The sequence below is a fragment of the Elephas maximus genome, chromosome 9, assembly GCF_024166365.1.
Source record: "Elephas maximus indicus isolate mEleMax1 chromosome 9, mEleMax1 primary haplotype, whole genome shotgun sequence".
Lineage (NCBI taxonomy): Eukaryota > Metazoa > Chordata > Mammalia > Proboscidea > Elephantidae > Elephas > Elephas maximus.
In genome coordinates this window covers 101,587,299-101,731,477 of record NC_064827.1, presented here as the reverse complement: position 1 = coordinate 101,731,477, position 144,179 = coordinate 101,587,299, and the positions used below count along the sequence as shown (strand labels likewise).

Here is a 144,179-nt window from a genome sequence, read left to right as displayed (position 1 = left end):
AAAGAGAGAGTGGAGCAGAGAAACAGGAGGGCCTCATACCACCAAAAAAAGAAGTGCCAAGAGCGGAGCACATCTTTGGACTCGAACTCAGGGTTCCTGAACTGAGAAGCTCCTAGGCCAGGGGAAGATTGACCTTCCCCCAGAGCTGACAGAGACAGAAAGCCTTCCCATTAAGCTGGTATCCTAAATTTGGGTTTCTAACCTCCTTGACTGTGAGAGAACAAATTTCTGTGTGTTAAAGCCATCTGCTTGTGGCGTTTCTGTTACAGCAGCACTAGATGACTAAGACACTCTGTATCTTATACATGTTAACTCCGGCAATTCTCTCAGTAACTCCATAATAGATATTGTTATTAATCCCATTTTATAAAAGGAAAAACCCAGACTCAGAAAACTAATTTCCCCAAGTTTGCAAAGCTCCTAAACAGCGGATTCAATTCCCACAGTTGTTCCACCACACCCCTCATAATTCCTTTCTTGGCTGTGGGCTATTAGTGCCTTTGACTGTTACCAATAAAACAACCTCATAAAACTTGTGCCCTCATAAATACCTCGTATAAACAAAGTAGCCCAAGGTGATTTCCTAAGAATATTATGGCATTATGCTCTGTTACCATTTACGAGACGGAGAATGTCCCACAGCCTGTACACCTAATAAGAAAAAAAATGGGGATACAGGTTCCCTGGTTCCCAAATAACATTTAATTACCCAAAACATGGCCAGAATATAGCCAACCCACCCCCAAGAAGTCCTTATGCAAAAGGGGAGCTATCAAGGCCAGGTTACTCTTTTAAAGCTTTTCTTATTGTAGCTGTTTTATTATTCATATACTTTTAATAGCCTCTCAATGATTGTTTTAGAGGTGAACTATAGTTTAAGTTAATGCTAAAGACATTACAAGCAGCTCCCTTTTAAATTTTTAACCAGAATAAAAGTTTACGAAAAGCACATACTCTTCTGAAACAGTAAGACTTTGTCTCCAAATAGAAACAGAGACAGTTTTACAAGACAGTTTACAGATTTTATGGGGCCCCACCTGTGTTTCGTGCCCATTACAACTACTCCAGACACCCAAAGTCTGAACAACTGTCTACAGCCGAGTTTGAGATACTTCCTGACTAAAAGGCTGTTTACAAGAAATATGATAAAAGAAGATGAAGGAAAGACAGCATTCTATTTTTCTCCGTTTCATTAGATAAGAAGGGCAAATGGTTCAGCAGTTGGGGGCTGGAAGAGAGGCAGTAAATGGGAGGATGCTGTAAGTATCAACCTTATACAACTACTGAACGATGCTGCTTAAACTACCAAAGTTGATGCGCTTTGCTTAGAAGAGGCTAATGGTTGTCTTTTATTGAAGGGAAATGAGTTTTGTTAAATGTATCGATAGTGCTAACATATTAATAATTGAACCATTCATCTTTCGCACTGTCCCATTAGACATACTCTATCATACACAGAAGGATGAATTTAATGTTTTATATATAGGAGTTAATAGCAGAATCTCTCCCAAATCGAGACGGCTGGGTTTCTGAAAAATCTCCCTGGTAGGAGAATTCCCAGCTGTACAAGAGCTGGGAATGAGAAAAGCGGGGTTGAGGGAATAAAGTCCTGAGTGAACCTTTTATAAATTTATAAATTAAATTTGCTGACAGACTGGTATAGCCAGTACCATGTAGTCAATAGCAATGACATTTTTACATATCCTAAATTAGTGACCTCTGTACAATTCATCTTTATTCTTCATATCTTGGCTCCATGGGTATTTATTAAGATCTCTTTCCCTCCAGTTTCAAAAGAATGCTAGTAAATTCATTGTGCTCTTTACGAATGAACTACAAGCTTCGAAGCAGCTTTTTCTGTCTCCAGTTTTCCAGCCAAGGGCCTTTCCATTCTGCTTTTACAGCTCAGAGCTGGCCCCATCCTCTCCCCAAAGCTGCCAGCGGCCTTGATCAGGGATTTGTTTCTTCAAACAAAACACCTTGTGGACGTCGTTAGCTACCATCCAGGTGATCCCTGACTCATGGTGACCCTGTGCACAATGAAATGAAAGGCTTCCCAGTCCTGCCCATCCCCATAATGAGCTGCAGATCAGACAGTTGTGGTCCATAGGGTTTTCACTGACTGATTTCTGGAAATGGATCACCAGGCCTCTCTTCCCAGCTCATCTTAGCCTGGAAGCTCTGCTGAAATCTGCTCAGCATCATGGCAACAACCAAGCCTCCACTGATAGAAGGGTGGTGGCTACACATGAGGTGCATTGGCTGGGCTCAAACCCAGGTCTCCCACATGGAAAATGAAAACTTTACCATTGAACCGCCACTGCCCCCTAGAAAACACCTTAAAAAAAATTCATTGCTGTTGAGTCAATTCTTACCCATATCAACCCTATAGGACAGGGTTTCCAAGGCTGTAAATTCTTCTCCTGCAGAGCAGCTGGTAAGTTCCAACTGCTGACTTTTCGGTTGGCAGCCAAGCACTTACCACTGTGCCACCAGTCTCCTTAGAAAAGACCTTAGATAAATTGATTTATATATCCCAGCTGAGTGGATTGATCTTCAAGCCTCTCCAATGCAGAGTTAGGGCTCCGATGTCAGTATACTCTTGTATCCTACTGCCTTCCCCTCCACGCCTCAACAGCCCAACTTGGGGAGTCAGCTGTTCTTTCCCTTTTTTCCCCTTTCATCTCATTGCAAAAACTCCAGCTTTACCTACTGGAATGGTTAGTTCTATGTGTCAACTTGGCTAAGCTATAAGCCAAAAAGCCAAACCCATTGCCACTGAGTCCATTCTGACTCATAGCAACCATATAGGACTGAGTAGATCTGCCATATAGGGTTTCCAAGGAGCAGCTGGTAGATTTAAACTGCTGACCTTTGTTTGGTTAGCTGCTAAGCTATAAAAAAAAAAAAAAAAGCTATAGCACCCAGTTATTTAATCAAAACTAGCCTAGGTATTGCTGTGAAAGTATTTTATAGTTGCAGTTAACATCGCAACCAATTGACTTTAAGGACTGTGTGAAACTCAATAATGTGTGAAGGTCTTAAGAGCAAAAATGGAGATTTCCTTGAGAAAAAGAAATTCTGCTTCCAAATTGCAGCATGAACTCTCACCTAAATTCCCAGTCTGATAGCCCTACCTAAAAATTTCAGACTTGCCACCCTGTAATCACATGAACCAGCTCCTTAAAATAAATATATATATACCTATTACCTATTGCTGTTGAGTTGGTTATGACTCATAAGGAGCCTAAAGGACAGAGTAGAACTACCCCACAGGGTTTCCAAGGAGTGGCTGGTAGATTTGAACTGCTGACTTTTTGGGTAGCAGCCAGGTTCTTAACCACCGTGCCACCAGGGCTCCATATATATATAAATATATACATATGTATAGATGTAGGTTTCCAAGGAGTGGCTGGTAGATTTGAACTGCTGACTTTTTGGTTAGCAGCCAGGTTCTTAACCACCGTGCCACCAGGGCTCCATATATATATAAATATATACATATGTATAGATGTATATGCCTAAGTGTGTATATGTACACTCATTTGTATACGTGTATGTATGTATGTTGTTGTTGTTGTGTGCTGTTGACTCGATTCCAACTCAAAGCAACCCTGTATGATAGAGTAGAGCTGCCCCGTAGGGTTTCCTAGGCTGTAGTCTTTATGGGAGCAGATTGAGAGGCCTTTTCTCCCACAGAGCAGCTGGCAGTTTTGAACCACCAACCTTTTGGTTAGCAGCCAAACACATTAACCATTGCACCACCCAGGGACTCTAAAAAAAATGTGCTGAGACTTCTTTTAATTATAAAAAATTAGAAACAACATAACTGTACATAAATGAGAGAACTGTTGAGTTGGTGCATACCAGCTCCTACCACGTAATGCTCTAAAGCAGGTCAAAACTATAATGTGGACGTGAAAATATTTCTAAGACATATTAATAAGAAAACAGTGAGTTGCACAATAACACTTATCACATACCCCTGTTTAGATGTATGTGGATAAAAACCAGTTTATATAATGTATATGTGTGTCTGTGTGGGCACCTAGAACATGTTGTTGTGTGCCGCAGACTCATGATGACCCTATATGACAGAGTAGAACTGCCCCACGGGGTTTCCTAGGCTGTAATCTTTATGAAAGCAGGCTGCCACATCTTTCTTCTGCAGAGTGGCTGGTGGGTTTAAACAGCCGATCTTTCTATTAGCAGCTGAGTGCTTAACCACTGTGCAACCAGGGCTTATTCAGGAGTATATATAGTGGAAATTAGGTGTGTTTTGTCGATAGATGGACTCAGGTCTAAATCTTGTCTTCACCATGTAGATAGCTATGCACCCTTAGCTTTTTCAGCTTTGTTGTTGTTGTTAGTTGCTGTCAAGTGGATTCCAACTCACGGTGACTCCATGTGCACATAGTAGGACTGCTCCATAGGGTTCCCAAGCCTGTAAATCTTTATAGAAGCAGATTGCCACATCGTTTTCCTGTGGTTATGTATGTATACACATATGTATATATATGTGTGTAGGTATATATGTGTGTACTTATATCCGTTTATACACACACGTCCTATTAGTTCTGTTTCTCTGGTGAACCCTGACTTTCACACCTATATTCTCTATCCCTACTACTACTAGTTATCTCAAAATAAGAAACTCATGAGTCACTCATCTTGGAAGTGAATCTCATAGTTCTTCCAAAGTAAATTTTACATACTAATATGGAAGGTGAACTTCACATTGTGCAGGGATTACTGTGATTTAACATCGTTTCTCCATTTTCAAGTTAGCTTCCTATTAGAAAGAATTGCCCCATTTGTTGCTTGTAAGCCAACACTGAAAAGACTTGTGTGACTTAGTTTAGAAAGAGTGGCAATTCAGCTGGAATCCCATTTTCTTCCACCTGAGGTGAGCACATCTGATGAGTCTAACCCAGCTTTCTCAGTCCTGGAAGAGAAGAACCAGGCCCTGGAGGTGGCCTGAATTCACCAGAGCTGCCCCACACGCCTACATCTGTGACAGAACTGACCTCATACTCCTGAGGACCTTCTGCTACCTGTCAGCCTAGGACCAGGACAGCCCTCTGGGACTACTGCCCCTGAGAATGACCAGTTACCAGGCACGTATCCAACTTGTGCTCAGAAATCTACATAACATCTGGCTGCGCAGGCAGAGGTGATATTTTCATAGCCTTTGGAGGGGGGAATGATAACAGATTTTAGAAATCTAAATCCCAACTTAGAAGTTAAAGTATATCCTTTAGGAAAAAATAACCCAGAAATCTCATACTTCTTGCAATTCAGCATCTTACCAAACAGCTATTTTCTAAGAAAGGCCTTTTCTTCAAATTGCTTAAGACTGTGAAACAGAAGGAAAAGGACAACAAGAAACTTTGCTTCTTTCCAACAGAAAAATACCAACAGATAATTGCTTTGCCCACGGCATTTGGACTGAGGGCTATGAGTTGAAAGCTCACCACTAACAAATATCTTTAGTGAGATCACTCCACGCACAAAGTAATTTGTCAGGACTTACAACCAGAAACCTGTCAGTAGTGTTCTTTGTGGGAGAAGTCACTGGCCAAGCCCAGCTAACTAAAGGATCCATTGTAGAACTGGCCAAATTGAATCCTGCGGCCAACAATCATTAAATAATGAATAAAAAAAAACTCCTGAGAGCGCTGATAAGAACAAAAGATCATAATGGCCCGGAGCCGAGGTGAAGGTCCTAGAAACTTTCAGTCCACACTAATTATCAGTTACCGTTTTAACCATTGCCTCTCATGCCATCCTAAACCCCAACACCATCCACTTGACATCCTTGACCTCTATGGAGGCCCTTGATAAGTGAAGTTTCTTTGCCTATTGCTGATGCCACCCTGGGTAGGGGTGAGAATGGGAAATCCCTACCACCTATCCTGTGACTATTGTGGATGTTACGGGAAACAGAAGCACAGGACTGCAACGGATATTGTGCCTGGTGAGCATTAAAATCTTGGGTTAAGACTTTGAAATGTGGCGTCTGGGGTCTTAAATGCTAACAAGTGGCCATCTAAGATGCATCAATTGGTCTCAACCCACCTGGATCAAAGGAGAATGAAGATCACCAAGGTCACACGATATCTAAGAGCCCAAGAGACAGAAAGGGCCACATGAACCAGAGACCCACATCATCCTGAGACCAGAAGAACTAGTTGGTGCCCGGCCACAATCAATGACTGCCCTGATAGGGAGCACAACAGAGAACCCCTGAGGGAGCAGGAGATCAGTGGGATGCAGACCCCAAATTCTCACAAAAAGACCATACTTAATGCTCTGACTGAGACTAGAGGAATCCCGGCAGTCATGGTCCCCAAACCTTCTGTTGGCCCAGGACAGGAACCATTCCCGAAGACAACTCATCAGACATGAAAGGGACTGGACAGTGGGTAGGAGAGAGATGCTGATGAAGAGTGAGCTAATTATATCAGGTGGACACTTGAGACTGTGTTGGCATCTCCTGTCTGGAGGGGGGATGGGAGGATAGAGAGAGTTGGAAGCTGGCAAAATTGTCACGAAAGGAGAGACTGGAAGGGCTGACTCATTAGGGGGAGAGCAAGTGGGAGTACGGAGTAAGGTGTATATAAACTTATATGTGACAGTCTGACTTGATTTGTAAATGTTCACTTGAAGCTCAATAAAAGTTAATTAAAAAAAAAAAAACCTTGGGTTAAAATCCCTGCTGCGTTTGTCTGCATCATTTGTCATCTGTTGGAAGGATATAAATTAGAAACAGCTTAAGAATCCAACTGGGTTGCATGGGGCTGAGGAAACCACCAATAACAGATTAAATGCAATCTTGCAAAGACCTGAGCTTTCAGCAATACATGTAGAATGGTTTATTTGAATAATTACTATGAATGAAACATTGTTCTTTATTATATCAACGTGAATGAGTCTAGGTCTTCAACCTCAGGAGGCTTAAACCTGGTGGAGAAAACTAGCAATTCTACAGCTAAAAGATGGTAGATGAAATTTGCTTGATCAAGGAAGACAACCCTGTAGACACCCACAGGTGGAAACTATTAATTTCAATTAGGAAAATTAAAACGAAATGTCTAATAAATTAATAGGAATTTGAGTGGTTTCCCCTACAAGCTCCAAAGGAAGGAAGTTTAGGAAGTACTTGGAATTCAGTGAAGAAAAGAAATGGAGAGAATTAATGTAGAAGGGAGAATGAGCCCCAGCAAAATGGCAGCTGGTGGAGGTCTTAGGGGAAGAAAAAATATTTTCTGGGCTTATAGACTGTTGGACTACACACGATAAAAATCCTCTTTAGAGTTCTTGGAGACGTAAAAAGGATTTGTATCAATGCTTGAGGCAAACAAGATGAACAGGGCCCTTCTTCCTTCTGGATATGTATTTGGAGGCTTTGTGTTTGAATATTAAATAAACAGAGACTGTAGGCCTTGGCAGCATTAGGGTTTCACACATAAAAGTGGCAAAGTAATAAATGTTACAATGACAGTGGAGTTCAAAGGAAGTAAATGACTTTCACATTCTATAACAATGAGCAAGTCAAATAACCCAGTATCCCATGCATTTTCTCACTGTCCTGTTATTAGTTCATTCTACACCCTCTAAATCACCTTCTTAGGATTCGATCCCAAATGCTACTTTCCTCAGGAAGCCTTCCTGACACTCCCTGACACAGTGAGGTACTCCAACTATGCTCTTACTGGCTCTCTACTTACCTCAAGAAATTCCTTTATCCATTTGCCTAAGAAATGCTTTTTCACTTGACAGTCTCCCCACAAGACTATAATCTAGACTTAAGAACAGGAGTGTGTGTCTTTCAATGACTGATTTTTTGGAAGTAGATCAGCAGGCCTTTCTCCCAAGGTGTCTCTGGGTGGACTTGCACCTCCAAACTTTCAGGTAGCAGCTGAGTGCGTTAAACATTTGCACCACCCAGGGACTCCCCGAGCACATTTGCTGGGGCTTAATAAAATTGCTAGGAGTCCCTGGGTGGCACAAACAGTAAAGCAATTACTAGCTGAAAGATTGGAGGTTCAAATCCACCCAGAGGTGCCTTGGAAAACAGGACTGGAGATCTTGAGAACCCTATGGAGCACAGTTCTACTATCCACACTTAGGGTCACCATGAGTCAGAATCAATTCGACAGCAACTAACAAAAACAAGAATAATAAAATTTCTGTAATAAGACAAAGGAGTAATGCCTACAGGTTCTGAGGGAAAAAGAGTTCGCCCTCAAGTGTGATATAGACAGCCAAGTAATCCCTCCAGCATGAATATGAAGATGGACATCTCCAACAGGAAAAGAACAGATGAGACACCAGAAGTCATCCCTGGGGGCGGAGATTCTTGACCACCAAATCCAGCCAGTCAAAAGATGAATGAAAAAGATATAATTTGAAAAGTAGGCAACATTTCATAGAAAACGAGATCCAGAAGTTTAGGACCAGACAAGTTGGCCTTTAAGCATGAAGCTAAGAGACATGCATTCTCAAGAATACAAGAAATCAGGGAATAAAATTCCTATAAGTTCTTCTTGAAAAAAAAATTACTAGGAGTATGATGAAGGGCCATGTTTCATTCTATTGTACATGGAATTGCTATGAGAAGGAATTGGACTCAATTTCACCTAACAACAACAACAACAATAAAATCCAAGCCAATAAGAAAGGAATGGAGAAGCCTTGATAAAAGAATTGGTGGTAGGTATTAGGCCATTTACTTAAACATCAAACAAAGACCAAAGGACCCAGGTAACTGCTCTTGCAGAATAGAATGTAAATTGTCAGCTTTGACAATTTCAGCCCAGTCAGAATGAGTGATGAGAATTCAGAGGCAGCAGAAGTGGAAGAATGTGTATTTCCCATCTGTCACAGTTGGAGGTTAATTGTCCCATTCAAATTGGAAACTTGAATTTAAAAAAGCAAAAGGATCCCCAACATTTTCTTTTTTCCTCAATTTTGGAGGAATAGTTTAGGGTATCAATACTGATGTCAGATAGATCTTGGCTGAAAGCAGAGAATACCAGAAAGATGTTTACCTGTGTTTTATGGACTATGCAAAGGCATTCGACTGCATGGATCATAACAAACTATGGATAACATTGCGAAGAATGGGAATTCCAGAACACTTCATTGTGCTCATGCAAAACATGTACTTAGGCCAAGGGGCAGTCATTCAAACAAAATAACGGAATCCTGTGTGGTTTAAAATCAGAAAAGGTGTGTGTCAAGGTTGTATCCTTTCACCATACTTACTCAGTCTGTACACTGAGCAAATAATCCAGGAAGCTGAACTATATGAAGAAGAACATGGCAACAGGATTGAAGGAAGACTCACTGACAACCTGTGATATGCAGATGACATCACGTTGCTTGCTGAAAATGAGGAGGACTTGAAGCATTTGCTGATGAACATCAAAGGCTACGGGTTTCAGTACAGGTTACACCTCAACATAAAAGTATGTATAAGTTTTAAGAACTATTATCACTTGTGGTGAAGAACCATGTGCTTGAAGTTCAACAGTTTCTGCAACCAAAGTACATTCATTTCCATCTGTTAAATTCAAGTAAAATTGAGTTTAATATATTTAAGTAGAGCTTTCATTTCTTTTTTTTTCTTCATTTCTATACGAGCGCTTGCATTTATGTAAAATTATTTTCACTTTTTCTTTATGGGCATGAATGTAAAAATATATATGAAGAGCAAAAAGATTTGGAAAATGATGGGCACCTAATATAAATGAGAGTTGCTCGAGATTAGGGGTTGGCAAACTAGAGCCGACAAGCCGAATCTGCCTGCAAATAAAGTTTTATTGGAACACAGCCACGCTCATTGCTTTACATATTGCCTGTTACTGCTTTCATGCCACAACGGCAGAGTTGAGTTGCAGAGATAGAGGTATTCTAGCCCTCAAAGCCTAAAATATTACTATCTGCTCATTTACAGAAAAAGTTTGCTAACCCCTGCACATAGACGGAGGAATTTGGCTGGAGGGAAGGTATTTATTTATCCTTTTTTACTTTCTTCTTTATTTGCTGCATTGCATAAAAAAATTTCAATGTGCATTATAATTTTTAATCAAGCAATAAAGCCATTTTTATATTTTAAAAAGAATACCCTGAACTTGTGTATCAGTGTATCAGTCTGCTATAGACAGGGAGTTAGGCTGTTAGTTAGGAGTTCTAGCTACCTATTTCCCGTATTCCTTTCTTAACCAACTCCCTTCAATCTGAGAGGCTGCTGTTTCTGTGAAGAAGGCCCACAAAAAAGCTAGCTGGCAGCGGTGGGAATCCGTGTGCCAGCTTGTCAGGTGCCAGTCTGAGGAAGGCAATTATGTCACTGGTTTTGGAAAGCACTTTGAGAACACTGTCCAAAGAATACGAAGATGGGTAGGAGAAAGCAGGGAGGAGAACATTTTTTTTCTATTTAGCACTTGCCAAAACCACAGCCTTCAGCAAATATCACATAACTCATTTTTAAAATCCCTCATTTACTGAAACCAAAATGGAAGTGGCCCAAGAATCAGAAAAAGAGCTCATCAGTCCTGCTCCTAGATTTAAAATCTATTTCTCAACTGCATGCTAATTTTCCCATGACCAAATAAAGGTCTTTTCTCAAAGATTCAAATTATAAAATGTTTCAGAGCCTACACAATCCAAAGGATGATAGTCAGAGTTGGCCGAAATACCATCTGATCGACTTGTGAGAGACCTTGTCAAACTGGTGACTGTAAGAAGAAAAGAGAAGTCGTCCACATGTGTCCACCATTTTGGATCTCTGCCCCCTAGTCTTTGGGCCGCCCTCCCACATAGTTTTTCTACCAGGAAAAACCTCCCTGACAATTTAAGTAGCCAAAGCAATCCCAGCCTGGGTTGGACACCCCTCCCTGCTCTGAGTATCACTTCTCTCAGCATAAATTATTAATTAATTACAGAGCAGTCCAAGGGCACAGAAGCATAATTCTACCAGATGAGCTATCACCCATTAGAAACAAGGAGCATGATTAAGACCCAGAATTAAGAGTTTTCATGATTCAAGATGTTTTCTGCCTTAAAATAATTAATAACGTTGATTTTACTCCCTCGTTGAATAAGTGTGCTTATTCCAAGAACAGTAAATCTTCCCAAGTCCAATAGCAACCAGAATAAAAATGTTTCTAACAGAAATCTCCTGCTTCCTTTCTGATTAGAAAGCTGCTTTATTTTTTAGGGAAAGAAAAATCTAAGGATAGCTTTTACTAGACATGCTAACTGATTGACTAAATATATTTAAAAACAGAGAGCTGCAAACAATTTTTTCTTCATACTTCTTCAAGTTTTTGACACAATCTAAAGGTTTAGAGATTAGTTTTTATAGGTAAAAACTGAATTAGTTGGACATGCAACACCAATTGAAGTTGACTAAGAATACACCTAAATTCATATCCTAAATCAAAAAGCTAGAAGATGTTTCTTTTGCAGATTTTAAGATTTTTGCTCAAATCTTATAGCTTTTCCCTATTTTATTATCAGTCATTCAGATGTTCACTGAAATCTCGGGTACTCTCAAATAAAAAACCAAACCAAACCCAGTGCCACCTAGTCAATTCCGACTCATAGTGGCCCTATAGGACACAGTAGAACTGCCTCGTAGAATTTCCAAGGAGCGCCTGGTGGATTTGAGCTGCCAACTCTTTGGTTAGCAGCCAAAGCACTTAACCACTATGCCACCAGGGTTTCCATTCTCACATAGACACTTAAATTTTTCTGCCTTTCATTGCCTCCATCATCTCATTCCAGTCCCCCAAAACCCCTTCTGGAAAAAGACAATCCTGACCAATATGACAATTAATCTTTGTAAAGAAGAAAGTAGGAAAACCCTTAGTCATTTGTCAAAATGGTACTCCTCAACTGAGCCACGAAGCTTATGAGGTCCAGTTAAAGAGGCCAATCTATCCATGAAGGTGCATCTTTCCACTGGTGCACAGATAAGCTGAGGCAATACAGGCAATTAAAAAACAAAGAACTTCTGAATTCCAGATCAGAAGTCCAATCCCATTGCTAAAGCCCAGTCACTCTATGTCCATTAATTTTTAAAGTCAAACTGAAATATGCCCAAAGAAAAAAGAGTAAACTGAGAGAGCCTTAGGGGGTTCAAATTATAAGGTAGATCTATATATTTAATTTCTTTCTTCACATGCCTAGATGTTTTTCATTACACGTTGGAACATTTTCACTGATGTTGTAGTAAGTCTGGATTTTCTTGTCTTCCTCTCAAGAGTGTATTGCTGTGTTCTGACAACCAGTTAAAATTACTGACAGGTCACCTCAATCCTGTTGAGTCATGGGTTTTGGCTTTGTTAAGGCAGCTCTATTTCATCTTTGCTCCTAGTCATAAACATGACCCTTATTCTTTGGACATATTCCTTCCTCCTAAGGTGAGCTTTCTGAAGTCTCAAAAAAATGTCCAGCTCCACTTTGCCTGGACCAGAACTTCAGTACCTCCCTCACATGTGCAAATTTAAAATCAGTGTTCCTGTCTCAGTCCCCTAGAAGCTGTCACCTGCTAGACTTTGCAGACACTCATGTAGGTACGTATGCACAGCCTTGCATATACCGATAAAGATTTGGCCAAGAACCTGAAGGAAATCCCTACACAGATTTCTGAGGCTACTTCTCTCCAGCTACCTCCTCTTTAGTACCGAAACTGCACACTCCAGCAGCGTTTGTAACCCTGACCTGCAATCTTTATCTCCTCCATCCAGGGAGGAAATGCCATTCACTGCTCGGTACCCACTTTCCTACAGTTTGGAAAATGCGTCAAGTAAGAAGCCAGCATGACCACGGACCTCATCTTTTGTGGTTCTGTTCTCTCAAGGATCGTAGCCTTGTGATGTCACAGTCCAACACTTGAGAACAGTTGTGCACATATTTTGCTCAGTTTTACAGCTGTTTATATCACGAGGGTAGACCCAATACCTGTTACTCTGTCTTGTCAAGAACAGGAGGTCTTGTGTGTTTATTTTAACACTTCAATATTGTAATTATTCTAAGTCACATTTGCCGTCAAAAAGACCATTTCGAGATCTATTCTGAAGTACAACGCTGTCAGTGATAGGATAATATCCATACGTCTACAAAGACAACCAGTTAATACAACTATTGTCCAAACTTACACACCAACCACTAAGGCCAAAGATGAAGAAACTGAAGATTTTTACCAACTTCAGCAGTCTGAAATTGCTTGGACATGTGATCAGGCTGCAATGATAAATTTCAGTGACTGGAATGCGAAAGTTGGAAGCAAAGAAGAATTGGTGGTTGGAAAACATGGCCTTGGTGATAGAAATGATGCTGGAGATCGCATGATTGAACTTTCCAGGACCAACAACTTCTTCGCTGCAATTACCTTTTTTCACAGACATAACGGAGACTATATACATGGTTGAATATATAGGAATCAAATCAACTACATCCGTGGAAAGAGACAATGGATGGGCTCAATATCATCAGTCAGAACAAAGCCAGGGGCCAACTGCAGATCAGATCATCAATTACTCATATGCAAGTTCAAGCTGAAACTGAAGAAACTTAGAACAAGTTCATGAGAACTAAAATACAACTTTGAGTATATCCTACCTGAATTTAGAAACGATCTCAAGACTAACTAAAGACCAGAGAAGTTGTGGAACGACATCAAAGACATTATACATGAAGAAAGCAAGAGGTCATTAAAAAGACAGGAGAGAAAGAAAAGACCTAAACAGATGTCAGAAGAGACCCTGAAACTTGCTCTTAAACATCCAGTAGCTAAAGCAAAAGGAAAAAATGATGAAATAAAAGAGCTAAACAGAAGATTTCAAAGGGCAGCTCAAGAAGACAAAGTAAAGTATTATGACATGGGCAGAGACCTAGAGATAGAAAACAAAAAGGGAAGAACACACTCAGCATTTCTCAAGCTGAAAGAACTGAAGAAAAAATTCAAATTGCAACACTGAAAGATTGTACAGGGAAAATATTCAACAACGCAGGAAGCATCAAAAGAAGATGGAAGGAATACAGAGAGTCACTATGCCAAAAAGAATTGGTTGACGTTCAACCATGTCAGGAGGTAACATATGATCGGGAATTGGTGGTACCGAAGGAAGGAGTCCAAGCTGACTGAAGGCATTGGTGAAAAACAAGGCACCAGGAATTGACAGAGTACCAACTGAGATGTTTCAACAAACGGATGCAGCACTGGAAGTGCTCACTCATCGATATGAAGAAATTTGGAAGACAGCTACCTGCCCAGCTGACTGCAAGAGATCCATATTTATGCCTATTCTCAAGAAAGGTGATCCAACTGAATGCAGAAATTATCAAACAATATCTTTAATATCACATGCAAGCAAAATTTTGCTGACCATCATTCAAAAGCAGCTGCAGCAGTGTATTGACAGGGAACTGTCAGAAATTCAAGCCAGATTTAGAAGAGGACGTGGAACCAGGGATATCATTGCTGATGTCAAATGGATCCTGGCTGAAAGCAGAGAATACCAGAAAGATGTTTACCTGTGCTTTATTGACTATGCAAAGGCATTTGACTGTGTGGATCATTACAAATTATGGATAACATTGCAGAGAATGGGGGTTTCAGAACACTTAATTGTGCTCATGAGAAATCTGTACATGCATCAAGAGGCAGTCATTCGAATAGAACAAGGGGATACTGCATGGTTTAAAGTCAGGAAAAGTGTGTGTCAGAGTTGTGTCCTTTCACTATGCCAATTGAATCTGTATGCCAAGCAAATAATCCGAGAATCTGGACTGTAAGAAAAAGAATGGGGCATCAGGATTGGAGGAGGACTCATTAACAACCTGCATTATGCAGATGACACAACCTTCCTTGCTGAAATTGAAGAGGACTTGAAGCACTTACTGATGAAGACCAAAGACCACAGCCTTCAGTATGGATTATGCCTCAATATAAAGAAAACAAAAAGCCTCACAACTGGACCAATAAGCAACATCATGGTAAACAGAGAAAAGATTGAGGTTGTCAAGGATTTCATTTTACTTAGATTCAGAATTAACACCCATGGAAGCAGCAGTCGAGAAATCAAAAGACTCATTCCACTGGGAGAATCGGCTGCAAAAGACCTCTTTAAAGTGTTGAAAAGCAAAGATGTCACTTTGAGGACCAAGGTGCACCTGATCTGAGCCATGATGTTTTCAATCACCTAACATGCATGTGAAAGCTGGACAATGAATAAAAAAGAGAAAAACTGACGCCTTTGAGTAATGGTGTTGGCAAAGAATATTGAATATACCATGGACTGCCAAAAGAAGGAACAAATCTGTCTTGGAAGAAGTACAACCAGAATGCTCCTTAGCAGCAAGAATGGAGAGGCTACGTCTCACATACTTTGGACATGTTATCAAGAGGGATCAGTCCCTGGAGAAGGACATCATGCTTGGTAAAGTAGAGGATCAGTGAAAAAGAGGAGGACCCTCAAAGAGATGGATTGACACAGTGGCTGCAACAATGGGCTCAAGCATAGCAACAATTGTGAGAATGGCACAGGACCCGGCAGTGTTTCGTTCTGTTGTACACAGGGTCATTACAAGTCGGAACTGACTCAATGGCACCTGACAAGAATTTCAAAGACCATAAGTGAAAGTCATCAATAACCAGATTCAAAGAAGCCCTGGCAAGGAGTGAAAAGACCAGGTTACTCCCCCAGCTCTTCCGCTGCCCAGTTGTCATTTAAGCCCCTTGGACCCCAGTTTTCTACTTCATAAAACCACAAGCTAAGTGACATGATTGCTAATGTCTCTTTTAGCGATAGCATTTTATGAGTCTTCTACTCCCGTTACATAAATTGGATTGATGAGATAAATTACTTGAGGTAAGCAAATCACAAAGGGCAAGTCCTTTCTGAAGCTCTCAGTCCATAAGGAACTCATTGGACCTCCAGGCTCTCCAGGGGTCTTCTCTGATGCTTGAACAATGGAATAGGGAGTTCAAGGTCACAGCAGAGAGTAAGAGCTGTGAGCAAGATGGAGGAGAGAGCATGGTGAGTAGAGTCAGACTTCAGAACCCAACTGACCCAGTTTACAAACTCACAGGGAGCTCCATCACTCCTTCTCTCTGAGCCTTGGCTTCGCCATCTGTGCGATGGCTAAAATGATACTGCCTTGTAGGGCTCTTGTGGGGATCAAATGAGATAACATGTACATTTGGGGGTAATCCACTTAATTTTTTTTCCACTAATTTTTAGAGATGCTTCTTAGTGGCCTTTGAGAGACCTCGACTCAAACATCAAGATTTGAAATATCTTCCCCACTACCTCATCTCCACCGAGCCCCTTGCCCTGCTGCAGCCAGCACCACCACACCTATGCTAAACGGATGGGGAGTGATCAGTGGTCAACAGAACCCCCTCCCAAAATGGCACCTCATCACTGTATCCCCTTCCATAGGAAGGAATCAGATTTTGTTCACTTTTAACCGAAATGAATTGCTAATTAGGTATCTTTCTCCTTTAAAATGTGCAAACACGTCTTTATCTTTGGGAAGTTGATCAATTAGCATTATCTCCAGGAGGGAATGGAATAAATCTTTTAGATTTTGAGGATCAGAAAGGAAGAAGATCTAAACCCTGATCTCAATCTCTCCACCCACCTACCCAAAAAAACCCGTTGCCTTCGAGTCCGCTGACTCATGGTAACCTCGTGTGCTTCACGGTAGTACAACTGTGCTCCATAGGGCTTTCGGTAGCTGATTTTTCAGAGGCAGATCACCAGGCCTCTCTTCAGAGGCACCTCTGGGTGGACTTGAACTACCAACTTTTCAGTTGGCAGCCGAGTGTCAACCGTTCCCATCACCCAGGGACTCCCACCTACCCAAAAGGTACTCAAAACAAGAGAGGCAGCCTTTCAGATGCTACAGGGGAGGACCCCTGACGCATTCATGGGACATCAGCTGCGGAGAGAAGGACTGTGAGGAGCACCCTGGACTGAGCAAGGCACTCAGGGAAGACAATCAACTTTTTGAAAGGCCCCAAAGGCCCGTGCTAAGCCCTGGGGCAGAGACGATTCTCTCTGCGGGCCCACGGGGCCGAAAGGATAGAGGCACTCGGTGTTCAATACTGCCCTCAAGTGGCAAGAAACAGAAGCTGCAGGAAGCGCACCAGCACTGAGATATTTTTCCCGCTTGAGAACGGCAGTTTGAAGAAATTCTTTTAGACAGAGAATGTTTCAAAAGGTTCTTCGATAATCCAGAAAGGAGGGAGGACCCCAAGAGTGTGATAATAAGATTTTATCAGTCTAGAGGGCGGACACTTATGTGTTCTAGATCAGCTCACACCTATTACACGTGCAAAGACCAATACCAGGGCTCAAGACATGATAAGCCCATTGCTGTGGGGTCGATTCCAACTCATAGCAACCCTATAGGACATAGTAGAACTGCCCCATAGGCTTTCCAGGGAGCAGCTGGTGGATTCAAACTGCCAACCTTTCGGTTATCAGCGGAAAGCCTAATCACCAGGCAGCAGGGGCAAATGAGCCAGTAAGCACGAATGCACCAGCTTACAGTAAGGTACACATGAGTTTACCTGTGCTTTTTTTTTTTTTACTTACTAATTTTTAATCCTTAGTGCACAACTCCCAGATGCCGTGAAAACCAGGCAGCACTCTACACTACAGAATAGTAAATAGGCACAAGTAAGCCCCTGCATACCTTTCTTACTGTGTAATCTCTCCTTGGATTGACCACAATTTCCAGTTTCTGTTTCTTGAAAGTGGAGTAAGAACTTAAAATTCCTCAAAAAGCCATCTGAATAAAGATTTCCTCCGGGTTCCTATCATTTTCCCCAGCCCTTTACAACCGTCTCCTCAATGCCTAATTCAAAAGCCATTTTTTAGTAACACACCTGCTTACAGTCTTGACATGGTGTTCAACCATTTCAGAGACATTCATATTTTATCAATGTATATATGTAATGTTTGATTAAATTATGTGACTATAGTATCAAATAGAGCTGGCATGAGGGTTGGAGGGAAACTTGACTGCCTGTAGGTAGGCCTGCCCCTAACCAGTAGATGTGCCCATGGGTGCAACATGCCATGGGCGCCCATCAACTCAGAGAGCAACGGAGAGTGGGCATAGCTACAGAGATGAATAAGCGGACGGAGATGGTTAAGTGAGCTTCTACTCTACCTTTCAATGGTAGGGACTCTAGCCTCAGAGAAGTTAAATCATCCACCCAGGATCAGAGCCACTGAGCCTCTCTGTATCTGAATCGGGGCTCTCTCCGTTGGGTAACACACGAGGACTGAGATCCCTTATCTGTCTGTGTTAGTCATCTAGTGCTGCTATAAGAGAAACACCTGAAACGGATGGCTTTAACAAACGGAAGTTTATTCTCTCACACTCTAGGAGGCTAGAAGTCCAAATTCAGGGCGCCAGGTCCAGGGGAAGGCTTTCTTTCTGTGTTAGCTCTGGGGGAAGGTCCTTGTCAATCTTCCCCTGATCTAGGGGAAGATTGGCACAGGGACCCCAGGTCCAAAGGATGTGCTGTGCTCCTGGTGCTTCTTTCATGGTGGCATGAGGTCCCTCTCCTCTCTGCTTAATTTTGTCTTTTATGTCTCAAGAAAGATTGACCCAAGATACAACCTAATCCTGTAGACTGAGTCCTGCCTCATTAACACAACTGCCTGTTGTCCTGCCTCATTAACATCATAGAGGTTAGGATTTACAACACACAGGAAAATCAGATCAGATCACAAAATGGCAGACAACCACACAATACTGGGAATCACGATGTAGCCATGTTGAGGTACATTTTGGGGGGACACAATTCAATCCACACCACTGTCCAAAGAGGGACAAGGGGAGAGGGGACTCAATGTTCTCAAGTTCCCTTCAATTCTGAATCTATGAGAGCCTCTACTTCACTTTTCTGTGGGGCTTTTTGTTTGTCTGCAGCCAAACAAGGCTAAAAACTTGCACTGTGTTGTAAAGGTCCAGTTATGTCAGTGTATCTCTGCAGCTGTATGTATTAGAGGATGCTAGAAGGTAACCTCAAGAGCCTAGATCTCCAACCAAACGTAAAAAAGGCATTTTTGAGACAATTTTGGAGAATTTTGATCATGGACTGGGAATTGGATGATATCAAGAAGTCATTATGAACGTGGCAATGGTACAGGAAGTGTGAAGAAAATGCTCAATGTAGAAGAAAAATTACCCCATGTTTGGATTTTGTTTGAAAATATTTCAAGAGAAAAAAAAAGGAGGAAAAAAATGACTAGGTGAAACAAGGATTGCAAAATCTTGATAATTGTTGTTATTGTCAGGTGCAGTCGAGTCAATTCTGACTCATAGCAATCCTATGTACAACAAACAAAACGCTGCCCCGTCCTGCGCCATCTTCATGATCTTTGGTATGCTTGAGCCCATTGTTTCAGCCACTGAGTCGACCCATCTCCTTGAGGGTCTTCCTCTTTTTCACTGGCCCTCTACCTTCCCAAGCATGATGTCCTTCTCCAGGGACTGATCCCTCCTGATAACATGTCCAAAGTATGTGAGACGTAGCCTTGCCATCCTTGCTTCTAAGGAACACTGTAGAATCTAAATATTGGAAAAATAAAGACTCATTATACAATTCTCTTTACTTTTGTATATATTTGCATCTTTCATAATAAAAAATAATTTAAAATCTAAATCTAAGGTCCCCATGGTTAGAAAAAAAGGCAAGGGCCAAACCCTCCTGAGCCCTCCCCCATGCCCCCACTTCGGCAGTAAACCCTGGGCTGGAGGAAGGACAGGCCTCACCAGGCAGACAACCTGCTTCCTGCCCCCGAGAAGGTCCTGCAGCATCTTAGAAAATTAAGGTGGAAAAAGGTCAGCAGCTAAAAGAGCCACTTCCAGGACCATGTGCTTCACACTTGGTTATCCCTTCCACAAGCACACAACTTCACCCTGGAAGGAACCGGAAAAGGCACCTCTAGCAGTTGGATCGACGGCACTGGGGTTTTTTTTTAGCAGTTGGATGCCTGGCTCCATCAGGTTCTCCTAGGGAGCTTAGGAAACACAAAGATCTACCCCAGATTTAGTACTTGGGTGGTGCAAACAGCTCGGCCGCTAACAGAAATGTTACAGGTTTGAGTCCACTCAGAGGCACCTGAAAGAAAGGCCTGGAGATCTACTTCCAAAACAGTCAGTCACTGAAAACCCTGTAGAGGACATTTTCTTCTGCTCTGACCCACATGGGGTAGCCAAGAGTCAGACTAACTCAACAGCAACTGGGTTTTTACGGTTTTGTTTTTGTTTTTTATCTCAGACCTAGAGAACAGACTGAGCAGGGGCAGGACTCTGGAATCTCTGTGTCTAATTCATTTACCCAGTGACTCAGGAGCAGCCCTGAAGGGGCGGGGGGGCCTAGAAGCTCTGGTGTGGATCAACCCCTCAATTTCACAAAAGGGGAACTCGACCCAGAAGGGTCCTGCAACCTGCCCCAGGTTGCCACCATCCCCCGCGGCTTTACCCCCAGCCCCTAGCTTTTCCCAGCCTTGACCTCTGGGAAGTCCTTTGTGCTTTTGGAGCTGCCCACCACTCAGATGGCTCAGAAAGAAGACCCTGGAGGCCCTGGCTGGGGCCTGTGAAAGGAAAAAGCCATCAAAGCAAGTCCCCTCCTAGGTTTCAAAACTCCTTGGATTGTGGGGGACTTAAACCTTTCCAGGCTCACTTGCGGGGTTTGATACACCCTTGCCCTTGGCCCTTCTGCCCCTCCCACAGTGTGAGGCCCACATCGACCCGCCTCCCCAAGCGCCTCTATTAGAGGGGGATATTGGAATGGGAAAGAAGACAGGGAGGAGCCAGAGGATATCTGTTACAGCCACTATTTTTCACTCGGATCCTATTTTGCATCTTCACTTGAGGCCCATCAATTGAACCTTGAGGGAGGGAAGGGCCCAGAAACCCGCAGTGGGGAGTTCATTAATACGGGGCCGCGGCGCCTTGCGCCAATCAGAGTGAAACACTGCCACCAAGTGGCTGCTCTGGGGCATCACAGGCTGCCGCCTCTCCCCGTGCTTCCAGCAAGATGAGACCCAGACTCGGCGAGGTAGAGCCGACGGGCACACACAGCCCTTTCCCTCTCTTAAATCTATTTTATTTTAACATAAATTAGTGAACATGGTGCAAAACTCAAATGGTCGAAATGTTCTACGATGGAACATCAATCTGCCCCGCCTCCCAAACCCCAGGAGCAACAACCCTGAGCAGTTTCCTGTGTTCCTCACGGAGGTGTTCCAAGCATATACATGTATATTCTGGTTTCGTCTTTACACAAAGGGCCACACCCTTTCCTGTTGTGTTCACTGCTGTATCCCTGGCACAGTGCAGACACGAATTAAATACTCACCCTGTTCTGCACCTGGGTATTTCACCTACGATTCATCCTCCCAGTCCCTTTCTGTTATATATGACAGAATCCCATCTCTCCAGGGCACAGCAGGGGAAATCAGGAAGATAGATAAGAGACGTGATGCCAGCCAGATAGCCATTCCTCCCCTGCACAAAACAGACGCAGACCACCCATAGTGGTCCTGGAAATGCCCTCATCCAGTCTTCTCCTTTTACAGATGAGAAAAAGGAGAGGAGAATGCCTTCCTCTGGTCTCACAGCAATTGCCTCCAGACATAGATGCAGCTGAATGCACAGTTTGAGGTCTTGCTACAATGCTGAACAGGTTTCAGTAGAACTTCCAGAGTAAAGTATACCAGGAAAAAAGGCCTGGCAGCCTACTTGGAAATATCAGCCAAAGAAAAACCTACAGGTCAGAAGAGGAGAATCTGCAACGTATCCTAAGGATGGCACAGGACCAGGCAGCATTGCGTTTCATTGTGCATGGGGTCACCATAAGCCAGGGGCCGGCTTGATGGCAGCCAACAACAACCTGTAATGTACCTCCTTCTTAACCCCAGCCTGCCGACTCACCGGTGCAGCCCTACTTCCTGTCCTTAGGTGCCCTTCAGTTTCCAACTGCCCAGCTTTGACCTTCCTCCCAGTGTTTGCTGGCTGATTCAGCAAGACCTAATGCCTGCAGCTAAGTGCTGCAACTCCTGGACCCTCCCTGATTCTGATTCTGATTCTGAACAGCTCTAAGTACAAGCCATTTGATGTGAAAAATTTAGGCTGGAGACATACAAAGAAGACTTAATAACGGGCAAAATGGTTACACCCCTAAATGGTGACAAAGGAACTAGCAGAATCTCCTCTGAAGATCTTTACAACTGGATTGAGTTATGAAAGTATGCTATGCATAATAATGAATCTATAGTGCCATAAAAGACTATGCGTGGTCATTGCAAGTGTTTCCTTTTCTGTTTGTTATAAAATGAATCGCTTTGAATCACCCAAGGAATTATCCTTTTGTTTCTAATGATGTGCACATGGAATAAATGCTAGTTCATAGTATTTGATTTTAAGGCATTAATAAAATAATTGCATTTAAAAGAATTGAAAATGGAAAAGCCAGGCCGTGTATAGGAGGGAATCTAGAACCATGGAAAGACAGAGTTGGTAGCAGAGAGATGAAGCCCTTACAAAACACCCTTATTTTATAAGCTGGGGAAACTGAAGCCCAGGAAGCAGAAGTGGCTTGTCCATAGCCCTTCACTCATGTCTTCACCATACTTCCTGTCCTGTGGGTACTGGCTGAGAGCCTGGGGTATCTGGGATCTCATTCTTGCTGGGCACCTACCTGGTTGTGAAACCCCACCAGTAGGTCCAAGTTGGTGGTGGTAAGGAGGAAAGATCCCTGGAGCCTTGGAGAGGATGGGTCAAGTGTCTAGGCTTCCTGCCCTTTTTAGAAGCTGGGGGCTCATGCATCCCATGTGAAGTCTAACCATGGCACTGGGCACATAGTAGGTGTTCAAGAAAGGGTAGTGGCTGCTGCTGTGCCCCCACTTTGCTGATGGATTCCAGCTTCTGCTAAATGGACTCTGAAGCATATTTGGATGTGGGCTGTCAACTAAACTACCATGGAGTGATCTGTAATACTAACCCTGATGCTTGCGTTTTACTGAGCACCTACTACGTGCCGTATGCAGGCTTTCTCCTGGCCACTTCGCATGCACTATCTGTAGTCCTCATATCATCCTCAAAGCATTATTATCCCATTTTACAGATTAGAAAATGGAAATTCTGACTGGGGAACATGCCCAAGTTTACACTTACTTTTCTAAGTTTGTAAGTGGCAGAGCCTGAATTTAAGCCGAGGTCTAGTTCCACAACAATAACAAACTTCTACCTAATAAAAATATTTGAGCAAGAGACTCAGGCCCAAGTATGATGAAAGAAGAGAGGGAGAAGGAACTTAGGGGCTCTTGCTACCTGAAAAGGCGCTCTGGTAGCACAATGGTTAAGGTCTGCGCTGCTGATCAAAAGGTCGGCAGTTCGAACCCACCAGCCACTTGGTGGAAAAACCTGGCAATATGCTCATATAAAGATTACAAGCTAGGAAACCCTATGGAGAAGTTCTACTCTGTCCTATAGGGTCACTATGAGTCAGAATCAACTTGACAGCACGTGACAACAACAGCATGACCTGAAAGTCACTGCAGCCTGGTCGTTGTTCCAGGCAGAATGATGTCAGCTTTCCCTTTGAAGGTGGAGTTCTGCCAAGGAGAAGGCCAGTGTGACCAGAGCCGCTGGAAAAGGAGGGGAAACCCTGTGCAGCTGTTTGCAAACTTCAATCCTCCATTCTCACCTGGCCAGTCCGATGGTGTTCAGATACCTCCAGGTCTTAGGGCAAGGCCCAGTGCTAAGGGTGGAGAAGAGGGACGGCAAGATCCAGGAACCTGAGCCCGGTTGCAGCAAACTCCACCTGGATGGCTCATTCCTCAAAGTAGTTCAGAATTCAGTTATCTGCCCCACATCCTACACACTCTAGACAAGTAGGCAGTCCTTCTTCCCTGTCCCAGATCCTAATTGGGGATGATATGTGACAAATTCCTCTGGCTTGTTCTTGTGTAACACCTATGAGACACTGCTATGTGTGTAATGGGTCTACCAAAACGGTTCAAGAACTGGTCTTGCTGTTCACCAGCTCTGTGACCTCCAGCAAGTCAGTTAGTCTTCCTGAGCCTCAGTTTCCTCATGTAGAACACGGGAGGAATGATGCTCTGCCAACTTCACAAAGTTCTTGTGAGGATGGATTCAACACAGAATATGGTAGGAATCAGAAATGGTGGCAGTTATTATCATCCACCACCCGTCTGACAGCTTGTCGTACTGTGGTGGCTTGCATATTGCTATGATGCTGGAAGCTATGCCACCAGTATTTCAAATACTAGCAGGGTCACCCATGTTGGACAGGTTTCAGTGGAGTTTCCAGACTAACACAGACTAAGAAGAAAGGCCTGGTGATCTACATCTGAAGATTAGCCAGTGAAAACCCTATGGATCATAACAAAATATTGTCCAATATAGAGCTGGTCATCTTCAAGAAAGACCATCCACTGGGGAAAGACATCATGGCTGGTAAAGTGGAGGGCCAGCCAAAATGAGGAAAACCCTCAATGAGATGGACTGACACAATGTGCACAACGATGAACCCAGACAAACCAACCATCCTGAAGATGACGCAGGACGGAGTGTTTCGTTCTGTTGTGCATGGGGTCACCACGAGTTGGAGCTGAAAGCGACAGCAACTAACAACAATCATTATCATTACTAATAGTTTTCTTATAATTTTTGCTACCCCGCCGGTTGTGCTGGAGTCTATTTCCAGCTGATGGAAAACCTTTTGCTCACAGGACCACTCAGCTTAAGCAGAGACCCTAACCCAGGGAGCATCCTTAATAAGGCAGATGCCCCCCGGTGGCTGTGATTCTCCCAGCGAATGCACTTGGTCTTCTTGCCACCTTTCTCCCCACATGTGCCTCCTGTTTTCTCCGTCTTTTCCAGATATTATAAAAAATGCCAATGGTAAGTATTACAAATATTAAATATTTGTTTAGAGGAGAGGCGCAGCTTTCATCCCAAGAAGGACAGAGGCGGTGGATGATGGAAGCCTCTGTTTGGGTGCCCAAAGCAAGTCAGTGTCAATCCTTAATTTACACACCAAACTCAGCAAAGTAAGAGCCCTGTGGTTAATTGAGTGATCCTCTTAAAAAAAAAACAGTTTAGCTTTCTGTTATTTTTAAAACATGTTCTACCCTCAAGAGACTTACCAAAGTTAACGGCACAAATGAAGGCTCCTTCCAGAAGAATCCTGTAAAAAATTTCCTCCATCTCCTTAAAATGACCTCAGGTGCCCTTCCTAAAGGTAAAGGGGCCCCTAGGTCCTCACCCTGCTCATGCAAGAGTTGGGGATGTCTCTTGTTGTTAGCTGCCACCGAGTTGATTCCAACTCATGGGGACTCCACATGTGCAGAGTAAAAACTGCTCCATAGGGTTTTCAAGGCTGTGGCCTTTCAGAACCAGATTGCCAGCCCTGTTTTCTGAGGTGCCTCTGGGTGAGCTGCCAACTTTTCGGCTAGCAGTTGAGGGAGTGTTTGGGATGCGTCTTTTCCAGCTAATTCACTGTCTTGAATCCTGCTATTTTGACCAATGACAGCCCCTCTCCAATATCCATTCTGTTAATTAACAAGTCACCAATTTCGCCAGTATAAAACCATTTCTGACATTTCTTATGTAATTAGCAGAACATGTGGTGGTATTTTTAGTGATTCAGATGGAACCTGGACCCACTGCCAGACTAGTTTCTCCACGTGATGGTTCCAGGTTCTATAGCGAGCCCAGGGCTAAGGTTCCCAATCCTTTCTGCCTCCTGCCAAGATGGGGTGGGGGGTGGGTATTGATGTTTGTAATCTACTCTAATATAATTTACCACAGAAAGTGTGACAGAAATGTGGCTATTTATTAGTGCAAGCTACACTCCGTTCCAGAGTCAGTCAGTTGTCCTGTTTCAGGGATACACACCAAGAGTGGTCGTCCAGCATTCAGTCGAAAGGGCCACACTCCAGAGGTGACTACAACAGCAAGTTCTCCAGCTATCTCTGTCTCCGATTGTAGCCAGTTCAAGGGAATGGGGCTGATCAAGGAAAAGGATATGACCACAAGACGCAGAGTACACCAGGCTATTTATTGGAGCCGATACGTTGACAGTAGCATGCAAGGGAGATCCCCCACAGCAGGAGGCCTTCCAGAGACAAAAGAGCAGGGAGCCACCAAAAAGGGAAGAGGGCATGGAAACCCCCGGGGAAGAGGAGAAGTGGAGGGGCATAAGTGTCCTTAGGTGATGTCCCACTGCAGCAAGGTGGGGCATCTCTGGATTAGACAGCTCTGAAGACAGTGGCACCTTAGGGTCCCATAACTGCAGGGTTGTATCTTATCTGTGGCTAGCAGAGGCTGGGTGCAGTTTAGAGAGGTATATAAAGCAGGAAGGCTCTAAGTAGCCCAAAATCTGCTCACCTGGACTGTTTTTAAAATAATTGCATGTGTACAAATTTGAGTTTGGTGGTGGCAGATTTTTGAGGCTTATGGGCCTCAGCTTGCTGTGAAGAAGTAAACAACCTGGGGCCAATATACAGAGGCCACTTGTTACCAATGTATGTAACATTGTTCAGCACCAGACTTTCTGTGAATTACATAAGGAATGTCAGAATTGGTTTTTACTGGTGAGGCTGGTGGTAAAACAGAATGGATGTTGGAAATGGGCTCTCGTTGCTGAAAGTAGTGGAATTCAAGACAGTGAATTAATTGGAACAGAGACACCCCAACCCTCGTATCTTAGTTATATAGTGCTGCTATAACAGAAATACCACTAATGGATGGCTTTAACAAACAGAAATTTATTCTGTCATAGTCCAGGAGCCTAGAAGTCTGAATTCAGGGCACCAGCTCCAGGGGAAAACTTTTTGTCTCTGTCGGTTCTGGGGAAGGTCCTTGTCATCAGTCTCCCCCTAGTTTAGGAGTTTCTCAGAGCAGGAACCCTGGGTCCAAAAGACATGCTCTGCTCCCAATGTTTTTTTCGTGGTGGTATGAGGTCCCTCTACTCTCTGCTCACTTCTGTCTCTTATGTCTCAAAAGAGATTGCCTGTAGATACAACCTAATCCTGTAAATTGAGTCCTGCCTCATTAACCTAACTGCCTCTAATCTTGCCTCATTAACATGACAGAGATTAGGATTTACAGCACATAGGATAATCACATCAGTTTACAAAATTGTGGACCATCACACAATACTAGGTATCATGGCCTAGGCAGGTTGACACACATTTTAGGGGCACACACTTCAATTCATAACACCCTGCAAGAACAAGATGAGGGCCTAGTGACACTTTCCTTTAGAAGTGACCCCGATATCTGCCATTAATAACCCTATGTCTAGAAATTAGAGCATTCTAGTTGTATAATTCATATAAAGCAAACCCTCCCTCTAGACTGTTATTGCACCTATGCTTCTGAACCTTTCATGCAAGGTGTGATTGGAGGGCCTAAACGGTCAGAGAGCTGAGGCTTCGTGGAGTTCACAGTAAAGTTGTGTGAACTGATTCATGCCTGCTTGCTAATAAATGTACTTTGAATACAAGCCTGTATATGGATTCACCACCCCCATCTATCAGTTCGTCAGACAATGTTGGCTTTTGCGTTGCCATGATGCTGGAGGCTATGCCACTAATATTTCAAATACCACCAGGATTGCCCATGGTGGACAGGTTTCAGCAGAGTTTACAGACTAAGACAGGCTAGGAAGAAAGACCTGGCAATCTACATCTGAAGATTAGCCAGTGAAAATCTTATAGATCACAGCAGAATATTGTTCTACTGACCGAGAGCATAGCCTCCGTACACCCTTTTAGCTCAGTAATAAAGTCACTTCTGAGGTTCACCCTTCAGTCAAAGATTAGACAAGCCCATAAAACAAAACAAGGCTAAAGGGGCACACCAGCCCAAGGGCAAAGACTAGAAGGCAGGAGGGGACAGGAAAGCTGGTAATAGGGAAACCAAGGTCAAGAAGGGCAAGTGTTCACATGTCTTGGGGTTGTTAACCAATGTCACAAAACAATATGTGTACTAATTGTTTCATGAGAAGCTATTTTGTTCTGTAAACCTTCATCTAAAGTACAATTAAAAAAAAGAAGAATATTGTCCTACTGAACTCAAACATGACTACAATCATGAAGATGTGCAGGACAAGGCCACATTCCATTCTGTTACACGTGGGCTCACCAACTTGATGGTAGCTAACAACGACATGTGGGGCAAAAATTTCATCTGAGTTCATCTAGTATTTACCCACCTCTAACTACGGGTTGGGTTTTTACCAAATTCTGCAGTCTGAAATTGATCCAATGTGCAATCAAGATGCATTGATAATTACTGTGGATTGAAATGCAAAATTTGGAAACAAAGAAGAAGGATCAGTAGTTGGAAAATATGGTCTTGATGATAGAAGCAATGCCAGAGATTGCACGATTGGATTTTGCAAGAGCAATGACTTCCTCATTGCAAATACCTTTTTCACCAACATAAACAGCAACTATGCACATAGACCTCACCAGGTGGAATACAAAGGAATCAAATCGACTACATCTGTGGAAAGAGACGATGGAAAAGCTCAGCATCATCAGTCAGAACAAGGCCAGGGGCCAACTTTGGATCAGACCATCAGTTGCTCATATGCAAGTTCAAGTTTAAACTGAAGAAAATTAGAACAAGTCCACGAGTGTCAAAGTATGACCTTGAGTATACCCCACCTGAATTTAGAGACCATCTCTAGATTTGAAGCATTGAACACTAATGACTGAAGACCAGACAAGTTGTGGAATGACATTAAATTAAGGACATCATACACGAAGCAAGAGATCATTAAACAGACAGGAGAGAAAAAACACCTAAATGGATGTCAGAAGAGACTCTGAAACTTGCTCTTGAACATTGAGTGGCTAAAGCAAAGGAAGAAATAAAAGAGCTAAACAGAAGATTTCAAAGGGTGGCTCAAGAAGTAAAGTATTATAATGACATGTGCAAAAACATGGAGATAGAAAAACAAAAGGAAAAAAACATACTTAGCATTTCCCAAGCAGAAAGAACTGAAAAAAAAAAAATTCAAGCCTTGAATTGCAATACTGAAGGATTCTACAGGGGAAATATTAAACAACGCAGGATGCATCAAAAGAAGATGGAAGGAATACACAGGCTCACTTTACCAAAAAGAAATGGTCGATGTTAACCATCTTAGGACGTAACGTATGATCAGAAACCAGTGGTACTGAAGGAAGAAGTCCCAGCTTCACTGAAGGCACTGGCAAAAAACTAGGCTCCAGGAATTAATGGAGTACCAACTGAGATGTTTCAACAAATGGACGCAGCACTGGAAGTGCTCACTCGCCTATGCCAAGAAGTTTAGAAGACAGCTACCTGGCCAACTGACTGGAAGAGATCCATATTTATGCCTATCCCCAAGAAAGGTGATTCAACTGAATGTGTAAATTATCAATGTCATTAATATCACATGCAAGCAAAATTTTGCTGACCATCATTCAAAAGCGGCTGCAGCAGTATATCAAGAGGGAACTGCCAGAAATTCAAGCTGGATTCAGAAGAGGACATGGAACCAGGAATATCATTGCTGGTGTCCGATGGATCCTGGCTGAAAGCGGAGAATACCAGAAAGATGTTTACCTGAGTTTTATTGACTATGCAAAGGTATTTGGCTGTGTGGATCATGACAAATTATGGATGACATTGCAAAGAATGGGAATTCCGGAACACTTAATTGTGCTTATGAGCAATCTGTACATGGATGAAGGGGCAGTCATTCGAATAGAACAAGGGGATACTGCATGGTTTAAAGTCAGGAAAGGTTTGTGCAAGGGTTGTATCCTTTCACCATACTTATTCAATCTGTATGCTGAGAAAATAATCTGAGAAGCTGGGCTATATGAAGAGGAACATGGTATCAAGATTGGAGGAAGACTCATTAACAAACTACGTTATGCAGATGACACAGCCTCGCTTGCTGAAAGGGAAGAGAACTTGAAGCACTTACTGATGAAGATCAAAGACCACAGCCTTCAGTATGGATTACACCTCAACATAAAGGAAACCAAAACTCTTACAACTGGACCAGTAAGCAACATCATGATAAACGGAGAAAAGATTGAAGTTGTCAAGGATTTCATTTTACTTGGACCCACAATAAATGCCTATGGAAGCAGCAGTTGAGAAATCAAAGGACATATTGCATTCAGCTAATCTACTGCAAAAGGTATCTTTAAAGTGCTAAAAAGCAAAGATATCACTTTGAGGACTAGGATACACCTGACCCAAGCCATGATGTTTGCAATTGCCTCATATGCATGCAAAAGTGGGACAATGAATAAGGAAGACCAAAGGAGAATTAATGCATCTGAATTATGGTGTTGGCAAAGAATACGGAATATGCCATGGGCCGGCAGAAGAATGAACAAGTATGTCCTGGAAGAAGTACGACCAGAATGCTCCTTAGAAGGGAGGATAGCAAGAATTTGTCTTACATACTTTGGACATGTTGTCAGGAGGGATCAGTCCCTGGAGAAGGACATCATCCTTGGTAAAGTAGAGGGGCAGCAAAAAAGAGAAAGACTGTCAATGAGATGGATTGACACAGTGGCTGCCCACAATGGGCTCAAACATAATTAATGTGAAGATGGCGTAGGATTGGGCAGTGTTTCATTCTGTTGTACGTAAGATCACTATGAGTTGGAACTGACTCCGTGGCACCTAACAACTGTGCTCCAGCCTTTCTGTTTTCCGCGTGCCAAGCTCAACCCCACTTACAGCATCTGCACTAGCTGTTCCCTCTGCCTAGAATGCTCGCACCCCACCCCCGCACCCACCTACCTTCATCCCCCCGCCCCCCCCCACACACACACCTGCCCATCTTTGCCTAGCTGGCTCCTATTTGTCATTCAGATCTCCCTGTAACATCATTTCAGAAAGACCGTTCCTTTCTATATTAATTTTATATCTAGCACTTGTCACCACTTTCTTATTCATTTGTTGGTTAATCAATGCATGGTCTTTTTCTATTAGAATGTCATCTCTCTTAGAGTAGTAACTGTCAGTCTTGTTCCTTGCAACTGGCGTGAGGTAGGTGTGCAATAAAGATTGCTGAATGAATAAAATAAAATTATGTCGGGGTGGAGGAGGTGTTTTCAAGAATATCTCTGATAATACCACTCCAACAATTAGTCACTTTCATAGCACCTGCAACCCTGTTCTGGCACTTATTCTATTTTATTGTAATTACATCTTTTATACATTGACTTTTCCCATCCCTTTCAAGTTAGGAACCATTTTCTTATCTGACATGTGGTCACTGCTCAAGTATCTGTTGAATGAATGAATGAATACTTCTCAGCTGAGGTTTTACGTCTTGTCGAAACAAGTTTCATCTTTCATGCAGTCACTTCCTAGAACATTTCTCCTGGCATTGCTTCAAACTTTGTCTCTTCTCCTCATACCTGCAGTTGGGACTTGCTCACCATCAACATTGAACTGTCCTCAGATTGGACTGGAGAGGAGATGCCCTCTGACCGTGGTTCCCCAAACTTCTCTCTTTTTCACTAGAAAATTTCTCTGAATTCTCCACTTCCTCTCTCCTCTGCTCTTGTCTCAATTTCACCTTCCCCAATTCTCCCCCAAACACACCCCACTCTCTAAGGTAATACCTCCCTCAGGGTAGTCAGAATCAGCTAGATCAGTTGTTTAAAATGTGCATTCCTGTAACTGGCCTCAGGTCTAATGAACTGGACTGTCTGGATTTGAGAACAGGAAATACATATTTTTAACTTTCCAGGTGATTCTTAAGTACACCAAATGCTTGAGACTCCTAGTGAGCTCCTTTTCAATTTTTTAAATACTGAATACCCTCACAAGGCAAAAAAAAAAAATCCAAATGTGCGGTACAACTTTTGGCAGCTTGCCACATGTGCCTACACAATTCTTACTAATTATTAAGAATGCAAACAACCCAATAGAAAAATGGGCAAGAGACATGAATAGGCATTTCTCAGAATTGCCAATAAGCATACAAATAAACGCTCAACCTTTTTAGTAATTAAGGAAATGCAACTTAAAACCATCACGAGATACTATTTTACCCCTACTAGTTGGGCAAAGGTTTAAATTTGATAATACCAAGTGTAACAGATACAGAGCAACGTGGGCGATCCATATACTACTATTATAAAATGGTGTGACATCAGTGTATAAGGTGAAAACTCACATCAATTTCTTTCCTCGGTATATGCCCTAGAAATTCTTGCACATGGGCACCAAAAAAAAAAAAAGGTTCCAGGATGTTATTAGCAGCATTGTTCACGATATAAAAACGCTGGAAATAACTCCACTGTCCATCAACAGAAGAATGGGTAGGTAAATGATGATATATTGATATAATGGAGTACTGCACAGCAAGGAAAATAAACAAACCATAGCTACAATCTTCAATATGATAAACCTCAGGAAATAATGTTGAGTAAAAAAAGCAAATTAAGAAGTTGCAGGAGAATACACACAGTCTGATATCATGTTTAGAAAGTTCAAAGACAAGCAAAACAAAAGAATATATTATCTACATGTGCAGATAATAGACATACGTACACATGTGACAAATCTTTAAAGGAAAGCAAGGGGGTGATCTTCTGACAAATTTGAGGCAGGGGTTACCTTAAGGGATGGGATGGGATGGGATGGGATGGGATGGGATGGGATGGGATGGGATGGGATGGGATGGGATGGGATGGGATGGGATGGGATGGGATGGGATGGGATGGGATGGGGTGGGGTGGGGTGGGGTGGGGTGGGGTGGGGTGGGGTGGGGTGGGGTGGGGTGGGGTGGGGTGGGATGGGGTGGGATGGGATGGGATGGGATGGGATGGGATGGGATGGGATGGGATGGGATGGGATGGGATGGGATGGGATGGGATGGGATGGGATGGGATGGGATGGGATGGGATGGGATGGGATGGGATGGGATGGGATGGGATGGGATGGGATGGGATGGGATGGGATGGGAAGCAGGGAAATGGGATAGAAAGAGGCCCCTAGAGAACTTAAGGTTCTCGTAAGTGGAGTGGCTGCTTCATTTTTTATTATGTCTCAGAACTTGCACATACTTTTTTTTATTCTTTTGGAAATAAAAATATTTCATCATTTTAAAATGTGGAGGAGTGATTTACAGTAGAAAGTATATCTCCCTTGTACCCGTGTTCCCACAGTCCCTAGAGGACACCACTACTTATAGGGTTTAGTGAATCCTTCCAGGGACACTCCAAGCATATATGCCTATATATGCATATACGCACATTTTTATACAAAGAACCCCATGACACACACAGCTCCGCATCCTGTTTTTTAGATCATTCCATTATAATGAATTACGCTGTCTCATTCTATACCCATCTCATTTTCCTATTGTGTTGTTGATCTTTTTCTCATTCATTTGTAGGAGCCCCTTTTATATGTATTTTTTCAATAGCTCTTTTCATATGCAAATATATTTCTGTAGCTTGTCTTCTATCTCTTGATTTTATTTACAATGATTTTTCATGCAAAGATTTTAATGTTTTTATGTTGTGAATTTTATCAAGCTCTTGGTTTATGGTCTTGTTGATGGTTTTGTTCATTCTTACAAAGGTCTTTCCCATTCAAAGGTTTTTTTTTTTTTTAATATTCCCATATTTTTTACTAATTCCTTTATGGATTCACTCTGAATGTTTAATTTTTTTCATCCTTCTAGAATTTTTTTGTGTATAAAAAGTGAAGTTGGGATCTTTTTGTTCTAGATAATCACATGTTGGCACTACGCATTAAATAAGTCATACTCTCCCCCACTGATTTGATATGCCATCTTGTTTATGTAATAAATTCCTAGAGGTGTCTGGGTCTGGTGAACTTAACACTTCCTCATGTTTGACCTCACCTGCTGTTAAAGGCAACCTGAGGCCTTGGAACAAAACAGAAAACCTGCCCGCTCTCTGTTTTCTCATTATTAGCTCATTAACGTGTAGTTGCTAAGACAGCTACTTACACCTGTTTGTAAATGTGCACACTGCAAAGGTCATCTAGAGCTGTCCCAGTGTTCTCCCTGTCCTTGATGATCAGAATGCCCTTCCCAGGTTGGGTTTCAATAACACCCAGCACAGCTTGATACTGGATTAACGGAGAATACCATCTCCAGGCAACCAATTTGCTGCTGCTTGCCAACACTAGCAGCACTTTCATCTATAGCTGGGGGAGGATTTTGATCTCAACCCCAAGAGCAACAGACCTCACCAAGCAAAGAACTCTTAATTTTGTTCAGATGTAAAAGAATCCCTCTGGGAGGTGCCTGTTACCTCCACCCACGCCAGTGTTTCCTTATTCCCTCCCATGTGATTTATTCTCAGAGCCAGTCTCAGAAAGGAACTCTTCTTGGCAAAGTTTTGGCTTTTGGTTAAGTTCTCTTAAACCTCTTACTAAAAAAAAAATCTTTATTCTTTGTTGAGAAATGTGCATAGACTCGAAAATTCAAAATCTGAAATGCTGGGCATTCTACATATTATTCACTCCATCACACAGCCACTGTGCAACGTGTAAAGGGTTACTGCAGGTAAGAGACTGTGCCTTGAGCTATGAAGAACATCATCATAGACATGATTGCTTTTGTGTGTTTAAGGAATCGGGGCATTAGGTTGTGGAAGGAAAGGAGGTACCAGACGCACCTTTGGGGTATGTTCGCAGTGGGTATATGTATGGTGGGGTAGGGTGGACACTGGTATTTGAATCATCCACAAAATAAGTATAATTTGAGATAGCAGGTTTTGTAAAGGTTGTGTGTGTGCATGGTTTTTCTTTTTCCAAGATGAGAGTTAGGAATAGGAGATCAAAGTGAAAACCAAAAAAAAAAAAAAAAAAAACCCACTGCATCATGTCGATTCTGACTCATAGCGATCAAAGTGAAGCCACTTAAAAACACTTCTACTTGTGCAGCTGGGGTTGGGAACCACTCATCTAGAGACGGTGATAACCCCAAGGAGGCTGAAACCTGACAAGATATGACTTGAAAGCAAATAATAACCCAAGTCGTAATATGACCAGAACCACTCGTGTAGGGGTTAAAAGCTTGGCTGCAGAGTCATTTTGTATAAATTTGGGCACATTACCTAATCTTTCTGGGCCTTGCTTTTCTCATCTGAACAGTAGAACAAAAACTACTTACCTGCTAGAGTTCGCGAGAGGAATGAATGACAGGACACACATGGAGAGTGTGCAACAGTGACTGGTGAGCCATAAAGGTGAGCAGTCCTTATTATTACAAATGCTATGGGAGCGTACCGAAGGGACCGGTCCATTACACCTTGGGTCTTCCAGGATGAATTTTGTGTCATCTGCTGTTGAGTCAGCCCCTGGCTCATAGTGACCCCATGAACAAAAGGATCATACTGTTGTGATCCACAGAGTTTTCATTGGCTGACTTTCAGAAATAAATTCCCAGGCCTTTCTTCCTAGTCCATCTTACTCTGGTAGTCTCCAATGAAACCTGTGTTACCAGAATAAGGTTCTTGCCTCTCACTGGTCAAGAATGAGCAGGTAAGGCACGTAGAGTTTTCCACAAGAGCAAAGCTTTGTTACCGGAGAATGGCCTCGGTTCTTATCTTTGGTGTAGGAAAGAATTCAAACACTGAGACAAATAGTGTCAAGTAAGCAGAGGTTTATTAGCTAGCAGAGGGTTAGTAGTAAAAGGACACTTGACTAGGAAGTGTCAAGCGGGCTACTCAGGTAGAGAAAGAATCTGAGTGTCCCCATAGTCATTTTCTTAGGGTTTTATACACTTCTTGTCTCTTATCTCTCCCTGTTAACCTTTAACAGCCAAGACAGGGACCCCTATAGAGACTATTTCCTTGGCTTAAGGTTCAATTACCAAGCTAGGGACCTTATCAACTTAGGGACTTTATCAAGTTAAGGAACCCCTATAGGGATCATTTCCTTGGCTTAAAGTTTAACTACATAGGGACCATCTTATTGAGGGATGTTACCACCCCCGTCTCTTCCTCTTCCAGAGTGCAAGCTCTCTCCCTCCCCCTTACAGCTTTATTAAAGACGCTTGCAAGCAGAGACAGGAGGGCGTTTGCGTTGCTTAGGCATCTCACAGAACAAAAGACCTGTCCGGGTTTTTAAAGGTCCTTGGGTGGGAAAAGACTCATGTTTTTTCACAGGCATAGGCAGGGTTATGTTAACTACCATGCACAAGTAGCAACTTTCTAGGATGGCTCCTGTCCTGGAGGCCTCTGGGATTAGTAGCAGTACTTATTATGCAGTTCTGCGCCTGCACTCAGGGGCCCCTGGTGAAAGGTCACACAGCGATCATAGGTGGATGTTCTGTGCATGTCCCTGGGGCTGGTTTTCTCCGGCTGCTTCTGAAAGACAACTTTAAAGAAGTTGGCAGGCCATTTTCTGATACCTTGCACCATTGTTCTGGGGAATGGCTTTGTTTCTGCACCCTGGCACATTTCTCGTTACTTTGTTTGCAGATTTGGGGGCCCCTCTGTTCCCTGTCTTACCTGTTCAGCATCATCAAAACCAAACCCATTGCTGTCGAGTCAATTCAACTCATAGTGACATTATAAAACAGAATAGAACTCTGCCCCATAGAGTTTCCAAGGAGCACCTGGTGGATTCCAACTGCTGACCTTTTGGTTAGCAGTCTTAACTCTTAACCACTACACCACAACGGTTTCTGTTCCGCATCAGAGCAGCATGCAAAGCCTCCATTGACAGATGGGTGGTGGCTGCTCTTAAGATGCGTTGGCCAGAATGGAACCCAGGTCTCCCTCATGGAAGGTGAGAATTCTACCACTGAACCACCAATTCCCTCACCCACAGGATGAATAAACCAAAAACCCACTGCCATCGAGTCAATTCTGAATCACAGAGATCCTATAGGCCAGAGTAGAACTGCCCCATAGGGTTTCCAAGACTGTAAATCTTTAGGGAAACAGACTGTCATGTCTTTCTCTCATGGAGCAGCTGGTGGGTTCAAACGGCTGACCTTTTGGTTAGCAGCCAAGTGCTTTATCCACTGTGCCACCAGGGCTCCTTACAGGATGAATAGCTTTTACAAAATTGGAGAGTTCAATTTCAGGTAAGGGCAAAAATTCAGAGAAAGAACAGAGGCAGGTTAAGAGAAATCCAAGGTGTCAGAGGTGCCTAAAGGGTGTAGTTCTTCCAGGATCAGTCTGCAAAACAGTACAGGACTGAGAAGGAGTTTGGCCAGGATTTGACCATGATTCCACAGACACAGCATTGGCTACAAGACCCAGTCAGAGAGCTCAGAAACCAGAATAGCCTGCTCTGAGTCGGGACTCCCATTCTCTTTTTCTAACAATCTTTGTATTCTGACACTTTACCTTTTGTATTTGAAATAAGAATAGTCCCCAGGAATCTACCAGCCACTCCCCCACCGCCCCAAGCACATGATGCTAACCAGGTTCTGATTAAACCATTCACCAGCTTTACGTTTTATTTCAGTAAATTCTAATACCCTCCTTCAGTCTGACATTAAAAAATAAATCACTGCCACCTTCTTCTTCCAGCCACATAAATTCTATTTTGCTTCCTCTTTGAGTGACAGAGGTTAAGAAAATACAATAAAATTATGCTTTAATTACACAGTCAGAATACAGTTTTCCTAAGGCATTTATCAGGCCTACAGAGTGGAAGGGAAAGAACATTGGAGAAAGCCACATTTTCAAAGATTTAAAGGTGCATAAAATTCATGTTTAACAAGAAACAGATGTACTGTAACTAATTAGAATGAAAATTTTTCTGATAACGACAAGCTCCCGCTGGAGTCCACTAGCAAAGCCAAGTTTAAAGCCAAGGGTGATGCGAGCAAAAATAAAGATAAATGGGAGCTACTAGGGAAAAATAAATATCTGGCATTGCCTATAACCAGGTAAGACAAGGCCAAATTTAGAATTCACTAGATTTGTTTAGCCTAACCAAAAGCAGAAAGTGGTCCGAGGGAGCAGGTCTGCTTAAAGCAGGTCATTGAGTTGGTCCACTCTCGGTACAAGGTCCCTGGGTGATGCTAACAGTCTTGGCAGTTCCAACCTACCCAATGGCACTGCAGAAGAAAAGGCCTGGCAATCTGCTTTCCTAAAGAGTACAGCCAAAAAACTCCAATGGAGCAATTCTACTCTGTAATACATGTGGGTCTCCATGAGTCAGAATCAACCTCATGACACAAGACAAGTTATTGGTGTTAAATTGATTCCAACTCATAGCAACCCTATAGGAAAGACAGAGTAGAACTGGTGCATAGGGTTTCCAAGGCTGCAATCTTTACAGAAGCAGACTGCAACATCTTTCTCCCACGGAGATGCTAGTGTTTTTATACCACCAACCTTTTGGTTAGCAGCCAAGAACTTAATCACTGTACCACCAGGGCTCCTGATGGCACAAAACAACAACTCTCAATACAGCCACCAGAGTAATCCTTTTGATATGTAAAATAGATCATCGTGACCCTACAGGGTCCTCCCCAGTCTATCTTTACCCTTATGACCTCATCTTCTAACCTGTCTACTCAGCTCCACCACACTGGCCAACCTACAGTTCTGTTAACACACCTTCAGGTGCCTGTCTTAGGGCTTTTTTGTTATAGCTTTTCCCTACACCTGGAAAACTCTCCTGCCAGATACCTGCTTGCATAGTTCTAGATGAGACCACTCTGTGAATACTGCTCCTTGCACCCTAATACCCCTTACTCTGCTCAAATTTCTCCTTTTTTCCATAGCACTGATCACTTTCTGGAAGCCCTGGTGGTGCAGTGGCTGCTAACCAAAAGATCAGCACTTTGAATCCATGGAAACCCTAATGGGCAGTTCTGCCCTGTCCTATAAGGTCGCTATGAGTTGTAATCGACTTGACGGCAAGGGATTTTGAGTCACTTTCTAACATAATCTAACGAACTTATTTGTTATATTTGTTTCTTTTTTCGCTCTACTTCCTAGAATATAAACTCCACAAGGACAGGAATCTTTGTTGTTCACTGATTTACCTCCCAGAACAGTGTCCAATACATAGTAGGGGCTCAACAAATATTTGTGGAATAAATAAATGACTTAGACATTTAAATCAGTAAAGTTTTACCTAATAAGAAACAAATTAAAAACTCTAACGTATTTTCATCATGTTCAGAGCTCTAGTTCAACATATTTTAAAAATCTGTGTCCAAGACAAGGATGCCTATTATCACCACTCTTATTCAATATTGTACTGTAAATTCTAACCAGATCAATAAGGCAAGAAAGAGAAATAAAGGAATTCAAATTGAAAGAAGTAAATCTATCCCTATTCACAGATGACATGATCCTACATGTAGAATGCCATAAAGATTCCACCAGAAAAACTGCTGGATCTTATAGAAGAATTCAGCAACAATGCAAGGTACAAGATCAACCGCAAAAATCAATTGGGTTCTCTTACACTAACAAGGAATATTCTGGAAAGGAAATGAAGAAAATGATACCATTTACAATGGCCACGAAAACAATAAAGCTAGAAGGAATTAGCCTAACCAGGGCATAAAATACTTGTACAGATAGTCTCCAACTTAAGATGTGTCGAGTTATGACAAACCACACTTATGATAGTCCTTGTTTTTTGTGGGGGGGGGTAGATCTTATGATTGTAGTATGTACTACATACAATGTTGCCATGTGTAATTTTCTGATGTCTTCTTAACTGTAAGTTTATATATAATGTTTCCAACCCCAAAAGATAAATAAAGGTCAGATTTATAGAGGTACTGATAATAAAAGGCAATAATAAAGAAAACAAACAAACAAAAAAAAGGCATATTTAACCTACGTCAGAACCAACTTAGGACAGAGTCATCAGAATGGAACTCAGCCATAAGTCAGGGGCTATACGTACAATGAAAATTACAAAACACTACTACAAGAAACCAAAAGAGACTTACATAAAGAGAAGGGCATTCTGTGCTCATGGCTTGGAAGACTTAATATAGTGAAAGTCTCAATACTACCTAAGGCAATCTACAAATACAATGCAATCCCAATACAAATCCCAGCAGCATTGTTTATGGAAATGGGAAAACCAATGACTAACTGTATGTGGAAAGGAAAGAAGCCCCAAATAGCCAAAACACTATTGAAGAAGAACAAAGTAGGAGGCCTCATACCCCCTGATATCAAAACATACTATACAGCCACTGTAATCAAAACAGCCTGGTATGGGTTCAAGGATAGGCATACAGACCAGTGGAATACAATTGAGAACCTAGAAACAAATACATCCATTTATGGGCAAGTGATTTTCAACAAGGGGTCAAAATACATTCAATGGGGAAGAAACATTCTCTTTAATAAATGGTGCTGGCAAAACTGGATATCTACTTGCAGGAAAACGAAACAGGACCCATACCTCACACCATACACAAAAACTTACTCAAAATGGATGAAAGATCTATATGTTAAACCTAAAACTATAAAGCTCCTCGGAGAAAACTATGGGACTTATTTTTTTGAAAAAATAGGCTAACAAACATAACTACAAGCATGTGAATAGCAGAAGATAGATAATTAGGACCTCACAAAAATTGAACACTTCTGTTCATCAAAAGACTTTACTAAAAGTAAAAAGGCAACCTACAGATTGGGAAAAAATCTGCAGAAACAACATATTTGATAAGGGTTTAATCTCTAAAATATATAGAAAGTTTCAACAACTTAATAATAAAAAGACAAACAACCCAATTAAAAAATAGGCAAAGGACATGAACAGACACTTCACTAAATAGGACAGTCACAGAGCCAACAAATACATGAAAAGATGCTCAAGATCGTTAGCCATTAGAGAGATGCAAATCAAACTACAATGAGATAACCATCTCACCCCGGCTAAAATGGCACTGATTTTAAAAAATTAAATTCAATTTGAAAAAAAAAACAGATAGCAACAGATATTTGTGAGGAGACTGGAACCCTTACCCATTGCTGGTACTACTGTAAAATGGTACAACCACTATGGAAAACAGTATGGTGCTTCCTCAGAAAACTAGAAATAGGACTACCTTATAATACAGCAATCCCACTCTTAGGAACATACCCCAGAGACCTAACAGAAGTGACATGAACAGACATATGCACACCTGTGTTCATTGCAGCTTTATTCACAAAAAAAATGGAAACAGCCTAAGTGCCCTTCAATGGACAAATGGATAAGCAAAATGTGGTACATACATACAATGGAATACTACAAGGCCATAAAGAACAATGATGACTCCATGAAACATATTTTAACATGGATGGATCTGGAGGACATAATGCTAAGTGAAATAAGTCATTCACGTAAGGGCAAATATCGTATGATTCCACTTTTATAAGAAGAAAAGAATAGATATATGCACAGAGACTAATGTTCATTGGTAGTAACCAGGTATAAGATGGGGGATTCACTCTCTAGATTGTAGATACTTGTTATTTTTGGTGATGGGAAAAGTAGTACAAAATGTGGGTGTAATAAGAACACCTTGACCAAAGTAAATGATGCCACTAAGAAGTACACAAGAGAAAAGGATGTTTGTGCTAAAAAATATGACATATATAATTTAGCAACAACACCAACAATGAATGTATGGTCACATATATATGTGTATAGGCATATATGTGTACGTGTAGGCACAGGTGAGTACATACGTATACATACAGATTGTGTGTGTGCATGCATAGATATTCAGAGAGGACACTGTGACAGATACTTCTCAGATACTACCAAACACCTTGTGAGAATGGTTTTCTGGGCTTGAAGGCTTAGGTCCTTGGTCTCTTGGGACAGTTCAGTCAATTGGCACCATAAAGTTCATGTTCTGCATTCTAGTGAGGTGAGTAACGTTTGGGGTCTTAAAAGTTTTCAAGCAGCCGTCTAAGATACAACTATTGGTCTCTACTTGTTAAGAGCTAAAGAGAAAGAGGGAAACCAAAGTCTCAGAGAAGAAACTAGTCTACATGGTTAATAGCCTACATAAGCCACAGCCTCATCTACCCCAACACTAGAACTAAATGGTGTCTGGTTACCATTACCAAGCATTCTGATCTGGGCCACAATAGATGGACCCTGATAGAATAGGAGAAAAACACCAAACAGAAGTCAAATTTTTAAGAAGTCCAGACTTACTGGACCAGTTGAGACCGAGGGACTCCCTGAGACTATAAACCAAAAACCAAACCCAGTGCCGTCGAGTCGATTCCGACTCATAGCAACCCTATAGGACAGAATAGAACTGCCCCGTAGAATTTCCAAGAAGTGCCTGGTGGATTCTAACTGCCTACCCTTTGGTTAGCAGCTGTAGCACTTAACCACTACACCACCAGGGAGACTATAGCCCTGAGATTTTCTTTAAATCTGAAACTGAAACTATCCCCTGAGGTCACCTTTTAGTGAAATAATAGATTGGCACACAAAATAAAGGCTGTTACCTGTGAATACAGGGCTCCATTAAAAAACCACCTATATGATACCAAAGGTCAATAATCACTTCCAAATCGAAGACGAGAAAACAAGGGGGCAGGTAAACTAAAGTACTGAGAGTGGAGCAACCAGAAAATAATGAGAATGTTGACACATTATGGAAATAGTAGCTAATGTCACTGAACAACTTGTGTAGAAATTGTCAAATGGGAACCTAATTTGCTGGGTAAACTTTCACTGAAAACACAATAAAATATTATTTAAAAAATTTTCACAGTGTTATAAAATGTAATTATTAATCAATAAAAACATTTCACTTGAAAAAAAAAGTCTGACAACTGGAAGAATGGACTGTATTTTTTCACAAAAAAAGCACGACACGTGTAAGTACGCTTAGGAAAATAATGCACAAGGGGTTGCACATTTTTAAAAAATATTCAGGCGGCTAACAGACACATGAGAAAATGCTCTTGATCATTAGCCATTAGAGAAATGCAAATTAAAACTACGATGAGATTTCATCTCACACCAGCAAGGCTGGCATTAATCCAAAAAACACAAAATAATAAATGTTGGAGAGGCTGCGGAGAGATTGGAACTCTCATACACTGCTGGTGGGAATGTAAAATGGTACAACCACTTTGGAAGTCTATCTGGCGTTATCTTAAACAGTTAGAAATAGAACTACCATACAACCCAGAAATCCCATTCCTAGGAATATACCCTAGAGATACAAGAGCCTTCATACAAACAGATATATGCACACCCATGTTTATTGCAGCTCTGTTTACAATAGCAAAAGGTTGAAAGCAACCAAGGTGTCCATCAACGGATGAATGGGTAAATAAATTGTGGTATATTCACACAATGGAATACTACGCATCGATAAAGAACAGCGACGAATCTCTGAAACATTTCATAACATGGAGGAACCTGGAAGGCATTATGCTGAGCGAAATGAGTCAGAGGCAAAAGGACAAATATTGTATAAGACCACTGTTATAAGATCTTGAGAAATAGTAAACCTGAGAAGAACACATACTTTTGTGGTTACGAGGGGGGGAGGGAGGGAGGGTGGGAGAGGGTTTTTTATTGATTAATCAGTAGATAAGAACTGCTTTAGGTGAAGGGAAAGACAACACTCAATACATGGAAGGTCAGCTCAATTGGACTGGACCAAAAGCAAAGAAGTTTCCGGGATAAAATGAATGCTTCAAAGGTCAGCGGAGCAAGCGCGGGGGTCTGGGGAACATGGTTTGAGAGGACTTCTAAGTCAATTGGCAAAATAATTCTATTATGAAATCATTCTGCATCCCACTTTGAAATGTGGTGTCTGGGGTCTTAAATGCTAACAAGCGGCCATCTAAGATGCAGCAATTGGTCTCAACCCACCTGGAGCAAAGGAAAATGAAGAACACCAAGGCCACACGACAACTAAGAGCCCAAGAGACAGAAAGGGCCACATGAACCAGAGACCTACATCATCCTGAGACCAGAAGAACTAGGTGGTGCCCAGCCACAATCGATGACTGCCCTGACCGGGAGCACAGCAGAGGACCCCTGAGGGAGCAGGAGATCAGTGGGATGCAGACCCCAAATTCTCATAAAAAGACCAAACTTAATGGTCTGACTGAGACTAGAGGAATCCCGGCGGCCATGCTCCCCAGACCTTCTGTTGACACAGGACAGGAACCATCCCCGAAGACAACTCATCAGACATGAAAGGGACTGGTCAGAGGGTGGGAGAGAGACACTGATGAAGAGTGAGCTAATTATATCAGGTGGACACTTGAGATTGTGTTGGCAACTCTTGTCTGGAGGGGGGATGGGAGGATAGAGAGAGAGGGAAGCAGGCAAAATTGTCAAGAAAGGAGAGACTGAAAGGGCTGACTCAAGAGGGGGAGAGTAAGTGGGAGTAGGGAGTGAGATGTATGTAAACTTATATGTGACAGACTGATTGGATTTGTAAACGTTCACTTGAAGTTTAATAAAAGTTATAAAAAAAATGTACAATGCATGTGTTATTTTCATTAAAATATGGTAATCAATGTCACTAATTGTACACGTAGGGAAAAGAGATCAGACTTACTGTCTGACAGAGGCTGGAGAAACCCCCAAAACTATGGCCCCTGGACACTCTGCTAACTCAGAACTGAATCGACTCCAGAAGTCCACCTTTCAGCCAAAGATTAGACAAGCCTATAAAACCAATAACACAAGTGGAGAATGTGCTTCTTAGTTCAATCAAGTATAGAGACCAAATGGGCAACACCTGCCCCAAAGCAAAGACAGCAAGGCAGGGAGGACAGGAACTGGACGAATGAACACAGGGAACCGAGGTGGAAAGGCAGAGCGTGCTGACACATTGCGGAGATTGCAACCAACGTCACAAAACAATACGTATATAAAAATTTGAATGAGAAATTAACTTGAGCTGTGAACTTGCACCTAAAGCACAATAAAATTTAAGAAAAGACCAGACTTACTGGTCTGACAGAGACTGGAGGAACCCACAAAACTATGGCACCTGGACACTCTCCTAATTCAGAACTGAAACCACCCCTGAAGTCCACCTTTCAGCCAAAGATTAACAGTCCTATAAAAACAAACAATCACACACGGGAGAAACATGCTTCTTATTTCAGTCAAGTATACCTGCCCAAAAGCAAAGATGAGAAGGCAGGAAGGGACAGGAAAACTGGACAAATGGACACAGGAAACCTGGGGTAGAAAGGGGGAAGTGCTGAGACTTTGCCAAGATGCAACCAATGTCACAAAATAAATTGTGTATAAATTTTGAATGAGAAACTAATTTCTGCTCTAAACTTTCACCTAAAGCACAATTTTAAAAAATTTCTTTTAATTGTATGTGTAGATGCTGTTGAATTGGAGTATGTTGTGCATATTCTCAACAACAAAAAAATAAATAAAATGGGGGGGGAATCTGTGTCCATTTCTCCAAGATTTTAGGGCTTAGGAGAGGAGATAAATGTATTTTCTTAATTGTTTGTCAAAAGGGGAAGTTAAAGGATTGGATCTTGCCATTCTTTGAGACAAATGGAGGAGTATTTTGTCCTGGCTTTTTCATTCAAGTGTGTAAAGAAAGAGTATGGTTTCTTAGAACACTGGGAAATTTCTGAACTTGAGTTTAATAGGGAGCCAAAAAAAAAAAAATCCCTTTGGACAAATACACTGACAACTAGAATCCATTTTACTTGTTTATTTATTTTTCAATCTTAAAAAAAGTCACCCTTCATAAAATTTGTAAGAGTAATTCCGTGAATACCTATGTAACCTTCACCTAGATTCACCAACCGTTAACATTTTTTCACGTTTGTTTCTTCTCTCTCTCTCTTCTAACTCTCCATTTGAGAATTAGTTATGGGCATCAAGGCTTCACTTCCAAATACTTCAGCTTGGATTAGCATCCACTACAGTGTCTTTAAGAGACAGCGAAATCACTTCACTTTACTTAAGTAAAGAAAAAATTGCTACAGAAGGGAATAGTGTATAGAATTCCAGAAAGTTGGGACTGAAAGAGAACTGTGGGGTTGTCAGGATGACCACTTTCATTTTATGGTTAAGAGGATCGAGGCTCCCAAAGTCAAGGCTATCATACATCTCCTAGTGGGAGAGCCGGTCAGACCAAAGCCAGGTCCCCAGGCACTTGAATATGGGGGGTGTTTCAGGGGTGTGGAGAGGATGTAATTCATATATACTTGGCCCTTGTTACATACAAGAGATGTTAGAAACGAGCTCTCCTGGAGATATATCTCATTAGTATTCAAGATGGGAGGATTGGTTCAAATATTTTTAGAGGTTGCACCCAACATTTACACAAACAGAACGAAACAATTCCATTAGGCCTGTCACCTGCAGCCTTAGGAATGATGTCCTGGGCTAAACCCTAAGTGGTCCTATGTCCCACCATGATCTCAGAGTGTTCTGATGGCCTGGTGCCAACCATCGATCTAGAGGTAGGATTTCTCCAAAGCAAGATTTCTCAACCTCAGCATTATTGTTGTTTTCAGCCAGAAAATTCTTTGTTGTAGAGGGCTGTCCTCCGCATTGTAGGACATCTAGCAACATTCCTGACCTCTACCACTAGATGCCAGAAGCACCCACTCCTACTGTTTACAACAAAAAAACATCTCCTGGCGTGACCCTATGTCCCCCAGGGAGAAAAATTGCTCTAGAGCCTGGCTGTCCAATAAAACTTCCTGCAATGATAGAAATGTTCTATACCTGCACAGTTCAATACAATAGCCAGTAGCCATGTGTACCTTATGGACACTTGGAACGTGGTTAATACAAGGAAGTGAATTTTTAATTTTATTTCATCTTAATTAACTTCAAATCTAAATAGCCACATCCAGTCAGAGGAGACTTCATTGGACAACCCAGCTCTAGAATACTATCATATCTCACTTGAGTAAGTCCTTAGTGTAAAACAGCAGTCAGAGCATCTAAAAGAATGGAGAGCTGGACTTCATCGAGGTTACAAAACAAGTTGTATGAGCTGTGTTTATGGTTGCTTGCTAATAAACGTTTTATAGACAAGAGAGGAGAAACCATCCCTACTGTTATCTGTCTAGTGGGACAGTTTTTCCTCCCATTTTTAGAAATGGGTTTACTAATTATCTACCGAATTCCATCTAGTCACACCACACGTCTCAGTCAGGCCCTGGATCTTGCAGAGTTTGTTCTTTACACAAAGAAAAATGGAATAAAAGGAAACGAACAGGCTTTTTCAGATTTGTCAGGCCTTTCACTTAGAAACTCACCCTAATCTTGCTTTTCTCTCATATTCATAATTTTTTTTTCAATCCGTGTTTGGTTGTGGTAAACATATATGTAATAAATCATCATGTCAACAACCTTCACGTGTACAGATCAGAGACACTACATTCGCCATATTGTTCTACCATTGGCCTTATCCATTCCCAAATTCAGCCATCACACTTAACAGAAGCTCAGTGTCCCCTAAGCGGTGAGCCTCTTTTTCCCCCTCCCTCCCATGCATCCCATGCATCCCTGGTAACCACTACTAAATACATTAATAAATACACTAGTCTGTTGTTTATCATTAGGTGCTGTCGAGTCAGTTCTGACTCACAGCAACCCTGTGTACAACAGAATGAAACACTGCATGGTCCTGAGCCATCCTCACAATCATTTTTGCTATGCTTGAGCCCATTGTTGCAGCCACTGGGTTAAGCTATCTCCCCGAAGGTCTTGCTCACTTTACCAAGCATGATGTCCTTCTCCAGGGACTGGTCCCTCCTGATAACATGTCCAAAGTATATGAGACGAAGTCTTGCCATCCTTGCTTCTAAGGAACATTCTGGTTGTACTTCCAAAAAAGATTTGTTAGTTCTTTTGGCAGTCCATGGCATAGTCAACATTGGTTGCCAACACCACAATTCAGAGGCATTGATTCTTCTGTCTTCCCTATGCATTGTCCAGCTTTCACATGCATATGAGGTGATTGAAAACACCATGGCTTGAGTCAGGTGCACCTTAGTTCTTAAAGTGACATCTTTGCTTTTTAACACTTTAAGGAGGTCTTTTGCAACAGATTTGCCAAGTGCAGTTTGTCGAGTTGATTATGGATTCAAGTAAAATGAAATCCTTTACAACTTCAATAACATTTGCCTAGTCTTGCATATAAATGAGGCCATACAGCCCTGACAGGGAATACAACAGAGAGTTGGAGATGTGATGGAGCAGGAGAAAAGTGGGGTGCAGAACACAAATTTTGGTAAAAAGACCAGGCTTAATGGTCTGACTGAGACTGGAGGGGCCCCAGAGGACATGGCCACTGGGCTCTCTTTTAGCCCAAAACTAAAACCAGTCCCGAAGCCAACTCTTCAGACAAAGATTAGGCTGGATTATAAGATACAAAATGATATTCGTGACGAGTGTGCTTCTTAGTTCAAGTAGATAAACCAGACTAAATGGGTAGCTCCTGTCTGGAGGCAAGATGAAAAGGCAGAAAGTGATAAGAGCTGGCTGAATGATGTCTTAATCATCCAGTTCTGCTATAACAGAAATACCACAAGTGGACGGCTTTAACAAAGAGGAATTTATTCTCTCACAGTCCAGTAGGCTAGAAGTCTGAATTCAGGGCGCCAGCTCCAGGAGAAGATTTTCTCTGTCGGCTCTGGAGGAAGGTCCTTGTCATCAGTCTTTCCTTGGTCTGGGAGCATCTCAGCGTGGGAATCTCAGGCCCTAAGGATGCACTCTGCTACTGGCACTGCTTTCTTGGTGGTATGAGGTCCCCAACTCTCTGCCTGCTTCCCTTTCACCTCTGGAGAGATAAAAGGTAGTATGCAGGCCACACCCCAGGGCAACTCCCTTTACATTGGATCAGGGAGGTGACATCCCACCCTAATCCTTTTAACCACAGGCAGAGATTATGATTTATAACACATAGGAAAATCACAAAATAGAGGACAACCATACATGGCCTAACCAAGTCGACACATATTTTGGGGGAACACAATTCAATCCATTACAAATGGACACAGGAAACCCGGGGTGGAAAGGAGGAAATGTATAGTCACATTATAGGAATGGCATCTAGAGGCACATAACAATGTATGCATAAATTTTAGTATGAGAAACTAACTTGAGCTATAAACTTTCACCTAAAGCACAACAAAAATAAATAAATAAATGGGATCATTCAATATTTCTCCATTGGCAACAGACTTATATCACTTAGCATATAATGTTTTCAAGGTTCATCCATGTTGTAGCATTGATCCTGTTGTATGTATAAACCACTTTTTGTTTATCCATTCTTCTGTTGATGGGTATGGAGGCTATTTCTGCCTGTTGGCTACTGTGAATAGTGTTGCAATGAGCATCACATTTTATCTCGCCTTTATCATCTAGTCTGTAAATCCTATGCCCTAGAACAATAAAACTATTGTCTAGCCTCCTAATAATCTTTCAACTGAGTAAGAGCATAGCATTTGAGGCACTTAGTTTGTGAAAAACTGTGACTTATGACTAGGGCCCTGCCTTCATCCTGTAGCTTGATATAAAATTAAGACTCCACCTTGTCTTTTGACCATTGTCAGGAATTTACTTTCACTTTTCTGTCTCTGAAAAACATGTGTATCTGATATTATAATTTATTCCAAGGGAACTCTTAGCACAACTTGTGGTTATTACAAAATACTCCGTCAATCAGAATTAAACTCGTGGTTTCTTATAAGGTATCAACCAACCAGAAATGAAGTACAAACCTATTGTGGTTTTCTTTCTTAAGCTACTCAGCCCCCACTTGTCTCTCAGTTTGCCTTACTGTGGGAGCTTACGTGTTGCTGTGATGCTGGAAGCTGTGCCACCAATATTCAAATACTAGTGGGGTTACCCGTGGTGGACAAGTTTTGGCTGAGCTTCCAGGCTAAGACAGACTAGGAAGAAGGACATGGCAGTCTACTTCTGAAAAAAATTAGAAATCAAGGACATCATACATGAAGAAAGCAAGAGGTCATTAAAAAGACAGGAAAGAAAGAAAAGACCAGAATGGATGCCACAAGGGACTCATGAAGAACATGAGAACATTTCTCAAGTTGAAATAACTGAAGAAAAAAATCAAGCCTTGAGTTGTAATAGCAAAGGATTCTACAGGCAAAATACTGAACAGCACAGAAAGCATCAAAAGAAGATGGAAGGCACAAACTATTCAAGGCAAGGTTATGAAAGCTCCATAGACACATACAAACTCCCTGAGAGACCAAATTACCAGGCCGAGGGCTGCGGGGACCATGGTCTCAGGGAACATCTAGCTTAATTGGCATAACATAGTTTATAAAGAAAATGTTCTACGTCCTACTTTGGTGAGTAGCATCTGGGGTCTTAAATGCTTGTGAGCAGTCGTCTAAGGTATACCATTGGTCTCACCCCATCTGGAGCAAGGGAAAATGAAGAAAACGAAAAATACAAGGGAAAGATTAGTCCAAAGGACTAATGTACCACAACTGCCACAGCCTCCACCAGACTGAGTCCAGCACGACTAGATGGTGCCCGGCTACCACTACTGATTGCTCTGACAGGGATCACAATAGAGGGTTCAAGACAGAGCTGGAGAAAAATGTAGAACAAAATTCTAACTCAGAGAAAAAAAAAAAAAAAAACTGACTGGTCTGACAGAGAATGGAGAAACCCCAAGAATATGCCCTCCCCCAGACATCCTTTTTGCTCAGTAATGAAGTCACTTATGAGGTTCTCCTTTCAGCCAAAGATTAGACAGGCCCATAAAACAAAATGAGACTAAAGCGACACACCAGCCCAGGGGCAAGGACTAGAAGGCAGAAGGGAACAGGAAAGCTGGTAATAGGGAGCCCAGGTTCCAGAATGGGAGAGTGTTGACATGTTGTGGGGCTGTTAACCAATGACACAAAACGATATGTGTACTAATTGTTTAAAGAGAAGCTAGTTTGTTCTGTAAACTTTCATCTAAAGTACAACAGTACAAAATATATGCTTATCAGTTAAGGAAAAAAGCCTGTAAGTGGAATTATTATGCCATACAAGCTTGTTGTTGTTGGGTGCTGTCCAGTCTTCCGGCTCATAGCAACCCTATGTATGTACAACAGAACAAAACACTGCCCGGTCCTGCACTATTCTCACAATCAGTGTTATGCTTGAGCTCATTGTTACAGCCCGTGTCAATCTGTCTCACTGAGGGTCTTCCTCTTTTTCACTGACCCTCTACTTTACCAAGCATGATGTCCTTCTCCAAGGACTGGTCCCTCCTGACAACATGTCCATGAGATGAAGTGTTGCCATCCTTACTTCTAAGGAGCATTCTGGCTGTATATCTTCCAGGACATACTTGTTCATTCTTCTGGCAGTTCATGGTATATTCAATACTCTTCACCAATGCAGTAATTCAAAGGCATCAATTCTTCTTTGGTCTTCCTTATTCATTGTCCAGCTTTCACATGTATATGAGGCTATTGAAAACACCATGGCTTGGATCAGGTGCACCTTAGTCCTTAAAGTGGCATTTTTTATTTCAACACTTTAAAGAAGTCTTTTGCAGCAGATTTGCCCAGTGCAATATGTCGTTTGATTTCTTGACTGCTGCTTCCATGGGTGTTGATTGTGAATCCAAGTAAAACGAAATCCTCGACAACTTCAGTCTTTTCTCCATTTATCATGATGCTGCTTATTGGTCCAGTTGTGAGGATTTTTGTTTTCTTTGTTGAGGTGTAATCCATCCTGAAGGCCGTAGTCTTTGATCTTCATCAGAAAGTGCTTCAAGTCCCCTTCCCTTTCAGCAAGCAAGGTTGTGTCATCTGCATAAGTAGGTTGTTAATGAATCTTCCTCCAATCTTGGTGCCCCATTCTCTCTCATATAGTCCAGCTTCTCGTATTATTTGCTCAGCCTACAGATTGAATAAGTATGGTGAAAGGATGCAACCCCGAAGCACACCTTTCCTGACTAAACTACTCAGTATCCTCTTTTTCTGTTTGAACAACTACCTCTTGGTCTATGTATAGGTTCCTCATGTGCACAGTTAAGTGTTCTGGAATTCCCATTCTTTGCAATGTTACCCATAATTTGTTACCATACACACAGTCGAATGCCTTTGCATAGTCAATAAGACAAAGGTAAATATTTATCTGGTGTTTTCTGCTTTCAGCAATTTCTGGCAATTCCCTGTAGATGTATTGTTGCAACCACTTTTGAATGATCTTCAGCAAAATTTTACTTATGTGTGATATTAATGATATTATTAGATAATTTCAGCATTCTGTTGCATCAGCTTTCTTTGGAATGGGCACAAACATGAATCCCTTTCAGCCTATTGTCTAGGTGGCTGTCTTCCAAATTTCTTTGCATAGGCAAGTGAGCACTTCCAGCCTACTTCATCTGTTTGGTGAAACATGTCAATTCGCATTCTGTCAATCTCTGGAGCCCAGTTTTTTGCCATGCCTTCAGTGTAGCTTGCATTTCTTCCTTCAATACCATCAGTTCTTGATCATATGCTACCTCCTGAAATGGTTGAATGTCTACCAGTTCTTTTTGGTGGTATGTGTTTGTGATGGTTAAGATCGTGTGTCAACTTCGCTGGGCCAAGATTCTCCATGTTTTGGCAGTTGTATTATGTAATCACTCTCCTGTTGAAATTTGATATGTGATTACCCCCAAGATGGAATCTTCTGAGTGGTACTGGCAGGGGTGGAGCCTGTGGAGGCTTACTGCCCACCTCAGCCTTCATCTGTCTGCCTTCCACCACCTACTTCCTTCCTGCTCACCTTGCAAAGGTTGTTGGCTTGTTCTGGATCCAGCAGCTGTCTCTTGTCTGACATCTGGTTCTTGGGACTTGAGCTAGCAGCTTACCTGTCCATCTTGCAATTCGCCAATCTTCACAGCCTGCAAGCAAGTGTCCTGCTCCCTGACCTGCCTATCTTGGTTTGCCAGCCCCTGCAGCTAAGTGACTCAGGAGGAAGCTTGCGGTCTTGCCTGCCAACCTTGGGGGTTCCTCGACTGTCACAACCTGTGAGTGGGATTTCTGCTCTCCAACCTGCTCATCTTGGGTTCACCAGCTTCTGCGGCTTTGTGAATTGGGGAGGACTCTATCCTGATCCAAGGACTTGGGACATTCCAACCCCTACAATCATGTGAGCTGTTTCCTTTATGTAAATCTCTCTCTATATATTTATAGAAACCCTGGTGGCATAGTGGTTAAGTGCTACAGCTGCTAACCAAAGGGTCAGCAGTTCAAATCCACCAGGTGCTCCTTAGAAACTCTATGGGGCAGTTCTACTCTGTCCTATAGGGTCGCTATAAGTCGGAATCGACTTGACGGCACTGGGTTTGGTTTTTTGGTTTATATATATTTATACACATTACTGGTTTTGCTTCTCTAGAGAACCCAGCCTAAGACAATGTTCCTTCCATCTTCTTTTGATGCTCCCTGTGTTGTTTGATATTTTCCCTGTAGAATCCTTCAATATCGCAACTTGAGGCTTGAATTTTTTCTTCAGTTCTTTCAGCTTGAGAAGTGCCAAGTGTGCTCTTCCCTTCTGGTTTTCTAACCTCAGGTCTTTGCGCATTTCATTATAATACTTCATTTTGTCTTCTCAAGCCACCCTTTGAAATCTTCTATTCATTTCTTTTACTTCATCATTTCTTCTGTTCTCCTCAGCTACTTGATGCTTAAGAACACGTTTTGGAGTCTTTTCTGACATTCATTTTAGCCTTTTCTTTCTTTCCTGTCTTTTTAATGACCTCTCGCTTTCTTCATGAATGATGTCCTTGATGTCATTCCTCAACTAGTCTGGTCTTCGGTGAATAATGTTCAATGCATCAAATCTATTCTTTTTTTTTTTTATAGTTTTTTTTGTGTGCATGTGTGCTTTAAGTGAAAGTTTACAAGGCAAGTCAATCTCTCATACAAAAACTTATATACACCTTGCTGTATACTCCTAGTTGCTCTCCCTCTAATGAGACAGCACACTCCTTCCCTCCACTCTATTTTCGTGTCCATTCGGCCAGCTTCTGACCCCCTCTGCCCTCTTATCTCCTCTCCAGACAGGAGCTGCCCACGTAGTCTCATGTGCCTGCTTGATCTAAGAAGCTCACCCCTCACCAGGATCATTTTCTATCCCATAGTCCAGTCCAATCCCTGTCTGAAGAGTTGGCTTTGGGAATGGCTCCTGCCTTGGGCTAACGGAAGGTCTGGGGACCATGACCTCTGGGGTCCCTCTAGTCTCAGTCAGACCAGTAAGTCTGGTCTTTTTATGAGAATTTGAGGTTTGCATCCCACTGCTCTCCTGCTCCCTCAGGGGTTCTGTGTTGTGTTCCCTGTCAGGGCAGTCATCAGTTGTAGCTGGGCACCATCTAGTTCTTCTGGTCTCAGGCTGATGTAGTCTCTGGTTTATGTGGCCCTTTCTGTCTCTTGGGCTCATAATTACCTTGTGTCCTTGGTGTTCTTCATTCTCCTTTGCCCTAGGTGGGTTGAGACCAATTGCATCAAACCTATTCTTGAGATGGTCTCTAAATTCAGGTGGGATATACGCAAGGTTGTATTTTGGCTCTTGTGGACTTGTTTTAAATTTTTTTAAGCTTCAACTTGAATTTGGATTTGAGTAATTGATAGTCTGTTCCACAGTCAGCCCCTGGTCTTATTCTGACTGATGATGTTATTGAGCTTTTCCATCGTTTCTTTCCACAGACTTGATTTCTGTGTTTTCCATCCAATGAGGACCACATGTATAGTTGCCATTTATGTTGTTAAAAAAAAGGTATTTGTAATGAGGAAGTTGCTGATGTTGCAAAATTCTGTTATGTGATCTCCAGCATCATTTCTATCACCAAGGCCAAGTTTTCCAACTTCTTTTCCTTCTTCTTTGTTTCCAACTTTCACATTCCAATCACCAGTATTCAATGTATCTTGATTGCATGTTTGATCAATTTCAGACTGCAGAAGTTGCTAAAAATCTTCAAATTCTTCATCTTTGGCCTTAGTGGTTGGTGCATAAATTTGAATAATAGTCATGTTAACTGGATTTCCTCGTAGGTGTATAGATATTATCCGATCACTGACAGTGTTGTACTTCAGGATAGATCTTGAAATATTCTTTATTTAAGATTGAACTGGATGCCATTCCTCTTCAATTTGTCATTCCCAGCATAGTAGACCATATAACTGTCTGATTCAAAATGGCCAATAACAGTCCGTTTCAGCTCACTGATGCCTAGGATATCTATGTTTATGCATTCCGTTTCATTTTTGTTGACTTCCAATTATCCCAGCTTCGTACTTCATACATTTTACATTCTGATTATTAATCGATGTTTGCAGCTGTTCCTTCTTATTTTCGATCATGCCACATCAGCAAATGAAGGTCCTGGAAGCCTGACTCCATCCACATCATTAAGGTTGACTCTACTTTGAGGAGACAGCTCTTCCCGAGTCATATTTTGAATGCCTCTGAACCTGAAGGCCTGATCTTCCAGCACTATATCAGACAATATTCTGCTGCTATTCATAAAGTTTTCACTGGCTAATTTTTTCAGAAGTAAACCACCAGGTCCTTCTTCCTAGTCAGCCTTAGTCTGGAAGCTCTGCTGAAACCTGTCCACCATGGGTGACCCTGCTGTTATTTGAAATACCTGTGGCATAGTTTCCAGCATCACAGCAACGTGAAAGCCACCACAGTAGGACAAACTGACAGACATGTGGCAGCATTCAAGCTTAGGTATCAAAACGGAGTGAAACCTGTGAGAGCCAGAACTTGACGTGACTGCCTTGTTCTTTTTTTTTTTTTTAGATAAAGGTTTACAGAACAAATTATCTTCTCACTAAACAGTTAGTACACATATTGTTTTATGACATTGGTTACCAACCCCATGACATGTCAACACTGTTCCCTCTCAACATTGGGTTACCTATTACCAGCTTTCCTGTCCCCAGTCCTTGCCCCTGGGCTGGTGTGCCCCTTTAGTTTCACTTTGTTTTATGGGCCTGTCTAATCTTTGGCTGAAGGGTGAACCTCGGGAGTGACTTTATTACTGAGCTAAAAGGGTGTCTGGGGGCCATACTCTCGGGGTTTCTCCAGCCTCTGTCAGATCAGTAAATCTGGTCTTATTTTGTGAGTTAGAATTTTGTTCTAAATTTTTTTCCAGCTCTGTCCAGGACCCTCTTTTGTGATCCGTGTCAGAGCAGTCAGTGGTGGTAGCCCAGCACCATCTAGTTGTGTTGGACTCAGTCTGGTGGAGACTGTGGACTAATCTATCCCTTGTGTCTTTAGTTTTCTTCATTCTCCCTTGCTCCAGATGGGGTGAGGCCAGTGGAGCATCTTAGATGGCCGTTCACAAGCTTTTAAGACCCCAGATGCTACTCACCAAAGTAGGATGTAGAACGTTTTCTTTATAAACTATGTTATGCCAATTTACCTGGATGTTCCCCGAGACCATGGTCGCCACAACCACCAACCCCACAATTTGGTCCCTCAGGGAGTTTGGATGTGTCTATGGAGCTTCCATGACCTTGCCTTGTACTTGCTCCCCCAGTATTGTGTACAGTCTTATGAGACTGCCTTGTTCTTCCAAGTCCTGCAAGTTTTTTGCTTTTTGACGGGATTCAGTGTTACCACTTTTTTATTGGCTATTTTAGTGGAAAATGTTTGAGTTTTCCTTCCCTTACAGGTTTCTGCCTTATACAAGTCTCGGCCTTTGCAGGTTTTACTCTAGTTTCTTGGATAGAAACTGATTCCTCTTGGGACCTAAACTAATGAATGGCTATTTTTATAGCAATTGTTCTTGGACTTTGAAACAACAAATGGTTCTAAGTAGGAAAGGTCTATAAAACAGTGAATCATGTAGAGGTGGAGATTATGACAATTCTCATATTATGAATGAGAGAAGCTGAAGTCTAAAAAGGCAAAATAACTTGTCCAGGACCGGGAAATCACTGAACTTGAACCCCAGATCCAGCAGTGCTGTTGCTTCTGCTATCAGATAGTAGAAATTTGTCTTCGTTTTTGGTGTTTTGGAATGTGTACTTGTCTGCATTGATTGAAATCACAGAAGTAATCATGTTTTAGAAATGCAATTATCATAACATCCAATTCTAGGTGAAAGTAGTGTTTTGTTGATTTTATTACAATTAATCTATGAAAAAGTAATTTTTAAAATCCTGTGTTGTGGTGCATTTCAAACTTTGGTCTGTACAAAAATCACCGTTGAGGTTTACCTAAAGCACAGAGTGACCAGTTTAGATTGTCTGGGAACAGGAGGTAGGCAGTTATCTTTTCATTTATTTGCTTGTTTTCTGTTTTAACAAAACACTTAGATGATTCTGATGCAGCCCAAAGTTTGAGAATCATTATTCATACAGGCCATAGGACACTGAGCAGGAGCAGTGAAGTGGGAGAGTAGTCAGTGATAGAAGCCAGGGGAAGGGAGAGTTTTGAGGAGGCAGTGGATGTTGAGAGATAAGAAGAGAAGTAGCCATTGGACTTGGCATCATGGAGGTCATTGGGGATGCTGACAAGAGTAGCTTTAGAGAAGTGGTAGAGTCCGAAGCATGTTTGGAATGTGATGAGAATGAAGGGAGAGAGAAGAGACCATAACAATAGCTTTTTTTTTTTTTTTTTGCTAACTTAAAAAAAAAAAATTAGGAGCAGAGAAATAGGACTGAAATAAGGAAACGGGGAAGAGTTGGGTGCGGGAAAATTTGGGTTTTGGTTTTTGGGGTCTTGGGTTTTTTTATTTAAGAACTGAGACACTACAGAATTCACTGGTATGTTGATTCATTATCAGGTAAATCCCATGAGGGCAGAGCCTTTGTGTGTGTGTGTGTGTGTGTGTGTGTGTGTGTGTGTAGCATAGTGATTAAGATCTAAGATGCCAGAGGAAGGTCAAATCCAGGCTCCATTCCTGCCTACCTGTGTGACTTTGGATAAGTTATTTAACCTTTCTGTGCCTCAATTTCATCTACTGAGTGGAAGTGGTAATAATGTAGACACACCAGGGTGGTTGTGAGGATTAAATTTGTTAATACACATAAAGCCCTTAGTTGAGAGGCTGGCACAGAATGCATAGTCATTATTTCTGTATTCCCAGCCCTAGAATACCTTGCTTGGTATGTTGTTAGGGTTAAAATATATATATATAATCCAGACCCCAGTGCCGTCGAGTCGATTCCAACTCATAGCTACCCTATAGGACAAAGTAAAACTGCCCCATAGAGTTTCCAAGAAGTGCCTGGTGGGTTCGAACTGCCCATCTTTTGATATATATATATATATATATATAATTAGCTGAGTGAGTAAATGAACAAATGGAAATAGTCTAGTAAAAAGGAATCTAAAAGGCAGTTGTGCAAAATAAATCCCTGGAGAGATTACAAAAGATGCAGATTCCTGGGCCTTTCCCTAGAGGCCCTTTCTTCTCTTGGCTTCTTAACCCCTCTGTCTCCTGGTTACCCTCCTACCTCATTGGCTGTGCCTCCTCAGTCTCTTTTGAGCTCTTTCTCCTTTGATCAATCTCCAAATGTCCAAATATCCAAGAGTTTAGTCCCAGGAATCCTTGTTTTTCTTATGTACTAGTTGATTTCATTGTGTTTCATTACGTTCTATTCAGGGGACCCATAACTTACTTAGATGGATAAAAATATCTTCCTTTCGCTAATCACTAATTGAAATTTAGCATTTCTTTCATGTATGATGAAGGAATCTAAGCACAGCAGATTAGCAGTACCTTAGACTTTGTCACCAGTCAATCACCCTTTAATCTAAATGATGATAAGTCTAAACTTTCTATCTGTAGCTCTGCCTTTGCCCTAGCTCCAACCTCATAAATCCAGTTGCCTCCGTGACATCTCCACTTGGGTGTCTAATAGTTATTTCACTATTAACAACACAAAAAGCAACTGTGAGATTGAGTATCTGTTGATGGTAATGGGAAACTTGGCAACGGATACTGGTGATGGTTGCATATGATTAGTGTAACTGGTGTCACTGAATTGTACACGTAAAAATTACTGAATTGGCAAATGTTATGCTAAATATATATATATATACATAAAACAAAACAACAACAACAAAAAAAAAACCCTGTGGAGTTTTCCCTTCACACTCGCTCCTCTCCCAAAACAAAAAACCAAACCCATTGTCTCTGAGTCAATTCTGACTCATAGCAACCTTGTAGGACAGAGTAGAACTGCCCCAAGCCACATTTTTCTCCCCGAGGAGCGGCTGGTGGGTTCCAACCACCAACTTTTCAGTTAGCAGGGAAGCGCTTTAATCACTGCACTACCAGGGCTCCTCCACTCCTCTCCCAATTCTCCCCAGTTGTTAAAGCCCAAACTCTAGGACCAAGTTACTGTACGCTAATTTCACTTACGTTCAGAACATCATCTGAAATTCTTTAGTCAATAAGCTTCAGTAACTTGAAAATACTAATAAACTAGGTCTCCCCTGGAAAAGGCAAATTGATCCTGATAATTTTTTCAAATTAGTAAAGGTTGCAACTGGCACCCTAGTGCAGGACAGGGGGGTCATAAGCTGGCACAGCCATTCTGGAGGGCGGTTTAGCAATATGATTAAAGCCAAGATCCAGGGATTCCACTTATAGGCATTTTTTTGAACTGATAAACATATAAGTATTTTTTTATTATTGTACTTTAGATAAGGTTTACAGAACAAACTAGCTTCTCATTAAACAATTAGTACATATATTATTTTGTGTCATTGATTAACAACCCCACAACATGTCAACACTCTTCCTTCTCGACCTCGGGTTCCCTATTACCAGCTTTCCTGTCCCCTCCTGCCTTCTAGTCCTTGCCCCTGGGCTGGTGTGCCCCTTTAGTCTCATTTTCTTTTCTGGGCCTGTCTAATCTTTGGATGAAGAATGAACCTTATAAGTAACTTCATTACTGAGCAAAAAGGATGTCCAGGGGCCATACCCTCAGGGTTTCTCCAGTCTCTGTCAGACCAGTAAGTCTGGTATTCTGTGTCTGTGTCTGTGTCTGTGTCTGTGTCTGTGTGTGTGTGTGTGTGTGTCTGTGTCTGTGTCAGAATTTTGTTCTATATTTTTCTCCAGCTCTGTCTGGGACCCTTTATTGTGATCCTTGTCAGACCAGTCAGTGGTGCTGGACTCAGTCTGATGGGGGCTGTAGTACTTGTGGTCCATCAGTAATTTGAACTAATCTTTCTCTTGTATCTTTTGTTTTCTTCATTCTCCCTTGCTCCAGACAGGGTGGGATCAGTGGAGTATTTTAGATGGTCACCCACAAGCTTTTAAGACCCCAGATACTAGTCACCAAAGTAGAATGTAGAATATTTTCTTTATAAACTGTGTTATGCCAGTTGAGCTAGATGTTCCCCAAGACCATGATCCCCAGAACCCTCAGCCCAGCAATTCGGTTCCTCAGAGAGTTTGGACGTGTCCATGAAGCTTCCACGACCTTGCCTTGGACAAGTTGTGCTGGGTTGCCCTTCTACCCTTGTGTACTGTCTTACCCTTCACCAAAGTTACCACTGATCTACTGTCTAGTTTGTGTTTTTCCATCCCCATCCTTCCCCTGTCTAGTAATCATCAAAGATTGTTTCTTTTTGTGTATATACTTTTTCATGAGTTTTTATAGTTGCACTTATACACATTTTAAAAAAAATCTTTCGGTGAGGAACAATACACACACAGGACACAAATATTAAGCATATAATGCAAAAATAGTGCAGCGCACAGTGCACAAATATTAAGTAAATGATAGCAAATTTTTACATTTGAAAGGAAGCAAATATATGTATATAGGAGCCCTTGGGTGGTACAAGCAGTTAAGTGCTTGGCCGCTAACCAAAAGGTTGGCAGTTCCAGTCTACCCAGAGGCACCTCAGAAGCAAGGCCAAGAGATCTACTTCTGAAAAATCAGCTGCTGAAAACCCTGTGGATTACATTTCGATTCTGACCCATAGCAACCCTATAGAACAGAGTAGAACAGCCCCATAGAGTTCCAAGGAGCGCCTGGTGAATCTGAACTGCAGACCTTTTGGTTAGCAGCCATAGTTCTTAACCACTACACCACCAGGGCTGCTATATGTGTATATGAATTTAAATAAAGGTTTGTAACCGTTACTTTAAAACCACCACCCAGATAAAGATAAAAAACTGGTCCTACCTCTCAGAAGGCAGCCTCACGCCTTTTTCTCAGCCAATACCCACCCACCGCCCCCCCAAAATAAACCAAACCCCCTGCCATTGAGTGGGTTTCAACTCATAGCGACCCCATAGGGTTTCCGAGGCTGTGAATCTCTACGGAAGCAGACGGCCACATCTTTCTCTCACGTAGCTGCTGGTGGCTTCCAACAACCGACCCTTCAGTTAGCTTTCGATTGCTTTAACAACTTCACCACCAGGGCTCCCACCCCACCCCCCCCAAAAAAAAGGTAACCACTATTCTGATTTCCATCAACTTAATTTAGTTCTGCCCAATTTGGAACTTCATATAAATGGAATCATAAGTATATACTCTCTTGCATGTATTCAAATTTTTTCTGAATGACGATAATCAGAGATATGAGCAGGGATACTTCCTCTAAAACAACCGCCCATTCATCCAGCTCGGAGAACATCTACTTCTGTACCCAGCACTGGTTAGGCTGCAAGAATGCAGGGCTGAGTTAGGCACACAGGTCCCCTTCCTCATGGGGCTGACATAATAGTGGAGAGAGACGGACAATCAACAGGCAGTTGATAAAGCAGAAAATATCCTGTAGTGATATATGCTAGGTAATAATTAGAAATTTGTTAAATAAGTTATAGCGTCAGCATTGTTCAAGTAGGTTCCCAGGGGTATCTATGCTCAAAGAGGTTTGGGAACTGCTGCCTACCTCTGCAGCTAAGAACTTACTCAGCTGGTTTTGGCACTGGATGCTTTGTGTCAGGCCCGCTGTGGAAAACCCTTGGTAAACATCTCTACAATAAACTAGTCTGAAGCCATGAAACACTATGAGAATATGTAGGGAAAAAATATTTAATGATACAAAAAGATTTCGTAATAAGTGAAACAGGTGCGTGCAGCGTTTAGTTAAATATTTGTCAAGTGAAACAAATATATTACAGATTTGGATGTACAAATTCATACCGGTTTTTGTAAAACAACAAAAAAAAAAGGTTTACGCGTGCATTGAAAAAGATTCAAAAAATATCAATGTAAGTATGTAGATGGTGGCATTCTGTGTGATTTGTTTCATCTATTTTTTATTGGGCTATTTATTTTTTTGCAATAAACATGCATTGTTTTCTCTTTGCACAAAATGTTTTTGGAAAAATTAAGGTGAGCTGGGAATCCCTAAAATAATGGGATTTGAAAACAGAAAAAAAGAAATTTAATTCTTTTCCCGATTTTCTATTTCTCCAACAAAAATAGACCATTAGTCACTTACTGGGGGCGGGGGGAGGACAGAACTAAACCCTGGTGTGAGGGGAAAAAAAGTCACCATAGGGCAGGAAGGGCTAAGATGTGTCTCGTTAGCAAATTTCCAAGGTAAATACTGCAGCCAAACTAGGAATTTCCCTTGTAGTCACTTGAAATTAAATATAGTTAATATCAGAAGTTCACATTGTCTGACTGGAAGGCAACGGTTTTAGTTTGGCTTTTTGGTCCTTTTGGGGTGGACTCTAAGGTGGGGAAGGGCAGGATGGGGTGGGGTGGTAGATAGATTTATCCACACCCAGGTGGGTAGGGCTCAGAGGCGTGCCTCAGGGTATAAGGTATTTGGCAGGTGAGATAGTGAGAGCCAGGCCTCTGGCATACCAGGAAGGAGACCGAGGAGAGCTTAGAGGTAGAGATCATCCGTCCGTCAGCAACTTAAACGGTGGGTACAGAGAACAGAATTTCCCTGCCTGAGATGGTTTTCTTTGTGTAACTCTACAAGGTTGTAACAGATCATGTCTGAAATAGCCCTGTGACCCTACTTGCCTGTTTATCCTTAAGGTTGGTCTGGTTTGGAATTAAACATTGATAATCAGCTCGTTAAACAGGAGTTTCTTGAGAAGAGGAAAATGAAATTTACCGTCTACTGTATTCTGTATTGGGGGAAAGGTGTCCCAGTGTGCAGTGGTTAAACGCTCAGAAATAACCAAAAGGTCAGCAGTTCAAACCCACCAGCCACTCTGTGGGAGAAAGATGTCGTAGTCTGCTTCCATAAAGATTACAGCCTTGGAAACCCTACGGGGCAGTTCTACTCTGTCCTATGAGTCGGAATTGACTTGGCGGCACCAGTTGTGGCGTTGGGTGACTTAAGTGTGTGACCTCATTTAATTCTCCTAATGAAATGTTGGAGCTCTTGGGATTGTTGTTGTTGTTAGAAGCTGGCAATGGTTTAGGGGAGAGAAGAGCTGGGCAGGCACCAAAGAGATGGAAAGGTAGAAAGTGGTGATTGGTTGGGTGTGAGGCATGGAAGCAAACTAACAAGCTAGTCTATCCCCCAAGGTTCTGACTTAGGAAGCAGGGTGAGCAGCAAAATCATGCACAGAAGAAATAAATCAGGAATGGGAACCGGATTGAGGAGTTTGGGTTCAGTTTTAGCCATACTGAGTTGGAGGTGTCTGGGCATCCAGGTGGAGATGTCCAATGGACAGTTTTCTAATATGGGTGTGGAGCTCAGGACCGGGGAGGTAGGGATTTGGGAGTTCTCTTCGTTATCTAGTGCTACTATAACAGAAATATCACAGGTAGATGGCTTTAAGAAAGAGAAATTTATTTTCTCACAGTCTACTAGTCTAGAAGTCCAAATTTAGGGCATCAGCTCCAGGGGAAGCCTTTCTCTCTCTGTTGGCTCTGGAGGAAGGTCTTTGTCCTTAACCTTCCCCTAGACTGGGAGGTTCTCCATGCAGGAACCCCTAGTCCAAAGGATGTGCTCTGTTCCCGGCACTGCTTTCTTGGTAGTATGAAGTCCCCACTCTCTGCTTGCTTCCCTTTCCCTTTATCTTTTGTGATATAAAGGATGGTGCAGGCCACACCCCCAGGGAAACTCCCTTTACATGGGATTAGGGATGTGACCTTAGTAAGGGTCTTACAATCTCACCCTAATCCTTTTAACATAAAGTTACAATCACAAAATGGAGGACAACCACACAATACTGGGAATCATGGCCTAACCAAGTTGACACATATTTTGGGGGACACAGTTCAATCCATGACAGGAGTAATCAGCATGTGGCCACCTTGGGTTGATGAAGACCCTGGGAAGAGGATGTGAGGCAGGTGTTTTGACTCTTTCCTGCCTTAAATTTGGACTTAATTTGCATCCTTTCCTCATTCCTTCCTCCCTTCTCTCCACTGGTCCTTATGGGGTCATGGATCCTTAAGAATGATAATGAAAACTCAAGACCCGTGTGCTCCAGAAAAACATATGCACATGCATGCAAAATGTTTGGATGATTTCAGGAGATTCCATTTGCGGACCTCATCTGAGAAATTACAAGTCACAAAGCCCTGTAGAGTAAGAGAAGGGGCACACCTGAAGCCCAAGGGAATCCTAACTCTTCAAGGAAGGGTAATAGAAGGGGAGCCACAAGGCAACTAAGAAGGCATGACCAGACAGAGGAGGAGCACCCGGAAAGGGTGATGGAGCGTGGGTGACAGCAACACCACCACTGGTTGCCATCAAGTCTATTCCTGCTCCGACCCCATGTGCGTCAAAGTAGAACTGTGCTCCACAGGGCTTTCCATGGCTGATTTTTCTGCAGTAGATCACCAGGCCTTCCTACTGAGGTACCCCTGGGTGGACCCGAACCTCCAACTTCTAGGGTAAATGTTAACTGGTTTCATCTAGACAAGTATTTTGAAGAGCACAGTACTCATAGGCGATATTACTTATTTGAAGGGCCAATCTGTCATTCGGCTGAAAGGTGACCTCTGATGGTGGTTTGAGTTCCAAGTTTAAAGAGAATCTCAGGGGGTTCATCTAGTCTCTACCAGTCCAGTAAGTCTGGTCTTTTTTTAGGAATTTGAGTTTTGTTGTACATTTTTCTCCCATGCTAACTGGGACCGTCTCTTGGGTCCCTGGTCATAGCAGTCAGTAGTGGTAGCCAGGCACCACCTACCTCTGCTGGTCTCAAGGTAGATGATGCCGTTCATGTAGACAATTGGGTCTGTAGACTTGTTTCTTTGCATCCTTCTTTCTCTTTAGCTCCAAACAAGTAGAGACCAATAACTGTATCTTAGATTGTTGCTCACAAACTTTTAAGACCCCAGACAGTACTCACCATACTAGGATGTAGAACATTGCCTTTATGCACAATTTTATGCCAATTGGTCCCAAGCCCTCAAACCCAGTAGACCAATCCCATGAGGTGTTTGTTTGTGTCTAGGACATATCCATAACTGTGCCCCCATGTGCTTTATTTTATACTTGAAAATATATGCAGCACACATAAACAAGTGTATCTATATGCCTGCACTTATTCATGTATCAGGCAGTCCACTCTTAACCTCCACCATCTTGATGTAATCTATGTACTCAGTACAGAACGTTACACGGCCAGTAGAAGAACAAACAGCCATGTTCCCACAATCTAGGACTGACAATTAACATTGAATCCAATTTGCTTCGCAGTTATTTCTTTGTAAAGAATCATGTATTGTATATACAGAGAGCTTTCTGATCAACCACCCCTTTACCACCCACCCATCCTTCCTTCTCTTGCTCTGAAGGGGCAATCACTACCACAAATTTAATTCATATTCTGCTAGTTTGATTTGTAGCATGTTTTGTTTTTAACTACACATATATGTACTGTCCAGGAGTTCCTGAGTGGTGCAAATGGTTATGTGCTCAACTACTAACCACCAACCCACCCAGAGGCACCTTGGAAGAAAGACCTGGTGATCTACTTCTGAAAAACCATCCATTAAAACTCTGTGAGCATAGTTCTACTCTGGCACATATAAGGTCACCATGAGTTGAAATTGATGACAACTGTTCAGTTGTTGTTGTTGTTTGTTTTGGTATATATACTATCACTCTTTGGTCCTGCCATGGGCACTTACAAATAAGATGTTCCCTTTTATTGTTACCTGATTGCTGCCTGCCTTGTCTTTAAGGGACACTAGAAATTGCCCCTCCCTCTGTCATTCCCACACACGCAAATCCTGCACTTGTGTAAACCAAAACCAAACCCATTGCCATAGAGTTGATACCCACTCATCGCCACCCTATAGGAAGGAGTAGAACTGTCCCATAGGGTTTCCAAGGAGCAGCTGGTGAATTCAAACTGCCAACCTTTTGGTTAGCAGCCGAGTTCTTAACCACTGGGCCACCAGGGCTCCTGCAGTTGCTTAATATGTTGGAAATATTATTCCTTGACATAAAGCTTAAAGTCCTTGAAGCCGTTTATACACATGGAAATAGAACATTTAGGATTCCACTTTGGAAAACAGATTTCAATGCTGAGGCAGGACCGAGTGGAAGAATATTCAGATGGGAGAGGGGGGCAACAAGGAGTGCTTCTATAGTTGTTAAAGGGCAGGACTTCCCGTCTCTGCCCCCAAACCTGCTCCACCCATAGCCTCCTCCATCTCAGGTATGGTAACCTTCCCAGGTGCTTAGGTCAAACATCTCGGTGTGACCTTCAGCTCTTTCTATGGCATTCTACATCCCAGCGATCAAAGCAGGGGTCCTTGTGCTGTGGATGATGACTTCCAAGTGCCTAGAACAGTGCCTCACTCATAATAGGCTCTCCATAAGTATCCGTCTGAGAATTGGAGTTGCAGAAGTGTGGTAGGGGAATGTCTCCAGAAAAAGACCAAGTTTTTATGACAGACAGTCCTAGATGAGGTTATCTGGCTCCAGCAGGTTCTAGCTGGGTGACCCAAGGCACATTGTATAACATGTGAACCTCGAGAGCTACATACTGATTCAGATACTGGGCCTGGATGGGTAGGTGCTCTATTATTATTTACTGAGTGACTCCCACCGCTTTGAAAACCCTTTTTACTAAGCAGTGCTGCCTGGGACATGCCCCATCTCTTGCCAAGGCTGTGCTATGCATACTGTCTACACCCTGACCCCTTTCCTCCTCCCTCTGTGGGACTTGAAGCCCTCAGCCTTGGCAGGCTCTTTTGTGATCAGTAAGTATGCACTTAGAAGACTAAAGAGAGGCGGGACAGGATGTTGGTACTCACTTCCTGTGACTAATGCCAAGCAAAGGAAGAGTTTTGGAGAAAACCCAGCCTTGCTGTGTAGGGTTCCATGTATTTATGTCAAGACTCTTATCCAAGCTCTTAAACAGCTTTGACATTACCCTGATTCGAAATGCCTTGGACGGAGGCAAGTAAAAATACCCATTTTATGAACTAAACCCCTATTTCATTTCTTGCTACCAAGGCTGTGGAATCAAGTTAAGAGCAACAACTAGAAATCCATATCTAAGCTTATAACCAAGTAGGGGTTTTTGAGCAATCACACTAATATTTATCCAACACTTAATATGTGCCAGGCACTGTTCTCGGTGCTGGGAATGAGTCAGTCTAGTGTATTTTATAAGGTGAAAAGTGCTATGGAATTTTTTGTGTGAAATAGGAATTAAAACCCAAACCAAACCCGCTGCCATAGAGCCGATTCCGACTCATAGCGACCCTACAGGACAGAGTAGAACTGCCCCATAGAGTTTCCGAGAAGCGCCTGGTGGATTTGAACTGCTGACCTCTTGGTTAGCAGCCATAGCACTTAACCACTACGCCACCAGGGTTTCCAAATAGGAATTATGATTATAAAAAATAAAAAAATTTAAATGATTAGGTAAATGAATATTTGTTCACAAAATCCTGGAAAGAGTAAAATCAGGATAGACTTCAGGTTCACTTTGGTAAATTTAAGAATAGGGTCAGTGTGTTGCCCATTACATACATTGTACACATGGTGCTCCTGGGATTCACACTAAGTAATATCTTCCTACCTGGGTCTGTATCTTTCTTCCCCTTGTGTCATACATTTGGGGTCTTCCCCACCCTCTCCACCTCCCAGGCTCACGATGAGGAAACTAAGGGTCGGAGCCTAAAGTGACTTGCTCAGGTCCTGCAGAAGGGTCAGTAATGGGAGAACCTAGAACCTGGGTCCTGATTTCTTCATGGGTTCTCAAATTATCTCCTGCTAGAAGTCTAGAGAAGGAGCCCTGGTGGAGCAGTGTTTAAGGACTCAGCTGCTAACCACAAGGTTGGTAGTTTGAACCCACCAGTCACTCTGCAGGGGAAAGATGTGCCAGTCTGCTTCCATAAACATTTACAGCCTTGGAAACTCTATGGGACATTTCTATTCCAGCCTATGGGGTCATTATAAGTCAAAATCGACTCTACAGAAATGGGTTAGAAGTCTAGAGGAGTCCCTGGGGGGTGCAAATGGTTAACATGCTTGGCTGGTAACCAAAAGGTTGGAGTTTCAAGTCCATCCAAGGGTGCCTCAGAAGAAAGGCCTAGTGATCTACTTCCCAAAAATCAGCCACTGAAAATCCTTTGGAGCAGTTCTACTCCACATATATGGGATTGCCATGAATTGGACTCAACACAACAGCAACTGGTTTACCGGTTAGAAGTCGAGAATCCCATGGCCTGGACTGAGGTAGAACGGGGCAATTTTATGACTGTCAGTAAAACCAAACCCAATGCTGTCAAGTTGATTGCAACTCATCGCGCCCCCATCCATATATACAGTGTATGTAATCTGCCTTTTTCAAAAGTCAAGGATCTTAACCCTTTTTATTATAACAAATTTTCATTTTATTTAATACTCCGACCATGTTGAAATTTCCCCGATGCAAAAAGTTCTTAAAAGCTGGTCTCTCCATGGACCTAGGCCGTGCATCCTTACATTTGGTTATGTTCCTTAGTTTTCTTTGAATTAGAACAGTTCCCTTTTTTATGAAAGGCCTTGATTTGGAAAAGAAATTAAGCCACCTCCTAGTTGAGTCTGGTTGCTTTTTCAAGGTATGTTCAGGTTATTCCAGATATCCTGTATTTTCTATGAACTGGAAGATCCAAAGGCTTGATAGACTTATGTTAAACATATTTTGGCTAGATTTTATCAGAGATGACAATATGTATGTCACATGGTACCACATCAGAAGTGCATACTGGCTGACCCACTTACAGTGGGGCATTTGGATTAGGATTGGCCTGATGTTTTTGCTATCTATACTCTTCAACGTCCCCCTGTGCCAGAACGCCATCTGTGTGGTGTGACTTTGGCTCCATACAATGTCCAGCACCCCACCAAATACTCACCCAATGATTTAATACCAATCAATAAGAATTCTTGCTCAAAAGACCTCAAAATGATGATTTTCTATATCTATCATTGTTCCTAAATTTTCTTCTGGCATCATTATATAAAGTGTACCTTCTTCTCATCAACTGGGGCTATTTGATTACCCTCTAATGCAATTCCTATTGGACAGTATAAATGCTTATTTTCCCCCCTTTCAGCAACTTTCGCAGTAAGGAGTTCAACCACTATAAATGGTAACAAATATGAGGGGGTGTTTTCTCCTAGGTTTTCCCCATCATTATGGACTCAAGAATTTTCATAGCTTTGATGTGTTTCAATTCACTATAAAATATTGTTCTTTTTTGATATTAAAACTGACTACTTCTGAGGCCCTTTCCAGATCACTCCCACAACCTCTTTCATGTTTAAAAACTCCCTTGTTTTCTAGCACAAGTAGTACTAGGCATAACTTCTTCCGGTTTCTTTTAGTGAGAATGATGGTTAGAACCTGAGATCCAAATGTCCAGAGCTCGCTCTCTCTCCAAGAAGTGCAATTTTTCCTCCATAGTACCCTTATTTAACAGTGGTGCAACATTTAAGTGCTCGGCTGCTAATCAAAAAGCATCTCCATGGGAGAAAAGAACTGGTGATCTGCTCCTATAAAGATTACAGCCTGGAAAATTCTATAGGGCAGTTCTACTCTGTCATATAGTGTCACTCTGAGTCAGGATTGACTCAATGGCGTACAACAACAGACTTAGTTAGCTGACCATCAAAAACTACCCACCTTTGCCTCGTGAACTGTGTCCTGTTTTCTCATCCATGAAAAGGGACAAATAGTGTTTCCCACAACAGAATGACCAGCACTGTGGTGCTTAGGAGATGAAGCCTAAAGTGTTCAAACTTTGGGCTGGCTCCATTGGCCTTTAAATTACATAAGATCAATTCCATTTTTTCACACCAGAGGAAAGCAGCTAACACTTTTGCTAACCCCACTTATAGATAATAACTAGAGAAATTTTATACACAGACCCAGCCCAATAAGAATCCCTGTTTTCTGCTAGTCACTCAAATTATAGTCTTTTTCTCTGAACATTACAGAGAGTACTAATACTATTAAAAGGGAAGATTTTTTTCTCTGAAATTCATTTCTCAGACTTAACAATGGGCTTTCCTGGAAACTCTTCATATATTCTCAACTATTATGCTGTCATCACCATAACCCAGGCCAAAATCATTGTTTATTCTTCGACTGTGTGTAACATACTTACCCTACTAGACACTCACTAAGCCCAGGGAGGCCAACTCTTGGTTGTCAAGGTCATCCCTAACATGGTAGCTGCTGCTGGCAGATTTTCCCTAGAGTCTTGCATACAGGTAGTCACTACACTGTGTGAGACACTTTTAGGGCATCACCTCATTTAATCCTCTTGGCAGACCCCTAAGATAAATACAGCTATTAACCTCATTTTAAGGAGCCCTAGTGGCACAGTGGTCAAGAGCTACAGTGAGCTACGGCTGCTAACCAAAAGGTCGGCAGTTTGAATCCACTAGCTGCTCCTTGGAAACCCTATGGGGCAGTTCTACTCTGTCCTATAGGCTCCCTATGAGTTGGAATTGACTCAAAGGCAATGGATTTGGTTTTTTGGTTTGGTGGTACAGTGGTTAAGCACTCCGCAGCAAACTCAAAGATTGCCGATTCAAACCCATCAGCCACTCTACAGGAGAAAGATAAGATAGTCTGCTTCTGTAAAGTTTTACAGCCTCGGAAACCCTATAGGGCAGTTCTACTCTGTCCTATAGGGTCACTGTGAGTTGGAATCAACTCTATGGCAACAGTTTTGTGGGATTTTTTTAAACCTCGTTTTTCAGATAGAAACAGTTGCTTAGAAGGGTTACCGATAACTCACCTGAAGTTCCAGCTAGTTAATGTCAGTAAGAGGTAAAGCCTGGACTGGAAGCTTGTCTGAGTCCCAGTTCTGTGCTTCTCACTGGGGACACTGGTGCTTCAGTGGTAGAATTCTTGCCTTCCATGCAACCCAAAACCAAACCCACTGCCATGAGTTGATTCTGAGTCATAGTGACCCTCGATTCCCAGCAATACTCAGCATGCACGGTCACCTCCCATCTGTCGGTGGAGGCTTGCGTGTTGCTATCATGGTGAACAGGTTCCAGTTGAGTCTCCAGACTAAGACAGACTAGGTAGAAAGGCCTAGAGATCTACTTCTTAAAATCAGCCAATGAAAACCCTGTGGATCACAAAGGTCTGATCCACAACCAATCATGGAGATGGCACAGAAGCAGGCAGCATTTCATTTCATTGTGCATGGAGTCGCCATGAGCACGGGTCTAACTAAATCAATAGCGACTAACAACAGCACTCTCAGTGCTGCCATTAGAATGTAAATCAGGTCATGTGACACCCTACAGGGTCCTCCGCAGTCTGTCTACCACTCCGTCTCCTCACCTCCACCTCCTTGGCCTACTTGCAGTTCTTCTGATACACCTTCATGTTTCAACACTTGAGGAAAACCTTTCTAAATATCTGAACATCAATATCTTTCCTTGACTGTTCACTGTAAAGAGGAAAAACCAGGTGCCACGGAGTCAACGCCTAGGCTCCTTGCTTACCTCACCCCAGTCCCAGCCTCATTCTTGGGGAGAGCTGGTCAGTGCAAAACTGTGCTTCCTAACAACTCATTTTGGAAGTCACCTGTATTCCCTGGGACAGATGGATATATAGGGATTTCATTCGGACTCGCTATTCAGCCTTGAGACTATTCTATTCCAAGCACTGGGGAGACAGCAGGGACCGAGGTGGGTACAGTCCCTGCCCCCTGTAGCTTGCACTCCAAACATTCATTTCCAATGGAATCAGTGTGATATGCCAATACTTGTTGCCTTCATTGAATCACCTCAACTAAGCATGGATTTGCAAATTTCTTGAGTATTTCAAAGTATACAGATGGATTAAACTCTGTTTTCCTGGCAAGCCCATTGTTCTTCCATTTCACTAACCGTTCAGCGCTTGCCTGGCTTGTGGTTTGTTTTCAGTTCCAACTTTTTTCACTAACAGAATGCGCATTGTTAGGCACTAAGTTAGCTCAATTTCCCTAAGCTTTTATTTCTTCCCAGAACTTGATTCTTTTCAGGACTAGGTTTCAGAGGCGTAAGCTCAAATTATGACTTTCCGCGGAGTTGTGTTCTTGGAAAAGCCGCTTTGCCTCTCTGAGCCTCAGGTGCTTCATCTGTGAAATGGGGATAGTAAAACCTCATTTGTAGAGCTGCTGTGAAGAGTAAATGGAAACAACGTAAGTATCAAACAGGCACATGGCAGTGCTCAACAGATGCTGGTTCTCTTCCCCTGCCTTCCTTTTTTATTAGCCTATCCTTGCTGCCAAACTATCCTTCCCAAGTTTCGAGGAGATAAACAATCTTTTCTAATTGCATGTGTGTGTTAAATGTATAGGTAGCAAAAATTTTCCATTTCAGTAATCTTCACATGTACGGTTCAGTGACATTAATTGTCTTCATTATGTTAGTTTTAAGAAGACTTTAGAGATATTTTTGGCTTAAGGTTTTAAATATTATGTCAGGGCAATAGTTTCAGGGGTTCATCCAAACTTCATGGCTCCAGGAAGTCTGGAGTTCATGAGAATTTTAAAATTCTATTCTGCATTTTCCCCCCTTTTAATCAGGATTCTTCTGTAATCTTTGATCAAAATGTTGAGTAAGGATAGCTGGGCACTACATAGTTCTTCAGGTCTCAGGGCAAAGGAGGTAGTTGTTCACAGAGACAATCAGCCACACATTCCACATCCTCCTCATATTCCTGACTCTCCTTCTTCCTTTGTGGCTCCAGGCAAATAGAGACCAAATGTTGTGGCTCGAATGGCCACTTGCCAGCTTTTAAGACCCCAGACACTATGCAACGAACTAGGAGTTAGGACAGAAGCACCAAACAAGCCAAACCATCTTTTACATAGTTAAATACTACCCAGATGTCTACCATGGCCAGTCTCTGACTGGCCTTTCTAGTAGCTGGTGTGTACTGGAAGTGTTGAAAAGCAGAATATAACTGCAAAGGTGGTTTTGTCAGAGACACCAATTCTGAAATATTTCTTAAGTCAAATATTTATTTTTCACCACTTTCATTTTTTCTTGGCTGATCTGAATAATTGGTGGGGTTTGATTAGATTAAACCCTGCAAACTTCCTAGGATTTTTGGTTTGTTAAACTGAAAGATATATAGACAAGTGTTATCTGTAATACATGAAATACTCTTGGAGATACGGGAAAGACAAGTAGGAAACAAAAATTATATTGTAATTTATAATAGATCGTGTTCAACATAAGTAAAAATAGGACAAGTGTTATCCACAGTATTTTAAATTAATAGTCTCTCTTTTTTAGAGCAGTTTTAGGTTTACAGAAAAATTGAGTAGAAGGTACAAAGAATTCCCATATACCTACTCCTTTTCCCCTTAACAGTTTTCCCTATTATTAACATCTGGCATTAGGGTGGTATATTTGTCACAACCAATATTGATGCATTCTTATTAACTAAAGCCTGTAGTTTACATAGGTCCCGGGGTGGCACAAACAGCTTGCTCTCAGCTACTAACGGAAAGGTTAGTGGTTCAAACCTACACAGCGATGCTGCAGAAGAATGGCCTAGTGGTCTGCTTTCGTAAAGACTGTAGCCAAGGAAACCCTGTGGAGCTCAGTTCTACTCTATAACACATGGGGTCACCACGAGTTGGAATTGATTCAATGGCAACGGGTTATAGTTTACGTTAGGGCTCACCCCTTGTGTAGTACAGTTCTGTGGATTTTGACAAATGTATGATGTCATGTATCTACGTAAAAAGCACATGGGGGCAGTGTTTGACCTCCTAACTTCCTGAAGGGGAAGGAGAATGAAGATCAACAGCCCAAGGCTGATTCCTATGAGGCAGAGGTCAAACATACTCCTCTCTCCAACCTTTTTATCAATTCTGACACCAGCCATCCCTCCCACAGCACTCTTGCTTCTGAGGGAGTTAACAAAGTTATGGCTACCCATTGCCATCAAGTCAATTCTGACTCATAGTGACCCCACAGGTCAAAATAGAACTGCCCCACAGAGTTTCCAAGGAGAGCTTGGCGGACTTGAGCTACCGACCTTTTTGGTTAGCAGCCATAGCACTTAACCACTACGCCACCAGGACTTCCAAAGATATGGCTAGAACATCCATAATAAGTAATTCACTGTACCACAATGCACCATTACAGTGTCATGCCAAATGGTTTCACTGTTTCAAAAATCCTCTGTGCTCCACCTATTCATCCCTCCAGCTACCTCCTAACCCCTGGCAACCACTGATCTTTTTACTCCCCCTATGGTTTTACTTTTCCAGCATATCATATATAAGTGGAATCATACAGTATGTACCCTTTCCAAACTGGCTTCTTTCACTTAACGATATGCATTTAAGATTCTCCATGTCTTTTTGTAGTTTGATAGTGCATTTCTCCTTGTTGCTGAATAATATTCCATTTTATGGACGGAAGTTCCTATTGCCCCACATCCTCGTCAGCATTTGGTGTTATCAGCATTTTAATGACATATGTTGAACGTTTTTCATTTGCATATTTGCTACCTGTATGTCTTCTTTGATAAGAGATCCAGATCTTTTACCCATCTGGCAATTGGTCTGTTTATCATCTTATTGCTGAGTCATAAGAGTTCCTTGCATATTTTAAATATAAATCATTTACCAGATATGTGTTTTGCAAATATTTTCTCCTTGTCCGTGATTTGTCCTTTCATTCTCTTAACACAATTCTAAAAAATTCATTTTGCTCCTTTTGGAAACACTGTGAGCTTAAAAGGAGCCCTGGTGGCACAGTGGTTAAGAGCTACGGCAAGCTACGGCTGCTAACCAATAGGCTGGCAGTTCGAATCCACCAGCCGCTCCTTGGAAACACTATGGGGTAGCTCTACCCTGTCCTACAGGGTTGCTATATGGTCTCCACGAGTTGAAATCGACTTGAAGGCAACAGGTTATCACCAAAAGAAACAGAGTGACCTCACAACAGAGCTGCATGCATAAGGCAAGAAAAATAATCTATTACCATGTATTTAACTTTTTTTTACTTTCATATGTTTATACATATGGAGGGTTTTTGTTTGTTTAATGAGCTTGTGCATATACAGTCCTTTGAGTTCTCATGGCTTTATAAGCCAACTCTTGGGGAATGGGATAGGATATAGGAATCATTTGACTAAAGTATCCCCCACCCCTTCCCCAGCGATTTGGTTGCTAAACAGTGGTCTCAAAGTTTAAAACTGAATTTGCTGGACAGTGTAATGAAAGTAGCTCAGAGGAGTTAAAGTTAACAGAGACAACTTCTCTGGGGTGTTAAAAGCCTGTGAGAGGCCATATAAGACACTGCACTGGTCTCAGCTCTTCCGGAGCAAGGGAGAATGAAGGAAACTAAAGATACAAGGGAAAAAAGATTAGTCCAAAGGACTAATGGACCACATCTACCACAGCCTCCACCAGGCTGAGTCCAGCACAACTAGATGGTGCCCAGCTACCACCACTGACTGTCTGACAGGGATCACAATAGAGGGTCCCAGACAGAGCTGGAGAAAAATGCAGAACAAAATTCTAACTCACAAAAAAAGACCAGACTTATCAGCCTAACAGAGACTGGAGAAATCCTGAGAGTATGGCCCCCCAGACACCCTTTTAGCTCAGTAATGAAGTCACTCCTGAGGTTCACCCTTCATCCGAAGATTAGACAGGGCCGTAAAACAAACGAGACTAAAGGGGCACACCAGCCCAGGGGCAAGGACTAGAAGGCAGGAGGGGACCGGAAAGCTGGTAATGGGGAACCTAAGGTTGAGAAGGCAGAGTATTGACATGCTATGGGTTGTTAACCAAAGTCATAAAACAATATGTGTACTAATCATTTAATGAGAAGCTAGTTTGTTCTGTAAACCTTCATCTAAAGTACAATTTAAAAAAAAAAAAAAACTACTTCCACATTGTTCGTATCTGTGAGAGCGGCAACCCCTGCCCCCCAAAAAGGAGACCATTTCTTAAGCCTTGACATAGCTATTCCTTACACGTGATTCTACACTATTACATACTAGAGAATGGTTTACAACGTGGTCTTGTACAGTCAAAAGGTCTTTTCACCTCATTTTCTGATTACAGTTTTTATTTCATAATTGAACGAAATGTGCTATAGCTTCTACCAAGGTGCCATCATTTTAAGTGATAGCCCCATAAATCAAATTAATTCTAGCATTGCAAGCAAAGGGTCTGAATTTTCATTAGTTCTAAACGCTCTTAAATATAGTCTTCAAAATGTCCTTGGGTGGTGCAGTTTGTGCTTAACTGCTAACAGAAAAGTTGGTGGTTCGAACCCACCCAGCAACATCATATATATTCAGCCTATGCAGTGATAAGTGAGAAGCCTGGTGATCTGCTTTTGTAAAGATTACAGCCAAGAAAAGCTCAGTCCTACCCTATAACACAGGCTTCAAATATATATCATTTAATGTTAAAACTTCTCTGCATGTGACCGTCTTATTTTACATGTTAAGGTCATGGTTGTAGGTGCAATTTATTCTACTTGGGTTTCAATTATTCCTTTCAGCTGTTGTAGTTGGAAAATGGAGGGGGCAGGTCGCAGTGTCTTTTAATCCACAATGTATTGCGTCTTTGGTTGCCCAAGGATCTTCTCTCAGGTATGTTTGCGCTCTTTCCAAACTTTGTCTACAGCCAAGGGGAAGAGAACACACCAGATGGTTGTTTGATCTTAAAAGGTTCATATACATACCTTCAAGGATGCCAGGCATTTGAGCCAAGTTTCTGTAATGATAACCGTAAATGGCAGAGTGAAGGTTTTCTTTTCCTCTAGAGAGTGAGGACCCTTCATAGCCTTATACTAGCTTGAGTCTTGAGTTCATAAAGTTTATATTTGGTTGCAGCAACTGGTTTCTTCCAAGTTTTACAAAGGAAGTTCTCCACATATTTATCTGTGTCTCTCTCGATCACTTCTCGCTGAGCTTTTTACCTGTGCTAACCAACCAGGTGCCATGTCAGAGAAGCCTCAGAGGGGTTTTAATAGCTGATTATTTGGAAGTAGATTGTCAGGGCTTTCTTCTGACATACCTCTGGGTGAACTCAAAACTCCAACCTCTCTTAGCAGCCACGCACTTTACCATTTGCTAATACAGTGACTACTTATTATTACGTATTATGCAAGTAGGGGAAAGGACTGATGAAAATTCCCAAGTCCCCATTTATTAGTAAAAATCACCAAAGAACTAACACATAAAGAAACCTTGCATGGTATTGGTGGATGGCGAGAATTTGGAAAAGGGGACCAGGAACGCAAACTAAGCAAGAGGTCAGAGATGACTTTTCCCACAATGCCAATATGATGGGGGTTTGCGGAGGGTCTGCCTGACCCACAAGCAGAGATGCTGATGTTTTCCTGTGTAAGAGCAACATGTCACTTGCTCAACCACAGGTGTACCTGGCTTTCGGTATAAAGTGTGCATCTAAGTCAGATTGACTCTTCGGCAACAGGTTTTTGGAAACTCTGGTGGCGTAGTGGTTAAGTGCTATGGCTGCTAACCAAAAGGTCATCAGTTTGAATCCACCAGGCGCTCCTTGGAAACCCCATGGCGCAGTTCTCCTCTGTCCTACAGGGTCGCTGTGAGTCAGAATTGACTCCATAGCAACGGGTTTGGTTTGGTTTTGGTTTTAAAACACAGGTAAATCACTATTTAGAGATCATCGTGCTCTTTCATTTTAACATTCTAAGATAAGCATTACCCTATAACAACAGGTTTACTCTGTGCCAGGCACTATTTTAAATGTGCAATTAACTCCTTTGATCATCTCTATCCCACTCTACAGATGAAGAATCTAAGGCACAGAAAACACAATTACTCTGCCAAGTTCACATGGCTAGTAAGTCAGGGACCAGCACACCTTCTATCCAAGGCCAGGTGGTGAATTTTATAGGCTAAGCCATACAGTTTCTGTTGCAGCTATTTAACCCTGCCATTGTAGAGTGAAAGCAACCACAGACAGACAATAAATGAATGGGCACGTTTACATTCCAGTAAAAATTATTTATGAACACTGAAATTTGAGTTTCACATAATTTTCACATCATGAAATATTCTTCCTTTTTATTTTTTCACCCACTTGAAAAATGGAAAAACCATCTGAGATAATCATTAAACCTTAAACCAAAAATATCCCCTGAAGTCATCTTAAAACCCAACAACAGTTTAGCTTATCTAGTAAAAAAACTCTGCCTTCAGCCCTATGCTCTTTTAAGAACTACCTATATGGGATCAAATTGACCACAGCAGCTGCAAAAGTTAGACAGGAACCTTAGAGGACAGTGAGTTTATGTTAATGAGGGAGGAACAACTCAGAAAACAAAGGTGAGCATGGTTGTACAGCTGAAGAATCTATTCAGTGTCACTGACTTGTACATGTAGAAATTGTTGAATTGGTGTATGTTTTCCTGTGTCTATTCTCAACAACAAAAATTTAGAAAAAACAAAATGGAAGAGCCATTCTTAGCTCACAGTCCATATAAAAACAGGCTTGATTTGGACCCTCAAGCTGTAGTTTGTTGACCCCTATAGGGTCGCTGTGAGTTGGAATCGACTCTACGGCAGTGGGTAATGGGTATAGCAAGTGATAGACTTTGGATCTGAACCCAGACAGTACGGTTCCACTGGACCCTTAACCGTCACATGTGTGTATATATATATATAGCCTATATCATGATAATGAGGAGCCCTGGTGTCACAGTGGTTAAAGCACTCAGCTGCTAACCGAAAGGATGGCAGTTCCAACCCACCAGCCGCTCTGTGGGAGAAAGATGTGGCGGTCTGCTTCCATAAAGATTACAGCCTTGGAAACTTTATGGGGCAGTTGTACTCTGTCCTATAGGGTCTCTATGAGTAGGAACCGACTTGACAGATATGGGTTTAGAAAATTTGGTAAAGGAGCCCTGGTGGTGCAGTGGTTAAGCACTCGGCCACTAACCAAAAGGTCAAGGGTTTGAACCCACCCAGCATCTCTGAGAGAGAAAAGACCTGACAATATGCTCCCATTGAAATTACAGCCCTATGGGGCAGTTCTCCTTTGTCCTATAGGGTTGCTGTGAGTCAGAATCAACAGCAGACAACAACAATATGGGGTATTTTCTTCCAGTCTTTAGTTGAGTGTATACAGTATTTCATTTTTTAATTCTGGTTTTCACTTGTCATAAGCATTTCCCATGCTTCTACCCAGACCACAAAATTATAATTAATAGATACAGAACACTTCGTGTCAAATGTACTAGGGCAACTCCTGATTTTGAAAGAAACCGAGTGCTAATTTCATAAAGCAGAGAATCCTTTTATTAAGTGAACAGTTGGTCACCTTTCATTTATCTACTGCATATCTTCCTTTCTGTGGGTTGGATTTTTTAAAAGCATCCTGGTCTGCCAATTGAAAACACCAAACCAGTTGTAGCCTAGTTGATGCCAACTCATGGCGACCCCACAGATGTCAAAGTAGAACTGTGCTTCATGGAGTTTCCAGTAGCTGTAATTTTTTGCAAGTAGATCACCAGGACTCTCTTTCAAGGCACCTTTGGGTGGACTGAAACCACCAACTAACCTTTTGGTTAGTGGCAAATCACTTAACAGTTGGTGCCACCCAGGGACTCTGGTCTAAAAAAACACTGACCCCAAAAAACCCAAATCTGTTGCCATCAAGTCAATTCCAACTCATAAAGACCCTATAGGACAGGGTAGAACTGTCCCCATAGGGTTTCCAAGGAGTGGCTGGTGGATTCAAACCATCAACCTTTTGGTTAGCAGCCAAGCTCTTAATCACCGCACCATCAGGGCACCAGACAGGAAGATCATAAAAGGGCTTTAGAATCAACCAGACCTAAATCTTACTTTTCATATGCCCTTTATTAGCTAGGAAACCCTGGTGACATAGTGGTTAAGAGCTACGGCTGCTAACCAAAAGCTCGGCAGTTTGAATCCACCGGGCACTGCTTGGAAACCCTATGAGGCAGTTCTACTCTGTCTTATAGGGTCACTATGAGTCAGACTCAACATGGGTTTGGTTTTTTTTTTTTTTAATTAGCTAAATGACTCAGAACAAATTCCTTACTTTCTTGCCCTTCAATTTTCCTAAATGACTCAGAGCAAATTCCTTACATTTCTTGTGCCTCAATTTTCCCAAACACAATACAAGGTTGTTCTGAAGATAAACCAAGACCACAATATGTAACGTACCTCACGTGGCCCCAGCACAGAGTAATATGGTCACATGAAAGCAGCCAGCATTTCCTGCCACCATCATTCCCAAACACCACCCACAGGAAATACACTCTTTCACTGAGGACCATAGAGAAAGTGTCGTTTTCTGTATTGTGCGTCACAAGAGTTCTCCCCAGGAGTGAAAATGGAAAGCCAATTGTGGGAACTAATGAGAAAGATTAATGAGGTGGGCGGGCTGACTGGAGCTGGCCAGAGCTGACTGGTAGCCTCCACCCTCCCTGGCCTCCTGCCCCGCCCTAGCTAGGTGTCTGCCCCAGTCACTCAGTAGTTGACTTCTAAAGCTTTCCAACTGAAGAAGTGCCAAGTGCCATTCTGACATCAGCAGGCACTGTGCTCCTTTTCACAGGCACAGGGACCTTCAGGCCAGACATCTGGAGAGAATCCAGAGGAAGAATGAGCCCAGCTGACAGCAAAGAGCTGTTGGAGCTGCACAGTGTGGAGGCCTCGGGAGCTGAGGGCTTCAGCAACAGCACTTTCCAGGTGAGACCGAGTTTCATCTGTGTTTATAAGTCCCATGGAAACCATGCTCTTTCCTTGCTCCCTTGGCAACTTTGCAGTGGGAATATTGCAATGCCGTAAGGTTCCTAATGGACTCTAAGCCTATTTTTCCTTCTCGGACTCTTCCCTGGGTTGACAAACCAGAAAAGTCTCTTTTAATCTGACTTATTTTGGTTCTGACTTTGCCCCCTCTCTTAAAACCTTCCTTCTGCTTTTGTTTTGGGCTCATGGCGGGGTACAGCATTTACCTGCACAGAGGCTTTAACTTCTCTAAGACAAGGAACTAGGGGGAGGGGAAGATTTGGGGCACATCGGTACCCAGTCCCTGATGGAGTTGGTGCCTCACAGTTCCTCCTCCTAATCTCAGTCTGACAGCGGCTTCTGACGGGTGGCCTGGGGCCTAACCCATAGCAACCCGGTTTTGCAAACCAGTCCCAGTTATCTTCAACCAAAACTCACTGAGTGATTAATGCTGTTTAGCCCAGGGCCGGGTGCCACCAAGCTGGAAGGAGGCTTGTCGCTGGGAAAACCCCATGGGCTATTGCAACAGGGATGGGGTTTTTTTCAGGGATATTCCTAGGTGTCCAAACATGGGCAATGTGCAGCAGATACCAAAGCCTCACAAGTAGGTTTGGAGGTGGGGAGCAGAGTGTAGGGGCAGACACGTGCCTCATCTCACGGCCTCCGTATGTGCTAAGGAAAAGAAAGAAACAATGGAAATGTAGAGGGACTATCAAATTATTGTTTTTTAATTTAAGATCACTCTGGTGACCCTATTGAAGGTAGACTACAAAGGAGAGAGAGTTGTGTGTGGTTGGGACACCAGTTAGGAGTTTAGTATAATAATCCCAGCTAGGCTACAGTCTCTGGGTGGCGCAATGGTTAAGTACTTGACTACTAGACAGAAGGTTGTCTGTTTGAACCCACCCAGGGGAACCTCAAAAGACAGGCCTGAAGATCTGCTCCCGATAGGCCTTGAAAGCTCTATGGAGCAGTTCTACTCTGCAACACGTGAGGTTACCATGAGTTGGAATCGACTCGACAGCAACTAACAAGAACAACAAGGGCCAGTGGCAGTGGATCTAGGTGCTGGGGTGGAGGCACGAATACCCCTAAGAGGCACCTGTACGGTTGGTGCGGGGCTTAGAATAAGGGGTGTACGAACAAGGGCTCTGAAGACAGACTGCGGGGATGACTTATTAAACACTTCAGTTTTCTCTTCTGTAAGATAAGATAATAATAGTACTTGGGGTGGTTGAGAGAATTAAATGAGCTTATATGTGTGGAGCCCTGGTGACGCAGTGGTTAAGAGCTCAGCTGTTAACCAAAAAGGTCGACAGTTTGAATCCACCAGCTGCGCCTTGAAAACCCTACGAGGCAGCTCTACTCTATCCTATAGGGTCGCTATGAGTCGGAATCAACTCGACGGCAGCGGGTTTGGTTTTTTTTTAAATATGTAAAACAGTGCATGACACATGTCATGAATTGAATTATGGCTCCAAAATATGTGTGTATCAACTTGGTTAGGCCGTGATTCTCAGTATTGTGTGGTTGTCCTTCATTCGGTGATTGTAGCTTTATGTTAAAGAGGATTAGGGTGGGATTGTAATACTCTTACAGGTCACATCCCTGATCCAATGTAAAGGGAGTTTTCCCTGGGGTGTGGCCTAGACCACCTTTTATTTCACAAGAGGTAAAAGGAAAGGGAAGCAAGCAGAGAGTGGGGGACCTCATGCCACCAAGAAAGCAGTGCTGGGAGCAGAGCGTGTCCTTTGGACCCAAGGTCCCTGTGCAGAGAAGCTCCTAGTCTGGGGGAAGATCAATGAAAAGGCCGACAGAGAGAAAGCCTTCCCCTGGAGCTGACACCCCATATTTGGACTTTTAGCCTACTTTACTGTGAAGAAATAAATTTCTCTTTGTTAAAACCATCCACTTGTGGTATTTCTGTTACAACAGCACTGGGTAACTAAGACAGCACACAATGTGAACATAACAGTAACCATTAGTGCTGGGGCAGGTTAAGGAGAGGGAGGAGTCAACATCTCTAGCTTGGAATGTTGCCTTGGAAGTGATCCCTTTATTTACATAGGGAATCTAGGAACAAGGTTGGAGAAAGGAAGGGAATGAGTTCAACTTGAGGCCTGTTGGTTGAAATTAAGGTGATTCTGAAAATTTAGATAATGGTGGAGATGAAATAGAAAGCTTCTAGAATACCTGTAGCTGGAACTTAGAAGTAGGAGATAAATTTGGAGGCTGTTAGTACAGAGAAGAGCTGATGACATATGGACGGACACCAGAGAAACAACAGTGTGTGAGGAACAGGAAAGGTAGACAAGTCAGAGGATGGAGAAAAGAGGGCCATGTTTAGAGACGCAGAACCAGAGAGGGAAGAGGCTGGAGAAGCCAAAAGAACAGAGAGCTTCAGTGTCAACAGCAAAGACTGGTAGAGAAGCCACAAGGACCACAAGTCTATTTGATTTGCCAGCTAGGAGGTTATTGTGACCCCATGTTGGGAGTAGTTCGTGTTACAAACGGGAATTAAGAGACTGGAGAAAATGAGAGGAGAAGTGACATTCCTCTGGCAGAGAGGAGAGTGGGGAAGAGAAGGACAAGCTCAGGAGTGACAAGGTTGTTGAAGGGGCCTTTTATTTTAAATATATATATTCATAAATTATATATTAATAGACATAAATATATTTAATTATGATATATAATATTAACATATTAATATATATTTCATTGTGAAATATACAGAAGGACATATAAAACCAGTATAAAACTTATTACAAAATGAATATTTATAGAACTGCCACCCAGGTCAAGAAATAGGAGACTGTCATTTCCCAGAAGCCCTAACCCTGCACACTTTCAGTCACAACCACCTCGTTCATCCATTAATAACCCCTATCCCAACCCTGGTGGCATAGTGGTTAAGTGCTACAGCTGCTAACCAAAAAGTCGGCAGTTTGAATCCACCAGGCACTCCTTGGAAACTCTATGGGGCAGTTCTACTCTGTCCAATAGAGCCATGGGTTGTTTTTTTTTTTTTTTTTTTTGGTATCCCAACTGTAGGGTAATTACTTCTTTGCCTTTTTATTACTTTACCCCTTAAGTATGAATCCCCAAACACTACTTTTGCCTGTTTTTTGAACTTTATATAAATAGAAACATATACTATGAACTCTTTGTCCATTTTTAAACTTTTCTATGGAATTTAGTTAGGATGAATCCTTTTGTATTTGGCTTCTTTCGCTCAATTTAGTATTTCTAAGATTCAACCCTGTTGTTGCATCTAGCTGGAGCTCATCCAGTTTCACTGATTTGCAGTATTCCATTGCATAAATATGCCACAATGTATCCAGTTTACTGTTTGGGACTAGCCTTTGATGAGTAGGTGGTTCCTCCCTTTTAAAAGGAACCACTCTTGTGCATGCTTCCTGATGTACATGTAACAAATTTATATTGGGCTTATATTTAGGAGTGGAATTGCTAGGTCGTTGTTTATGCATATATATCTTCAATTTTAGTGTGCCAATCCAGTTCCCTGTGGTTTATCAATTTACTCTCTAACCAGCAGAGGGTGAGTTCCTGTTCCTTCATACCCACACCAATATTTTTCTGCCTTTTTAATTTCAGCTTTTCTGGTGGGTGTATAGTAGTATACCATTGATGTTTTCATTTGCATTTTCCTGACTGTTAATTAGATTAGCCTACTTTTCACATGTTTAGTGGCCACTAGATACTTATTTCATGAATTCCTGTCCAAATATCTTGTCCGTTTTCCCTCCTCGGTTTGTCTTTTTCTTGTTGATTTGTAAGAGTTCATTTAACGTTCCAGATACTAACTCGCTGTCAGTTATATGGTTTGCAAACACCTTCTACCACTCTGAAGCTCCTTTCATGAAGAAAAGTTAATTATATTGTAATCCCATTAATCAGATACTTCTTTCGTAAGTGCTTTACGTATCCTATTTAAGAGATCTTTTTTGCTACCCTCCAAGATATCTCCCCTCGCCAAACATTACTTTCTAAAAGCTTCCTCTTGCCTTTCACATTTGTCAAGTGTCTGTACCTGCAGAGGGCTTTTTAGAATAGGGCAATCGAAAGATTTTAACAAACTTGAAGGAGGAGGACTCTCATTTAGCATCAGAATATACTGGAAGAGGACCCAGAAGAAGGAGAGATGAAAAGTTGCCAACACAAGAGGTCAAATAAAACTCAAAATTTCTAAGGGTGAAAATGCAGGCAAGTTTTTAAAACAAGACTTTTTATTAAAAGATGGCCCTTACAATCAAGTTTCCTCCTGCCCAGGTGTAAGCATTGATTTTGACACCGGTGGCCCTCTGAAGGAAAAAAGACTAGGCTTGCCCTGTAGTCATTTGAGTGAGTCCTGCTTCTAGAAGTCTGGGGAAAGCATAAGGCTACATCCTACACAAAGCACACAGGAAGCTGGGGTTGCTCCATCAATCACCTGGCAAGCTGGTCAGGTTTGGGGAGTTTGTTAAATGGAGGTCAGAATTTGGGAGGTCATGTAAGTGTAAGTGCCATTTATGGATTAAAATACGCCAGAACATTGGCACAGACTACTAACCCAAAAAGAGTATCAACGTTGCGCAGTTAGAAGTAATTACCCGACACCATGGTGAAGAATGCTTTTTCTCCTCAGCACATGATTCTGGAAGGTCAGCATCAGTCACACTCAAGATACTGCCTAGCTTTTCACCTAGCCCAGGACAAGGAGGTTTAAAACTGCTTTCTCAGCTTTTTCCTCTCGTCCGCGTGATCCGTACCCAGGCTGGCATGTTTCTAGAGGCAAACAGCCTCCCCACTCCCACGGCTGTCCGTCAAGTCTATTCCGACTCATAGCGATCCTGGAGGACAGAGTAGAACTGCCCCACAGAGTTTCCAAGGAGCGCCTGGGGGAAAACAGCCTAGATGACTGTAATCCAGGTCACTTCCATGACATCTCAGAAGGAAAGAATTTAGTTTGTGATAAGGTTTTTCCTCATTCGAGCCTTCTTGAAATGGTTCCTTTTAAAAGGGAAGAACCAGTTAGTTACTCATCAATGGCTAAGGCACTGGAAAGAAAACAGGAAATCATTAATAATGTCAATAGTGAATAGATGAAGATATTTACTGAGAGTGGAAGGCAGCATTGTCTAACAGAAATATAACGCAAGCCACATAAAAATTTCCTACAAGTCACCTTAAAAATGTAAAATGAAAAAGGTGTGACTTTAACGATATATTATTTAACCTAGTATGTCAAACAAGGCACTTGGATAGTGTAAGCAGTTTGTGATCAGCTGCTAACCTCAAGGTTGGCGGTTCGAACCCACCCAATGGCTCTGCAGAAGAAAACACCTGGCAATCTGCTTCTGCAAAGATTAAACAAAAAAAACCAAACCTGTTGCGGTCTAGCCAATTCCGACTCATAGCAACCCTATGTATAGGATTGAGTAGAATTGCCCCATACGGTTTCCAAGGAGCAGCTGATGGATTCAAACTGCTGACATTTGGGTTAGCAGCCATAGCTCTTAATCACTGCCCCACCAGGGCTCCTCTGTAAGGAGTACAGCCAAGAAACCCCTATGGAGCAGTTCTACTCTTTTAACACATGGGGTCACCATGAGTCAGGGGCCGACTTGATGGCAGCTAACGACAACAACAGTTTACATCAAACAATATTATCATTTCAACAGGTACTCAATGTAAAAATTATTCATGAGGTATTTTACATTCTTTTTACACTTCCAGTATATTCTGACGCTAAATGAGGCTAAATGTTCTTTTTTGATCTGTATTTAGATTTCATAAACTTTACAGTTGGAAAAGCTGACTCATACACAACTTATTTCAAACATATGTAAATGTTTTCCAATAATTGAATCTAGTGGTTTTCTTAATTTAAATTAAAATGAAATAAAATTAGACATTCAAGTCCTCAGTTGCACTAGCCACATTTTGAGTACTCAGTAGCCTCATGTGGCTGGTGGCTATTGTGTTGGATAGCTCAGGTAAGGTAGCCTTGCTTTCATTCTGGAGGACAGAAAAAAAACGATTGCCACTGCACTTTAAGGACCTGATCACCAAGTTCATGTCACAAAATGAAAAGTAAAGTAACAGCCTTAGATTTATTTCAGTAAGTTCAGTTATAATGTGCCCTCTTTCATTCCTGCTTTTAGTAATTTGATTCTTCTCTCTCTCTCTCTTTTTTTCCCCCTCTTGGTCAGTCTAGCTAAAGATTTGTCAATTTTGTTGATCTATTCAAAGAGCATAGTGGTTAAGTGCTACGGCTGCTAACCAAAGGGTCGGCAGTTTGAATCCACCAGGCGCTCCTTGGAAACTCTGTGGGGCAGTGCTACTCTGTCCTATAGGGTCGCCATGAGTCGGAATCGACTCGACGGCAGTGGGTTTGGTTTTGGTTTTATTCAAAGAGCTAACTCTGGGTTTCATTGATTCTTTCTACTGATGTGGTGGTACCCGCTGACCCATCTCGTCCAGACACTGTTCATGGAGAATCTAGGTCCTACATGCTAGCTGAACTGTTATACGTCAAGTTGGAGAAAAAGATAAGAGGTATCTGGAGCTTTGTATAGAAAGGCTAACTGTGAGCATGAACCTCAAGTCTCTAGAGTTCTCTAGAAGTTTTGGAGCTCTGTCTTCAGATTGCAGGTTTTGGCAGACATGATCTTCATTCAAGACCAGGATTCTGGATCCTTGCTGGTATTTAATTCCACTTCACCCGTGGGCTGGGTGTATGACCCAAAAGTCACTTTATAGCCTGGGCATGAAAAATTTATGGGCTTTTTTACTTGAAAAAGAAGCTAAAATATGTATATGGTATGTATGTCTTGTGTTCTTTGGAAGTATCTTATAAAAATTCTGACTTTGGGAGACTGAGTCACATGGTTGAGAATCCTCCTGTGGGTGTTCACGATCAAAACAGATGATTACCAAGAATGGCTGAGTTAGGAAGCAGGAAACTGTAACTGAAGAGTTCTCAAGGTTCCTCCCAATCTTTTAGTTCTCTGAACTCAAGGCTTTAGTGACATTTTTCCTCCTAGAGCCAAAGCTGTTTGACACAAAGCATGACATTCATTGATTCACCATTTTTTGAGTGTTGGCATTGTGCCAGTCATTATGCTGGGAGCTGCAAATAGAAAATCACTGTTTGGTTAAGCAATGGCAAACTCACACAATATAGCCTGCACAAAATGCTATTCATAACATAAGGAGAGGCCAGGGAGTATTTTCCAAATGGAAGAGACTTGCACATTTATAGGCTTTCATTACTCCACTCATTCATTCAACAAGATGTATTGAGCACCTACCCTGCGCCAGGTGGAAGGGACACACTCCCTATGGTACAAAGTATGTGATAGTCCAGGCTACCATTGTCAAGAACTATTTTTTTCCTATTATCTTGTGGGGAAATCAAGGCTGTAAGTGGGAAGGTATGAAAGGCATGAGCAGGGAAACAGAAAGGGCAGTAAAGAGAGGCAGATAAGAATAGAGGCCAGTTCTCCATATTTCCCTCAAGGCTCTTTGTTGTTTGCAGAATCTTGCTCACAAGAATCCAAAACCAATGAAAAGTTTAAAACTGAATTTCTACACTCTGTGCACTAAGGAGTATTCCAGAATAAAATATCTAGCCAGATTACAAAAGATTGTGGTTAAACACGGTCAGAAAGCAATGCTTTAATGTTAATAAGACCCTTTATACCATGAAGAAGTGCCCGGGCTTACAAAGCCACCCCAAAGAGGACCTAGAAAAACACTGTCTGCCCCACACCTGGACTATCCAGTTGCCTTCCTCTCCTAACCTGCTCAACTTTGGGAGAATACCAGAAGTTCCAAGAGATCCAATCTATGCATGCCTACTCACAGGGTCTCAGTGTGACCAGACAGCCCCAGCAAGCTAAGGTGGGAAGGGCAGTGAGTGTGAATGCAATTAGTTCCTTCAGTACAAGTGTGTCGAATGACTAAGACACTGTTTTCTTCTCCGGGATCTAAAAATCCAGTGGAAGAAGACACACACACAATATGTTGTGTAGTTAGTGCAAATGGTTAATATTCTTAGTTGCTAACAAAAAGGTCAGGGTTTCGAGTCCATCCAGCGGTACCTGGGAAGAAAGACCCAATGATCTACTTCTAAAAAACCAGCCATTAAAAACCTTATGAAACACAGTTCCACTCTGACACACATGGGGGTGCCATGAGTCAGAGTCAACAGCAACTGGTTTGGTTTTGGTTTAGGTTTTTTTTTGTTGTTGTTTGTCCATTAATGGGTCCTACTTTCCCGTCAGTGACTTTCCCTTTCAATTATATCACTTTACAGCTCCACTGGCTTTTTTTAAAAAAATGTTTTTCTAGTTCATGTTACTGAGCCCTGAGTTTCCCATATACCAGAGGAACCATTGGCTCAAGAACATCTGCAAGGAGGAAGTTGGTTTGAGAATACAGGTCTAACTTGTGTAACCAGAGAGGTTTGAAACTAAAAATTGTTTAATTGAGGGTCAAACCCAAAGAGATAAAGAGAGTGGGAAGCAAAGGTCTACTTGCAAAGCACATTAGACCCAGCCAGGCGGGACAAAGAGACAAAGGTACTCACAATGTCAACAAAAGACATTTGTAGAAGTTAGCTAATGTCAGGCTTCCTATTGGACCACATCACCACTTCCTGGTTCCCCTGCAGAGGATGAGGTCTCTAGGTCAGAGAAGAGGGAAGAAACAAGTAGGGAAGGGAGAATTTAGGCAGCACAGGTATCCTGTAATGCTCCCAGGCATGGCTGTTCTGTATGTGACCTAGACCTGGGCCGGAGGTAGCAAGTAGCCTCTTGTTAGGGAAGAAATGGGAAGGTGGAGAGCCTCTGAAAGAAGCCATTTTGGGGCTCTGACAACAGGGCACAGATGGTGAGGCTAAAGCCTTACCCTGAATCATTATGAGAAGGGCAAAACCAAGTTTCTCCAGGTTAAGAGTTGAGGCTTCAGAATCAGACCGCCTGGATCTTCCAGACTCACCACTCACCAGCTGTGGGATCTTAGGCAAGTTACCTAAATTTCCTGATCCAAAAATAAGGATACTACTACCCTGCCTCATACTAACACTCAACATCATAGGACTATTGAGGAAATACATGTAAAGCGCTGGTCCCTAGCAAATGCTGAAATATCAGCAATTATTAATTACACCATTTAGTTGGGGAAGTTACTTTTGTGTAGGCCAAGCAAAATTTTGAAATCTCTGTGTGAAATTTACTTCCTCCTATAGCAAATACTGGAATCTCCTGACATAAAAATCTATGAAAGAGGACATAGAGATGCTAACATGTGGCTCAGAATCACTGTCACGTCAGCAAAACATAAAACCTCAAGTCCCTTTGGTCCGTGGCTGGACTGGGCAAGAGCTCAGCCTTAATGTCTACATCTCATCAAAGGACTTAAAATTATTTTTCAAATATTTTGTTTCCTTCAGATCCATTTCTGATTTAGTCAAATGCACTATTTTTTCTTTTTGTAAAAATATGTACAACACAACATTTGCCATTTCAGCATAGTTGAATGCATTTCTTTTAAAGTTTTATATAAAACCATAACCAACCCCATTGCTGCTGAGTCAAATCCAACTCATAGTGACCCTGTAGACAGAGTAGAACTGCCCCACAGGGTTTCCAAGGATTCAAACTGCCAACCTTTTGGTTAGCAGCCATAGCTTTTTATCACTGCTCCAACGGGGCTCCAAAATTTTATATACTGTATATTTATTCCGTGTGTTTATAATTAATTTACATTTATTTAATCAGTACTCTTTGCAAGGAACTGCTTGATAGCACAGGTGACGTTAGAAATCAGCAAAAAATCATTTCTTTTTTTCCAACAGTGAGAAAATTCAAGTGCCTATGACATAATGATGTAGCCCCTTTTGATACCTCACTGTCAACTGCCCTGTCGCAATATAGTCCAGTCCAGGCTAAGACTTAGGAGGACATGACTATAACCCTCCAAAATAACACAAGAGTAAGGTAGCTAGGCTGCCCCAGGCTTCATTCTGTAGGTGACTCAGGCTTTGGCATGAAATGCATCTTGGCATAAGTAGGGCTGGAGGACAACTTTCTGTCGATTTTCATGGGATGTGCCAGGAAGGCCCCAAGTTGTGACACCCACCATATAAACCAAAGATTTCAAAAGTAAAACATGTGCTCCTTTTTCACCTATATGAGACGAAACGGTCAATAATTACTTTAAAACAAAGATGAGAATGTAAGGGGGCAGGGAAACTAGATTAATGGAAACAGAACAACCAGAATGGGGAAATAATGAGGCTGTTCACATATCATGAAGAATGTAACCAATGTCCCTGAACAACTTGTGCAGAAATTGTGGAATGGGAACCTAAACTGCTGTGTAAACGTTCATCGAAAGCACAATGTTATTTAAATAAATTAGTTAATAATTAAAAACATGATTTTTAATAGCTATTTTTTTTTTTATGGGGCTATTCAAGAGGTTCTAAGATAAAGTTACAAGGTATCATTAGTGACATCCAACATCTGCGGAAAATATCATATGGTGTATTATCCCCCGACCTTGAACTTAGGATCAAAGAGCATACAGGAAAAAGACTTCCCACCCCTGGCCCTGTGGGCTCAGGGTGAAAGCATTCCTATAAGAAAAAAAAAAAAAAAACCTATAATCAGTTTGTAGTCTGAATTTTGATCCCTTCAGACAAATGGGGGATTTGCCTAGTAAAAACAACTCAGAGAAGGAAATGAGAACAAGAATCTTAGTTTCCACCAATAGACTCAAGGGGATTATATCTTTGTTTACTTTTTCCCCCCCTTGACTGCAGAAAGATGTTTTTCTGTTAAAGCATTTTCTAGTTCCATCTCTGGAATTTCAGAAACAGCCGAGCTCATCCTAATTATTCTGTAGAGTTAGCATTTTGAACTTGGACTAGCCCTTTTCACCACCATAACTAAAGAATCAAGGGTATAATTTATTGTTGCTTGTCTTCTTGCAAACTCCATGAAAACAGAGCCCATATATGCAATCCGCAGCAACCAACATAGTATCTAGCCCATAGTAGATACACAATAAATATTTGTTGGAGGAAGGAATGAGAATCCTAGGACAGAGCCCCGGGGACTGTATGTAACATTATTACATGTATACAGCGTATAACACTACATACAGTAAAGAAGTAGCATAGAGAAAGCTAGGGAGTCCCTGGGTGGTTCAAACTAGAATGTGTCTGCAAAATAGAATTGTGCCATCAAAAGTTTGGAAAAACATTGCCAAACTGTTCTCTGATTTACACTGCTAGGTTTTTTTGTTTTTTTTTTTTTTTTACCAGCAATGTATTTAAGTGCCTGTTTTCACGTGCCATTTTTTTTTTTTCTCAAAAATATTTTTATTTTGGAGTCCCTGGGTGGTACAAATGGTTATTGCATTCAGTTGCTAACTGAAATGTTGAAGGTTCGAGTCCATCCTTAGAAGAAGAAAGGCCTTTCGAAAATACAGCCATTAAAAACCCTATGGAGCACAGACAGTTCTACTCTGTCACACACAAGGTCACCATGAGTCAGAATCCGCTTAACGGTAGCTGTTGTGGGTTTTGTTTTGTTTTGTTTAAAAAAGGCTAAGATGGCACAGAAAAGAGAGAAGGAGCAGCCAGTGGGTAGAATAAAACTAGCAAAGTATGACATCACAAAAGTCAGGGATGAGAGTATTTGGAGGAGGAAGTGGCCCACCGTGTACAATGAAGATAGGGTTTCAGGACGGAGAAACGATTGATGACCTCAACAAGAATGTTTTCCATGGAACGACAGGAGTAGAAGCTACACTGGACTGAGTTGTACAGTGAACAGGAGACGAGAACATGGGACCTGTAAATGCAGATAACTCTTGAGAAAATTGGTCTTTACTGGCAGGGGAGAGAGAAAGCATGCTTATCTATAAAGTTTTGGCTTCAGGGTAAAAGAAAAATTGATAATATATCTTGATAATAATCAATAATTATTAATCAAGTTGATGATAATATTTATTGCAAAGATTAGAGAAGCAAGGGAGGAAGGGACCAACTAATGGAGTATGGGGCAAGCCCAGAGCACCATGCCTGCCACAGAGTAAGGAGGAAGGCGTAGTCACATTATTGCTCTCAGGAGTAGATCCCACATGGGTGTCTTTAGAACGTCTCTGGTCTTCCGCCTCCCAAATGAATGGTAGAAGTTCTTATGAGTTTCTTCCTTTACACAACAAATCAACCTAAGTCAAAGAAAGGCAAGGAACAGGAAAACAGACCCAGGCTGAAATGATCACAATCACCAACATGAGTATTCCAAAGCTACAATAAGAATGAAGGACAACCCAGGAGGACAAAGGCAATGATGTCTTGAAGACACTGTGTATAATTCTACATTTATATGACTTTCAGCTCACTTCCAGGCTCTGGAAATTCTCTAGGTAAAAAGAAACAAAGATATATCTAAGTGCATTTTGGGAAATTTCACTCAGGCCTTTTGGTCTTATCCCCAGATTTGGTTAACCACTTTCAAATTAAGAGCGGACCACACAACCTTACGCACATGGACATACATGCTCACACACTCACTACTGGCATCTGGTTTTGCTTTACACACTGCATCACTTTGGGATGTCTTTTGAGCTCACTGTCACAATGACTGGCCAATGCTTCCTTCTCTCTTTCTTTTCACAACCAAGAAAAATGAACGCTGAGTCAATATCAACAGCTGTATGGTTCATGCTCCAATTTCCCACTTGTCCCCAAATCTTTCACAGCTTTTTAAAAAGCCATTTAGTTTGTCTCTTTTAGTCTGTAACATTCTCAAAAATATTTGTTTGCTTGTTTGTTTGTCATTAGACTGGCATTTTTGAATGGCCTAGTCAGATGACTTATTGGAAAAGCATGTTTTCAGGGTTTGTCTGATTGTTTCCTCATGATTAGTTTCAGGTACAGCATTTGCAGCAAAACATAAGCCATGATGTGTGTTTATAATTGCATCTACATCAGGAATCATGTAACCTCAATTTGTCTCACTTTGTTGATGCTGTGATGGCTTGGTTAGGGTGGTGACAGCCAGATTGCTCCATCATAAAGGTACACTTCCCCTTTTCTCATTAGTAAGTCAACCGAGAAGTAGTACTTCAAGGCTATCTGAATATCCAGTTCCCCAACAATTTAGCACCCATTGACTGAATCAATTGTTTTGGGAGCTGCAAAATGAGGATTTTCGTTTCTTCAATATTCTTCACCACACAGTTCTCTGAAAAGAAGAGCTTTACCTGTTTTTAACTCTTTCTCTTTTTTGCCTTTGTTTTAAATCTTTAATTCATCTGGAATTTGCATTAGTGTAAGGTACAGGATAAAGATCCAATTTTTTTTTTTTTCTTTTCCCCAGATGGTTCCCCAGTTGTCACAAGCATCCTTGGTTTCAATTTTCTCTCTACTATTTAACATTGCATTTGTGCATTGGGGATAATGGACACTTTGTCTTGCTCTTAACTCTCACTAAGAATTTACCACTTTTAGGTTGAGAGACGTATATTTTAGAATTTCCTTATTAATTACTTAAAATGAAGAAATGATGTGAAGTTTTATCAAATGCCTTTTAGTTCCTTCAGTTAATTGCAGGAATTTATGACCCTTGTTGTGTCATAAATAATTGCACATTTGTAGATTGCAAAAGTAAACAATAAAAGAAAAAAAAAAAAAAGAAACCTGGCTCTTCCCCAGCAAAAATAAAAGGAGCCTGGGAGTGAGCAATGATTCTAAAACAATCTGAAAAGATTAGGTTCATATGACATGTTGATTTTTCCAAGCTAATTTTTAACAACAAGGGACAACGTGACTGTAAATGCCCCAGATAAAGCCAGCAAGAAGCAAACTAATTTAACAGATAAAAGTCAGAGTGCTGTGTGTGCCATGGGCTGAACCACACAACCCCACAAGGGAGGTACTGTTATTGTTCTCATATAATGGGGTATGAAGCCTCAAGTAATTCAGCCTGAGTTTGAACCCAGGTATGACCATGGAGGAGCCCTGGTGGCACAGCAGTTAAATGCTCATCTGATAACCAAAAGGTTGGCTGTTCGAACACACCAGATGCTCTGCAGGAGAAAGATGTGGCAGTCTGCTTCCGTAAAGATTACAGCCTTGGAAACCCTATGGGGCAGTTCTGCTCTGTTCTTTAGGGTCGCTACGAGTCACTCAACTATGAGTCAGAGTCAACTCGATGGCAGTGAGTTTGGTTTTTGTTTTATCTTGTATTTTGTTGTTTTTGAGAATATATACAGCAAAACGTACACCAATTCCAACAATTTCTCCATGTACAATTCAATGACGTTGGTCACACAAGCCCTATAACCATTCTCACCGTCCTTTTTGGAATTGTTCCTCCCCCATTAACATAAACTCACCACCCCCTAAGCTTCCTATCTAATCTTTTGAGTGTTCTCAGTTTGATCCCATATATATAGTTCTTAAAAGAGCACACTGCTCAAAACAGACCTTAATTAAGCTAAACTATTGTTTGGTTTAAACAAGACTTTAGGGGATATAATTGGTTTAAGGTTTAAAAGCTATCCCAGGACGATAGTTTGGGGGAAACTCAAGTGTTTAGTCACAATGCAATACTGCTCAATACAGATAACACCACTATTCCAAAACACTAGTCCTAAACTCAAGGGATTATGTTGATTCCACTTCCTTTGATCTATTTATATAACATTTTGGAATTTTATTACTATTTGGTATAGTTGCTCTAATCTAGTTCCATTTCACATTCAGAAAATGGATATAGAAAAGTTAGATCACTTGAAGAAGCTCAGACAAATCACAGAGCTTGGAGACTCGTTTCTGAAAACGTCATTTAGGCACCTAAGGCTTAGAATATTAGAATGTAAGTGGAACCTTTTTGGAGAAGCACAGGAAGCAATCCCACACCATTTGGTCTCTGCTCTGTTGTATATAGTGTGTATCCTGGGACACTGTTGTAGGGATACTGTTTTAGCCAGAGAGGCATTGTGGGTTCAGTGGTAGAATTCTAGCCTTCCATGCAGGAGACCCAGTTCGATTCCCCACCAACGTTCCTTATGCACAGCCATCCATCACCTATCTGTCAGTGGAGGCTTGCATGTTACTATGGGTCTCGCATGATGCTTAACAGGTTTCAGTGGAGCTTCCAGACTAAGACTAGGAAGAAAGGCCTGGCAATCTACCTCTGAAAATTAGCCCATGAAAACTCTATGGATCATGACAGTCCAATCTGAAACCAGTCATGGGGATGGCACAAGAATGGGCAGTGTTTGTTCCACTGTGCATGAGGTCACCATGAGCCAGGGGCCAACTTGAGGACAGCTAGCAACATAATCAGCTCGACGGTCTCTTAGGGATATCTTTTCCACTCTTTCAAAAATAATTGCTGAGCACCTCTGTACCTAACACTGTGCTGTGTACACAGTATTCGGCAGAGAACAGGAATGGTGCACCAGTGGGGAAAATTTAGGTTTGCACAGTTTCACACAGTCTCTGGTCCAATGACATCATATTCCCATTTCTGCCCCAGGCACTGGGACTTGGCAACATTTAAGGCATGATTCCTTCTGAGAACCCACCACATTAACTGCACTTAGGAGGATTGCCCTAAAGGTCTACAGAGTTGTGGAAATGGTAGATGGGGGAAAGATGACTGAGGGATATTAATCGATGATTGATAGGTGATTGATGGACAACTGATGGACAACCAATGAATGGTCAGTAATAGATCAACAGAATAAAAATAAAATACGCAACTCTGATCCCCAGTCAGCATCTGTTTTGGCAGTGTAGTATAAAGCCTTCCAGCCAAGCGCATATTGCAAAGGCTTCCGTTTCAACCAAGTGTTAACACGCAGAAGACCTCTCTGTAAAGGGTCAGACTCCAGAACCAGTTCAGATCTTCACAGATCTTCATAGCAGCTCCTCAGGGTCCTGTCAACAGCACATTACATTGCCAGGCAATTCTCATCTTTCACAAACTTATGTGATCTACTTCCCACCAAAGTCTACCAAGTGAAAGCCTGCTCACTGACGTAAGTTTCCATTCTTGCCCTCAGACTAAAAGCCAGTGATGTCTTCTGCGTGAGACCAGTAATACTGTCAGAGCACTGCTTACAAGGGTCTGCCCTTCAAAGGGGGCTCCATCTGGGATCATCAGCCTTCAGTACACCTAGCACTAAACCTAACTAAGCCAAAAAGAAACCAAACCCACTGCCGTGGAGTCAATTCCGACTCATAGCAACCCTACAGGACAGAGGAGAACTGCCCCGTAGAGTTTCCAAGGAGCTCCTGGCAGATTTAAACTGCCGACCTTTTGGTTAGCAGCCGTAGCACTTAACCACTACGCCACCAGGGTTTCCAGACCTAACTAGACAAATTAAAAGTGGCATGCTACAAAGTGCTTAGAAATACGCACAACACTCACAACACCCCTACCCATTCCGTAGAGCAATAGGTTTTGCAATTAGAACACAGTCATGTTAGTAGGTGTTAGGTGTACAAAGGTAACTGGCAATCAGGATTGCTGAATAGATGGAAAGAAACTATGGGCTAAAAAGTAATTATGGGCCCTTTATTACAGACTAGTGACTCCAATTTGAAAAGAAGTGGAGAAGCAGGTATCTTCAGCGTTGTTTTCAGGCACCAATCAACGCCCACAACACTTCCATTATTTCTGTTAGAAAGGCACAATTGGGAGATATTGCGCTTCCTGAAATGCTGGGGGTAAAATAATCCTGTCAGACAATGCAGAATACATCCATAGGTGCTCTTGCTGCAATTCAAAGAAGTGCACACACACACACACACACACACACACCTCTTCTTTGATTAACTTTGAGAAAGCCGACCTGTCCCTGTGTTCCACAAGTCAGTCTCAGATCCTGCCACCAGGTGGCAGGAATAATCAGCTTCAAAAAGCTGACGTTCACAATGGAACCACGTAATATCAGTCAGGGTTCAGAAAAACCAAAAAAAAAAAACACCAAATAATTGGAACTGCATTTTAAAGAGGCAAGGACTGAAGCTTGGAAAGATGTGGCCTGCCAGCATCACATACGTAATTAGGGGCCTTCACAAGTAGTCCTCCTACCCCTGCAGTGCCCTGCTTTCTACCAACTCATGGTAAATTTTATTTTTAACTTTATATTAAGGAAAATTTCAGCTTCCATAAAAGTAGGAAGACAGGAAAATGAATCCCTGAGTATCCATCAACCAGCTTTAGGAATTAGCAACATTTTTCCATCTTCCCACAGTATGTGTGTATGTGTGATATACGTATAAAACAAAGTCCCGCACACATTATCATCATTTTACACCAAGCACCCAGGTACCACATTGCTTGGTACTGTATATCACTAACCAAAAAAAAAAAAAAAAAAACCCCAATACCATCGAGTTGATTGCAACTCATAGTAGCGACCTTATAAGACAAAGTAGAACGGCCCCATAGGGTTTCCAAGGAGAGCCTGGTGGGTTCAAACTGCCGGCCTTTTGGTTAGCAGCTAAGCTCTAACCACTATGCGGCCAGTGCAATGTTAAAATCACTATGGTTCATTAAAGACAATCTCACAGATGATAGGGCTAACATGGGCATTTCCTAAAAAGGTATAGGCACATACCTGACACCATTTATCAATTACCTTACTTGGACTTTGTTGTTAGCTGCTGTCAAGTTGGCCCCCAACTCATGGCGACCACACACAGCTGAACAGAACACTGCCTGGTCCTGTGCCATCACCATGATGGGTTGTGAATTGGACCATTGTGATCCATAGGGTTTTCATGGGCTGATTTTCTGAAGGGCTCACCAGGCTATTCCTCCTAGTCTGTCTTAGTCTGAAAGCCTGTTCAACATCATAGCAACGCACAAGACTCCACTTACAGGTGTTAGCTTTAGTACCCTGTAAAAAGGCAACTTGGAATGAAATGGGAGAAAGACTAGTACCCAAAAAAGATGAAAGAGAAACGAGCCAAGTGTTTGTCACATCTGGAAACAGCAGCTGGGGGCTGAGGAAACCCCTTCACGAACAAACCTCACTCAGCTCCTTAAAGTAATTCCAAGATGGCATCACAAAAGAAGGCATTTTTCTTCTGCTCTGTTACTGCCAGTTTGCTTTAAATCAAAGAAACGTATTTTAACATGTCATAAAACCAACATCTAAGAATACAATTATCCAGCCTGTGGTTTATTGTTTCATAAGCTGGATTTTATTAGTTGTAAGTCTGTGTGATGTGCTAGAAAGGCATTTGGGACTAAACCAGGGTTTAGTTCCAACCCTGCTTATTAAAAAGTTACATGGCTGATTGTTGTTGTTGTTGGTAGTTGCCAGTCGAGTCAGATCCGACTCACAGCGACATTATGTACAACAGAACAAAGCCATTGCCTGGTCCTGTACTATCCTCACAATTGTTGGTTTTATACAGCCTAAAAAAACCAATTACCAGTAAGTTGATTCCGACTCATAGCAACTCTTTAGGTGGCCCAGGCGAGGGCAACTGTCCTCAAGCTGGGCCCCACAGGTCTTTTCTATCAGAACAAAACAAAACTCATCTATGTTTCTTCGTGAGCCCAAGAGTCACTGGCTGTTACTTGAGTTAGATGACTCAGGAACACCTAATCTTTGTTTGTCCCGTCCTTCAAAAGTCTTCTGTGCATCATGCATTTTGAAAGGGTATTTCGTTGCTGTTGTTCTGTTTTGTTTTATTTATTTATTTTTGCTTTCTTTGCTCTGACATTTTATTTTTGCAATCTGTACTTTCTTCTTAGAATGAAGATGGCTTTCTTAAAAACGGAAACACATCAGGAAAGGACTCGCTAAGGAGTAGAGCTGTGCAAAAGGGAGAGCCTGTCAACACCAAACAGGTATGGCTGTACTGCTGAGAGTGAAGCTGTAAACCATGGAAACCTCTGTGCAGCAGGCACCTAAAAGCGGTAGGAACAGAAAGCACGCTCTCAGCCAGCACGCAGAGGAATGGATTAAATGGCAATTAGAGTTTGCAAAGCAAGAGTCGTGAAGAAAACACACATGCCCAAACAAAGAGATTTGGGGTTTATAATACATTTTGTCCTCAAAGTCCCCGATGGGAAGGTTTTCTTTGACACTTCACCGTGACAGGTTCCCAGCTCATTGACAAGCAAAGAGCACTGGCTTACACAAAAGTGTCTGAACTTTAAATGTGCCAGACAAATAAATCAGACAAGGAAGGCTCTAAAATGGGGTTCTAAAACTGTTCCATCACTCCCTAGACTCCCTAGGGCTTGCTCCTTAGTGGCACCTAAGCAAGGCTGATGGGACCCTGTTCCCTGCCTTCCCATCCCCACCCTCACGGTGCCACTTTTACTTCTTTTGTATATTGAAGTTGTGGGTAGGGCTTCATTTGCAGAAAGACTTCTCTGCTAAAAAGTGAGCAAATCACCCAAGTAGCTAATTCTTTAAAAACTTGTTCTGGGGGCCGTTTATTGTGCCTTTCCTTGTGGGAAGTTTGAGTCGTTTATTGTGGAGTGCTTTCTCATTATAAAAGAACAACCTGTAGAAAGTTTGGAAAATTAACACATCAAAATTCAAAAAAATAACCAATGACCTGTAATTCCAGAAAAAAGTCAGCTCTGAACATCTTGGAATATAGCCTTCCAATATTTTTATGCAAATATACACCCACATGTATATACCTGTATTGGGAATCATACTATGCATATTATTTGGTAATTGTCTGTTTCAATTAATTTACTATAAAAAGTGTTCATGTCACTAAATATTGTTCAACAAACAAAAAGGAAAACAATAGCAGTGCTGGACATTCCGTAGAGCAAGTAATTCAGGGTAATTTCACTATAAATAAGGAAACAATAATTATGATCATTAAAATCAAGTATTTACCAAGCTATTGGCCAAGCTAGGTGTTAGACAGGGAACAAAAATGAGTAATGCACGTCTCCACCTCTATCTTCAGCAGCTACCGCGTGAGCTCAGCTAGTCTCTCTCCCAATTATCTTCTCACTCACCGGGTTCCTGGGGTCCAGCCCTGAAAATGAAGGTAGCTGAGTCAGCAGGATAATGCTGGTTGGCATGAATGGACTAAATGGCCTTTGAGAATCCTTTCAACTCAAAGACAGGTTAAGGATTTATCGCTATGTTAAGTAAAGAGAATCAAAAGCCACACTGGATCTGCAAGAAAGCAAAAGCTGAGATTTGGCGTTGTACCTCTTAGAGCATGCTCAGAACCACTCCATGTGTGAACTCTTCCTCCCCAGCCTCACGATGTCGGGAAAAACTATTTGAAATGTTACTGCAAAATGGAGGGTGATCAGAGATCCTCTATGCCATCCTGGGAACAGGATGGGTCATGGATACTTGAGAGCTCAGACTACACCTAGAAAGATTGCCCATAAAGATGGTCCACGTATATAGTTCACCTGATTAATTAGATCTACAACTAGCAGAAAAAGAGAAATACTCCCCCCTTAGCCCAACTGATAGAAGGACGGTAGGTCCCATGGGGAGGCTTATAGGGCCTTGAAGGTGCTGAGCTAGTGGTCACATCTGCAGACCAAGGTGTGTGCCGCCAGAAAAAAAAAAAAATCAACTGTGATCTCGTCCTTTCAAAACTGGTGCTGGCAGAGCATAAAGGGAGATTTATGTGGCCCCAGCTATTAACTGCATTTACCACTTGCCTGAAAACACAGCTGGAATTGAATGATTACGGTAGGGACAAGAGCAAAAAGCAGAAATATGAGCCTGTTCCCCACCGCCCTCAAAAAAAGGAGAAAATACCAATGAGCTCTTTGGAAGGAAAAAGGGAGACGGGTGTGATCCTGGATTGTTGTGATTATAAGCAGGAAAATGTGTGTGCAATAGATAACAGAAGCAATTTTTCATGATAATTTAAAAGAAATTTTTGAACATTCTTTGCCGGGATTCTGAGCAAAGGAAATCGGGGTCCACTTCTCCCAGAATTTTTTTTTTATTCTGTCTCTGTTTCAATGTTTGATTTCCAGGGGGAAGAGTGTGTCAGCATTGAGCAGGATTCTCCTAAAAACACAGAAGACATGGAAGACAGTGAAGACATGCACCCGAAAGGGTACAATTTTTAACCCAGGGAAATAACCACACCTACCTCCTATTTGGTTTCACCACTTTGCTTTACCTCCACCTACTTTTTAACCTTAATTATAATTTATTAGAGATTTGTGATTTACTGTCACCCCACCAATCTCTCTTCCCAATACCTACCCAACGCCATTTTCAGAAAAATGATTGGTGCTCTGGGCTGATCAATGCAGTAAATTCAAACAGCTGATGTCCTGGGAACCCAATATACTGAATTTAAATTCACCCAGGACAGTCTTCTAATTAAACGTGTAAATTGCCAACTCACTGGGCCAGTCCATACAAAAGTAGTTCATTCATCTTCTCAATGAATTAATCTTCTCAGTGTTAATCGATAAGCAATTGGTTTCTCAAAACTCAATTCATTTTAAATCCCAACAAATGGATGCTCTTGTAGGATACTGAAGATACTCTGTCTTAGTTACCTAATGCTGCTGTAACAAAAAATACCACAAAGGGGTGGCTTTAAAGAACAGAAGTGTATTGTCTCACAGTTTGGGAAACTAGGAGTCCAGATCAGCGTCAGCTCTAGAGAACAGCCCTGCCTTGTAGTAGCTCCAGGTATCTGTTGGCATTTCTTGACTTGTAGAGAAATCTTCACATGGTGTCTGTCTTCTCCCTGTGTCTGTGTGTCTCTCTGTCTATTCTGCTCTTTTTATAAAACACTAACCAGAAGAGATTAAGTTTACAACCCACCCTACTCTGGTACGACCTCATTAATACAACAAAAGAAAAACCCTATTTCCAAACAGGGTCACATTTACAGGTACAGGGTTTAGGACTTCAACGTATCTGTTTTGAGGGGACACAATTCAATGCATATTATACTTCAAGTCCTTACAGCCCCAGAAGTAGGAATGGCAAGATTATTTTTATTTTTCAGACCAGGAAAATGAAGCTCAGAGAAACAACTTACCCAGGAATAGAGTTAGGTTACAATTTCAGATTCTGATTCCTACTTCAGTATTGCTGGTACCGTACCATAACATTGCAGTATTGGTAGAGTTCCTGTAATCCTATTTAAATTTGATTCAAATTTCCACTCCTCTGAGGAACTTTGTTTGCTCAGAATTAGGTTAAGGCTCTTGTCACATACACATCACCAAGAATATCTACCACCTCAGAAACCTGAGCTCAATTCCATCTTACATGAGTCTCTGAAGGACCCTGGAGGCTGAGAAACCCCTTCGATGGTCAGAGGTACTCAGGTTACACTTAGTGTTAATGGACCCGGAACAACCCCTAGGGGGTCGGGAATTGTTCAGCCTAGATAACTAAATGGCCCAAGTGTCTATTTGCAGCTACTTTCTGCAGAGTCAGATTGCTGTAATGGACCACACACATTCGCTGCAATTTAAAAATCTGATAAATCTGACCTAGCAGATGTGCCCTATTAAATGTCTCCCTCCACCCCTGCTACTTTTTAACACTACGTCAGTAACTGAGGGTAATGCAGCGTTAGCCTTTCCTAAATTAAACCTTGAAAAACTTCATCTTCACTACATGTTCGTGTCTCCAATATCTTCTTGTATTTCTAATTGTCAACATGCACATTCACATACGTACAACGAAAGTTTCATGAAATAATCCTTATCATGACTATGTGTGATACACTCTGATATTTCCTATTCTTTTTTGTTTAATGGTGATTATTATGTGCTGTGTTGACTTCACAACCCACCAATAGGTCCCAACCCACAGTCGCAAAATACTGTCCCTGATTAGCAGTGTGTCCTCCCATTTCATTGATTTATTCATTCCATAAAAGCCCCTTGAGCACCCTTCATGTCCAAAGTCCTCCTCCCAGTGCTCTAGGGCCCACATATACCTCATCTCCAGGAAGTTATAGCCAGCCATGAGTTCACAGAAAAATACAATCAAAGAAGATAGTCAGAGGAAAGTACAGAGGAATGCTTCTGTCTGAGGAGATCTAAGAAGGCTTCATAAAAGCTAGGGACTGGAGATGAACCTTGAAGTCTGAAGGGTGGCTGAGACTTAGACATGTTGTAGTAATCGCCTAAGAGGAAGGGAAGTGAGGGTATTAACCAGAGGAGAGGAGGTCTCCTAGCTAGGAGTTCAATCCTTTGAAATCCTGGAGATTGGGAAGCATCTAAATGGGACGAGAAGTGGTTGTTATAGAAATGCTGGCTAGTGGCCTGGAAATGGCAAGGGCTAAATGTGCGGGTAGATCCCTTCTACTAGGCCTCACGTGGGAGGGCTGCGTCAGAGGTGCCTCTGAGGAACAAGGCACCTGCAGAGAAGCCAGGGCTCAGTTCAGTTGTGGAGGAGACCAGGAGCATCCCAGGAGAGACAGAGGGCAGTCACTGTGAGCACGGCCCTGTGGGTTCTCCAAACTCCCTGCTGAAGTGGTGGGATACACACATTGCTCACACATGACCTGTTGACCCTACTGCAGAGCCCTGGATGGAAACAAGAACACGCCAACAACTCCTTCAGAGAAAGACGTATTACAACCCATTGGTAATCAGCCCTCAAATCCACAAAACCTTACTTTATATTTCAAGTATCCAGTGAAGTCGCTCAGCCTTAAGTTAAAGAAGGTGGTGATCAAGGACAGAGAAGCACCCACTTGCCAGAATTTAACTGAAGCAGGAGGGATGACCAAGCTTGTTGGATCTGTAGTTTTTTTAATAAAAATTTAATAGCCACTGGTTAAATCTAAAGGAAGCCCTTGGAATCTATCTAGAAACATCTCCTCCTGTAATTTATTTCAGGTTTTGGCTAGTTATCTGTTTCCTCTCTGCTCTATTAACAGAAGCATGTTTTCCGCTCCTCTGTAACCCCTTGGGGCTTGGCACCCTCATTGCGTAAGCATTGATCCAAGCTGTGGTGGAATTGATTCTGAAATGAAATGAATGCTTCCCATTCCTATTGTGTAAGACATACATTTCATGAACTTGTGTGGTTTGTTTGTTTCCCAAAGCCAACCACCGAACCCAGCCTTAGCACGCAGGTTTATTTCATGTTTTTGGTAGTCGCCTCTGTCGACCTTTTTGTTTTTGTGTTGTTTCAGGTATCTGGAAAAGAAATATGATGCAGTTTGTGATATTTGTAGGAAACACAAAACCACCCTTAAGTACATCATCTGGGGCATTTTATTAGCAGGTGAGCTACAAAGGGGATGGGAGGACTAGTGTCTCTTTTTGGGAAGCCCTCAAATATTAGACGGCTTTGGGTGGAAAGATGCCAAATCTCCCCTCCTCCTGGACCTCACTGAATTGTCCAGGGAGGCTGAGGAGTAGTCGGGGAGGCCCTGGGTTTTGGGTCTCAGCATGCAATACCTACACAGCACCCTCTCTTACCCTGATTATAAACCAGTAGCCAATTTTTCTGAACTACCTACACTCACGGCTCATATAGAGATTGCTATTGTGATGCGGATTTGAGGAGATGGGTTGACTAATGCAAATCCAGAAAGTGAACAATTTTTAAGTGACTGCCTGACATGGAGGGAGCCCTGGTGGTGTGATGGTTGAAGCGCTCAGCTGCTAACCTAAAGGTCAGCGATTCCAACCCACTGGCCACTCTATGGGAGAAAGACGTGGCAGTCTGCTTCCACAAACATTTATAGCCTTGGAAACCCTATGGGGCAGTTTTATTCTGTCCTTTAGGGTCACTATGAGTTGGAATTGACTTGAAAACAGTGGGTTTGGTTTTGGTAGCAGACATGGTGATAATCACAAGGTTAAAAACCTAGTTGCAGGGGGCAATGTAAGCAATTGGTACTTTATGCAATTACAAAAATACAACACAAGGAGGAGCCTAGGGTCATCCAACCCACGCCCCTTGCCTGAAGGTAGGATCAAAACCAGTTGCCATCAAGTCAACTCCAACTCATGCGACCCCATGTGTGTCAGAGTAAAACTGTGCTCCAAAAGGTTTTCAATGGCTGATTTTTCAGAAGTAAGTCACCAGGCCTTTTTGAGGTACCTATGAGTGGACTCGAACCTCCAACCTTTCAGTTAGCAACCAATCACATTAACTGGTTGCACCACCCAGGGACTTCAAAGGCAGGACAGTACCATCTTTTTTTTTTTTTTTTTAATTGTGCTTTAAGTGAAACTTTATAATTCAAGTCAGTTTCTCATACAAAAACTTATACACGCATTGTTACGTGACCCTTGTTGCTCTCCCTGTACTGTGACAAAACACTCCTTCTCTCCACCCTGTATTTCCTGTATCCATTCAACCAGCTCCTAGACAAGAATGTCTCCTGTTTTCACTCCTTCCAAACAAAGGACTCCAGAGTCCATTTTTAAGAAATCTCATGTCTATAAAATGTAAACACTACAAACACTACCACCGACATTTTCCAGGACTGCTAACTAAGCCCCACAGGTCACAAGGCTTTGATGGTGCTCAGACATCCAGAACAGGAAACAGCAGGGGTTGGGAAATTTTTCCAGACTAGTGCAGAGAGTAAATATTTAGGCTTTGTTGACGAAAAGGTTGAACTATGCAACTCTGCAATTGTGAGCGATGCATGATCAAGTGGGTGCGGCTCTGTTCCAAGCAATTTTATGTACAAAAACAAGTGGCAGGCCAGATTTCACCTGTGGACCAGGGTGTACCAACCCCTGCTCTAGACCAGTGCCTCGTGTGGGTGTATATTGTAATATCTAAAAAGTAAACGATTAGTTGTTTGTTTTGAACATGAACTCCCACAAAGAAACCTTATTGTTCTTCTTATCCCAGAATCTCTTCTTTGAAAACGGCCACCTTGGTAATTGCCCCGACCCCTTTCCCTTAGAGATTTTTTGGCAGTTAGAGACTGTCCTTTGGTGGGTCTATTACCCTACTCAAGTTTAGGCCACATCGGACCTGTGAATCAGGAGAACCAAGTCAGCTTGGCAAGTGGTTGCTTAAATACTTGGCCTTTCTTTGACAGTAGCTCACCTGCTGAGCCTAAAGGCCAGGACGTATGACCAAGCGTCAAGACAAAAGAACTCAGAAGTTCTGTAAGAAAAAAGACGTAGCCCCTGCCTTCCTAGCATTCATAGTGAGAATGTTAGAGGCTTACTTTGAAAACACACACACATACACAAATACAGCATTTACAATCAGAGGTGCTAATATCCCTATCAAGAGCACTCCTGCACTCAATAGTTTCTTGATTTCACCCCTCATTGCTTGAGCCGGATCAGTGGCTGGCAGCTGGGCTCCAGGCTGTGTTGGTGATGCTCACGTCTGGTTTGCTTCCCGGACAGGTTACCTGGCTATGGTGATTGCAGCTTGTGTGCTGAACTTTCGCAGAGCCCTTCCTCTTTTTGTGATCACCGTGGCTGTCATCTTCTTTCTTGTCTGGGATTACTTGATGGCTAAATACGAAGATCGAATTGATGAGCTCCTGTCTCCTGGAAGAAGCCTTCTGAACAGGCATTGGTTCTGGCTAAAGTGGTAAGTACAGCTGGTTCTCTTATTCCAGTGGAGAGGGATCTTGGGTCTTTTCTAACACTGTTCCAAAATTTGTTTTCAACTTGCTTCCCCGTCCATGCGATATTGGAGCTAGAAACAGCCTAGGGAAGATTCTGTTCCAGTGCCTTCATTTTACAAACAGAAAATCAAGGCCTAAGTAAGCCAATGACTCACTCAGGATGTGTTCAATTGCCCCTACAGACTGCCTTAATTTCAAGTGCCACTAGATGATAAAATGTCCCAGAGATATTAATTTAAGAATTCCTTAAGTACTACATTAAAGAGAGAGACAGGTACCTATGTATCAAGAAGCAGTTGTTAGGAAATGAGAATAGTGCAAGGGTTTAGTCATAAATGAAGTCCCTGTGTGTTGCAATTAATGCACTCGACTGCTAACCAAAAGGCTGGAGGTATGAGTCCACCCAGAGGCACCTAGTGACCAACTTCAGAAAACCAGCCATTGAAAAGCCTATGGAACGTGGTTCAACTGTTGACAAACATGGAGTCACCATGAGTTGGAATCGACTCAAAAACTACTAGTTTTTCCCTCTCCAAAAATCTTTTTTTCCTCTCTGACCCCTTTATATGTTCTTGATCCAGGGGTCCAACTGTCACAGAACAGTTTTGGAGGAGCCATCTACTTCTACATCTACATGTGGGGTGGGGTATCTCTCATTCCTGGTAGCTAAAAAAAAAAAAAAAAAAGGCCCCCATCCTCTTTCTTGTATTTTTTGTAGTTTTTTTTTTTTTTTTTTTGACATGCACAAAACCTTTAATGTAATCAGGCCCATTAATCTTTTCCATTTATGACGTATTCCTTTGTTTTCAGGTTACATAGTAACCTGTAATGGAAATATTGACTTTGTGGTAAATGTTCATAACCTGAAATCCACAGAGCAGTTAGAAAGCAGAGCACAACCTGATACAACCCACTTGATTTAAGAGAATTTCCTTATTCTGAGAAAAGGAAAAAAAATCAAGTGGTTGAATATGGGAGACACATTGCTTAACGCCTTGGCTGTTGACCTTCATAGCCACTCCAAGAGAGGATCTATTGCAATTTCTGGAAGCACAACTTCCTGGTGCCAGGCTGTGTTACTCCTGTTAACCGTCTTTATTCATTAAAGCCTGACGACAGTTTTCAAGTTAGCATGACAAATGGCACCAATGCCTCCTTTCCCATTCTCTTAGGGTACTGTGGAGTTCGCTGATCCTGGGGGTGATTTTCTGGCTGATCTTCGACACAGCCAAATTGGGCCGACAGCAGCTGGTGTCGTTTGGTGGCCTTGTAATGTTCCTTCTCCTGACATTTCTATTTTCCAAGCACCCAACCAAGGTAAGTGTGAAACTGGTCTTTATTGTTTTTTTTTTTTTTCCCCATATAACTTGCTCCAAATAATGATTTTGAGAAAATTTAACTATCATTCAATATTATCCTTACCTTTTATGAGATTTAAAGTGGCTAGGGTGCCTATCTTCCTGAAGCGACATAGTACCATCCGTTACGCAAGTATTTTTCAGTCTCAGTAAATTTCCAGTTACATAACCAGCAAGATGTGTTCCTTCCCAGCCAAGTCCAATTTCTATTCATGTCCCCACCTCCCTTCATCAAACACACGTTCAAAAAAAAAAAAACAACCCATCCATTTTAATCCCAATTTCCCCAGACCAGTAAATAATCTAATATTCTATCATTGAATTCTACAGTTTATTGAATTTCCAATTTGAAATTCAGACTTTTTTACTGCAAACATTTGTCCTTAATATGGTTTAACAACTTCGTTCACACTGAATCCAATTCCCGTCCTTGTTCTCTCAGCCTTAGCCTATTACAAGGGCAAGAATTCTGAGGTGTTGAAGATTTCACATATGCCTGAACAATAACAAAATCTAGATTTATATAGGCTGAAAGATGGGTTGACCCAAGGGGAGAAAAAAAAATTGATGAGAGACCACACTCTCTGGATATGATCCAAATTCTTTGTCTTGTTCAGTTGACCATCTCCATTGTTTTCTGTCCCCGCAATCCCATAGTCCTTTGTAGGCCACGCATCTCAGCACCAACGATGGAAGCAGATTGTTCCTTGCCTCCGCTCTCCCTGGATCCGCCTCAGAGTTAATTGGCTCCTTTCACTGTGAAATGAAAGCCGCTAAAGAGGACTGGATTTCATTTAATTCACTTAGAAATTGTCTGATTATCAATCCTTGGACACACAGAGAAATCATGTCCTGCCTTTCCATTTTCCAGAAATAATTATATGTGCCTAATATTTACAGGATGACTAGGCGGGCCAGATCCTTCTTCCTTTGATGGCCCTTCTTAGACTACTCTTTGTGTCTGTTATTTTATTATGACATAATGGTTACATACTCCCCTGGGGCTGAAGGCTTCAAATTCAGGTTTAAGAGAAGGGGATGCAAGCTTTCATTTTTTTAGATATTTGTCAAGAGAAGCGTTTTCCCAGTATTATAATTTGGAATTTTATTTGGTCTATAGATTCCTGAATCGGGCAGCACTGTTTCTAACACAACTAGAAAAGTGGTCCCCCAAACAAGACAGACTAACGGTTTGTACGGTGTCATTGTTGTGTGTTGTTGAGCTGATTCTGACTCATAGTGACCCTCTAGGACAGTGTGGAACTCCCCCATAGGGTTTCCTAGGTTGTAAACTTTACGGGAGCAGTTCACTCTGTCTTTTCTCCTGCAGAGCAGGATAACATACACATAATAACAAAAAGAAAAAGCAGAGCAAACCTTTTTTTTTTTTTTTTAATACTTTGAATTTACAGCTGGTCCTTAGTTTTACCATCCTACAAAGTAATGAAGGAGCCCTGGTGGCACAGTGGTTAAGCACTTGGCTGTTAACCAAAAGGTCAGCAGTTCAAACCCACCAGCTGCTCCAAAGGAGAAAGATGGAGCAATCTGCTTCTGTAAAGATTAAAAAAAAAAAAAAAAATCCAGACCCGGTGCCGTCGGGTCAATTCCGACTCATAGTGACCCTACAGGACAGGGTAGAACTGCCCCATAGAGTTTCCAAGGAGCACCTGGCAGATTCGAACTGCCAACCCTTTGGTTAGCAGCCGTAGCACTTAACCACTACTGTACCAGGGTTTCCTAGAGCCTTGGAAAACCTATGGGGCAGTTCTTCTCTGTCCTACAGGGTCACTACGAGTTGAAAGCGACTTGGTGGCAACAGGGTCTTTTTCGATTATCAGGTCATGAGAAAAGGCAGGGTGTGTAGAATAATTCAAATTTTGAAGGTCCAGCTTAGAATATTTGAGCACATACATAAATTAAAATCGGGTGCAAGCAGAAATGTTTTGTACAAATCAAGGAAGTCAAAGGAGACAGGAATTTTGCATGAGGCCTCTGGAGTGAAACTGCCCCTGCCCAGCTTTCAGTAAGTCTGGGAAAAGACTGAGCAGATTCTATCATAGGATTCTCTGCTCAGGGCTGCCTTTGCCTTTCCGGAGAAGGTGGGTCACAGACCACATCTGAGAACACTGCAGGCCACACATTTGCTTTCAAGATAATTGTGATCTTCTGAGCATTCGTGCCCAGCTCAGCATTGATTTTCTAATAAGAGCTATCTCTTGATCTTTCTCCATAGGTTTACTGGAGACCTGTCTTTTGGGGAATTGGGTTACAGTTTCTTATTGCACTCTTAATTCTAAGGACAGAACCTGGTTTTGTGGCCTTTGATTGGTTGGGCAAACAAGTTCAGGTAAGTTTGGTTCAAAAGAACACCTTGCTTTTATAATGCTATAACATCTGAGTGTAATCCTCAGCCTGTCAGAAATAGGTTTATTTGTCTCCATTAGTTGGCCCACGTTTTAATTCCATAGCATGAGTTAGACAATTTTGTTTACATAGAATGTGTTAATGTTTGCTTTATTAATATTATTGCTGTCTCTTGCCCATTTGTCCACCACATCTCTCCCCATCCCTATTTTCCCCTTCATCCTGCCCAAGGGTGTCACACTTCTAAGATAGTCCCAAAAGCAGCAAGAGGCTTTCTTTGCATCTAGTGGTAACTAGTGATCCCACGTGCCATCTATGACTTGCCAGAGCAAATTACCACTCTGGGCTCGTTCTTTAGCTTCTGGGAGTCAGACTGAAGGTCATAAAGCACAGGAAATCTCTCTGCAGGTATACTTCAGTAATAGACCTCCATGCCTTACAAGGAGGTAATGAACTTTCCAAGTATATCCAAATAATTTGCTGGATTCCTACCTTTCACTGAGCCTCAAGTGTCCTGGGGACGGTTGCCATGACTTCAGTGGTTTCCATGATCTGCTCTCTTTCTTTATTTGACTCAGACTTTCCTGGGGTACACTGACGTTGGCGCTTTGTTTGTCTTTGGTGAGAAGTACACAGACCACTTCTTTGCATTCAAGGTAAGGGTAACCCCTTTTCTATGCAGACCCTGCTTTTTCAGTAGCTTGTCAGTCATTGTAGGTTGTTCAAATAGAACCTACTCATTGCGGTTAAGTTGATTCCGACTCATAGTGGCCCTACAGGACAGAGAAGAACTGCCCCACAGGATTTCGAAGGCAGTAATCTTTATGGATGCAGACAGCCACATCTTTCTCCCAAGGAGCAGCTGGTGGGTTCAAGGCAATGACCTTTTGGAGCAGCCAAGCTCTTAACCACTGCGTCACCAGCGCTCTTAGATAGAACCTAATGGGCTGAAAGCCAGTCATAGGACTCCCTGCCATGTTACAGGTGCATAATACATATCACTACCCTTTCTCTGTACAATTTCACCTGAAGTCAGGGGACACTCACATTTTAGTTTGATACTACAGTATTGGAGGAAACATCTAGAGGAGGCCAGAAGCATTCTAATACTTCTGGGGGATGTGTAGCATTGCCTGAGATGCTTAGGAAAAATCACACCATCAGGCCATCTATAAAAAGAAGGTCTCTAGGAGGAAACACTGGCAGTGGGGTAACAGGATCCGGAGCCTCAGGGAGAAGAACATTACATACCTGGCAACGAAAGGGCACATGGCTGCTGATGGTTTCCATGTTCTGCAGCAGTGAAAGCCCTGAGCCCAGGAAGTCCTTCAGGGTCTTGACAGGTCACCCTGACACCCAGGATCCTCAGGACTGACTGCCTCCCTCCATCCTTGCAGCACTACCTGACAAGGGCCTGAGGTTACTTAGGGGGCAAAGCAAATTATTTTTGTCTGGCTGGGGCCTCTCTACTTAACAGTTTGGGGTGGGAAATCCAGGAATCCTGGTGTGTACTCCTTGTGAGGAGTTATTAGTTAGACAAACAGAACTGATATAGTAGTTTGTGTCTGTGGAAGCGTGATCAGGATGCTACAGAAATGTGGAAAGATTCTGTGTACACAAGCCAGAGACCCAGATCAACACAGCTCACATTGGTGTTGTTGCTAGTTGCCCTACAGTCAGACTCATAAGACCCCATGTGTTGCAGAGTAGAACTTTGCTCCATAGAGTTTTCAAGGCTATGAACTTTCAGAAGCAGATCACCAGACCTGTCTTCCAAGGCATCTCTGGCTCGAACCTCCAGCCTTCAGTTTGTAGCTGAGCCCTTAACCCTTTGCACCACCCAAGGGACTCCACAACTAACATAATCAGGTGGAATGATTAACCTACCAAATACTCAATTAGAAATCACTTGAATGTGTGAATATGATCAGTTTCTGTAACCTTTTTTTTTTTAAACATTCAAACAGATAATAAAGATATTGGGGAATATTGCATTTATGTTTTAGAGTAATGGCTTGCTTATTTATCCTTAGAAGATACTATTCAGTTAGTTGGGAGACAACTAGATCAGCTGTTCCCAGAAATTGTGGTCCAGGGGCTTCTGGATGTCCGTGAGTTCATTTCATAATAATCCTAAGATGGTATTTAGATTTTTTTTTAATAGACTTAATTTTCTAGAGCAGTTTTGTGTTTATATAAAAATGCCGTTCAATTGCCTCATATGCAAGCGAAAGCTGGGCAATGAATAAGGAAGACTGAAGAATTGACGCCTTTGAATTACGGTGTTGGTGAAAATTATTGAATGTACCATGGACTGCCAAAAGAATGAACAAACTTGTCTTTGGAGAAGTACAGCCAAAATGCTTCTTAGAAGCAAGGATGGCAAGACTTTCTCTTACATACTTTGGACTTGTTATCAGGAGGAACCTGTCTCTGGAGAAGGACATCACATTTGGTAAAGTAGAGCATCAGTGAAAAAAATGAAGACCCTCAATGAGATGGATTGACACAGTGGCTTCAATGATGGGTTCAAGCAAAGCAATGATTGTGGGGATGGTGCAGAACCAGGCAGTGTTTCTTTCTGTTGTACATAGGGTCGCTATGGATAGGAATCGGTTGGCAGCACCTAACAACAACACTTAACCAAGACTATCTCCAAGCAATAAAAAAATTCTCTGAAAAATAAGAAATAAGTTCCTCCAGTACCTCAAATCAGCAATTGCTTCTTCTGATAGGTAACAAAATCACCTATGTCTAATAATGCAAAGAAATATTTGTATTTATGTATAAAACTAAATAACAATAAAAAAAAAATGTCACAGAAAGTAGAGCTCGCATATACCCTCTCCCCAGCACTGTTTCTTCAAACAACTTACATTCATGTGATACATTTGTAACAACTGATGAAACAATACTGATACATGAGTAACTAAAGCCTAGTCCCTTAACTTTCTCACGTTGGTTCTCTTACACGTATATACTGGAGTTTTCCAGAAGCTTCGTGAACCGTGATGATGTCATAACTCTGACAATTAATGAATGCTTGATTCTAGATTCTTGTGTTTTAAAAATTTCTCATTTTTAATTTCAGATAGAGTAAATATTGATAGATATAAGCCATACGAACAAGTTTTGTTGGCTTCTCAGTAATCTCTAAGGGTGTAAAAGGAGCCTGAGACACAAAGTTTGAGAACAGCTGCACTAGTGCCTGGGTTGTCTTAGAGATGGTCTTAAGATCCTAAGCAGCCACAAGACTACTAGGATGAGGACCCCAGCCACTAGCACCAACCCTAGTGGCTAAATCCACCTCATCTGACCAAGCTGCACACACAAGACACTTACAAAGTGTTGGCAAATGAAAACCACTTATTACTTACAGAAAGCAGCTTACTTTTATTATAGATAACATCGGCCAAAGTAACCATCCAGAAATCAAGGACCAAAGTAATTATCCAGAATCCCTAACCCATTTATCCTTTTTCCTTCAAAACCCCATGCTCCCCTGAGTTGGGAGTTATTGCATTGAATCCCGCTTTTATTGACACAAATTTGTGGTATCAAACCAGTCCAGAGAAATCTCGGCTTCTCTTTCCTGGTCATTCCAGACCCCAGCTGCCCCACACAGCCCTTTCTGTCACCCGGGGCTAGGTCAGCAAGTGCCAGTCGCAAGCTATGGAGTTCACTTGACTCCCCACACTTTAGACCAGCTGGCCTCACTTCTCCCTTAGTTCTGGTAATTAGTTGCAATGACTCACCAGTTCCTGGAAAAGGGCTATCTTTGCAAGCACAAAAGGGATATACACAAGAGATGCACAGGTGAAATGGGGAGGGGGTTTCTGAGCAGAGCTTCATGTCCTCAGAGATGCTTGGTCCTCCCACAGGAAGCTCCAAGGAATTTCGAGTCCTGGACCATTATTGGTTTCTGCATAATCAGTGATTAGGTCCTCATGGCATATACATGATTGATCAAACCAATGAATATGCATGATTGGTTACATATGCCCCCCTTCTTTCCTGGAGTTAATCCTAGGCGTGGTCTTTGGGCAACCAATACTTTGCACATAAAGGCACCTCGATTGCTGGCAAAGTCCTAGAGTTGTTTTCAGGAAACCAGAGACAAAGGGCAAACCAAATTCTTGGTTCCACAACTAGAATTAGACCATGCCAACTACAATCCAGAGCTTTCTACAAGGTGACACCAAGCTGCTCCCCTGAATCCTCTGATAATGAGAGAAACAGGATAAGCTTTCTTCTTGCTGGTGGAAGTCAGTGTCTTCTGTAATAACTCAGAATTTTTGAAGTGCAGGTACATATATTACATGCCTGAAAAAGATGGAAAGGGTAAAACCAAGGTATCAAAGGCACTTCTCTACTCACCATGATCATTCCCCTACCCACCGACCTCTGTTCTTCCAGAAACATCCCTGTGCTAAACCTTTCCCATCTACCTTTACCGCAGTCTTTACCAGGAGTCTGGGCCTTCTCCTAACCAAAGCAGATGTCTTAGATTCCTGGTGTTTCTGTACCAGAAATACCAGGAGTCAGTGGCTTTAAACAATAAGAATTTCTTTTCTCAACATCCTGGAGGTTAACAGTCCAAAGCAGGGTCTTGCCCAGTCAATTCCTTCCTTGACAGGAGTCCCAGGTGCTCCTTGGTTCCTTGGCTTGTAGACATCCTCACACGGTGTCTGTCTTTGCCTGTGTGCACGTGTCTCTGTCTGATCTGCTTTTTATAACTAAGAAGAGATCAGGTTTAGAACACACCCTACACTGGCATGGTACATTAACATAAAGAAAACCTTATTTCCAAGCAGAACCCCGTCCACAGGTATAGGGGTTAGGATTCCAACACAAAGTTTGGGAGGATACAATTCAATCCGTAACAGGAGGGATTTTTTTTTTTTTTGCAGGGAAAAGGCAACCTGGCCCCAAGCCCCAGCATGAGCAGTTGCCTCCCGGGGTGCCCCCAGGAAGGTTATCCTCCTCTGGGTTGTTGTTAGCTGCCATCAAATCAATTCTGACTCATGGCAACCCTATGTGTTGCTGAGTAGAACTGCTCCATAGACTTTTCAGGCTGTGACCTTTCTAATGCAGACCACCAGGCCTGTCTTCTGAGGTACCTCTGGTTGGACTCAAACCACCAGCCTTTAGGTTAACTGTTTGGGCCACCCAGGGAGCAGCCTTCTCTGGGAAGTCCCTACAAATACTTGCCAAGAAGTCAGAAAGATGCATTTGGGCTTTCCTTCAGCTTTCTTTTTTTGTGCTGTGTTATTGTTCCTATACTTCTAAAATGTTTGTCTCATTTAGGGACTCTGAATTTACTTGGATTACCTGCCTTCAGTTTTATGCTGAATCGTTTTTTAAATGACTGAGTTTCTGTGTGTGTGTGTGTGTGTGTGTGTGTGTGTTTTAAACTGCTGATTAATAACTAAGCCATCTCTGGAAGGTCAGGTGTTTACAGGCTGAGATAGAAATCATGCCATGTCATGAACTGAATTCAGAATTAGAGAAGATAAAAGTCACAAAGGAGTAATAACTTGCTACCCAGATTGTACTGGTGTCTTTGGACTTGGTCCCGGCCCCCAGGGCAGTAGCCTCTTTCGTGCCAAAGCAGGATCCCTGTGGTAACACTCCAGAGACAAGCCCTTCACCTTCCTCAAGCTTTCAGGGAGGCTTCTTCTGCCCATTAAAGCCAATAAAAGGCATGTAAGAGAGTGTGCCCTGAATAATGGCACCAAATGTCTTTTAATATGTATTATTAATAGACTTTTCTAAATTAGATCTTGTACAAATTGTCCTCGGCTGTTCTGTGCCTCTGGTGGCTGCTTGTTTCTCACCATTCAGCTAGGGGACAGTGGGGACAGGGCAGCGATAGGGCAGGGGTGGGGAGGGGCCCCGACCACAGCTCAGTGTGATCTATGCAGGGCAGAAACTGCTCCCTGTGGAAACACCGCTCCTTGAAGGCCCCCAAAGCAGCTGGAAAATAGGAAACAAAAAAAAGACAATCATTGCCAACACAGGGCTAAGCTAGTTTCCAAAGTTTAATCACTTCTTGAGCGATTAGAAAACACATAAGTAAAATTATTATTTTAAAAGCTAAAACAATGAATGCTTAAAGAGAAACAAAGTCCTGACAATGTTACCACATGCATGAATGCTGAAAACATTATGCTGAGTGAAGTAAGTCAGACACAAAAGGCCAAATAGTGTATGATTTCACTTATATGCGATACATAAAACAGGCAAATGCATAGAGACAAAAGTCTATAGTGGTTACCAGGGTGGGAGGGAGGAGGACAGGGCTTTGAGGACGCTGAATTTCTCTTTGGAGTGATGAAAACGTTTTGCCAATAGATGGCAGTGATGGTTGTACAACATGGTGACTGTAATTAATGTCACTGAATTGTATCCTTCAAAATGGTTAGAATGGCAAATGTTTTGTTTTATATTTTACCATAATAAAATTAAAAGTTGAAAATGTACATTATAGGAGGCACTGTGAGTAAGCGCCTGGCTGCTTTATCTGATCTACGTAGATCCCTGCTCCAGACCAAGGTTACTGTGTTAATTAGTGGTGAAGCCCCTGTTTAATATCAGAACAGCAAAACTATCTGCCAGTGGCCTTCAGATTTTTGGCCTAGTTATTACGTATTTCCCCAAAATTCCTCTCTACTTCTGCCCAACATTTTGTGTTATTTGCAGTTGAAGTGAGGGAGCATGTTGAATCATTCCTTTAAACAACTGATTTTTAACTGTTGACCGAGTCTTCGGGGTCATCTCTGAAAGGCCAAGTCTTTACAGACTGAGATAGAAATTCCTTTTTTGCTTGTTCTCCTACGTCATGAGCTACTCCATGCCTCTCACTTCTACCAGGTGCCCACCCACCATCCAAACAGCACCTACAAATGAAGAGAAAAAAAGAGAGTTTCATTGCTTCTCTGAGGCACTGCAGTAAGAAAAGGTTTCTTTAGCAGAGGAAAGAAAGTAAAAGCATGGCATGTTTCCTATGAAATATACTCAAGAGGATCCAGAACAAATTAGAACAAGAGACCATAGATGGGGAAGTTGCTTTAGCTCTTGAGGAGTTCTCAGTATTTTTATGACATCTCAGAGGGCGAAAAAAAGGCAGAGAGAAGGAGACGTATGTAACCTGAGCCTGCTGACCCCATGCTCTCAAGAAATGGTTGTCAACGGTGTTAACTGTCTACGGCTTCTGTTCCCGCCCCCAGATCCTGCCAATCGTGGTTTTCTTCAGCACTGTCATGTCCATGCTCTACTACCTCAGACTGATGCAGTGGGTCATTCGAAAGGTACGGGGCCTGGGAGGGGCTAGAGTGGCAGGTGTAGAGTTGATTGTTTCAAGGACAAAGTCTTAATGCAGGTATTTCTGAAATGCCCTTCTCTTCCCATCAAGATCCCTCCCCCACTGAGTGATGAGATTCAAACCAAAAAAAAACCTCAGTGAGTTGCTTACCTGTGCCCATACCAAAAAGCCACACCCATTGCCACTGAGTCAGTGGCGACCCTATAGGATAGAGCAGAGCTGCCCCATAGGTCCAACTCATAGCAACCCTGTAGGACAGAGTAGAGATGCTCCATAGGGTTTCCAAGGCTGTAAATCTTTACTGAAGCAGACTGCCACGTCTTTCTCCCGAGGAGTGACTGGTGGGTTCCAACTGCTGACCTTTCAGTTAGCGGGCAAGAGCGTAACCACTATGCAGCCAGGTCTCCTTCCCGTGCCCATCAAGGGGATTTAATTTCAGGGACTTCAACTTGCAGCCTGCTGGGTAGTTTCATGAAACCTGAGCAAAAGAAGTGACTCCAACAGGTCAGACACCTCCCAGGGGAAACAAAGACACAGTGTCCTTCCTTTATCTTGGCTAGCCACCGTGTGCCCTGCACAAAGCCACTGTTGAGCTTGAGGAGGTTGCAAGTGTGGACACGCCTCGTTTTGGAGTTGCCAGAGAAATCAAAGCAACAAAGGGAATCTGAGGGAGATTTCTAAGCACACAAATAAGAGTAAAGTCCGAGAAGTGAATCCCATTCCTGCTGCTCCAGAAACCGTCAGTCCTGCCCTCGTAAATGAGGTCAGAATACTAAGTACTTACTTTGTAAGCTAGCCTGGATGCACATGAAGGTAGGGCTGTGCTTCCAGGGCTTGGGCATAGCCTTTTTTTTTTTTTTTTTTTATCACTGTAAAATAAATAAAAATGTACCAGGTAAGAGAGATGGAGAAAGAGAACCAGAACACCAGCAGAGTTCAGAATTTCAGCAAGAGCTCTCAGAGCTCTTTTTAATTTTAAACATTTAAATGTTCAGAACGACTCTGCTAATGTCTAAGCAAAAAAGAAGATCAAATGCGTTATTTAAGGCTCCCTCCTGAGGTGGACGCTAAGGTCTCTCGTTGAAAGGCCAGGGGAAAAGTGGAACCAACAACGATATTCTTCGAATTAAGTAAAATAGGCCAAACTCAAATTATATTCCAGCCCCATCACTACTTATTATGTGAGCAACTTTGACAAAATAACTAAACTGTTCAGTGCCTCAGTTTCCTCTTCTACAAAATGGGCATAATTATAGGACCTCCTTCAAAGCGTTATTGTGAGGATTAAATGGGTTCATCCTGGTCAGAGGGATAGGGCAGTTCTTGGAATACAGTAAAGCTCACCATGGTTGTTGGCAATTATTAGCACATATTATTTGTATACCGTGTAGCTACAGAAACACATTTGCGTAATGTACATACAATTACTCAGACTCACCACACAAACAGGAAGATTTGATTGGCCTGCTTTATGGACTAGATAAAGTAGACTTACGTTTACCACCATCACTGGCTGGCCTCCATATGTTACTCCAGTTTAAAGATTTTATCCCTGCTCTGACGTTTGGTGTATACAATAGTTCTTCACTAACTTCATTCCTTTTTTGCTTTTAGATTGGATGGCTAATGCTAGTTACTATGGGAACATCTCCTGTTGAATCTGTAGTTGCTTCTGGCAATGTATTTGTTGGACAGGTGAGTTGTAATAAAAAAAAAAAAAAAAAAATGAGCGGCTGAAATGGATAGTCTTTTTCCAGAAAATGGAATAAGAAAATAGTATAGTGTTACCATTGCTTTTCATGTAAAAAGAAGAGTGTTGAAATAAGGAGCTCCCTTATTAGCAGTGTTGAGATACGAGAGAGAGAGAGAGGTGTAAGGCCCTCTGTAGGCTAGTGTGGAATTTGGGTTCTTGGAAATGTATTGAGAGGAAGGAGGATTGAACCATCTTCCCAAAGATACTTTATCATCTGTAGGTTCTCAACAGACCTTTTCTGAATTTATCGAACGGTTGAGATCTCTGGCCAACTCTTCAGAAGCTAGGAACCCTTCTGCTGAAGTGGAGCTCACCATTTATTTTGAAGCTGCAAACATGTCACAGCCAGCTTCATATTCTGTAGAATAACGCTGACGTAGAATTTCGTCTGTGGTAATGGACAAGACCATGAGAGGCTTTCCACCAAAAACCATGCAGCTGGACCTACCCAAGCTCGTTCTCAGCTTGTCTGCACTGGCCAACAGTCTATCTTTGCTGAGTCTGAAGAAAAATGCTGAAGAGTTATTACGTTACACTTTTCGCCTCCCTGATCCATCCCATGGGTAAATGCTCTTTTGCCTGACACTCATTTAAGCCAAGAAATATGATGTCAAGGAGTGACCATCAAAATAGCAGCATTCCTAAGGGATGGCTAAGCAAGAAGTGGTAATAAGCTATTCCGGGTTGAAAGCTTCAGACCGAATGAAATCACACACCAAGGAAACCAAGTGGGAATGCTTGCCAGCACCAACGCCCAAGAAAATTGGATTTGAAGCAAAAATCAAGTCACTCGGAAAAACACATGGCCCCAAATCCCAGGCTGACAAGTGCTCTAGGCAGGCGAAGCCTACTCATCGACAAGCCCCGCTCACTAGCCTGAAGCATAGTCTTTAAAGTGAGGTCCATACTTCCTCCCTAGGAGCTGAATTTATTGTAATTATAGTCACAGAATCTCTCAGGAGTAATGAGGGCACCATCTTGAGTTGATTACTTCTACCTGCGGGGTAAGAGGACTCATGTACTGCGTTTCCATTTAGTCCATAAATTGAGGCTGAGTACATTCAATCTTATAGAACAATTAGAAATAATGAGGGGAAAATTGTAAAATTGCACACATGCTTCTGTGGTGCTCAATTTGGTACTTAATATGCTAAAAGTACAGCCATTATTTATGGAGAGCTCCACACTGCAGGCCTCCTGCCCTCCTTAATGGGATTCAAGCCTTTGCAACTCCACTCTTTCGACACCAAGGGGAAGTGGGAGAGGTGTGCTTCTGATTCTCAGTTAGGAAAGGGCCTCTGGGTGCCTGCACTTGATTCTGTTGGCATTTTGGAACTCCTGTGATTTCCCTCTGGCGTCAGCAAGGGGGCTTAGGACCTGTCTAGATGAAGCTGGAAGATGAGAAGTCACGGAGACCTAGGAAACACCAGTCCACAAGGCCAGGCCACTAGGCAGAGTTGCTTGGCTGATGATGTTACGACCCTAAGAAAAGCATCCCAATTTCTCCATGCCCCATGTCATCACAGAGTCCATTCCTAGGCTCCATGGAGGGTTTATAGAAACTGGCCTTGCATACTTTCCCAAATTTACACATCCTTTTACACTGTTTGGTTTTTTTACACAGCCATTGGTAGGGTGGGTTCCCAAACTTGAGCATGCATCAGAACCACCTGAATGGCTTGTTAAAACACAGATTGCTGGGTCCCAGAGTTTCTGATTCAGAAAGTTCAAGAATTTGCATTTCTAAAAAGTTCCCTGGAAACGCAGATGGTGCCACACTTAGAACTACTACTTTCATTAGTAGCCATTGAGTCGATTCCTGGCAACCCCACGTGTGTCGGAGTATAACTGTGCTTCATAGGGTAACAAGATGTGATTTTTTGAAAGTAGATCTCCAGGCCTTTCTTCCAAGACACCTCTGTGTGGACTTGAACTGCCAACCCTTTGGTTAGCAGCTAAATCCGATAACCGTTTGCACCACTCAAGGGCTCACACCCTTCTAAAATTTTAAAGGCAGCATTTAATCTAGTCACCCTTTTCTTTGTCTCCAGACAGAGTCTCCACTGCTGGTTCGGCCATATCTACCATACGTCACCAAGTCCGAGCTCCATGCAATGATGACTGCTGGGTTTGCCACCATTGCCGGAAGCGTCTTAGGCGCATACATTTCTTTTGGGGTAAGAATTACAGAAAATTCGTCTTCTTCTCTCTTTGCTAAGGAGCCCTGGTGGTGCAGTGGTTAAAGTGCTCAGCTGCTAACCAAAAGGGTGGCAGTTCGAACTCACCAGCCACAGGAGAAAGATGTTGCAGTCTGCTTCCTTAAAGATTACAGCTTTGGAAGCCCTATGGGACAGTTCTAATCTGTCCTGTAGGGTCGCTTTGAGTCTAAATTGACTCAACAGCAACGGGTTTGGTTTGGTTTGGTTTCTTTGCTGTTGTTACTGTGTTTGTTTCTCATTGCTGTTGGAAAAGAAGACAAAGAATGTATCCCTTTTTGCTCTATAGTTGGCTGCATTGCTTTGGCATTTGAATGTAGTGACTTCGAGAAGCTTTGAGGCTTCACTCTTATACCCCTGCTACCTAAATGTGAGTTATATCCAACAAAACAGATAGAAGTCAAGTGATGAGGTTACTTTGACTGAAAATTTTAATATGTTAAAAAAAATCTTTTTTTACTGACATGAATAAAAGGTGATTTAAACCTGGGGTTGGCAAACTATGGCCTATGGGCCAAATCTGAATTGCCCCCTCTTTTTGTAAATGAGGTTTTATTGGAACACCAAAACCAGAACCAAACCTGTTGCTATGAACTCAATTTCAACTCATGGCAACTCCATGTGTTACAGAGTAGATCTGAGTTCCATGAGGGTCTCTTGGCTGTTATCTTTACAGAAGCAGATCTCCAGGCCTCTCTTCTTCAGTGCCGCTAGGTGGGTTCAAACCACCAACCTTTCAGTTAGTAGGTGAAAGCAAGCCATTTGTGCCACCCAGGGGCTTTATGGAAACATAGCCACTCCTATTTGTTCATCTATGCCAGCTTTTGGGCTACAGAGTTGACTAGTTATCACCTACAGAGCCAAAAATATTGACTATCTGGCCCTTTACAGAAAAAGCTTACAACCCCTCATCTAGAGTGTGGTTCTCAAATCTGGTGGTACATGAGAATCGCCTTGGGAGCCTTTAAAAATCCCAGGGCCCAGGCCATGTTGTTATTGTTGTTAGGTGCCATTGAGCCAGTTCCAACTCATAGCGACCCTATGCACAACAGAATGAAACACTGCCTGGTCCTGCACCATCCTTACAATTGTTGTTATGCTTGAGCTCATAGTTGCAGCCACGGTGTCAATGCACCTCGTTGAGGGTCTTCATCTTTTCCGTTGACCCTGTACTCTGCCAAGCATGATGTCCTTCTCCAGGGAAGGATCCCTCCTGACAACATGTCCAAAGTATGTAAGACGCAGTCTCGCCATCCTTGCCTCTAAGGAGCATTCTGGCCACACTTCGTCCAAGACAGATCTGTTCATTCTTTTGGCAGTCCATGGTATATTCAATATTCTTCGCCAACACCACAATTCAAAGGAGTCAATTCTTCTTCGGTCTTCCTTATTCATTGTTCAGCTTTCACATGCATATAATACCACCGAAATACCATGGCTTGGGTCAGGCTCACCTTAGTCTTCAAGGTGACATCTTTGCTCTTCAACACTTTGAAGAGGTCCTTTGCAGCAGATTTGCCCAATGCAATGCGTCTCTTGATTTCTTGACTGCTGCTTCCATGGCTATTGATTGTGGATCCAAGTAAAATGAAATCCTTGACAACCTCAATCTTTTCTCCATTTATCATGATGTTGCTCATTGGTCCAGTTTTGAGGATTTTTGTTTTCTTTATGTTGAGGTGTAATCTATGCTGAAGGCTGTGGTCTTTGATCTTCATTAGTAAGTGCTTCAAGTCTTCTTCACTTTCAGCAAGCAAGGTTGTGTCATCTTCATAACGCAGGTTGTTAACGAGTCTTCCTCCAATCCTGATGCCCCGTTCTTCTTCAAATAGTCCAGGTTCTCATATTATTTGTTCAGCATACAGATTAAATAGGTATGGTGGAAGAATACAACCCTGGCGCACACCTTTCCTGACTTTAGACCATGCAGTATCCCCTTGTTCTGTCCGAACAACTGCCTCTTGATCTATCCCAGGCCATACCCCAGAGTAATTAAATCAGAATCCCTTAGAACGAGACCCAGGCATCAGTATTTTTTAAAACTTCTCAAATTTCAATATATAACCCAGGTTGAGACTTGATGGTCCATAACATAGCCTACCAGGGACAGATTACCCAGTTAGCAAGGTGCGTACAGGCTTACTTGTGCTCTGGAGTGCACAATTTTGCCTGTTTTTCACCACATCAAAGGCTATTCCTTCTGAACCAAACAGAAAATCTTAGCCTAATTTGCTTGCTTTCTTCTGGAATTCCAGGTTTCGTCCTCTCACTTGCTAACTGCTTCCGTTATGTCAGCACCTGCATCACTGGCTATTGCTAAACTCTTTTGGCCTGAGACAGAAACACCTAAAATAACCCTCAAGAATGCCATGAAAATGGAAAGTGGGTAAGTGGGGCACATCGGCCTAGTTGATGACTATGTAGGCTGAGGGGAGAAGGAGGCAAATTCAAAGTCCAGCAAAAATCCGATAACCAGAGAGTGCAGTAAATACCAGTATTGACGTGAGTTTAATCTCCCAGTGATAATTACTTAGACTTCAGCAAAAAAAAAAAAAAAGTCATCATTTCAACACTTGGGAAAAACTTTTCGGAATATCTGGATGTCAGTATCTTTTCTTCACTGTTCAATGTAAAGAGACCTGTTACCTGCTGCCATCGAATCAATTGCAACTCATAGTGAGGCTATAGGACAAAGTAAAACAGCCCCATAGGGTTTCTAAGGAGGGGCTGGTGAATTTGAACTGCTGACCTTTTGGTTAGCAGCCGATTTCTTAACCAATGTGCCACCAGGGCTCTGTTGTAAAAATAGTCCATTGTAAATATAGCATTGTGTTCATTGAGCCTTGATGCAAAACTACTGCAAAGCCATAGAATGACCATTTCTGGAGGTTTCTCATATAACAGAACAAGAAAGAGATCAAACCAAAAAAAAACCAAACCCAGGGCCGTCAAGTTGATTCCGACTCATAGCAACCCTATAGGACAGAGTAGAACTGCCCCATAGGGTTTCCAAGGAGCGCCTGGGGGATTGGAACTGCCGACCCTTTGGTTAGCAGCCATTAGCACTTCACCTCCATGCCCCCAGGGTTTCTAGAAAGAGACAAAGGTACTCATTTATCAGGGAAGAGGAGGGTATGATATAGATATTCTTAACTTCTATTTCGTTCATTTTCTTTTGCCCTGTTCAAGTGAAAGAAAAAAAAAAGTAGAAAAGACTGAGAGATTTAGGATATTCACAAGTATTTCACTAAGTAGCAGAATTCTTCAACCAACATGTTTTTGAGATTCATCCCTTGGTTGTATATAGGTGGAGTTATAACAATAATTGAAAAAGCAAGTTGCCAAACTGCTACATATAGTTTGATTCCACTTACAAAGTGAACAAATGTGCAAACTTACCCAATATGTTATTTTGGGATACAAACACATAGGAAAATTGTGAAGAAAGGGAATGATAAAGAAATTTTAGGGAGGCAGAGATTAGAGGGAAAGGGGTTGAATTAGGGAAGAACACAGGGGGGCCTCAAGGGTAAGATGACATTCCGTTCCTTAAATGAGTTGATGGATAAACAGGCCTTCCTCATAGCATTAGTTTTTATACCTTAAATATCTTAATGAGTCCCTGGATAGCGTAAATGGTTAACACGCTCAGCTGCTAACTAAACAGTTGGAGGTTCAAGTCTCCAGAGACTCCTCGGAAGAAAAGCCTGGTGGTCTGCTTCTGAAAAATCAGCCATTGAAAACCCTATGGAGCAGTTCGACTCTGACACACATGGAGTTGCCATGAGTTTGGAGTCAACTCAAAGGCGCTGAATTTTTTTTTTGGTATTTTATAAATATTCTCAGTAGCTGTGTAATAAAAATAATTTTTAATCCCCATAATGTTTTTTCTTTTCCCAATTTATTTATTATAAATGCCCCCAGATTGAAAGAGCAGTATAACATTAGACACCCATACACCTATCACCTAGATTCCACAATTAGAGACCCAAACCCGTCATGATGTTGTGGAATTCAAGGCACAAGCTAGAGAGTTTGTCTTTTCAACGAGCTCTGGCTATGTCATTTCTGCCCTGTGACATCCATCCACTGACAGCTCCTTGGTAATTCCGGAATTACTATGTTTTGATAAAGTGAGTCGAGAAATCTCCTGGAAGCAGCGACACAGGGCGCATCCTCATCCATCTCCCTGGTGGCAAATATCGCCGTGAACCTGATCGCCTTCCTGGCCCTGTTGTCTTTTCTGAATTCAGCCCTGTCCTGGTTTGGAAACATGTTTGACTACCCGCAGCTGAGTTTTGAGGTATAATTCTTCCATGCTTCTGCCCTCCATTTTGGTTCTGCCTATCTTTCTTTAAAAATAAAATAAGTTTGGGAACAGCCTTCCCTAACCATCAATAATGTACTCTTACACATTGTACAAACTTATCCTGTAACCACCACCCCCCACCATCTTCCCATCCCCTTCTCTCCTATCCTCTCCCTTCCCCCAACACATATTCATTCTCTCCTGACCCCACCCCTAAGACTCCAGATTACTCCCGAAGACCCAATTCCAACCTTGACTCCCGATGGATGGAGCAAGGGAATGTGGAGGGATTTCTGAGCCTAAAAGAGATCTGGAACAATCTTGGAGCTGGGGATGAGGCAGAAGAACTAGGAGAGTCATTACTCAGCTAATAAACTCTATACTTTTGGTTTTTATAGATAATATGCTCATACATCTTCATGCCCTTTTCATTCATGATGGGGGTTGACTGGCAAGACAGCTTTATGGTTGCCAAACTGATAGGTTATAAGACATTCTTCAATGAATTTGTGGCTTATGAGCACCTCTCAAAATTAATCAACTTGAGGAAAGAAGCTGGACCCAAATTTGTCAATGGGCAGCAGCAATATATGTCGGTGAGTAACTATTTTGACTTTTCAGTGAACATCTTCATCCCATACCTGCATTCATTGAATAAACCCATTGCTGTCGAGTAGATTCCAACTCATAGCAACAATATAGGACAGCGTAAAACTGTCCCATGGGGTTTCCAAGACTGTAATCTTTACGGAAGCAGACCGCCACATCTTTCTCCCGTGGAAAGGCTGGTGTGTTCGTACCACCTACCTTTTGGTTAGCAGCCAAGAGCTTAACCACTGTGCCACCAGGGCTCCTTTATTCATTGAATAGTTGCCTCGATATGTCAGGCACTTTGGGTACATTGGAGAACAAAACAGACCAAAAAAATCCTGATCTCACGGAGTTTATATTGAACATTGTCGTTAACTGCCGTGGAGTTGCTCCCAATTCATGCAACACCACCCACAACAGGATTGGACCATTGTGATCCATGGGGTTCTCTTTGGCTGACTTTTGGAAGTAGATTGCCAGGCCTTTCTTCAAAGATTGAAAAAAGCATCTTGTAATTTTCAGTCATGTTGAATTAATCTGTGTGTGCGTGTGTGAGTGTAGAAACACAGGTAATCCTTACCACTGTGATAATTTACTTTTTAAAATAGACTTTATTTTTTAAAGCAGCTTTAGATTTAAAGGAAACTTATACAGAAAGTACAGAGAGTTCCTGCACACCCCTTCACCCACTGCACAGTTTCCCCCACTATTAGCTATTAACGTCTTATATTCCTGTGGTACAGGTGTTACAATCGATGAACAAGTACTGATACATCATTATTAACTAAAGTCCATAGGTCACATCAGGGCTCACACTTTGTGTTGTACAATCCTATGTGTTTTGACAGATGCATTATGTCATGTGTCCACCATGACAGTATCTTGCAGAATAGTTTCACTGCCCTAAAAATGCCCTGTGCACTACCTCTTCATTCCTCCCTCTCCCCCTGAGCCCCTAGCAACCACTGATCTTTTCACTGTCTCTGAAAGTTTGCCTTTTCCAGGACGTGACAGTTGAAATCAGCATGTAGCCTTTCCAGACTGGCTCCTTTCACTTAGCAGTGTGCATTTAAGGTTCCTCCATGTCTTCATATGGACTTGACAGCTCATGTCTTTTTGTTGTTGAATAATACTTCACTGTGTGAACGTACCACACTTTGTCCATTCACCTACTGAAGGATGATCACAGGTGGGTGGCTTCAACAAACAGAAACTTACTTTCTCACACTTTGGGAGGCTCATTTGGAATTGACTCAATAGCAATGGGTTTTGTTGTTGTTGTTTAGGAGGCTAGCAGTCCAACTTAAGGCCGCGGGCTCCAGGGAAGGCTCTGTGTGTGTGTGTGTGTGTGTGTGTGTGTGTGTGTGTGTGTGTGTGTGGCTCCGGGGGAAGGTCTTGGTCTCTTTTCTGCTTCTGCTCCTAGGTTCCTTGGCAATCACGTGACATGTGCTTGCTTCTTTGCTTGCTCAACCTGGTCTTTTCTATCTCAAAAGAGATTGATTTAAGACACACCCCACACTAACACTGCCTCATTAACATAACAAGGAAAACCCACTCCCAAATAAGATTATAACCACAAGAATAAAGGCTAGGATTTATAGCACATATTTTGAGGGCAAGGAGCCCTTTTGGCGCAGTGGTTAATGCACTTGGCCAGTAACCAAAAGGTCAGCAGTTCAACCCACCAGCCTCTTCATGGGAGAAAAATGTCGCAGTCTGCTTCCGTAAAGATTTCCAGCATAGGAAACCCTATGGGACAGTCCTACTCTGTCCTATAGGGTCACTATGAGTAAGAATCAACTCGACGGCAAGTAGGGTTTTTGGGTTATTTGGGGGGCCCCACAATTCAATCCATTACCGTAAACAATAGGCTAAATTAAGTGAAATGTTTTCTATTCCCAGCTAGCTTGCAATTCGGGCAATGCTAAGCAGTTTTGTGAAAAGGTGACTAAGAAAGTAAAGATGGAAGAGTAGAGCTTACGAAGATTTGCGGTGAGCCCAACAAAAGACAAGGGCACAGAGGACCTTTGGAAATAGGAGCTCGATGGCATCTGCCATTGTTGAGTCATGAAGGGAAAAGCATTTTGTGTCTCCAAATTTCTGAGTTCCTATCAGCAAAATGCGGAAAAGAATCACGGCAATTTCTTCATACCAACCAGGATGTGCTGAGTGTGTCCAGCCGTCTCTTGGAAAAGGTATCACATGTGTAAGATCTGGACCCACAAGGCAAAAGTCCTGGTGATACCCTCTGAATTAGGCCCATTGCTGACCTCCATCTAAAACCACCTGAGGTCAGAATATCTATGTAGCATGATGGCTTAATTTCCTAGTGCTGCTGTCACAGAAATACCACAAAGTGGGTGGCTTTAAAGGACAGAAATTTATTTTCTCACGACTCTGAAGGCTAAAAGTCCAAATCAGGGTCTCGGTTGTGTTAACTCCTCCTGTGGATCTCTGTTAGTATCTGGTGACTGCCAGCAATCTTTGGCGTTCCTTTGCTTGTAGACAATCCTCACATGGTATCTGTCTTCTCCCTGTGTGTCTCTGCGTCTACTCTGCTCTTTTTATAACTCAAAAGTGATTAGGTTTAGGACCCACCCTACTCTGGTATGACCTCATTAACAAAGGAAAAACCCTATCTCCAAAGAGGATCACAACCCCAAGTACAGTGGCCAGGACTTCAATTCATATTTTGGAGGGGGACACAATTCAATCCATAATATATGGAGTACCTGGAATGAGCCCTTTATTACTCCATCCTTTCCTTCTTAGAACAAACATAATTTACTTGGTTTTTGACATGTAATACATACCGTGGTATAGAAAGGTACAAAGAGGTATAGAAGGAAAATTAAGTCATCTTCACTTTTCTCTGCTACCCAGCTCCTCTCTTTGGAGCATATTATGCCCTTTGTGCTTCATCTCACACTTTTCACGTAATAGCCTGTCTTGGATATCTTTCCATATCAGTGCCTATGGCAGAGTATTTTATTTTATGAATGTGCCATAATTTATTTTAACCATCCTCTCATTGATGAATATTGTTCTCAATGCTTTGCTGTCGTAAGTAGTGCTACAATGACTGACCTTGTGCGTATGGGGTCTTTGCTTCTGTGCAAGGAGAACTGTGGGATGTATTATTATTTTTATAGGGCAGTCCATCTCTTTGTAGCATGCAATCTTGTGCACTTACAGAATCATCCCAGCTTCCTCTTCCTCTTCTTGTTGTTATAAAACCATACACGGCCATATCTGCCCTTCTGCGTAGATCTTCAGAAGGCACAAAGAAGAATCTCAAGCCCTCTGTGCCATCTCTCTCCCCACAGTCTCTTAATAAGCTTGCCTGCTTTTGAAGCCAATTGAACTAAAATGAAAAGCACTCAAGAGAGCAAAGGATGAGGAGAGGGAAGCGATTGCTTTTCCAGGAATGGTGAACTACACAAATACTTGAAATTGTTTTCTTCCTGCCTGCTGTATGCACACTGATTGAAAATATCAGCAAAGGAGTTCCCAGAACCAGGAAGAAGAAGAGGGGCCTTACAATCAACAAAAAACTTACCATAGCCATTTGAGTCTTGCTTCTGAATGTAGAGAGGCCCCCTGCTTGCCTGCTTTGTTCTTTGAATCAAATCAGATTTTTTAGTATATTGGGAAAGAAAATGATTGCCCTTTGCCAGGTTGGGAGTGCCTCTGGTGAGCCCACTGGATCTTCTAAGCCACCTATAGTGAGTCCCTCAACCTGAGAAGGAATTATCTGGTCTGGGCAGTGCCTTTTGACTGTCAGAATAGAGACAAACAGCCATGCTCACACTTTTGTGAACTCCTCCCTCCATCTCCTCATTGTCCTGTGAAAGAACTGTTCACCCTTCTGCTTCCCAGGTAGACATTCTAATATTCCCGTGGGGTGGTAACAGTCAGATTTGAGGTACACAGAAAGGCAAACACACCATGGCTGGAATTTGAGGTAGCTTCTTTGAAATCTGTAAGCTTTCTTTTTACTAATAAAAAATTCCTTTTAAATTATATCCTTTTTACCAAGGTATACTTTACATACTAAAAGAGCCCATTTTAGGAGGACATTCAAAAAGTTTTGATCGACGTATCACCTGTGTAGCCACCACCTCAACCAAAATATATAACATTTCCATCACCCCTAAAAAATTTCCCTCATGCTCCTTTGCAGTCAACACCTTCCCCCAGCCCCATCCCAGGCAACTCATGCTATGCTTTCACTCATTGTAAATTACTTTTGCCTGTTTCAGAATTTCATATAAATGGCATCACTTAGCATCCATGTTTCATGTACTTTTTTTCTTTTTATTACAAAGTAGTATTCCATTTTATGAATAGCAGCAATTGGTGGACATTTGGGTTGTTTCCAGTTTGGGGCTATTAGGAATAAAGCTGCTGTGTATATTTATGTACAAGTCTTTTTGTGGGCAAATGTTTTTATTTCTCCTGGGCAAATTTCTAGAAGTGGAATTTCTGGGTCATATAGGTGTGGTTAAGTGCTACAGCTGCTAACCAAAAAGCTGGCAGCTTGAATCCACCAGGGACTCCTTGGAAACTCTATGGAGCAGTTCTACTCGTCTTATAGTGTTGCTACGAGTCAGAATTAACTCGACGGCAACATGTTTTTGGGTTTTTTTATAGGCAATATATGTTAACTTGATATGAACCTGCCACGCTGTTCTACAAAGCAGCAGCATTATTTTATATTCCCAGCAGTAAAGTATATGAGTTTCAGTTGCTCCACATCTTCACCAACATTTGATATTGTCAGGTTTTTTTTTAATTGGTCATTCCAGTGGGTATAGAGTGGTATCTCATTGTAGTTTTGATGTGCATTTCCATGGTGGTTAATGATGCTGAACATGTTTTCATGTGCTTACTAGCCATTGGCATATCTTTTGTGAAGTATCCAAATCTCATTATCCACTTTTCATTGGGTGTTTGTTTTCTTGTTACTGAGTTATAGCAGTTCATTATACATTCTGGGTAAGTTCTTTGTCAAATAAATGTAATGTGAATATTTTCTGGGACGAATTTTGTATCTCCAGCAACTGGTGTAATACCTGGCACATTCTAACAGGTGACTGGGTCAAATTGAATATTAGAAGTTATCACTGAACAGAAAAAAGAGGATTTGGCTACCAAGTCCTATGTATAGCATTATCTGAATTCACACATCTCCATTACACCCTCTCCCAAAATTCAAGGGGAGATGGAGAAAAGCCTGGGAAGCAATGGGCATTTGACACCATGCATTTATTTGTCAATATTGATTGTGTAGTTAGAATATGAGGCCCATTAGGATGTCAGGTTTACTAAGCTTGGTCAGGTTTTGTATATGTCTGTGTGTTTATGCTTGCTTACAGATTCGTTCTGAGACCATTGCCACGTATGCCCTCTGTGGCTTTGCCAACTTTGGTTCCCTAGGAATAGTGATCGGCGGACTAAGTAAGTGAAAAAAGTTCAACAGATCTGACGTAAACACACGTCAGATCTCCACCTTGCTCTGTAACTTCATGTCAGGGAAAAAAGGCCCTATAACAGTAGTTAATCCTTTTGGGTCTATTTTTATCTCTGCGCTGCAATTTAGTTCACCTCTGGGCACCCAAGCTAACCTCAGCTTGAATTTGAGGTAAGAATTGTTCAGATGAATTTCAGGAAGAATTTGCTCAAATGTGCAACTGCCTCTCCCAGCCCCGGGATGACATGTGGGTTTCACTGTGCATGCCAATCCCAACGAATTTATACTGGCCACAGGGAGAAGGATTCTGAAGTCCATTGGAAGTTCAATGGAAAAAACGCTGTGATGCCTGCCGTGGACATAGGTCGAGATGGTGATGGATGAGTTGCATATATTTGGGATCCGTCCTTACAACCCATCTCCTTGTCATGCTCTCAATACACTGTGAGCCCTTTGGATAAAACTTAGGACTTGTTTCTTCTTTGGAGAATGGAGGCCTCTGGGCCTTTAGGTGTGGATCTCCCAGACCAGAAAACCTCTCTGGATGTGGAGCTCATCACTAAGGTCTTGAACTTTGAATTTCTTAGCTGACCTGAGATCCCAGAGGCAGGGAATCCTAATCAATAGTCTCTCACACTTGCTCCCATGTTCCCCAGCATCCATAGCTCCTTCCAGAAAGCACGACATCACCTCAGGGGCAGTAAGGGCTCTGATTGCGGGGACCATCGCCTGCTTCCTGACAGCCTGCATCGCAGGTACAGTATCCCATCCTTTGTGTCCTTTCTCCACGTAGCCACAGTATGGCAGCTTTCAGGTGGGTACCACCTCCAACATGCATATGCTGCCACAGAAAGCTGAGACTCAGGGCTGCTGGTAAGCTTCTTGCAAAGCTAAATGTGTAGAGCATGGTGGAGAAGCTAAGAACAGAAGGAGAGTCCAGTGAGTTCATTAACTAATAAAATAAATGGCATTCTGTCCCATTTCTAGGCATGCTCTCTGGCTCTCCTGTTGACATCAACTGCCATGACATTTTAGAGAATGCCTTCAACTTCAGCTTACCTAGAAACACAACTGAAGTGGTTTCTTGTTGCCAAAGTCTATTCAACAGGTAATGTATTCTTGAGTACAATCTCTTTATACTCCTTTATTAAGAATCCAATCAGATCTAGGGATCCCAACCACATGTTTTTATAACTTTTAAACAAAGTGTGGCATTTTTTCATTTTGACTTTTTTCACCTAAGACTAGGAACCATAATATTAACTTATCTAGTGTTGCTCAAGCTTTTGATATGTGTCTGGCTGTGTGGCAGGCACTTCGTATGAATTATCTTACTTAAACTTTGCAACCATAAGGTAGGCATTAGTACATTTTTCCATTATATAAAACCAAGGCTGAGGGAGGCTACGTCACATATTCAAAGCCACAAAATTAGTGCAGGCAGAATTAAGATACAAAACTGAGGTCTCTCTGCCCACAGAACTTATGCTATTAACCACTACCCTCTAGTGTCTCCCTTTCAAGGAAAACAAGCGATGCGGGCTGTCCTGAAAACATGGTGATGAGCTGGAGTGCATGTAGAGCCCCCCAGCGACTCCTATCGGCCACTCTTAACCCTGTACTGTTTCTATGCTCAAAATCAATATATTCCACCCCATTGACCCTTCTTAATGTGGAAGTGTTTTATTAGGGTTGATTCAATGCTTCCTTTGTTTATTTTGGAGGAAAGAGGGGAAATCTTTCAGACCATCAAGGATTTGAGAACCAAAATTAATTCCCTTAACCCTCTGTCCCTTAACCCATCTTAACTAGAATGTGGGCGAGAAAGCTGGTTTCTTGCCCTGTGTTATTTTTGGTGTCATCTTTTATCCACTGTTTTCCTGATCTCAACTAACTGCTTCATTCCATTTTTCACCAGCACTGAGGTCATCCCAGGAGGAAACCACAGCCTGTATTCTTTGAAGGGCTGCTGCAAATTGTTGAATCCATCAACATTTAACTGCAGTTGGGTCTCTAATACATTTTGAGTTCAGCCTCTTTCTCCAGTGAAACATCTGAGCACAGATGCTGAATTTTCTTGCTTTGGGGAGAAAAAATAAATCTCTATAGATAACTCCATCATGGAATTGGCTTGAATTGGAAGGAAAGATGAAAAACAGGAGTGGATCCTTCAGATCTACAGCATCATCTCCGCTGCATCCCTACTGTATTGGGACTACCTTGATATCCCAGCAAGGTTTTCTAGCCTTGGAATTTCAGAGCATTTCTTCCAAATACAGATATAAATGGAGTCTCCTAACAAATGGGTTATGACTCAGCCACAGGCACATAGTGGGTTGATTGAGTTTCTATCTTAGTAGTCGGCCATTTTTATGCACATCTCAGGTGAGATGACTCTGCTTTCACATGACCTGAAATAGGCTAAATTTTAATCTCACATGAGGAAGACCATCAGTCACAAACTCATCACCTGCCTTCAAGAAGTCCTGCAGAAATCAAGAGTCTTTCAGTAGAGCTCTTAGAGTATACTGAAGTCAGGTTTTAAATCCTTCTATTTAGAGAGTTCTATCAGTCTGCTTATGCTAAATTATGCTGCAATAACAAACAAACCAAAAACTTTGGTGGCTTACATCTGAAGCTTACTTTCCACACATATTACGTGCTTACTGAGGGTTAGTTTGGGCTGTACTCTGTGTTGTCTTCATATCCAGGACCCAGGCTAAAGGAGCAGCCCCTATGTTGGGTATACTGATCTTACAACAGAGGGAGAAGAAAGCTTCTGCTAGGAAGTAGCACCAATTACTTCCACAATATTCCACGGGGGAAAGCAAGTTACATGACAAGCATGATGTCAATGGCCATGGAAAAATGATCTTCTTACAGGGAAGGATAATGAATATTGTGAAGAAAATATGATCAGGCACAGTGTGTGTGATAGCCATTTCTCCCTTCAAGGAGTCAGCCTGTTATACGGCACAGCTATCATGGTCTATGCATGTCCAAATGTGGTTATATTCCTGGTGACAAGACTGGGGAATGGGTACTCTTCAATGGTTCAGTCAAAAGGTCATGTAAAGACCACCTGAGGAAGAAAAATAGGTCCTGATTGAGATCCGAAAACCTGCCATGATAATTTAAGACCAGGAAAGCATCAACATTAAACTTGCTTAAAGAGTATCAGCAGCTCAAAAGAAAATTTTGGAGGCAATGTTGGAGTGCTCTTTAATGAAATGCTTATCATCAAAACTCTTGATAGCATAAAGGAGATAATGTGGGAAAACATAATCAATGTCTCTGAATCAAAAAGTGATTCATAAGAAAGAGATTCTGAATGTGAAAAAGTTTTTGGAATACCTTAAGCAATTTATTTTGTTTACATTTCTTTTTTTAATCCATGTGTAAATAGTTGATTGATCTTTGGTAAGGGTATGGTGGTGGTGAAGAAGGGGGCTCCATGCCCAAAGGAGTCTTTATCTCTAAAGTACAATACACTAAGATATTTCTAAGTATTATGTTTCAATTTTTCTTGAAACTCAATGTTCTCTTTTAGTCTTTAAACTTTATTTTAGGAAAATATAAATACATTTTCCTAAAATAAAGTCTACTTTTCTACCCTGTTCTCTGGGTTCTGGTGTCAATTGTGCGTGTGTTGGTTCTCCTTTGTTTGTCTGCTATTGTTATTACCATCTCTCTAATTCTTTTTAACTCTGCTTTTTTTCATTCAATTTGTCTAATACTCTGGAGCCTGTCTTCTACATCCCTGGTTCTTCACAAGAGAACCTCTTTACTGCTTCTAGTGTGCCTTTCTGACCAACTAATTTTTAAATTCTGTCTGTGACTAGTATTCCTTGAATGTTTGTAGCTCTCATATGAGCTCTTTGTCTTTATTTCAAGGAAAACTTAATAATCACTGCCCTGTTTTTTTAATTAGGTTTTCTTCTTTCGATGCTTTTCAGATTATGAAAAGTAATAGTCATTTGTTATAAAAACTGAAGATTATACATATACATTAAAATCTAAACATTTTTATCTCTACCTTGTTCATTCTGGCTCTTCTTCCAGTCCCACACCCCTGAGATTATCTATGTTAATTGACTAGTGTCCACAACTTTCCCCTTGCTTATACAAACATACATAAGAATGTGGGAGAGTTGTTGTTTATATTCAGATATGACAAATCTATTTATGTATTACTTTCAACTTGCTTCTTTTCACTTGGAAATGTATCTTGGACATTCCTACAAGTTATGAGATATAGTTCTATCTCTACCCTCCCCTCCCTCATTCACTGTGTGTTGTGAGGGGGGTACAATTTTACATAAATCAGATAATCCACATGCACGGGAGGAAGGGACTTAGACTTTTTATTTCCTTTCTAATTGCTTTTCTCTTCTCCCTTTCTCCAGGCAGATAGCCCAGGTTTATAACCTGATATGTAACGTCCTGTACTTTTTTCCATGTTCGTATTATCTTTTACCACCATAAACACCTGTTGAGGATTGAGATGGTAGTTTTACAAAACTGAGATTATTCACATGTCTGTGAAGCTTACTCTTCTTCTGTAGTCTCACTTTGTGAATATTTCTTCAAGTTCACTGGCAAAACCTTAATTCATTCCTCTCAAAGACATTATAATAGATTATGGCATCTTATGTACTAATGTATTAATCCTTTCTCTATGGACAAGCATTCATTTTGTTTTCAGTTTTGTTTCTACTGTGGACAGTGCTTGGGCATCTGTCTTTACATACAGTGCTTTTATTATCTATAGAATTGTTGTCCTATAGAAATATAATGTGAGTCACATGTAATTTTAAATTTCTTAGTAGCCACAATAAATGTAAAAAAACATAATAATAATAAACCAGGGAAAGTAATAATATACTTTATAATATGTTTAACCCCTTCATATCCAAAATACTATCATTTCAATAAGATATTCTACATTCTTTTTATCAAACTAAGTCTTTGAAAAATCTGGTGTATATTTTACACTTAGTATATATCTAAATTCAGGCACTAAATTTTCATTGGAAATGCCTAATCTTTATTTAGATTTTATAAAATTTACAGTTGAAAGGCAGAGTCACGTACCCAAGTTTCTCCAATAGCTGAGTATCAATTTTTTAATTGAAATTAAATATTTAGCCCCTCAGTTACACAAGCCACATTTCAAGTACTGATGACTACCACATTGGACAGGGCAGTTCTGTACGATGATTTGCCAGGTACCTTGAAGTCTCTGTACATTTTTGGTACTAATATATGTTGCTATATTGCTTCTTGGAGAACTGTATTGTCTTAATTTTCACCTGCTTTGCAGTACAGTCTTTCTGATATGTTTTATTCATCTACCTCTACGTGTATGTGTGATATTCCTTTATAAATGCAACATGTTGACGTTAAGCCTTGTGTTGGTTCCTTTTTTAATATTGTCCATCTTTGAATTGTGGAGGGGTATTATTCCTGTGCCTTATTACCTGAAAGGATAGTAAGGGTAAAGGCCAGGCAAGTGAGCTGGTGGGCACTTTTTGCTTATTGCCTCCAGAAACTTTATCATTAACACCCTGTAATGTGGGTGGCTCTGGGCTGGCTGGAAATGCCCCTCCTCCAGGGGAAACCACTTCAGGCTTGGTGATGCCCTTACTACTCTTCAGCTGACAAACTGGAGGGCTATCTGCCCTCTCCCATTTACCCTCCACCCCCCACCCTGTTGTCTGCAAAGATGGAGTGTCTGTGTGTTTCCCACAGGATTCCTCAGTTGTCTGAGGCCACTGAATGTATGTTGCTGTCAATCTACACACTCCGATCTTGTTTCAAGTCAAGGCTATGATATCTACTTTGCAGAACTTCTGTACTCTGTGTAGGCCACCCATGAATTTCTAAGTTCCTCGCTTTCTGCATCTATCTTCACATTGGTACAATTTTAATATTCTGAAAGCCTTTTTTTATATACAGTATTATGGTTCCAGATATGTTTTCTAATTTCAATAAAGATGAAGTTTGCTTTATTTCTTCTTATTCTCTTGTTTTCCATTGGTTTCCAGAAAAGAGAAGTGGACAGAAATGGCGTTTCTCTTCTTAAAACCAGAAACCTATGGCTATAAACAACTTCTCTGACCCTGCAGAGGCCTTAGAGTCTCAGCCAAGAATAAATTGGAGTCATAGGATAGGGAGAGTTTTCTTTATTTTTTAATTACCACCTATTGGTAAAATCAACATGTTCAAACATTTAGGTCTGAGTGACAAGGTCCTTGTAACTACACAGATTACTACCATGCATTCATTTGTAAATGCTTCCACCTAATTGCTCTTATCTTTCTGTAGTTTAATTAGGCTGGTAGGGCACTGTGAAGAGCTTAAGACGTGGACTTGCCCAGTGAAGGCTGACTTTCAATTACAGAGCAATTCCAAAATCAGACATGCTTATAAAGAAGGTATTGAAGGCCAGCAGGGACACAGTATGCCTTGCTAGGCTTAAACTACTCTGAATGTACTGGAGTGGGCGGGGGGAGGGGAGGAGGCAGTTGTTCACATCTTAGATAGGAGCACAGGACTCAAGGAAGAAATGTCTGGTACAGGTTCTCCATATGGTGCTAGTGAACCATATGGTCCTGAGAAAAGCCACTTTTTACAGCCTGTGACGTAAGAAAAAAATTTGTTTTAAGCTCAAGCCAGAAGAAAAGTGTACACTTACCCACTCTTTTTGTGGCCCTGGAAATGACACAAACCCAAAAACCAAACCCATTGCCGTGGAGTCGATTCCAACTGACAGCGACCTTATAGGACAGAGTACAACTGCCCCCATAGGGTTTCCAAGACTGTAATCTTTACAGAAGCATATTGCCACATATTTCTCCCTCAGAGCTGCTGATAGGTTCAAATCGTCAACCTTTTAGTTAGCAGCTGAGCGCTTAACCATTGTGCCACCAAGGCTCCTTATGAGAAATCAGGAAGAGGAAAAAACCGATGTCTTACAAGTCATATTAACACACAGAATCACAAAGCCTATATCTTTCATGTTTTGGTGTGCCTCCAGTCATATTCCTAAAATAAGAAGACTGTAGAAAGAACTTTGCTGCTAACCAAAAGGTTGGCAGTTCAAATCCACCAGCTGCTCCTTTGACGCCCTATGGGGCAGTTCTACTCTGTCCTATAGGGTCTCTATGAGTTAGAAGCAACTCAACAGCACCTAACAACAACCAAACCCACTGCCATAGAGTTGATTCCAACTCCTAGCGACCCTACAACCCTACTAAGTCATTCAGAAAAACTTCCCCTCTTCCCACCCACCCTCCATCAGCTGGAGCCACCAAACAGATGGATTGTTATGGCTAAAACCAGAGTTGGTACAGTCTTCCCTGGAGTAATCTTAATCCCTTCAACTACAGGCTACCTATCTCCTTCCATAATTATTTGCCCACATGCCTGTCTGACCACGAGACTCATAGTTCTGTGTAGCCCCAGCACCTAGTGTCTGGCATCTAGCAGACATTCAGTAAATATTTGTTTATTCAATGAACAAATAAATGAATGAATACTGCATATAAGGAGGACAGTTTATTGAATCACATGTTAAAAATTTTTTTAATCTCATCAAAACTGAGTACTCATGATAACAATTGCAAATAATAAGTACATGTCTCAACGAGCAATTGGAAATCTTCCTTTTACTTTAATTTCATTCCCCATAGTGAACCACAGCATTTTGGTGTCACTGTTAATTTTTCTCCATATGTGATAAACACCACAATAAGTTATAATGATCAAAGAGGAGCAAATGGTTCTTCATTCAAGCCCAATTCCTGAGTCACTTTCAACTTTCCTTCCATGACAACATTAGGCACAGGATTTTGCTTATCTTATCACATTAACTGTTGTACAATGATTAGCAAACAGAAAGTTTGGAAGACTGGTCTTGATAATATGCAGTGTAACAGCGATTTAATAGTGGTAAGTACGTTGAGACTAACATACCCAACATAAACAGCTTTTTTTTTTTTTTTAGCCAGATTCTCTTTGCTTACATAACTGTTCTGCTATCACATATGGAAAAGCTCTTCTAGAAAATGATGAACAAATTGGTTGATACTTCTTGCAAGAGAGAAAATACAATTCAGTAGCTAAGAGCAGAGCCTCTGGAGATGGACTAAAAAACCCAAATCACTAGCTCCATTATCCTGAAAATTTATATAACTTCTCTGTGCCTCATTTTTCCCATCCGTAAAATGCAGATAAACATAGTATCTCTTCATTCATATTTTTGTGAGAATTAAATAAGTTATTCCTTAGAAGAATGTCTTTGAGGTCTAATTTAGATACAGTAAATACATAGATTTTACGTGTACACTCTGATGGGTTTTGGCAAATGTGTACACCCATGTGATTATCACCCAAATCAAGATGTAGAACATTTCCATTATTTCAGAAAGTTACCTCCCTTTCAGTCTCACCCTCTATACTGCCCCCAGGCAAGCATGATTCTGATTTTCTTTCTCCGTAGATTAGTCAGATAAATGGTTGCTATAAATGGAATCATACTGTATTTGCTTTTTTGTGTCTGACTTTTCTTATTCATCATACACCATTTGTGTTTTATCCAATCGTTTGTTCTAGTTTGATTATTGAATAGTATTTCATTATATGCACATACCACAATTTTTATCCATTCTTCTGATGATGGGCATTGAGATTGTTTTGAGTTTTTGTACAATATTTGTCTTTGAAAAAAACTTCTATTTGTCACAGTTTCATATTTTTGCATTTCAGAATTGTTTAAGCTTAGGAAATCCAAGTCGGAATGTGAATTAACCCCACATGGCAGTTTGCTCCTTATTGTCCTTTTTCCCCCTCATAATCTTGCTGAACCTCTTTACTTACACGTCGTTCTGCACAGAGATTTCCAAGACTGTTGGCTTCAGGCCACAAACTGGAAGATCATTGATGACTAGGTCTCAGACAAGAATAACAGGAAAGTCAGAGCACCATGAGGTAACTCTTGGTTGAATAGAACTCTGATTAGTTGGCTACTCAACACTCTAAATAATGGCATTTTCACTGTATTGCATTTTGAGAAAAATCGCTTGGCATTTCTAAGTCTCCAATAAAAGTAAAAGTTATATTAGCACTTGACTTCATAAGGTTACAGTGCAGGGAAACTAATTTATAAAAAAGAAATCTAAAAAGCATTTTGTAGCTTGAGAGTGCTGCTCTCCAGAGCATAGAAGATGGGAGAGAAGAGATGAAGAACTTGTGAGAGAAAGGTTAAGTGTTGGGCACGTCTGATCTTGATTCTGCTATCGAATCGACTTTTGTTTCAAGCAAGCCTCAGATTTGGAGTTGAGAGGCCAGGTTATTCCTTGTTTTGCAGATTAAACTGTTCACCCTTGGGAAAACCACCTAACTCCTCTGGTCTTCAGTGTCCTCATCCATAATCACTAATAGTTATAGGGTTTTAAGGAGTCCTAGTGGTACAGTGGTTAAAACAACCGACTGCTAACGTAGAAAGGTCAGCGGTTCAAAACCTCTTGCAGCTCTGCGGGAGAAAGATGCGGCAGTCTACTTCGGTAGAGGTTTACAGCCTTGGAAACCCTATAGGGTCGCTACGAGTCCTAATCAATTCAATGGCAGTGGGATTGGAGTATAGCATTTTAGGGGTGTTACTGGAGTTCCTGGGTGGGGCAAATGGTTAGTGTGCTTGGCTGAAGAAGTGCATTGAAAACCCTACAGAGCACAGTTCTACTCTGACACACATGGGGCCACCATGAGTCCCAGTCAACTGGACAGTAACTGATAGGGATGTTGTCACATGTAATCATGACAACATCTTTCAGTGGTGGATACTATTTTTATGCTCACTCTGCAGATGTATTGAGGTTCAGAAATGTTAAATGACTTGTCCAAGGTTACTTAGATAGTAAATGGTAAACTGAGACCCACATCTAAATAGTTTGACTCCAGAGTACCACCCTTAACCCCTCTTCTCTGAGGTTTTGAAATAAAATAAAAAACACCTACCCTACAGCACACACAAGGCAGGTTTGAGGATCTGAGGAGACCATAATGCAAATAAAAGTGTTTTGTAATGAAAAATGTCTACCCAAATGTTGGCTGACATTTTTATTATCATTATTACTATAATTATGCGTGCTATTGAGGTTGTTGCTAGTGGCAGCAAAAATTTTGTATTCCCTAAGTGGAAGAGATAGTAACTTCTCAGAGGAAAGAAACAGAATTGATTAAAACGTTATTTTCAGTTGTTATTAATGATGTTCTCTAATTCCCTCATTTTCCCATTTGCTACACAGTTTCATATGAAGCTGATCCTAATTGGAGATTCCATTTGTGGGCAAAATCATTTGTTTACGAATTCAAAATGTAAATGAAAAGGTAGTTGGGAACCCTTGGAAAGGTAACAACTAGACCAGTGTAATAAAGCTCTGAGAATTGGCTCAGATGGTTAAGTACTTGGCTACTAACTAACAGATTGCTGGGTCAAACCCACCCAGAGGCATCTCAGAAGAAAAGCCAGGCTATCTACTTTTGGAAAATCAGCCATTGAAAACCCTATGGATCACTGTTCTACTCTGACACACATGGGATCACCATGAGTTAGAATTGACTCAACGACAACTGGTTTGGTTTGGGTTGGTCCAAGTGAATTCGGAAGTTAATTTAGATGAAAGGAAAAATTAAAAAAGGCTCAGCAACCCTCTCTGAGGGATAAAGAGGACTTTGTTTTGTGTTCTGTTTGGGTGAGATTGAAGTTCATAGCGACCCTATAGGGCAAAGTAGAACTGAATATTTCATAAAGGAGTTAATTAAACTCCCCTTTGAAAAAGAGCATGGACAAGTTATTTGAAAAAAATACAGGGTTTGCTTCAAATACTTTATTTTCCAGGTTGCTAAAAGGTCCAGTTGTTCTCCTCCTCCTTACCAATCTCTTTCTTGAAGCAAGGCCCTCAGACCCATTGCATGCAACTGAATGGAGACAAAATGTTAACGACTTAATGAGGGGCTCTTAGTACTCTCTGGC

The 144,179-nt window shown here is 41.9% G+C and overlaps 1 protein-coding gene across 1 annotated transcript; it reads left to right on the top strand.

Annotated features, from left to right (window-relative positions):
- The first annotated feature begins 62,828 nt into the window (after window positions 1–62,828).
- SLC28A3 (solute carrier family 28 member 3) lies at window positions 62,829–138,161 on the top strand. The gene is made up of 19 exons (XM_049896407.1): window positions 62,829–62,871; window positions 80,982–81,115; window positions 99,961–100,056; window positions 102,190–102,272; window positions 105,336–105,427; window positions 107,530–107,719; window positions 108,929–109,073; window positions 111,348–111,461; window positions 112,057–112,134; window positions 118,708–118,788; window positions 120,417–120,497; window positions 122,607–122,732; window positions 125,027–125,157; window positions 126,906–127,074; window positions 127,479–127,676; window positions 133,050–133,131; window positions 133,801–133,899; window positions 134,132–134,252; window positions 135,063–138,161. The coding sequence occupies exons 2-19, from the start codon at window positions 81,029–81,031 to the stop codon at window positions 135,169–135,171; spliced, it is 2,082 nt and encodes a 693-aa protein (XP_049752364.1). The 5' UTR covers window positions 62,829–62,871; window positions 80,982–81,028; the 3' UTR covers window positions 135,172–138,161.
- The last annotated feature ends 6,018 nt before the right edge of the window (window positions 138,162–144,179 follow it).

What these genes read in the sequence shown, in the direction of transcription:
- SLC28A3 (XM_049896407.1), top strand. Translation starts at nt 81,029, where the DNA reads ATGAGCCCAGCTGACAGCAAAGAGCTGTTGGAGCTGCACAGTGTGGAG. An exon ending in TTTCCAAGCACCCAACCAAG is followed by an intron (nt 109,074 to 111,347) that starts GTAAGTGTGAAA and finishes CTTTCTCCATAG; the next exon opens with GTTTACTGGAGACCTGTCTT. An exon ending in GCAATGTATTTGTTGGACAG is followed by an intron (nt 120,498 to 122,606) that starts GTGAGTTGTAAT and finishes CTTTGTCTCCAG; the next exon opens with ACAGAGTCTCCACTGCTGGT.